General features: G+C 48.2%; 1 protein-coding gene across 2 annotated transcripts; it reads left to right on the top strand.

The window, feature by feature from the left end:
* The first annotated feature begins 15192 nt into the window (after window positions 1–15192).
* GALNT14 (polypeptide N-acetylgalactosaminyltransferase 14) lies at window positions 15193–112426 on the top strand. Of its 2 annotated transcripts, XM_071421480.1 has the most exons (15): window positions 15193–15688; window positions 49188–49357; window positions 70380–70478; window positions 79072–79139; window positions 81623–81688; window positions 83542–83663; window positions 87973–88060; window positions 88696–88780; window positions 90140–90243; window positions 94457–94583; window positions 97540–97632; window positions 99348–99431; window positions 100549–100693; window positions 108233–108352; window positions 109323–112426. In XM_071421480.1, the coding sequence occupies exons 1-15, from the start codon at window positions 15560–15562 to the stop codon at window positions 109479–109481; spliced, it is 1659 nt and encodes a 552-aa protein (XP_071277581.1). In that variant the 5' UTR covers window positions 15193–15559; the 3' UTR covers window positions 109482–112426. The 2 variants fall into 2 exon arrangements, with proteins under 2 accessions (XP_071277581.1, XP_071277589.1); XM_071421488.1 differs by lacking the exons at window positions 15193–15688; window positions 49188–49357 and adding an exon at window positions 53375–53500.
* The last annotated feature ends 22695 nt before the right edge of the window (window positions 112427–135121 follow it).

The following is a 135121-nucleotide window of genomic DNA, read 5'->3' as shown; positions in this document are numbered from 1 at the left end:
CATAAGCATATTTATAGAGGAACTCCTTTGCATATAAGTGTTCCCAGTCAGGAGGCATTAAGCAGTAAAAACAACAGCATGCACTTTATTCCTCAGAACAGTCTGTTTCTAAGCAATATCATTTTCATCCTGTTTTTATGAGAAAACTGTTAGAACCAGATAAATAGATGGCTGTGTTGGTACTTGTTTATTACAGATGATATATCTATCATCTATTGGGAGCGACCTGCTGTGGAGTCACAGGGTTCAGTCTGTGGAGCAGAGCAGGTTGGAGGGGGCAGGGACACCCAGGGCCCCTGGAGCAGCCGAGGGCTCCATGTCCCACTGGGCTCCCAAAGAGGCTCCGTGTCCCGCCGGGCTCCCGAGGAGGCTCCATCAGCAGCTCCCCTCTCAATGCACGTCTCTGTTTCCTTTTATGACTAGCAGCTGAACATGATGGTGCAAACTAAATTAGCCTGATTTAATTTGCACTCAACTCAGCGGGGGATGTTATAAACACTGATTTACTGTGTGCAGGAGCAGCGTTGGGAGAACCAAAAGCGTTGATTGAGGGAGCGTAGGTCCCGCTTTTCTCAGCGTGTTTCGGAAAGGATGGTCCCTGTCACCCGTGGGAGTGTCCAGAGGCATCTGTGTGAGTGCAGAGTGTTCACAACAAGCTCTGTTGGACATGATGGGAGGGAAATCTCTCAGTCCCAGCTGGGTTTGTTGCACATTTAGGGCTGGGAGTGTGCTGGACATTGCTCCGCCACAGGCTGTGTGCAAAACTGGTGCAGGACACCCAGTTTCACGTTGCAGTTCATTTTAATGTTGTACACATTGTTTTTCCTATCAGATTTTGTACTTATTTACTTCACACCTCTTTAATGCAGAGCGATGTAATTGCAGGGAGATTATTTTGCTATTGATTACTTGATCCAGGAAAGAAACAGAATTCATCCATGCCATGAATCACTAAGCATTTGCAGCAATAAACTTTATTGAGCCATGTGACTTGCTGTTACAGAATTGTAAAGAATCCTTTACTGGAATGATTATACCAAACCATGTACAATTCAAACTGAATTATCTGGCTCACAATAAAATGTTTTTGGCAAGGGCACCTACTCGGACACTGTGAAGCTTTTATATTGCTAACAGAATAATGTTTTCTGGGCAATTCTGAAGATATATTACTCCTCATTTACAATGTGCATTGTGAAAAAAATGGTCTGAAATGCTTCTGAAGGATGCATTCGTTTGTAACCACAGCATTTACAGGGATGCTGAGCTGTGCAGTGGGTGGTATTGCTCTAGCAGAAATGAAAGAAAAGTGGGACTATGGCTTGAGACTAGTATTGCTAATAAAAGTCCTTTTTGAAAAAGGCAGGTGCAAGAATAGCAAATAATGTCTGGAGCGGGAAGAGGAGATGGATGGTGAGGTATATTGTAACATTAAGGCTGAGATGAAATTGAAAGGAACTAATCAACCCTTTGCAAACAAAGTCTTCAGCTAGAGCTTATTGCTGCAAACACACACACCTGAAGTATTTCATGTTTCCTGGATATGGCTGGTGTGCATGTTGAGGGTGCAGCAGATACCAGTCGGCCTCACTGCTCACGTGCATTCTGCATGATCAGGGCTTCTGTCTAGATGGCAACAGGACAGGCTCTACTCTCAAGCCTAGCAGGACTCCAAAAGGTCTGAGACTTACAGGAATGACAAGCAAAGCTGGAGAGGTCATGGCTACAGTGAAGAGCTGTGGCAGTTTTAGGCAAAAAGGGGAAGAGCTGTCCTCTGGGGACAAGTAACCATGAGGCAAATCAGCCCAAGATCATGGGCCCTTGTCCTTAGGCAGCTAGGGATGACCACCCTAGAGATACCAAGCTGGCCCAGGTTTGAGATAGAAACTCACAGATTGAGTATTTCTGCCTTTCTGGGTAGCAATTAAATGCTGGTGGGACACTGCAGTGTAATTCTCTGTCTGAGGTCATACCTTGCCTTTTACCCGTTTTACAGTGGGGCCACCAGAACTTCTGCCTTATCTAAAAGCACATTGCAATCCTTTGCTAAGAGGCATTCTATTCATGCAAAAGGCTACTGCACTGTCAAAGCTGTCCAAGCTGTGTCAGCAGGCTTTGATCACACCACAAGATGCTCTGTGTGGAATGAATAATGTTGCTTTGGTTTTGATTATTAAGCAGTACATGTAATCCTAACTCCATGACCCACAAATGGACCTCTAAAGGGCAAGTTGTCATTGGAGTGGCACCATGAAAATGAGAACTTTTGAAGCTTTTGGAAGGAAAAGCCTGTTGCCAGGGGCAGATGGTGCCTGAGAACCCACTCTATGAGCAGAGTGGGTGCAGAGTGTCCCAACTAGTGCAGACCTTTGTATGGGGCAGTAATGGGATGAAGACACAACATGGGGACATGGAGTCAAAGCCACTGCTGAATCCAAGTGTCCACCAGTCCTCAGCCACCCACTCTCCAGTTCTACAACCCCACCAGGAGACTCAATTCTGACAATGGGATTTCAAAATTTGCAAACCTAAGTCTTCTTTTATTTCAGGTCAATGTTTCACAGAAGGCTGGGGAGACTTTTCTCCTAAAGTTAGTCCTGCTAAACTCTGGTAGACTCTGGTTGAACGCAGACCTGTGCTCCAGTGTGGAAGAGGGTGAAAAGCTGGAGTGTGATACAGAGGAACGATGTTTTCATTATTATTCAGAAAATTGAAGGGCAAAAATCCCCTTTGTTAATATTTGCAGTACCAGGGGGAGAAAGATCGGGTTCCCAGGGTGATGGCTGCTATGTGACACAAGAGCTTGCTATTTACTTAGAAAATAAGTACTTCTGCAGTTTCCCAGTGGGAGTGATCTGTATTCAGCCTGGGGCTCTGTTAAGAGATAAGATTTGACCTGACCTGAGCCTCCTGAGGTCCTCCTCCCTCTGCATGCCCCAGCATGGCTGCTCTGTAATCCTCCTGCTGCTGGGAACTGGATTTTCCCCATAAGAAACGCTTCGTTCTTGTTGGCACCCAGGAGCTCAAATTATGACCCCCTCCCCAAGGTTTGGGGCTTGGCAAGAAGCCAGTGCTCCCTGAGTAGTTCTTTTGCACCTCTCTTTGCACATACACCCCCACATATTCCTGTGAACCTCATGCCACCTTCCTTAAAAACTGTTGCAATGCTGTGGTGAAAATGAAGATGAAAAAAATTATTTTTTTCCTTCCCTTGCTCAGGGAGCAGCTCCTAGCAGAATGAAATGCTAACGAGTGCCTTTGCCTTTCCTTCCTGCTGTGTCTTACACTGAATTAGACCTGAAAAGCAGTATCACCAAGCTTGAAGTTCAATTTATCAGTGCAGTCAGGATTGATTTGTTACACTACCTATTCTGGGGAAATGAATGTCTCCATCGCGCTCCCTTCCAGTGCAGGCAGACCTTTGTTTTGCTCACATCAGCCATGTAATGTAGGAAGCTGACATTCCACAGATAAAGGAAAAAACCTACAAAATCCTGACTAATTCTACCCAGCCTGGCAGGGCCAGAGAGTGATGCCACTTGCGAAGGACACGCTTGGCATTGTGGTGGCTGCAGATACCAGGCAGAAGTGCTCTCTACCTGGGCTTATCTGCTACTTTTTTGTTACTGAATAAGTGTTTAATGCCATAAGTGTCCTAGAAAATTATTCTAGGGTGAATTACATGTCCCCATTATCACTATTAATGTTCCAGCTGGACCATTGTGTTGATCCTTGGAACTCAAATCCACAGTAAGAGTCAGGTTGAAAACGAACTTGTTTTTTGTACAAATTTTCAGCTGTTGTGTGAGACAAGAAAAATGGACTTTGCTACTGCTGTTGAAGAGGAAAATTTTCACTCATAATCTAGCACAGGGGATCTCCATTAAGAGAGCAGCAATTATAAATCCAGTTTTCTCTTGCAGCACATTTTGATGAAATATTTGCAATGAACCACATACAAATGTGAGAATTGTGTTTTCAGATTCAAAAGCCCCAAAATGTGATTGCTATGAAGTGTTACATCTTTTAGAGACCTTTTTTTTTTCTTTTTCCTTCCCTAACTTGTCATGCACACATCAAATGTGGAGGGAAGGGTTAAGAGCTAAGCACCCTGCAGAACCATGCAGAGCACTTCATGCTCCTGGAAATGTGGCTACGAGAAGGATGTCTATAGCTGGTGCTCATTAAGCGAGGTGAAATGAAAGAGGTAGTTGCTCTAAAGTAGCTTTTTTTCTTCAGGTAAAAGCAGGATTTCTTTCTCATAAATATGCTGCAGCTAGACATAAATGACTTATTGCTTGAAAGCAGCTCTGCACTGCTGAAGAGCTGGAGCATAAGAGTGAGAAATTTGGTCTTAAGCTAGCCTGAGTGGGTGCTTTCAGCCTGGCTGCTGGCAGCAGCAATGCTGCTTTTTGCCTGGGCTGAGGCTGCTGAGGGCTCCTGCCTCTGCAGCCCCGTGCTGAGCTTCCAGAGGATGCAGGAGTGGGATTATGTCTCTGGGTGGCCCATTACCACAGTCTCTCCCTTTCCACCGCCCTCTTCAAAACCAAAGAGTTAGTTTGGAATACTGCTCCAGAAACTGGGGCCATGCTTGCTCTGTGAGTCTTTGGGTACAGCTCCCCCCCATTAATGGAGTAGGTGCTTTTTGTGCTCCTTTAGAGCATCCACCCCTGTTGACCCTTCTCTGCAGCTTGGGGGTTTATTGTAATTTACTGTGTTTCCTTTTAAAATGAAAAAAGAAAACAATATCAACATCACCCACTCTTCCTAGCTGCTCCTTGATCTCAGAGCTCAGCAGAGTCATAACCCTAGTCTTAAAAACTGTCTCCTCCTTCAGTCTCCTACTCTTAGAGCATAGGAATGCATGTAGCAAAAGACTATCACAGATGGCTGAGGTGTTCCCCTGATCCTCTGGCCAGCATTAACTCCAGCTGTCCATCAGCCCCAGCTCTGCAAACTGATGTCTGAAGTCCTGCAGGAACTGGCTCACGTGGGACCACGTGTCCCAGAACCGGCGTGTGACTGTACCCAGGAGAGGGGTGGCACAGACCACTGGAGGTCTCATTTTATCTTGGAGCCATGCTTGTCTCAGAGCCCTTTTCTGAAACCCAGGTACTGTCCGTGCTGGATGCATCCCTTGTGCACAACTTCTGCCTTTCAGCGAGGCTGGGGAAATGTCAGCCTGATGTTAAGATGCTCATCCTCAGGGACTCTGACTCCCAGCCTCCCAACACTCACCAGGCAAATCCAGACAGGAGGAATAACCCTGAGCATCTCCAAAATAGTTTGATCTGAAGGGCTCATTATTTTTGAACAGCTGAATTGAACATTACTGAGAACTCAATTTCCATTTCAGCTTGCTTTTCTACTTGTGCAGGGCAGAGCGTGGGAGCAAGGCTTGGGCACTTCACAGCCTCCCCCATATGGATCAATATTTTCCAATGTGCACAAGTTTCCAAGAGTTTAAACCGCTGAGTTTTGCAGAACTTTAATTGTATCAAATGCAAAAAAGAAAGGGATACTCTATCAAACCAACACATAGCTAAGCACATAAAGAATTTAGGGGATGAATTACCAGAAAATAATTCATATGCTGCAGGAATAAACTGCTGAGTCCAGTACAAGGAACTCCCATTTATTCTTCGTTTTTATTTTTATTTTTATGGTTTACAAGTACTTGGAAATACAAAATGGCAAGAGGAGTTTGGTGGTAAGGCCATATGGAGGTGCCATTCCTCAACACTGCTTTTTAAATTATGAAAAATGTTGCTTTAAATCTGTAGAACATCAAAGAACTTCTGTCAGCTCTGACCACCTGATGGAGCTGAAGGAAGCTGAGAAGTCCACATTACTTTGCTGAATTAAGGTGCCAGAACCTGAGCTAGAGAGACACAGCTGTCACTGGAGAGCTTACTGTGACAGGAAATAAGCCCTTCCTGATGCAAGGCAGACATTCTTCCTTTCTCAAATTATTTAAAACAACCAGAGGCAACAGACCCTCTGGTGGCCCATGCTGCTACATATGCCTGAAAGTTAAGATCAGCTGAGAATATTTCTCCTCAATGACCTGGCATATAGAATCATAGAATAATTTGTGTTGGAAAGGACTTTTAAAGGTCATCCAGCCCAACCCTTCTGCAGTAAGAAGGGATATCTTCAACTAGACCAGATTACTCAGAGCCTCATCCAACCTGGCTTTGAATGTTTCCAGGGACAGGTCATCTGCCACCTCTCTGGGCAACATGTTCCAGTGATTCACCATCTTCATTGGAAAACATTGTCTTCCTTATATCTAGTCTAAATCTTACCCTCACTCCCCCTTGTCTTACCACTACCTGCTCACATAAAAAATCCCTCTCCAGATTTCTTGTGTGCCCCCTTAAGGTACTGGAAGGTTCTCCAAGGTCTCCATGGACCAGGCTGAACAATCCCAGCTCTCCCAGCCTGTCTTTGCAGTTGAGGTGCTCCAGCTCTCTGAGCATCTTCATGGCCTTCTCTGGACTCACTCTGACAGGTCCACATCCATCATTTGTTGGGAGTCCCAGAGCTGGTTCAGTACTCCAGGTGGAGTCTCACAAGAGCAGAGTCTCACAAGCAGAGGGAGAGAATACCTCTCCCTGGACACTTGGTGGCTTTGCTTCCTTTGATGCAGCCCAGGATGTGGTTGGCAATATATGAAGAGCTGCCTTTAGTTAACAAAGCCCAGAGAGAAGGTCTCCTGGTTGTTGGTAAAGCTGCTCTCCTCAGAGGCTGTGCTGGGTGTTGTGCCCTTCCCAGGCTGGGTCCAGGAGCTGAGCTGGCTGCTTTGCAGGGCTGAATGGCAGGATGAAGGCCTTGCAGCATCAGCTGAGGCTTTGTGTGAAGCCAGTGTTTTCCTTTGGTGAATAACCCTGGGCATTCCTGCAGCGAGGGATGAGGCTGCTCTGATGTTAACAGGAGGTGGCTGCAGGATCAACCCCTTCTGCATTGCTTGGGTAGCAGGGTGGAAGGACTCCATGGGTGAGCAGCATGGGGGTGGGCACACAGTGTCTCCATCAGTAGCCCAGCTCTTGGGGGCTGCCCAGAATATGCTCACCTGCCCTATTCCTCCCAAACTGAGGCTACTCCTGACTGGTTCTGGGCTGTGAAGGGACAGCCAGCCTGGGACCCAAGCCCCTCCCTGCATTCAGCACATGGAGGAGGGTAATTAAAGGAGTCATCCTTCCAAGTCAGGCTTTTTGTACAGCTCTTCAAACCTAGAAACCACTCCTTTTTCTCCTGGCACTAGGCTCAGCTTGCTGAAACAAAGATTAAAAGCCTGGATTCCACTAAAGATTCTTCAGTGGCAGCCTAAACAAGCTCCCTAGAGAAGATTAACTATCCCCTGCACTGTTTGAGCTTGAGCTTTAGCAAAATGGACTGATGAGGAAAACATAGGTAGTACTGCAAAGATGAATTTGATAAAGGTGGGCAGAGCACAGTGGAGGCATGAAAGGCTGGTTAAGTGTTTGCTTTTATGTATAGCTGAGTTCTAGGTCTTTAGACAAGACTTAATCTTTTCTATAAACAAATAACACATTCATTTACATGAATAATCCACATTTCTTATGCAAATCATTTGCCTGCTGCTATTTCTACTGAGAATAATATTCAGTATAATTACCACATTTATTTAGTGAATCTATTTACACAGGATAGCTCTCTCTGTCCATGAACGCTCTTCACCAGAGAAGCCCAAAGAGCAACAGGGGAGGCCAAGCTGCCAGTCATGTGTGCCCTGTGCTTTCTATTTTTGTTCCCATGAAGCATTCTGGGACCGTTTGAGATGTCTGGGAGAGAACAGAAGGATGCCAGCATCCTGCCTCCATCCCAGGGAGAGCACCTGCTGCTAATGGAAGGCAGCTCTCCCCTGCTCACCAGCCTGCTGTTTGAGCTCCAGCTAACTATAATGAGGCAAGGCACTTTGAATAATAACTTTCCTTTGGGTATAAGGCTATCTTAATTTTTTGTGTGTTTAAGTTGGTAATTGCCACAGAGTTTGAAAATCTTCCAGGTTTTACCACTCCTAATTATGTTCTCATGCATATGCATCCCCTGCTTGTGTGCTCATTACTGCGAGGAGATCAGAACCCCGAACGTTGGAGCAGTTCCCTCCAATTATCTTCCAGATGCAGAAGTTCCTGTGAAATATCTCTCCTGCATGGGATGGCCCAAGGTGTTTGGAGAACATCTTGCTGTCCAGAGCACATTTTGCTCTGGGTGGTAAAATCAAGATGGGTTTCATCCCTCACGTGTCTCACCCAGACTGCTCCTACCTGGTATGTCTCCTTGCTTGTAGCACCAGCCATTGAAATACTTGTTCAGGGGAAGTTATTAAGGTGTCCTAATGGAAAATATTTCAAGTTTCTAGGGCCCTGATTGCCTCTTTACCTGCTCTGTTTGCATCTATTGATCGTTCTGGTTCAACAAGACCCTCTGGGACTAACAAACGCTAACAGGTTTGAATGCATTCATGAGGTTCTATGCAGGGAAAGAAAAATAATGCTGTTGGGCTTCTGACTTGTTCTTGCTCAATAACAGCAAAACAAATGTGTGCAATTAAACATTACTTTGTTTTCTAAACAGCAGCCTTGAAATTTTGTCCTCCTAGTGGGGGAATCAAGCTGCTGCTTTGCTGTCTGGCCAACACCAATGATATGGTGATGGAAAAGGAGATGTTAATCCACCTGAGCACGTTCAGGGTAGAATACCATTCCCTTGTAGGTAGGCAGGATTTCTAGCACTGTGTGTGTTTTTGTGTAGGAGATCACAGTGGATCCTATGAAAAGATCAACGTGGAGCAAGCACAGCCATTGACATTACTCAGTCTTTTAGTACAGAGTAACTGCTTTTTAACTATTTGTCAGGGAGCTGTGGGGTTAGTAGTTGTCAGCCCCTTGGAACTTTTGTACTGTGAGAGAGGGAGGTTGCCTGATCAAATAGAAATCCCTGTCTTTATGCTTAAAGCATTGGATTGTGTATGAAGATGTCTATTCCTAGACACCTCACCTAAATAATGGGATTAAAATCTTAAGAAGCAAGGTGATGTGTGGCTCACTGTCTCCAGTTTTTGTGTCCCCCAAGAGAAGGGCAAGATAAACAGTCAGGATTTTTTTCTGCGAAAAATTTTATAGGGGGAAGAGGGTAAAACTTTCCACCCAGCTGTGAAAACCCTCCTTCCCCAGAAGTGCCTGGTGCAATATTGCATATTCCCAGCTGTGTTAATAGATGCCTAGATCCCAGTTGGCATTGGGCCACGCTTACATATCCCAGAAATAGAGATTTAATTCTGAAGTCTGCTTAACACCTGCACACAAAAGGACAGAGGCATTAAAGGTGCTTTAAGGACAAAGCTTTATTTTAGCTAATGTGTTCTCTCACCCATCACATGACTTGTTCTTTATTCTGTTGAGTGTCACCTGTCCAAACCACAATTATGGGCTTCAATGTGTCTGAGAGACACAGTCCTGCAGCTGGCTAAAAGGGACTGATTTAGCACATTCAAAGCAACAAAAGGGTTTGGTCTGAATTCTGGCAGGGCTCTCTGCTTTTAGAGACGGATGTGGGGGTGAGGGGGTGTGTGCATGTGTGTGAATGCACACAGGAGCACAGCTCCCTGGGAGCCAGGTGAGCAGCTTTGCTTCCCCTGGAAGTCCCAGCAACACTGGGAGCATGTGTTTGCCCAGAGCTGTGCTGAGAGCTGCAGGGTGCCCAGGACCTCACAGGTTCAGCTGCTGCTGGTAAAGATTCACCTGCCCTGTGCTCTGCTTATTGATTGTGTGCTGCAGCTTGGCCCATAAAGCCCTCTGCTGCCTTTGGTCTCAAATACTCCTTTGTGGCCATTTGCAGTGCCAGCCACTGATGGTGGTGCAGTGACCTGGAGCTAGGCAGCTTACCCCACCAAAACAAGGAGAAAACAGGTTGGGCATCAGCAGCCATTGCTTATCCAGGAGCTTTTTCCAGAAAATAGGAGCATCAGGAGAGAATAACAAGCACCAGAGAAATTTGGGGACAGACAGGATCCAGAAAGCTTTACTGTAGCAATAAAGCCCAGAGGCAGGGCAGGTCAAGGGTAGTGTTCTTTGCTAAAATGTCCCTCAGTCAGACACTGAAGTGAATGTGTCTCCCTTCAAACCTCCAGTTGCTCTTGCCCTTGTTCCCACACCTGCTTGAATTGGCATCATTGGGCACCTGGAAATGCTGTGAGTAAAGGCTGCATCTAGTCCAGAAAAACCTGTGCTCCAGCAAATGCACACAAGGACTGGGGATCATGGGAATGAAACACAAGTGGGTGCCCATTTGATTGCAGTTGCTGGGAATGGAAAACACCTTGAGGTAAGCAAGAATTCCCCCAGCCTGCCTTCAATTTTACTACAGAGAAGTCTTTGCAGTTGTTCCAGTGGTGAGGGAGCTCAGTGCTGCCTCATCCATCAGTGCCACAGACACTAGCCTGGAGGTGGGAGTCTGACGTGTAGGAACTGCAGGCAAATGTCTGGGTGTGTGCTCTTGCCCATCAACTTGGGAAGCAGCTTCTGTTGCTGCAGCTGACTTGATGAGCGTTTCAATTAACAAATGCTATTAAAGTTGCTCTCCTCTTTATTTTATTTTTTTTTTTAATGCATAGCATTTCCTGACAGCTTAAACGTTTAATTAACTGGAGATGCCATCGTGGAAAGTTCGCTGGAGAAGAATGCTCGTGGTTTAATTAAAAGGAAAAAAAAATCCTTCAGAGGTACTGGAAGAGCTCTGCTTGCAACACTGATAGTGGCAAAAAGCCTGCAGGAACTCCTGCATTTCCCTTTCTGAGTGCAGCAGTAGGTGAGGAGGTGCACAGCAATATCATCACCCGAGAGGAGAAGGTGAGTGCTTCACAGCTTCACGTTTGACCCTCCCATTTAAGCTGCAGATGTAGGACAAGTTACAATTCTGTTACCTCAGCAAGGGAGAGGAGACAGCCAATAAAAAGTTTTGGTTTTGTTTTTTAATACTTTTAACTTACAATTCCCCTGGTATTAGGCCAGAGCTCTCTCTCTAACATTTTTGGTGTTCTCCAAGGGCACACAGAGAGAACATTTTTCATATAAGCACTGATCTGATTTTTTTTTTTTTTGGCTTCTGTTACAACACAAAACAAAGGCAGATCTTTCCTGCCACAAAAAAATGTGGAATACTGTTCACATTATCTTCAAGAGCCATCATGAAAGCTGTTTTTTGAGATGGCAGAGTACTGCCTGAGGTGGCAGAGAGCCTTGGCTGCCCTCACAATGCTGAGGGCTGTGTGAGATTTAGCTGTGGGTAGGAACCATCAGCTCAGCACACACTTGCACCCCTGCAGCAGCTTTCCACAGGGCCACAGCACGGTGGTGTCAAGTGCTGCAGAGCTGGGGACCCCCACGGCAAAGCAACAACCTCCTTGCTGCTCTGCAAAGGACTTCTGCCCTTCCTCTCCTCACACTGACCAAGGGACCCAGAAGCCTTTTGAACAGCTACAGGTCGGAAAAGGGAACTTTGTTCCTGTATTAAGTACAAACCTGGAAGTCACTGACATGGCTGTTCACATCTGAAGCACAGCTCCACCCACAGAGGGGTATCAAATGGTTCTGAGTCATCTCGGGGAGCAGGCTGGGGCTGTGGGGTGCTGCTGGGCCAGGGCATGTGCTGGCTTGTTGTCCTGGAGCTTCTGCACCCAGGCTGGCACCTCTGCTGCTGCTGACAAGGGACAGCTGGGCTCCTGCTGAAGCAGGCCAGTGCTCAGCACCTGCCAAAACAGCAATTTGGGAGCACAGCAGCACACCCTCTGCCAGGGTGGGGAGAGAAACTTCTGAGTGAGCATCTTCCCCTGAGCCTGGAGGAGCCACAGAGGCACCACTGAATGAAATCCAGCCCCCTGTGTATAACCACCTATCACCACGCTGACCCTTTCAAAAGCTGTTCTCTTATTTTTTTGCAAACAGAGTCTTTCTGATATATGTGCTACTGCAAGCAGCACTTCTTCATGGGGATGGTGCAGTGCCACAAACAGCACTGAGTGCTGGGCTACACCAAGTTGAACCAGACTCCTGGTTAAAGCTACCCCTGCCTGAACCAGATCCTCCCCTGGCAGTGGAGCTCTCTGTCCTAGAAGCCCCTTTCAATCCAGAGCTCTCTGTCCTAGAAGCCCCTTTCAATCCAGAGCTCTCTGTCCTAGAAGCCCCTTTCAATCCAGAGCTCAGTGGGGCTTCTCCATCTTACAATAACCTCCCATGTTCAGCTGAGACTCCTCAGTATCCCCAAGTTGTGGGGTGGATTTTGATCCTTTCCTCTGATCACTTCTCGACTGTATCTGTTTGAGCCCCTTTCAGCTTTCTGAGAAAAAAAAACTGCAAAGCATTTGTGATCCTTTTGGAAAAGAAACATTCTGTGAATGGAATCTCAGATGTGAACTGAACCCAAACCCCAGAGTACTCCTAGTAAAAACTGCACTGAAGCAGTGTCCAGCTGGTTTGTAGACCCAGTGAGGTTAGATTCCCTTGAAATATGCTTTACAGATGTCCTTGAAACAGCAAGGAAAGCTACTTTCCCCTTCCACCCATTCCTCAAAGGACCTGAAGGGCCACTGTGTGAAGCTATGATTGTGAAGAGTCCCCCTCCCACTCAGAAATCATGTTCTATCTTTCCTTTCACAAAACAATCATTTTCATCAGCTTTTCAATGCTGATACCAATAAATGCCAGCCACCCATTTCCTAGATTGTTTTTCTGTCTCTGGCTATACTGCCTGTAAATTTTCTTGTGTTGGAAACAGGTAATATGTTATGGACCTCACTTGTGAAGCAGCTGAGATTGGCAGATAAAAAAAAAATTAGAGAAATGGGAAAGATATGGGTCAATAGTACAACAGAAGATTTTTTTTATTATTATTTTTTATACAAGTCTCAACTCTGAACCTCCAGATTTGTATTCTTGCCTTATTCTTATTTAAATAGCTGTTACCATCATCTGCTTGACATATGATCTGTCCCAGCACACAGGCACACCGTCAGGAGGAAAATACTTCCTGGAGAATTCCGCATTGCCAGAGCTCCTGGGGTCTCCTGCCTCCACCTGGGACAGCTGCACAGAGCTGGGATTTGCAGAGCGTCCCCCCCTGGCTGCAGTGGTGGCAATGCCAGCAGGGAAGCATCGGCCCTTTGCCCGTTCTCTGCCGGGATAACAGCGAGTTATCCATCACGGCACCGAGCCCTGCCAGTGAAGCTTTCCCTCAGCAGAGGGAGTTGTTTCTCAAGGTAATAAGAAAGCATTATCTGATTGCATTTTTATCAGGTATGTCCTATTTATTACCTTACCTGTAATCTAATTTGTAATGTATTTCCTTGATATTTTCTATACTTCCCCTCTGTATTTTGTAATAGCTTCCCCTGAAAGCCTGACATACAAAAAAGACAAGGTTTTTAATCCTTTGAATGATAATACCCTCCAGGTGCCTTTATCTGGAAAAACTCTCCTTGCACAGAGGGAGGTCTGGTAGGAAAAACTCAGCACCCTCTGAAAATGTGTTGGGGGAACACTGTTTACCAGCAGCCAAGGTCACTTTGTCCCAGGCAGGAAAATACTTGTGGCTATTTTCTACATGTGGCAAGGCGATCTTTTTGGCCAGAAAGCCATTCCTGATCCAAAGGAGGTATGTGAAAGGTAGAAACCAGTCTGTCCCAACAGCAGGAAGGCAAGAAAACATCTATAAGCCATATAAAAACGATCACTGATGTGCCTCAGCTGCTGAAAGCTGCCCAGGTGTTTTACCTGGGCTGTCAGGAAGAAGCATAAGGCAGCAGTTTGGGGAGAGAGCAGCACCTGTAGGTCCCAGCTAGGCTGGGCAGAGATGAAGTGTGATGGTCCAGCTACCCTGAACGTGGGGCTGAGGAAGGTTAATGGGCGTGAGAAACGATGCACGCCGTGGGAACAGGTTGCATTTTCAGGTTGGTGTGGGCTTCCCATGTGACATCAGGTTGGTGGCTCACCAGGGCATGAGAGCTTTCTGCCCTCCTCCCACCTGGTTACTTCTTCTCTCGCTTGGCTGTAAAGCAAAGTTCAAATTCACTGCCTGATGGACCTGGATTTCCTCCTTCTGGTAAAGGTGTTTCAAAGTCACACAGCTTTAAAACAAAGAAAGAGAAATGTCCCTTTTTGTGGATGCTAATGAAATTTTTATCTGGGCATCTTTCTGTGAATGTTGGGCCTGAGAGGCATGGATTATGTTAGGGAGAAGGGCTTATTGAGCCCTGGAAATAAATCAGAGGAGGACAGAGGATGAAGATCGCAAATGATAAATTAGCAAGTGACAGAAAACAACTGCAGGAAATAATAAAGCCAGGAGAAGTGTGTGGGAAATGCATAGGGGAGGTTGTTTACAACATGTGCATTGGACTTTCCAGCATTTGACATCTTATCTCTATTTCATTCCATATGTTACTTTATGCATGGATTCCTGTTTTTATGGGGTTTGTTCTATAGTTTTTGCACTAACATGAATGACTCACATCTGCTCCAATACTTAATTTATTCTCTAATGTCTTCTGCAAAGGTTTGCTCAGCTCATGTAATACTTGTCAGTGGCGAGATCGGAAGAGCAGCTTCAGGAGGTGAGCAGGGATAGCTGGGTGAGACAGCTCTTTTCTGGAGTCCTACTCTGTAGTTGTGTTAGGTGGGTTTTTTTACCACTGTAATTCCCACTTTGGCTGCCCTGTGTGGGCAGGCCTGCTGTGCTGGGGCCGTGTATGGAGCCAGCAAGGAACACCCCATGGGACAGGGATGACAGCTGAGGGCTGTCCTTGCAGGACCGTGGCCCAGCACTAAGCTGTTGCCGGAATACCAACAGCTGATGATTATGATTTTATTTTTTAAGTGTTCTTGACAGCTCTGGAGACACACATCTTCTCTTCCAAATCCAGTAATTAAATTCCACCTACCTGAATTCCCCCTGCTGTTTCAATTGGTTAAATTAATCTTCCCATCATGTCTGAGCCTCCTCTGTGTGTTGTTGAACGGTGGCCTCCTCTCGCCCCGGAGTCGGGCGGGGACGGGGACCGGGACCGACCCGGGCCAAACTCGCAGCGGCGCTGCCCAGCCCCGGCATCCCTTGGCGTGCAAGCGGCCCGGGCTCACTCAGGGAGGCAGGGCAGAGCGATGGGCGTCCCCGGTTACACACGGGCACCCCGGAACCCCTCGCTGTCCCCGTCCCCAGGGCTGCCTCCCCGCCGGCGCGGAGCGAGCAGAGCAGCAGCTCCCCGGGGACCAGCCCGGCTGCCTGCGCGCTGCACCTTTCCCGGCGAGCGGCTCCGGCTCCAGCCCCCCTCCTCCCGGCGCCTCCTCCTCCCGTTCCTCCTCCCCTCCCCTCCCCTGCAGAGCATGCACAGCCCGGGACTCGAATCGCCGGCTCCGAGGCGGGCAGGCGGGCGGGCGAGACCGTGCTCCCCGCCAGCGCCGCTGCCGCTGCCCCCGAGCCGCCCGCGGCTCCCCCTCAGCGCCTCCCGCTGCCCCCGCCGGACTTTTCGCTCCTGCCGAGGATGAGGCGGCCGACGCGGCGGCTGGCGCTGTCTCTGCTGGGGGTGCTCTGGCTCGCCGCCCTCCTCCTCTTCTTCTTCGGGGCGCGGAGGAAGTTGGAGGTGCCGGAGCCCGAGGGACACACGCCGGAGGTGAGGAAGGGGCGGCGGGGCCGCGGCTGCTCCGGCGGGACTTGGGCGCGATGCCGCCGCCGCCGCCGCCCGGGGAAGAAGTTCCCGGCGGTTTTCGGGACCCCCACCCCATCGCGTTCCCCTTCAAGTTTGGTACCGGCCCTGTGCTTTTGAGGGGGGCACTGGGGCCCTTTCCGTACCCCCCGGGCTTGGTTTTCCCCCTCCCCTCCCTCCGCTCGGTCTCGGACAGCGGCAGCCCCAGCCGCCCCCCCGGCCCCGCTTCACCGGGAGTGCCCCGGCCGCGGGTGCTGCCGGCGGTACCGGCCCTTTGTCCCGCCGCCAACTTGGAGCATCCCAGGCTCCGGGGAGCGGGGAGAGCGGTGCTCCCCAAGGGAACCAGACGCGTGGTTCGTGTCACGGGTGGGAGACCGGCGGCTCCTTTCCCCCTGGGTCACGCCGTGCTCCCCGGCTCTGCCCTAAAGGAGAAGGGCTCTGTCCTGCCCGGGCTGACAGGACCGGAGGGGAGCACACTTGCATGGTCCGTGTTTGGCGTACGCGGGCTGGGCGAGCCCGGTTAAAGCGGGGGCCCCGCTTTCGCTGCTGGCTGTGGTGGGAGAGCAGGATCGGGCAGCGCCGCTGCCCTGGGAGCCCCGGCCGGGCTGGGACGAGGGTGCCCGTGCATTCAGTCGCGCCTTTCCGTGTCGTGCCTGAGTCCCCGGAGTGACAGCGCGGCAGAGACGCGGGGAGCATCTCCCTGCGCACAGGGAGGGAATCGGAGGAGTTTCACTGCCCAAACGAAGGGCAGGGGAGCTGCGAGCAGCTTCGGCTGAACGAGGTCCCGGGTCCTCTCCGGCTCCCGTGTCCTCTCCTCCTGGCCGAGAGCGGCTGGGGCTTAGCTGAGGGTTAACTTTCCAAAGGACGTAGATTAGATGCTGCTTAGTTGTACTGTTGTAAATCTTGAATTAATTAATCCGGGTTAGAGCCCAGTTCCTGAAAATACACCGAGATTGGGGTTATTGTGGCAGTGGAAGGGTGTGAGCCCTCACCCCCTTTTTTTTTGCACCAGTGACACCCAGCAGTGTTTGGCCCACAATATATGACAGCTTTATGTGTTTGCTACATCTTTGGAGAGTCTCAAATATGTGTCTGTCACCTCAGCAACTGAATTAACAACCTGATTGGAAAAAAAAAAAGAACTCATAAAGCTTACTTTGATTTTTTTCATCCTGAGGAATTATTGGTTTTCCATGTTTTTTTAAATAAAAATGATTGAGGAGGTTTCTTCAGGCTTTTGTAAATCTTTCAATCCTAGAAGAAGGGAATGAATCTATGTGACTTCAGGCCCCAAAAAGACATAATTATCTATACACTTATTTATTTATTTAAGCTGGGGAAGGCAATAAATAAGTCACTGAAAGCAGAGTTAGGAGATGAGGGCTTTCTTAACCAGAACTGTGCTTTGGTGTCGGAACTGTATTCGTAAAGATGGCAAAAAAAAGACCTCCCCTGTTTGACGGGGGCTACTATAATCTCCTTGAAATGAACCTTGCTTCTCGCTTAGCACCAGCTGCCACTGAATCGCTGCCATTTTGCAGCCCATTTTGACTTTCTGCTCCCATTCAAGGCTCCCCCAGCTCGGGGTGTAGGTTGCTGATGCTGTTACCGGCTGGCCTTGGCTCCCGCAGCAGGTGAAGGGAACTTCTGCCACACAGGATCTGTCCCCACATTTTGAAGCTGCCACTGCCAAGTTGCTGTAACTCCAGCAATTTGACTGCTTAAATTGCCTCTCCTTCATTTCTTCTGAATTTTCCATCCAGACAGTTTCATCCCCTTGAGATTCATGAAGTGCAGATTGTTTTTTTAGTTTTTTAATGCATTGAATTTTTTGGCTTTGCAAACTCCTTTGGAGCAGTATGACTTATAAGCTGCTTATGAGCATGGGGATGTGGTGTCCCTTCAGTTAACATTTCTGAACGGCTGCAGAGCTGACTGGGCTACCAGAGGCAGGAATGCTGTGGTCCAGAGAGGAGCCTGGTGCTGTGTCCTGTTGCCCTGGCCGGTGGGACTGGCTGCTACTGATGAAAACTTGAGCAGTTAAGGGTCGTCCTCCCAAATTCCTCGGGAAACCAGAGGAGGTGATGGATTGCTAACAGCCTCTCAAACATTGTAGGACAGCTACAGAGGGGAAATGGAGCAAATCCACATAAACTTTCCTGGCAGCATTTTCCAAGCTGTTCCCTCCCCCCTTCTCTCCCAATTGGGCTGTGTTTCTGTGGATATGGGCACACCGTGTATCATGCCTTGTGTAGGTTTAACCTTTAGACCTTTCCAGTTTAGCTCCAGCTGGTATTGCTGCCTCCTGCCCGTGCCTGTCCCCACCAGGGCTCCCAGCACACATCCATGTGCCCGAGCTCCCTGGCTGGCTGTGGCACTTTGGTGGCCTGCTGAGAGCTCACAGAGCTGCTGCCCTTGGCTCCATGGATGCCCATCAATCACTGTTATTTTAGTCTGCACCCTGCCTTCTGCTTTACCCCAAATCCTGAGCCAGGTCCAGGCTTCAGCTTCCCAAAGGAAAGCTTGTGATGTTTTTCTTCCAGTCCTGTGGTGGGCAGGGTCTCCAAGGGGCAGGACCTTGGTGTGAGGGTGCAGTGCAGTATTTGAGTCCTTCCTTTGCCCAAAACATGCTGCTGGCTTGGCATCTTAAGGGCCTAGTTGTTATAGGTAAGAGTTAAGTTAAATTAGGGTATAGTTCAATTATATTGTATTAATTATGTTATATTAATTATGTTATATTAATTGTATTATGTTAAGGGGAGGGGGGCTTATTAGAATGTTCTAGGAGAAGGGTCTTAACTTTTACCTATAACATGGTGAAGGCAGGCGTTCAGGGAAGGTCTTGCAGCAGTAGCTGAGCTTTCCTGAGCTGCTCATGCCCAACGAGGTGGGTGCAGCAGTCTGTTGTAATTAACTTGGCTTCACCTTGCCCTGTAGTTTTTTCCCTTGTATTCCCCTGCAATCCATCTCTGTGGATCTCTTGCTGCTGCCCAGTGGCAGGTAGGCAGGCAGAGGACCCCCCCCTTCTTGCTTCCCTCAATCCCTGCCACCTCCTTTCCCTCCTCCTCCTCCCTGCTGCCTGCAGCTGCTGGTGGTACATGCCAGGGCAGCAGCAGCAGGTTGAGGCTGGATTTTAGGGTGTGGGACTCCCTCCTGGCCGTGAGGTGTAGCAGCCTTGCAGGGCTGGTAGGGTATGGAAGAACAAAACTGGCCGTGTTTAGGACCATGAAGTTGTTCCTGGGATAAGTTCACCAGTCCCTCCAGTGCTGTTTTTCCTGCTGTTGCTCGGGGTTTGGGGGTTGTATTTTCTCTCTTTTTCAGGGGACAGATCAAGCCCTGTTAGAATACTTGCCATTTTGGTGCCCTTTGTGCAGTCCTGTGACTTGGCTGGGAAGAGGAGCTCTGTGGCAGGGTGCCTGCCCCTGCCAGGGAGCTTTACCCAGCCCAGCCATGGGCTCAGCCTGCAGGGAAGCCCAGCCTGATGGATGGGGGTGTGAGGACACGGGGCTGCCCGGGGTCATGGATCAGCTGGGACTCGTTGGGCCTCCCTCCTTCCCTGCCTTTTGGCGGAGGGTTTCCAAGCACTTTGCAAGCTTTAATTAGTTCCAGCCTGTCTCCTTGTCCCGGCAGTTTTCCAGCTGGATAAACCAGGACCCAGAGAGGCTAATTGAACTTTGTATCCTTCTGTCTCTGGTGGACTCCAGAGGAATTGGAATAATTTTATCCTCTTGGAAAATCAGGCTGCCAGTGACCCACCTGAAGTCACCCAGGGAGGCAGTGGTGGGGCTTGGCATGAGCTCCAGTAATCCCGGGCTCATGGCCCCGTGCTGCTGCCTGGCATCTCCCCTGCCTCCCTCTGATCCATCCCCCTGCTCTGCTTTTGGGGGGGGGGGACATATAAACTAATAACTTAATTACATTAGGAATAATGAGGGGAACTGATACGCGGGATTAATTACAAGCAAAATCCCAAATTAATTGTGAGGAGTACTTGTAGCTGGCTCTGCAGCAATGCTTTGCTGGTGTGCTGGCTCCTGTGTCCTGTGCCAAGCTGTGGCTGGGGATGCTTTGAGGGAGCAGGAGATGAGTAGGTGGGTGATAAACCCTTGCTCATCTCTTTTTCTGCACCTGTATCAGACCACAGTGGCTGTGTGGCAGAGCCCTGCAGCAGGGAGGGGTTTTCGGGGGTCTGGGCTCCCACACTCAGGGCCAGCAATGTGTGCAGGAGAGGCAGGACTAAAAAAAATGTAGTTTTTGTTTGGTTTGGGATTTTATTTCCCTTCATTCCTTCCTGCATGCTAGCTTGCTCCCTCTGATGAATGGCTGAAGCACAGCTGACAGCCTCTGGAGGGGAAAGCAGGTCTGTGACGGGCTTGACTGCAGGAGAAAAGCTACAGAGGGAAAGTTTCCTTTATTAAAAAGAATGACCTGTTCTACTTGACTTGTACTGGTGTTTGCAATGCAACATCTCCTTTCTGAGTGTGCTCAAATGCAGCTGGGGAATGGCTCCTGGGAGATGTGGAGGAGCCCAGCAGCCTCACTGCCTGCCCCACTGCTCAGCACCCTGCAGGGTCAGACCTCAGTGCAAAGGAACTGTTGCCAGCTTTGTGCTTGTGTGCCTTGCACCAGCCTGTGCTTCTTTCTGCATCATCACCATCTAGAAAGCCTCAGCACCTGGAGCTCAGCTGACAGTCTCCAGATATTAAATTCCTGTCAGTTTTATAGCAGCAGAGCCACTTAACAGATTAAAATAACTGTGTATCCTGCAAAAATTCAGATCTTGACAATTAAGGGATTGAAGTGGCAAGGCTGTTGGGAACAAAAAAAAACCGAAAAAGCCAGGCAGAGTGTTTTATACCCAGGAAGCTTGCATTGACTGGGACTTGGCTGGGGACATGGATAGGTCTAGGATGTGAGAGAAGAGGAAACTTATTTCCTGCTTTGTTGGTGAAATCCCACTCTGAAATCTCGAGGAGCAAAACCAGGCTTTCTAGGATGTGCGGAGTTTTGCTTGTGAAGGAGCTGCGATGGAATCCAGTTCCTCTCTCTCCTGCTCGTGTGTTTAGTGCTGGATAAAACAGAAAGCCATGCCCAAGCAGCCCTCATCTGTGGGATCAGGCAGGACAGGTCTGGTGGAGCAGGGGTGAGGTGAGGAAGTCTCCTCAGTGGCTAAACCAGCTGTGGACAAATGGTGAGCAGCCTGCCTGGTGCACCTTGATTAATTAACCTGCCTGCTGTGCATTACAGTGCTCCCTGGGATACCTGTGGAACAAAAACCAGTCAATGAAAACCCTCCTAATTTTTCACTGGTAATTGCAATGAATGAATTTTGCCTCCATTACACTGTGGTGGAGCTCTGTGTTGCAGCTGTGACTGATGGGGGCATAAATATTGATTGAACAAGACCTGTTTGCTTTGCAAAACAGTGAGCATTGGAATGTACAGGTGCCTTTCTCAGCTTGGCACTTTTAAAAGAAATATCAGGGAGGGAAGGAAAGGAGGCAAGGACTCTGCTTCTCTTCTGGTAAGAGTATAAATAAATTTCTGTGCAGGTGGTACGTGTTTTGTTGACAAGAACTGTTGAGCACCAGAAGAAGAAAAATACTTTTTATTGTGCTCTGAAAGGAAAGAAGGAGTTGAAAGAGTCCTGCTGCTTCACTCTGAAGGGGTGTTGGAGGTGGTGATGCTCTGAGGGTGAGTTGGGCTCAGGAGTGTCATGGTTTCTCTTGTAAATTGCTTCTCCTGCCAAGGTCCCCGTAGAGCACCCTGCACGTGGAATTGCTGCAGGCTGCAGCCTCCTTCTTCAGCTGATGTGACATGGTGTGGCATCATCCTTTCCTAGGTAACAGAGAAGGGCTTGAGCCCTTGCTGCTGGGTTTTTAGGAGGACTCAGCTCTGGCTCACAGCCTGCAACCCTTGGTGACCTTTAGGGCTAGGCTTGACAAAAGTCTTGTTACTTTTGAGCAGGGAAGTCTCCAAAATCAGCTCTGTGTCTGGATGCCAAGGCTTCAGAGACACAGCACATATGTTGAAGTGTCTCTGTGCTTGAGAAAGATGTTGACTATCAGGGAAGATGTTTTGTCCTATTTATCCTTTCACCACCTCAGATATGCACAGAGTTGGACTGTTTACTCAAAAACTCACTGTTTTCTCCTCGCTCTTCCTTTCCTGGATAAGAAGGCATCATCCTGATTTATTTTGATGGGCTCATGGCCCAGGGCCTGTCTTGGCTGGGTTTATTGCTTGCTCTGCTGAGACATCTCTTGTCCCTGGCTCTGCAATGTGACCTGTGCCTCCCCACAGGCTGGGGACTCTGCACATGGGATGGCTGCAGGGTGAGAGCTATAAATGGCAATGTTGTGCCTGGGGAAGGCAGGTCCAGGGAGCATTTTATGGTACTGTGATTAGAGATTTTTTTTGTGCCTCCTGAAGCTGGGAGGTTGGCTGTACGTGTAGAGACCAGGGCTCAGTGTGGAGGACACGCTGCTGAGCTGCTGTGGCTCCTCAGGTGTGAGCTGGGCGAGCTCCAGCATGGGAAGGGCACTGCCAGGAGATTCAGCCTTGCAAATAAAACTGTCTTGTGATCCCTCATGAACGCAGGCGCAGTGTTATTGTCCCAAGCTGACAAATCCCTGTGAAGCTGAATACTGGGGTTTTGTGTGCCCACTGTTTTCCTTGGGTCCATGGATGTGTGTGTTCTGTATGCACAGCTGGGATGCCACTTTGGTACCTCTGGCTGTGCTTCTCTGTGCTGTAATCTCTTTGCCAGCGGGAAAAGCAAGCTTGGAAGAAGTTGTGGAGACGCAAAAGCAGCGTACTCCGCCTGGGAGAGCCTCATCTGTGAGGGCAGGCCAGCATTTGGTGCAATAAAACCAATTAAGGGGAATGTAATGCGAGAAAGCAGAAGTAGGATCTGTTTAAGGAAGACGTTTGCGTGAAGGAGTAATTACGTGCAGCCTAACGACAAAGGGTGCAGCGGATTGACTATTAATTGGAGTAGCAGGAGCGGGAGATTGCTGGCATTAGCTCTGTGTTTCTTGCTGGCTTCCTCCTGTTTAAAGAAGGAAGGGGTGAGGAGCAGATGATGGGGGGGAGTTTTCTCTCAATCCACTTTCCCATGCAATGAAAAAGCCATTTCTCCCCCTTTCTCTCACAGCAAAATGTTCCGATTTTGCCAGCGACGCTTAGTGCAGTTGCTTACTAAGCTGCAATTAAATTGATTTCCCACCCTCTTTACCCTTTTTGGTTCCAGAATCTCAGCAGGAATCAGTGTTACAGGAAGAGTAAGCCAAGGAGGAGATCTTTCTCCCCATCTTCTGCTCATCTAACTCGGTATTACTCCACTCTTCCTATGTATTTCCAGAGGAGCTGGGAAAGTGAGGCTGCCTAAGTATAGGGTTTCCCATATAGCTGCTGCTGGGGTGGGAAGGGCAGCTCTAGGTCAGGCTGGATCAGTCTGTAGGGTACCTGAAAGGCCTCCTGCTGTGGGATGGGCACTGGGTACCCTGGAGTGCCTGGGGCTCTGGGTGCCAGTGGCACAGAGTTGCTGGGAGGAGCAGGAGGAGGATTTCTTGTCTTTAACATGTGCCTTTGGTGAAAATGATCAGTGGTGAGAGGTTCAGCAGGAGTTCACCCCTTTGTTCATGGAGGTAGCACTAGTTGTACTAATAGCTTGCCCTGCTGTTTGGAAACCCCTTAAGCACCTTGGTTAGCCCTTCATGCAGCCCGAGGGAGTGAGAGGTGTGGTGCTCCTTTGTGGGTCATTGGAGAGGTGTTTGAATAAGGGACAGTGTGCCAGTGTCACTTCTCCATGGGGGGACAAGGTGACATGCTGGATGCTGTGCTGTCCCCCGTCAGCAGATGCACAGATGGGTGGTGGCACTGGGAGGGTGTGGCAGGGCTTGTGTCCCCTGGCCAAACCCTGCCTTGCCACACACAGGAAGAAATTAGTGATGATTTACTGCACAGCAGCTCGAGCTCCAGCTTTGTGATATTATTTGGAGGAGCAAGTGAGCTAATGATTGCATCTCATCTCAGAAAGTACTGCGGGAAGTGCAGTGCCAGGAGAGAATTGATTCAGAAGCAAAACAGGTTCATTTTCAGATCAGGCTGAAAGACAAGGGAAAGAGAGATTCTCTTTTTTTTTTTAACTTTTGTTTTTTCCCCTCAATCTCTAGCGAGACTGAGGGTCTTAGCCTTTCCCTCTTTGGTTTTCTTGTGGAAACATCAGCAATAAACCTGATTGGAAAGTGATACGAGGAGAGCAGGGTTCATGCGGTGCAAAAACAAATGAGCTATGAAATCACCCTCTATTCTCCAAACATTATTCACAGAGCCAGGAAAATTGAGACGGATGATTCTTTTTCTTTTGAAGCCACTGAAGGAGCAAGTCCAAAGGATGTGATTTGGCCCATGCCAGGAGAGAAAGGCTGCTTTGTCCTGGCTTTCCAAATAGCTTTGCCTGCATTTAGACACACACCATTTCCTCCTCAAGGACCACCGTCGGCATCCGCCAGTTACAACCACACCTCATAACCCATTATGGAGACACATGGCTCGCAAATAAGACATGAATGTGTTCAGTGGTGCCTTGGCTGCAGCCCCCCCTGGGCTGGATGGAGTTCCTGCACATCTTTTCTTGCTTGTGCATTGAATTTTTAGTTGCTTGTTTTTAGGTGAGATGGAGAAAAATAAGAGGGAGGAGTTACAGGTGTGGGCAGACTCGCTTTCAACGGCTGGCTTGGTTCTTCTTACAAAACAGTGATTTAAAAAGAATATACTTTTATTTAAATGAAGTTTTTTTTCATCTGGGTCTAAGTAATCTGCTTTACCTGGTGGGTTGATTCAGGATCATTCAGGATGGAATCATATCCTCTCATATCCTTTGGGATCTGCCTTGGGGGATGTTTGGCATGCAGCCCTTTGCACTTTGACCTTGCCTAGACGAAATGTGAAACTCGGGGTCTGGTTGGGGTGGTAGGCACATTTTCGGGTGAGGTGGACAGTGGGAAGGCACTGGGAGCTGCTGAAGCTCTGGCACTGTGGGAGCCAAGGCGGAAAGGAGACTTGTGTAGCATGGTCCACAGGAATGGAGCAGGGAGGAATTGTGGCATTCATAATGCCCGTTGCGTTTTCCTGGTGCCACAATACAGTGTAATTTGGAGAGAGGCAGACTCAAACATGCATTACCCAGCCATCTGCTGCTGCCACTGGGATCCAAATGGATGAATATACACATAGCGCTCGGATTAAACCGTGTACGATGTGTAGGCTGCATATGGTTTGCTCTCGGTGGTACAGCAAAACACTTTTTGTGAAGAAGAACCTCCTGTCCTGCCCTCCCATCCTGCAGGAAGATCTCTGCTTTAAGACTCCTCAGAGAAAAAAGAACCAACCCCTGTGCAGCCCTTGGGGGTGTGCCCTCAGCCCAGCAGTGTGCTGGCAGCCATGTGTGCTGGCCATGGCATGGGAGGAGCTGATTTTGGGGGTGCAGACCCCTTGCAGAGGTGATGTGTGGAGGGTTTGGTCAGGAGCATTAGAAATGGTGAGAAAGTGAAATATCTGAAAATTGAAATTAGATTTGCAAGTGGTGAGAAAGGGAATGGAATGATGAGAAAAGTGTTATGTTGCCTGGTGACATGGCCTTTGTTACCGCACCCGGGCAGGGATGTGTGTCTTCAGCAGGGACCTCCTGGATGCACCTGCGTGCTCAGGAAACAAAAATCAGACATAAAATATAAACACAATCTGCCTTGAGAGGTGAGAGTGAGCTCCAGCAGGCATCTGAATGCTGGGGAAGGTCATTCAGATGCTGTTCTTCAGCAAGGTGAGGACACCTTCCCTCCTGAAGGCAATGTCAGCAAAGGAAAGGCAGTTTCAGCTTGGCTTTTGCAGGCAGAAGCTGTGCTCTCATGGGGGAAAACAGCAGGAAATAGTGTTAGTGCTTTCTTTAGGGCACCAGCTACTGGGAGCTGGAGGGCAATCATCTTTCCCCAACAGGCACAAAGGGCTGTTCTGGAAAGTGGCATTTCCTTGCTCTTGGTGCCTTTCCGCATCCTTGGGACCACAGCTCCTGCTGCCATCATCGTGGCCAAGTCCTGGCTCTGTGAATGAAAGAGAAGTTTCATTCACAGGAGTGAAGCACATCTCTGCTGTGTAACCAAACCTTTGCACATCTTCTGTTTACCCAGAGCACTGTGCTGGGACAGCAGCCGTAGCACTGGGGCAGAGCTGGTGCAGCAGCAGGTACAGGCCCAGCATGGGGATTTGCCCATGTGATAGCTGGAAATTAACTCATTAAATAAAGTAATTTGCACCTTTTAATCTCACTGATTCCTGTGCGTGGGCACCTGTATTTAGGAGAAGAGCTTATTCTGCTTCAATTAATTTTATATCAATATAAGCTGAATAATTAAAGGTGTGAATGGAAGGCCAGGTAGCTAATTCCCTTCCCTCTGGCGCACAGGCTGCACTGAGATAACCTGGAAGAGGGAGTTTCTGGCAATGCAGATGTTAGTCCAGCCAAAAAAGCCAAACAGTCCTGAGTTTCTATATGTAAATATCAACTGGGATCAACTATTTTTTTGCTGCTGATCTCCTCGTATTGATCTTGGTTTGTGCATTGGCACCAGCTGTGTGTATGTATGTGGCTTTGGGCAACCCAGCATTTCTCTGAATGCAGGCTTGGCTCTCAGGATGTTCTCCCCATCTTCAGGCAGAACCAGCAGCCATTACTGCATCTGAGAGATAAAGCAGATAAATTTGCACTTTTTTCCATTGTTTCCAGAAGCTGTGTCTCAAGTCTGTGGGCCAGGAGTGGCTGTGTTTCACAGGTGTTTCATTACAGTAGGATGCCATTGATAACTGGCTATTTTTACCTCAAAATCACAGGGAGCTTTTCAGAATTGTATTAATCCAATGAAAGAGTAAAAACTTCCAAAGTGTAAAAGCTGGGGATATTTCTTCTTTGAGAACAAACTAATGCTTGACCTAAAAAGTGTGATCTATCTCAAGTCCTGAGGCACAGCTAAACTCATGCCATGCTCAGGATTTCTTCTCCTCCCCCAGTAATCCTTTCCCAGTGCATCAGACAGGTACAGGAGATTGATTTGCTGAAGCTCTTAATGTTTGCATCATGTTACAAGGACCCAAATTCCACAAGAGGCTGACTTGCACTGAGGGAGTTCATCCCAGTGTGTGCTTAAGGGCTTTTGCCGCGTGGGATTTGGTTTGGGGAGAACGTTCGGGGAAGGCAGCGCTCACTTTTCTGTAAGCAGGGCTGATTTCAGTCCCATAAGGAGCACGGGGAAATTTGATAACCCAGCAGCATGGTTCAGTGCCTTCCCTTGTGCTGCCTAGCTGTGTTCTTGCAAGGAGCCACAGTGTGATTACAAGGGCTGTTAAACGCCCTTAATATTCACGCTGTTGGAGGGAGCATTACTCCTGCCAGCTCTGCTGTCTGCTGCTGTTTGCAGTAGCATCGCATTGATGATTAAATCACCAATGCCACAGTGAGTAGCGTGTGAAGCCCCTCCAGCCAGGAGATGCAAAGGCAGAGTTAAATCCCTCCTGTTTGTCCACTTCTTTTATTTTTTTGCTGTCTCTTAACAGCATTTTTTAAAGCAAACGAAGCACAGCGGAACAGTTTGGAGCCGTGAAACAAGATGGGAAATGAGCCCCTTGCAGAGAGGTTAAGAGAACAGGGCACAGGAACTGTGAGGGGAAGGAGCTGAAGGGCTCAGGGCAGCCCATGCTTGATGCAGCAGTGCTTTGCATGCTTCTTCTCCTCATCCTCTTTTCAGGCATAGATGGGAGAAGCAGCAAAATTGGGTAATACATATTTGTGTGTATACAGTGGTATGTACTTGGTGGTGCAGCAGAGCAGGGGGTGCTATGATTGTGGTGTGGGGAGGCTTTTGGAACTGAAGCTAGGGGCTGTTTTTTGTGAGAGAGCCCTGTTGCATCCTAACCTCTTCTTTGTACCCCATCATGCCTGAGCCACCACCACAGCTCCCGTGGTTCCTTGTCTGGCACTGGGATGCTGCTATTTCTCCAGCAAAGCTGTGTCCCTCATGTGCAGCCTCAGCTGCCTCAGACCATCTTCAGTATGCCAGGTATTTGAGGGAAAAGAGCCAAAAGCAGATTCTTGGCACCCTGTTCCGCTTGTTGGTCTCTTCTGCACCCCTCTCTGTCCCCCAGGGCTGCGTTCACACTTCCTTGTGTGCCCTCCTGCTCAGCCGCAGGTATCTCTAGCAGGGTGTGGGGGACACCTGGAGGTGTCCCCACACTTCCTATTTGGCCCAAAATGTGCAGTGACCATCCAGCCATAAAGACTTGGATTTTCCTTTTGGGGCCAGGCGTCTAGAAACTTCAGTGGTTGTTTGGGAGAGAACTACCGAGCCGAGCATCCTCAGCTGCAGGGAAGTGCTGGGGACTTCCCCAAGGCCGGCTCCCGGTGGCACTGCAGCATCCCCCCCTTTTCTGCCCAGGTATTGCCGGGGAGGAGGCTGGCACTTCCACAGATGCCTTGTTGGCCTGGCCTGCGGGGTGTGGGTGAGGAGGCCTGACAGGGTGGCCATTAGCGGAGCTGTCGGGCAATCGCTCCCGTCGGTTCGAGTTAGGGAGAGCAGGGGCCGGGGACGCCTGGCTGGGCGCCGGCAGGAGCTGCGCTCAGAGCCTCCATTGATTTCTGAGCTTGTCACGCTGTTCATTAGGAGAGGGAGAGCAAACGAGGTGCTTAGCAGAAGTGCTCCAAGTCGATCCTGATGGAGTATGTTTCTCTGCTGCCTGGTTAGGGGCAAAAAAAAATAATAATTCTTGCCCAAGTCTCTTCTGCTCGTAGAGTGTTCAGCCTCAAACCTCCTGTCTTCCAGGAGTGTCCAGCAGGATCTCCCCTGGCACTGCCCTGTCCTTGCAGACTTTCTGCACTCCCTCTCAGTAGAGCAAGTTGTGCTGCTGGTGCTTTTGCTTGTGGGATGATTTTGCTCCCTGTCCCTCCCTCTTGTCCTTTCAGGTTCCCACAGCTGGGTCCCTGTTGCATGCTGAGCTTGCCGTGTCTCTTTTTCATGCTGGAGCTGCATTGATCGAGGCAGTAAATCAGCTGGCTGGTGCTGTGGGTATAAATGATGGATGTAATGAACCAAGGGGGAGAAGAGGAAAAAAAAAAAGGAGGGGGAAACAGAAGGAAAAATGGGGAAGAAAACAGCATACTCAACAATGGATGGGCTATGAGATGAAATATCTACCACGGCCAAGGTCCCTCAGCCATAGTCCTAGCAATGTCTGGAGGTGCTGCAGGAGGACCTGCTGGGGGAAGAAAAGGGGGTTCTGTGCATGCAGAGCTGTGCTGGCACCCCAGCTTGCCCCCACACTTGCTGACAGCAGCTAATGGATGGTGGAGACAAGGATGGAAGCTGGTATCTGCTGCGTGGGCTGCACCACAGGGCTGCATAGAGGGCACCAAATGGAGCTAAATCAGAGGCCAGTTTATAGTCTTGCTGGCTACAGCTGCAGGGAAGGTTTGAGATACTATTGTTTGAATGTCTCTGCAGCTCTTAAGGTTGCAACCCCTTCATTTGCTTTCTGCCTTAGCTGGGTTTCTTTTTTTTTTTTTTTTTTTTTGAGTTTTAAAGCACTTTCCTGCTGGTGAAAGGCTGAAAGCCCCCAAGGCTTAAGCCTTCTACTGATTTCAGCAGTTTCTAGGTCTTTGAGCCGGCTGTGCTCTGTCCCTGAGTTTTGGGGATGTAGAAGGGAGGTTTGGAGCTGAGTCAGTGGCATCTCCACCTGTGGGTTGTTATCCAGCTGAACAGAGCCTGGCAGCTCCCCGTGGGCCACAAACCAGATGTTGTGTGGCAGTGATTTAAAGTCTCCGTCATTTAGAGACAAATCAATGATAATGAGTCTCTTTTTATAGAGAGGGACTTTGAGGCACGGGAAGATTTAATGGCAGACGCTCTGTAAAATTAGCTACTTAGCTAACTTTAGCAAAATCTTAGCCAAATTAACTAAAAATGAGCTAAATTCAGCGAAAATCATTGGAGAATTGTCAGTCTGGATGGAGGGAAAACAGAAATTGAAGGGGAAATTGAGGCTTTAGTAGCACTGATCAAGTTGTAACACCAGTTGGTAGTTCAGGAACGTGCCCCTGCCTTGGGGATGCTGCTGAGTTTTGGGGTGTCTCATTGGGATGGATCAGGGGTTGGAAAAAATTAAGGTGGATGATGGGAAGTTAGTTGCAGGGAGATGAGAGTAATTGTCTGGTGGACCTCACTGCTGCCAGGCTTTTGTGGCTTGAAGCACTTGATGGCTGGCAGCAGGAGGGTTTGATGCCTTCACGGTCACCCTCAGCCACAGCTTTTGTAAGAGGAAAAAGAAATGGGGGAAAAAAAGTGTCTCATGACTCAGGATGGTATCTGGAGGGCAGAAAAATGGGGCAAAGCATCACTCCTAGGGGAGCTGTATGTAGCTGTCAGTGCAGAGAGGTCTGCACCTTCCTGCCCTGTGTTGGAGGCAGGGTGCCTGGTTGGATGGGTCAGGAATGATTCATTTTCTGAGGTTGGGTGTGGAGAAAAAACAGGGCTATTGTAGTCTTGTGCCCTTGGAAGTGAAATACGAGGAAGGAGAGCTGAAGAAAAGCCTCTGAAGTGGCTGAAGGAGGAGGTGAAAGAGAGTAAGATGAAATCCAATTCTGTGAGCCTGGCTGTTGGCCAGGAGGATGTGGTGAACTTCTGCTGTGTGCCTCGGGATCTGTCATGACCAGGAGCACTTAGGAGCTATTTTTCCTCCAGCAGAGCTACATCTTTCTGCAGATGTTAAGTTGACAGAAACAAGATGGATTGTTGCAGAAGTACAAAGGGCTTGGATGTACATTTTTCCCTTTATCCCAATTTATGTTTGAGATAGTTGTAAGCCCCATGGAAAATTATCCCTGGTAGAGGATCTGGTGATGTGCTAGTGGCTTTCTGGCTTTTGGCTTTTCCCAGAGACAATTCCAGTGGACTGACCAAGGGTGTCAGTGTTACTGCCCAGCAGTGGTGAAGCCAGTCCATGGGGTCCCCATCTCCTCCTCCATTAGCTCGAAAGCTTATGGATCAGGAGGGGCTGGAGTTGTGGTTTTGTGGACTGTGCTTGAGCTGGCTCTTCTCTGCCCAGCTTTTTTCAGCCCTTAGAGCAGGCAGAGTTGTTTTACCCCAGTCATTTTTTGAGTGGTGCAGAGTCAGGAGGGCACGTGTGGAAGCTTCTCTGCCTGCAGCAGTGGGGCTGGGGACCACAAAGTGGGACTAAGGCAAACCCCAGAGCCTGCACTCCTTGGAGGGATGAGAAGGAAATGCAGAGCTGTGCAGGGGTTTGCTCAGCATTCCTAGTTGGCTTCTGGAACAGGAATTACTGTGAGGTTTTCAGGAAAGTGGTCTTGGGAGAAATACGTAGAGGCAGAAATATAAGTAATCTCTCAGTTTGCAGACTGTTCTGATAAACTGATGTCTTCAGGAGTGACAAACAGGTCATGCAGTTTTTGGGCTTCCTCCAGAAAAAACCAACCCCTAAATCCCAAAAACCAGCACCCTGCCATTTAACGTGGTGGGTAGTGCAAGGAAGAAATACATCTCTCTGTTTCATTCACTTCCATCAAATATGTTATCAGGAAGCATTGTTTAGTTTAGGAATTGATTTCTCCTCTCTGGAAAGCTGTGCTGGCGGGGCAGGCCCTAGCAGAGGGTTTGGCAGTGTCCAGCACGTGGGTGAACGTGACACACACAGTTTCAGTTCACTGGCACTGTGCTGGGCAGGGTGGGCTTGTGTCCTGTCCTAACCTTGATCTCAGCTTTCCTCCTGCAGCTCCAGTGTGCCCAGCAGAATGTGGGGCAGCTGGGACAGCTCTCACAAGCCAGTGGAGCTTTTTTGGGTTTGTGGGTAATAATGAGCTGCCATGGGAAATAGCAGTTTCTTTTAAAGCAATCTTCTCTACCAAAGTCCCCTTGAATTTAATGAAGACTTAGAAAGTTGTTCCTGCAATTTTTACGCTGGCATATAGATATCCATAAAAGGGCCCTCCCATAAATGGAACAGAGAGGAAACCATTCATTTTAGTGTCTGTGCATTTATGGATTGATTTTTACAGAATCCTATTAGTTTCACTGCCAGTAAATGGCATGAGGACTCTATTTCAAACCAGACAATGTCAAGATAGAGAGGTGGGCATTAAATATCATCCCACCTGTTGCTGTTCAGCTGTGCTGCTTGTGTCTGAGCAGAATATAATGGCAGAGGGCAGGAATGCCAAGTCGATCTTTTCCAGCTCTTTGTTTTGTAAAATCATTAGAAGCCACAATAAGGTAAGAGGCTGGCATTGCACTTGTTCAACAGCCCATTAAATAGATCTGATCATTTTTGTTCAATGCTTTCTTAAAAGCGAAGGAATAAATACTCTCCTGTAGCTGTTCGTGGTGCTGCTTTTGAGAAAAGAATGATTTTAATGCTCCTCTTAAATAAACAAGTTAGATACAATGAAAAAGACCCCCAACCCCATAATCCACAGACTGCTACTCTGCCCCAAAATGCAGACAACTCCCAGATTTTTTTTTTCCTCCCCCTCTGTCAGGTAGAGGACAGAACATTCTGTCCCAACCCAGAGGGCTGCTGACAGCCCAGCTCTACCTGCCCATTTTACACTCTTCCTTCATGTGATGTTTGAGCTGCTGACAGCAGGATGGTTTCATAAACAGCCACCTCTCTTTGGGCCAAGGGCAGCTCACCTTCCAGTGTCATTACCCAGCTCTCAGATTATTACAAATGAAAACATGCTATTAGTGTAATTTCCATTTCCCCCCTCCCTCTTTAAGCTCTCTGCTTTGTGCATCCCACTTGATTTTTGGCAGTGTGATGCTTTGATTTTTGTTGGTGGGTGGTTTTACTCTTTGATTTCAATTCCAGCTGCATTTGGTTTGCAGAATGTGGGGACTTTGCAATTAAAACCAAAACTGAGCCACACACATTGAAGCAAGGCAGGAAGAGCAAGAGGCTGGCACTTTGATTGTGGCACAGCAAGTGGGGGACATTGCTTAGCCATGGCCATGCCAGTCTCCTGCTTGGGCAAAGCAAATCTGTGATGCCTTACTGGACTGCTTGGAAAAAGCAGAGTAATGTGGAAGTCATACATGTATATATCCATATGTGTATTTTCCTATATATAGGTTTTCTGCAGCTGAGAGGGAAGGGGTTGTTGCCAAGATCAGTGGTGTAGCCTCAGATGCCATGTGCTATTTAGGGAGTTGATGCTGCTGGTTCTCAGCCATCTGATCACAGACACAAAAATGTGCTTTGGAGTTGTTTCTCCTGTTTTACCTCTGTGGGCTGACCAGGTCACCCCTGTGCTGGTGCTGCTGTTGCAGTGGAAACTTGGAGGATGTCACTTCAGAAAGAGAAAAGGACCTTTTTGAGGGTCAGAAAAAAGAGAAGGATGTTAATAAAAGAGCCTGACCCTGAGCTCATCCTCTCCCTGGCTGTTAGGCTGCTGCTCACATCCTTGGTCTGCTGTATCTTGGAGGCTGTGGAAGTAGAGAGCTGTCAGGATGGACACTGGTGCCCCAAATCCCTGCTGTTCCCCTGCCCGTGGCAGGCACCTGCCAGCACAGCCTTGCCAAGTGTGTTTTCCTGCCTCAGTGCTGGGGAATGGTTTCTAGGGTTGGAAGAGCACAGGGCTCTTTCCTCCCTGGGCAGCCTTGGGCTTCCCCAGCAGAGTGAGCTCTGCCCGGGGGCTGTTGAGACTTGTGGGGAGCCAGCTCAGCTCTGAGCTCCCAAAAGTGCTGCAGATGCTTCAAAAGTGATGCAAAAGCTTGCCCTTTTTGAGATGTGTAATTTCTGAGTGCAGCAGATGCTGGGAGCCGTTTTTGGTATGGGTTTGTGCCAGGGCACCTTTAAATTGCAGGGCTGAGTTCCTGGCAATAATAGGATTTGGCTGTAACATCTGTAGCCTAAATTTCATCCTGTCCCAAGGCTTCTGAGACTAGCTGGAGCTGGATTTTTAAAATTTAATTTAATTTTATTCTTTTATGCTAGAATTGGATTGTACCCAAAGAGCTGCCACATACACCTGCAGCTCTGGGATAGCCCAGCATCTGGGCTAACAGCTTATAGCATATTCCCAGTGGGTTTACACCCCATGGGGAATTTCAGGGTCTCTGTGGGCCAAGCAGTCACTGTTCCACACTTCAGCTGTCCCATCAGGACATGGAGAAAGGATGGGGAGGCCTGGGTGAGGCTGTGCTGTGCTCTGGGGGCACAGAGCAGGACACCCTGCACTCAGGTCACTGCTCAGGGCTTCCCTTCCTCAGTGGGAAGCCTGGGAATGTGGCCTAGAAGCATGGCAAAAGCTCACTTTGCTTCACCCAGTCTGATAGTGAAAAGCAGCTCCCTGGGTAAGGCTGTAATGAAAGTTATGCTCAAAGCAGGGCTAAAATCCCATTTCTTTTGCCCTTTAATTATTTAATTTATTTTCTATATTTAACGTGCTTGCTCTTCGTGAGTCAACTGAATTTTCATGGGGTTTTTTTCCTCCAATATTTATCTGTGTTGGCGGAGGGAACATTTTAAAATGAGCTTCTCAGAACTTGCCCTGGATGCCCTAGTGTCTCTTCTGGCTGCTTCTGCTATGGAGTGGTTACTTGCTCCACATTTCCCACATTTTCCCTGCTGCTACCAGTGCAGATAAAATGTTAAATCAAAACACAACGAAGAATTTTAATTTTATTCCTCATCTTCACCACTTGGGAAATAAAAGGCTGGTGGGTTTAGCCTGGTGCTGGCAGCTGAGCCCTGCTCCAGTAGTGCTGGCTGCCTGTTCCTGTTTGGCATTGCTGGAGCTGGGCAGGAGTGAGGGATAAGCCACAGTGAGCCTGCTGGAGCTCAGCTGTGACATGTGAAATAGCAGAGCCCCTGCCAAATGCCCTGTGGAGGGGAAAACCATCTTGTCCTGGTGTACCAGGATCCTGGTGCCTTTTAGCAGCCTGGATTCGTATTTTAGAATGAGGAGGCTTTTGCTGCTTTTCTTTTTGTAGTCCCATTTAAGTAGGGAGGCAGAGGACAGGACTGCCATGTGAATTGACAGCAAATCCTGCCTGCTTTTGCTCCCTGCCATCTTGGAGAGCTGGAAATGGTGCAGGAAGGGGACATAAGGTGATGGCTTCTCTGCAAGAAGTAGCCTCAGGCTGCTCAGTCTGGGATGGAGGTTACAGGGGTTGTGCTGGAGGTCTGTAAAGTCAGACAAGTGGTGGGTAGGAAATAGCTCCCATCTCTTCCTGGACAAAAATCTGGGATTGTCAAAGGAAGCTGGCAGGGGCAGGTTCAGTGTGCTGGGACACAAGCTGCTTGTGGAGCCCCAGACAACTGCTTTTTCTAGGTGCTGAAAGTCTGGCTGGGTTCAGCAGTGGCTGGACAAGAAGCGTGGGGAAAAGGTCTGGACAAGTGTTAAATGAGATCCTCTTTTTCCCCTGCTCCTCTGAACACCGCCTTCCTCAGCTCAGCAGTTTCAGAGCTGGATCCAGCTGAGCCCCTGCCAGTGCAGGCAGCTGGGCAGATGTTTCTGTGCCTAGCTAGGACAGGGAGGAGGCTGCATCCCTGCTGGGGCTGCTCTGCATCCTGCTCAGGAGCTCAAAGCAGTGCTTCCCAGGGCCAGAGCACAGCACAGACCATTAGTCTTGCTGAGTACAGCTATGATTGTGCTTAGCACTGCCTTCCTATCTCTCCTGGCTGAACCATAGAGCACTTTGCAATGATTAATTCAGCATGAAACTCTTAAGTGAGCATTATTGCCCCGTGTTAAAGCAGACATAAAGGTTGCTGGCAGAGCAGGAGCAGAAACTCTCTGCCACACAGATGTTCACCAGCCTGGCTGTCTGCAGACACCAGTACATCCCATTGGCCTTCTTTTGTCTCAGCACTTTTTTAGGTCCATTTTGTTGCCCTTGAGATGTTGTTCCTTTTGTTAAAAAAAAAAAAAAATTGGGGGGGATGAATTCAGATGCTGAGCTGTACCCAGTAGTTTGGAATTAAAACTCTCTTTGACTGCATAGATGAAAAGTCTTGGCTTGTGTAACCAGTTATTTCTGGTGCATCTCTCCAGGCATCTGCCTTGATGTGGGCAGCAGCAGCAGCATATGCTGCTGGCTATGCAGGGACCAGTGCTGTCACCATCTGTGTGCAGGCTTGCTGGGGCAGTGGCAAGCATTGCTGCTGGGGCTCTGTGCCCCTGCCTCTCCTTCCCAGGGCTGTGCATGAGCCAGGGGCAGGTCATCTAGCTCAGAGCTGGGAGCCTGTGGTGCTGTGCCCAAAGCTCTTCACATTTCAGGAGTTTTTTCTTCTTGGGGCTCTAGCGAGGGTATAAAGATTATGAAAGCTCTCAGCTGGAGCTTTGTGCTCTGAAGGTGCTTTTACAACAGTAAATCAAATATAAAAGCAGTGAGGTAAGGGTTTTTTACAGCCATCAGGACCAGTGCTGGAGCCTTATGCACAGCTGATAGGGCCTCTGCACTGGCTGCTGTGTTTTTGGGCAACATCATGGACTAGCATGTCTGCTGCTTGGCACATGTTCTCTATCCCACATGGTTTCTGCTCTTCCCTGAGGTGGTGTGGCTTTTGCTTGCTCCAGCATGCCTCTCAAAGCCTGAATGTACCCCCAGGCATCTTCTCCCTTATGTTTGAAGCCACACTGTGACTGGTGCCAAGGGTTGGGGTAGTGAGGGAAGATAGAGACAGGCCTGGAGCTCGAAGAGAAGAGCTGCTGGAGTGTGTGGGAGAGGGTAAGGATGGAAAAAGGTCTATGAGAAGAAACAAGCCCTAACATGTAGATGCCTAACATTAAGAGAAGCAGCATCACCAACTTGGGACTTGCCTTGTGCTTTCAGGACCATCCAGACAACAGAAGGTTGTGTTTCATCTCTGGTTACACAGGCCCAGCAGGGGTGGTGTCAGACACTTCCCTCCAGCAGCGTGAACCTCCTTTGCAATTTCTAGTGCCCTGGTTTCCAGCAGGAAGCTCAGCTAAGGAGGCATGGCTCCTCAGCAAGGAGATTCCCTTCCCATGTAGCTGTGGCCCATCAGGCACTGTATGTCTGAACCTGCATGCATTAACCAGGTCTCAGCCATATCCCTCCTTTCCTTGCCTGCCTGGCCAGAGTCTACCAGCATCTTGTTTCTCTCTGGCTGGAAAGACTGGCTCCTCATTTCCTTGCAGCTACTGCCAGCAGCAAACACGACCTGATTTGTATTATCCCGTGTCTGATCCCACCTAATCCTTAATGCAGCTCTGCAGGCAAGGGCAGTGTGTTGCTGCTGGAGCAGGAGGGATCAAAGGCATGTGGGCTGGGATGTGGCCCAGATGGGTGATGGGACTGCCTAAATGTGGATCCAGCCTCTGCTCTGCACTCCTTGTGTCACACAGGGGACTTCCCTCCCATCCCACAGCTTTCTGAGGGCAGGGAGCTTTGCCTTCAGCAGATAGTGCACAGCTGCTGGTGGAGCTGATGTGTCCACCCAGCATGAGATGCTCCCCATGGAAGAGAGCGTGGGGCTGTTCCAGAGCTGACTCTTTGGGTTCAGAGGTCCTGGAGGTGTTGCCTGGCAGCTTGTTTCTGGTGTTGGGTGTACAGGCCTTGTGTGGTGACCCCTTTGTGCTGCCTAGGCCAGTAAGTGGAACATGTGTTGTCCTGCCACCCAGCTGTGCTGCAACAAGCTGAACTGTGCCCAGGACCATTGCCACTGTCCAAGCCTGATGCTGCCAAAGCATGAAAAGCCAAGAGATTCAGGGCAGCTTATTTCTGCCTGGATTTGAGCTTTGCTGCTGGCTTGCAGTGTGATTGCTCTGCTTGCCCACATGCATCTTGTGACAGAATGTCATCTATGGGACTGCTCTGGTGGCTGCATGGAAGGGGATGAGGTTTGAGGCACTAAGATACGTGGCAGGGCTTGCTGCCCCCACAGTGTGTGGAATTGTGGAGCTTAATGTGTGTGTGCCATGAGCCATACTGCCTGGGTGGAGGAAATCTCTTCCTGTATCAGACAAGGGGACTGGTCCAAGCCCAAGCAGGAGATGCTCACCAAGACCTCCATACTGTGTTTTCGTGACTGAGTACTTCAAAAATGCTCTTTTCCTTATTGCAGTGAAACGTGTGTTTGTATGTGAGAGAGAGAGAATCAGTGCCAAATGCAGATTGGGTTTTTTATGATAATAACAGCAAAGCTCAGTGCTGGTTCCTGGTTTCCCTCCAGATCCCCATGCTCTTGGATGTTTTGAGTTTGCTGCATCAGGAGACTTAGCATGGGTTTGGTTTTTATGATGCCCATGCTGCGGCTTCGGTGCCCAGACATGGCTCTGCTCAGGGTTTTCCCATGCAAGCAGCAGGGCTGTGCTGCTGGAGGATGGCCAGAGCCTGGAGATCTGCCTGGCCAGGCCACACCAGCCATGTCCTGCTTCTGTTTTTCCCCACTCCCAGCCAAGCCTGCATCAATCCCAGGCACAGCACTTGGGGCTCCTGCAGCGCCTGTGCTCACGGCTGGCCCGGACCCACAGTCCTTCCCCAGCAGGCTGGATTATTTTAAAACTTGCCATCCCTTCCTAGGGTGCATGTCTCACTAGCCAGCACTGTTTTTTTTTATTTCTATTACTGAGCTGAGATAGAGGAAGGCTGGGCTGACACATGTGCTCTAAATTATGCTGCTGTATCTCCGGTGCTGTCAGTCATGGTGTACCCAGGCCGAGGATCTTGCAGACACTCCAGCAGCAGGTACCTGAGGATCAAAGGTTTAGATCCGTTCTTGCTGTCACAAATGTTTTATATCTAGTTTCTCCTTGAGGGGAGTTGCGGGGAGGATGGGCTGGCACATCTGAGGAGTACACACACCCTGGAGCATCGTTGCTGTGACCTGAGCTTCATCTCCCTGCACCTGTGTGTTGAGGACCAGCTCTGGGCTGCAGAAACACCTTCCTCTGCAAAATGTGTGTGTTGAGATGAGGACATGTGTCACCAGTGCTTTTTGACAGGGGCATGGTGTCTGACAGGCAGGCACTGGCAGGTCCTGAGCTCCAGCTGAGCCCTGAGAGTTTGCCCCATAGGTCAGTACCCCACAGCCTCTGCTGCCCCTGCATCCTCCTGCAACATGTGTGTTAGGGCAGCTCTCATGTTTCCCAATGATGCTTTTAAATCTATTGGAGGAGTCGAGCTTTGTCCAGGAATTTGTGCACTGCTGCCACCATAGCTGCTTGGTATGGTTTGGGCTGGGCTCATAGCTCATCACTGCAGAGTGGGCAGGAAGGCTCTCTGCAAGGGCTTGGGGCATTTTGGTTAGTCACCAGCAAGGGTTTTCCTCTGCTCTTCTCACTCTGCTAGAGGTGAGAGGTGGGAAAAGGGAGAAGAAGCCCTTGTACTGGAGCTGCTCAGCACAGGCCATGCTCCTGCCCAGTGGGAGCCTGTAGGTGCAGGGAAGCTGAAGCGTGGCTGGAGGGAGTCCAGGGCTTTTCCAGAACCAGAAATCGAGTGCAGAAGTGGGGAGTTTGGTCTGACAGCATTTCTTGTCCTTGCTGAGCTCCTTCCTTGGAGCAGGCTGTGCCTTGGTACATCTCTGCTCCCCAAAGCAGTTAGCTGTCAGAGGAAGGGGGAAGGGTGAAGCTGGTGGCTTCTTAAAGGCAGCTAAAGCCACGGATGCAACTGTCCTGTGTGCTTGCAATTACTGTGTTTTTGTTTAATACCTATTCTTATGATACATGTGGTTTTTTTATAACCTTTCCCTCCCTTGGAGACACTTCACATTCATATGCTGCTGTTACCATCACTCCTGTTGCTGCCTGCCTTGGAAGGGTGGCTGCTCAGGGAAGGATACTAGCATTAGTTTCTAAAGCAGTGTAAAGATCCTCATGGAAGCAATTACCAGATGGATTACCCCTGGCTTTGCTGCTGTGAAAAGGCCATGTTGGGTCGAGGATGCTGACTATATTAACAGCACGATCCCTTCCTTCTTGGGAGGAGTGGTTGGGATTAACCTCCTCATTTTTAAAGGGCTGGGTTCAAAGCAGGACATTCAGAGCAGGGATCTGCCTGGCTGGCTCCTTTATTCTTCCTTCCCTGTTGCCTTTTCCCTTTCCTTTCCCCTGATGTGCCCTGTCCCAGGCTGTCCTCTGGCACGTGGGAGCCACAGCTCCATGGGGAAGGGGAAGACCTTTCCTGACCTCTGAGGTGCTCCAGCTCTGTGGTTTGGTAGGAGTTTTGGCTGTTCTGCAGGAGGAGGAGCAAAAGCTCAGCTGGAGACTGAGTACAGCTATGGGCTCCTAAGTACTAAATCATCTGCTGCTCCTGCTGAAGCCTGGGAAGGCTGGTTCGACCTTCATGGCTGGGAAGCAGCTCATGTCTGTCCTGAAAGGCACAGAAGGAAAACAAAACACTGTCTGTCCATGTAGGAACTCCCTTTTGCTACTTTATTTACCCACCATCGCTCTGGGCTCTTCTCAATATATTTGACCTCTTGTGATGCTGGGAATGTGCTGAACCTGGGTGGCGTGGGGGCACACATGGGATGTTGCCTTCATTTCTTTCCCAATGAGTGCCCTTTGTAATTGGTGATGACCTTTGGGGAGCAGCTCTTGCACTCACCCACACACCAGGCATGCAGCCAGCAGAGGATGGGGAGGGGCTGCCTGTGGGGCACCAGGTAATGGGGTACCATGGCCCCAAAGATGCTCCTTGGCATCTCCTGGCACCCTGGTGAGCCCAGGGAGGGTTGCTGAGGGGATCCCCTTTGGCAGGGGGAAAAGGCATTTTTGGGAATTAGCAGGTGGAGAACAATGAGAGGGCCCAAGGGTGCTGTGGGCATCCCACTGCTGATGGGAGTGGCAGTGGGAGTACTGGTAGGGGGCAGCTCCCATCAGCTCAGAGGACTTGGCTTGGGAATTGGTTCTCAACTCATTGTGAGGCTGCTGCCAGTCTAGATGTTTTCCACTTATTTTGGGTTTTTAAAACCTGAAATCTTAAAAAAATGAAAATCTCAGTGAAAGCAGAGACTCTTAAAACGTATTTTGTCTGGTTTGCCATCCAGAATTACCATTTTTAAACCCCTATAGAGGGGTTCACAGGTGCCAGTGGACTTGGACTGGCATTGCTCATCCTTTTCTTGGGGCTGTGGGAAAACCCAGAAGACCAGTTTTGAATAGAAACCTGGGGAGACTGATGCAGCCCAAGCACAAGCAGCTGAACTAAGTCCTGCAGCATCCCAGGAGAGCTGTGGGCAGGCGTAGGAGGAAATGACCAAAAATCCTCTCCATCCTTCTGCTTGACTCTCAGTACAGACAGAGCTGGGTCTTCTCTTTTGTCCAGTCAGCAGCTTGGTTTGTGCTGACCTCCTAAATATTCAGCTCATTATACACTCTAACGTATAAATAAAACAGAAGGAGGCAGCAATATTCTCCAGGAGGATATAATCGGCTTCCTTTCCTTTTTAATTACACAGGATTTGTCTCCATGTGTCAGGCTATCCTATGGGCTAATTTATAATTCTAAAGAGTTAAGATCTGTGTTCTTTATGCAGTGAGACTCTTATGAACACACCTGATTTTGGGGGTCCAAGATGAAAATTTCTAGGTGGAAATGCAGGGAATTTTGTTGCTGGATGTTGTTTTTAGAGGTCGGTGGCCTGGACCCTGCATTCCTTTCCATTGTCACAGAGTGGTATGAGGTTCTTCACTATGCTGGAGATGGTGAGGGTCACCATAGGAATTCCTGGGGTCTCTCTGGGGTGTGTGATGCTGGCTGCTAGCATTTTTTGTCCCTCTGTAGAGGCAGGTACTACAGCCAGCAGGTAGGAGCATTGTCCATGTATGGAGCTCTGGCTCTGGCTGCCTGTGGGAGATGTGGATATATTTTAACCTGGCACCACTGCCAGTGCAGCAGTTGCTTGCTGATAAGTGTGGTGTGAACTCTGAGCTGACTTGTTTTCTCCTAAGGGAAGCCCTTGAAACAAAATTTGGCTTTTCATCAAAGCAATGAATCTGTCATCTTTCCCTCTGTGCGGCTCGGAGTCCCCTGCTCCTGATTTGCAAATAAATTCCCCATTTTGGTGGCTGCCCTGGCCATCCATTTTAAAATTAAAGCTGTGGTGCCCTTACTGGGAAAAGCATCAGTAATTCTCCAGTGGCTTTTCATGCTGTTGTATTTGGCTGGAGACTTCAACAGATTTAAGCCTCTGGAGGGTGTTTCAGACCATGTATATTGTTTACCACAGATACAGGCAAGAAGATAAACAAATTGCTGGTTCTATCTGTGACTGACTTAATGGTGGCCCAGATTCCTTAGCCCTGGGTGAGCTGCTTGCACTGACTCAGTGGCCAACAACCTGAGCTGATGTCTGAGTGTAGGGACGACAGGAGGAAGATGCTGAAGAGCCTTCTCCAAGGCCTTGAGAGGGATGTTTCCATCCAGGCTGGAGTTGCAGCTGTACTTCGTGAGAGTCAAGTTTTCTTCCAGTTCTTGAAGGTCACATCTTCCTCCTTGGCCCCTTTCCAGCCTTTGTCACTCCTGTTGCCTGATGTAGCAGGTGCCTTGGTTGTGTAAATGTGTGTGTGCACCACAGGAGAGATCCAGGCACTGCCCACACAGGAGGTGTGAGCAGCAAGGGCAGAAGAAGTGGGGACAGTGTGGTCTTGGCCTCAGGGCCGAGTGAGAAAGTGGGACACTGAAAGGTCCTCAAGGACTCGTGCTCCCTGCTGAGCCAGCAGAGGAGGAGGAGGTGCTCCATCCTTTGAAGATGGAGCAGAATGCCTGTGGATGTGCATGAGCAGGAAAGGGTCAGTGGCAATGAGAAGTTTGATGGTGAATGTTCAAAGCTTCTCCAGGGACCCCAGCTGGAGGGCAGGCTTTGTTGGAGAAATGCTTTGCTTTAATTAGGTATCTGTATTAATATTTTATTTGATTTTTTTCTTTTGTTTTGTTCTTACTTCCTCCAAAGTGGGGTCAGAACAGGCTCAGATCAGAAGCTTTTCCTTGAGAGACAAAAAAAAATCACCTCCAAGCAGAGGGAGGTGCTGGTCCTCTTTGGAGCAGAGTGGGATCCTGGATCTGCTGTGTGTCCCCATGGGGCCGCAGAGGAGCTGCCACCAAGGTGCTCATGCATGTTGTGCCCAGGTACCAGTGCAGGAGGAAGAGGAGTTTCACAGCCCTCAAATAAATGAACTGGAGCTGAAATCTCCACGGGTCACAAAAGTAATTAGGGCAGATCGTAGTCAGGGCCCAGAGCTGCCTCCATTCCCAGTGTGTGGTTTGTGTCAGCACAAAGCAGGGCCACTGAGCCAGTGAAGCACTTAAGCAAGTACTTAGCTTGAAGCATTTAAACAGGGGTTTCTCTTGGTTCCTACAAATGCCTGGAGTCACATTAGTTTGTATTTAAGTGCTTGATTGGCTCAGGGATTGTGCAGTTTGGGGAAGGAGGGTAAGAGGAAAGAGGTGACTTCCAGGGTTGGTGTGAATTTGATGCTGAAGGGTACCTGATGCACTGGAGGATGTGATGCAGGATGAGTACAAAGCCTGTTTTCCAAAGACCCAGAGCCTGCTTTTGGCACCACCACATTCTCTTTGGATGGGACAGAGACTGGCTGTGGTGCTGCCTGTCTCCCCCTTGTACCCTGGGGCTGAGGCCATCGGGATGCACAGCACTGCTCGCTCAGGGCTAAGCTGAGGCACTGGGCTCTGGGGTTGAGGAAACTACACCAAAACTTAACTGAAGGATCTTGTACCTCAGTGCTCCATCTGGGTTATTCAAGGATGAGGACAAAGGCAGTCTGACACTGTCCCACTTCTTTTCCCTCTGATGCTGCTGACCCTCTTAAGTGCACGTGCTGGCACAGGGGGACGAGGAGGGATGAGCCCTATCCTGTTTGAAGTATTATAATCCTTTCAGATGGCATTAGTGCCTGGGCCAGCAGCAGCTCTATAATTGAACCTCCTGTTTGCAGGGGCCCTGCGCTTCAGTGAGACTTCCAAATCTCATTTGTATAATGCCTGGTTGCAGTTCCTGCTGAAAGATTGCCCTGTGCCTCCAGTGCCCCCGAGCCTGCTGAGCACAAGGATGTCCTCGCTGGCAGAGGAGTGACAGAGCATGACTGGGCAGCAGCAGAGTGCTGCATGGCATCTGAGTTTCCAGAGCTTTCACCTGTTTATTGGACCTTGTGATAGGCTGATGTAATTTTTAATTCCCCCCATGCCCCTTCCTGTTTTTTTAATGCCTGAGTCCCAGGGAATGGGCTCAGTGGCAAGTGCTCAGTCAGGTATTTTGTAGGGATGAGATTTTCCAGGGAAAGCTGGGTGTGAGGGGAATCGAGGTAGGGGCACATTTGGCTGCTACCAGACTCCTTTGGGGTCATCTTTACACCTGCACAAGCAAAATCCTTTTTCTGGCCAAATGGTTTCCCTGGAAAACCCTGTCAGCTCTGCCAGCCCCCTGGGCTGGCTTGGGTTTACTGCCTCCTGAAATGCCATGTGTGTCATTCACATTCTCTGAAAAAATGCCTTCACCCAGGGTTTTTCTCCTGGGAAGCTGAAAGGCAGAGAGAGCAAAAGAAAAGAGAACAGAAAAGAGAAAAGAAAAACAGGTCTTATCTCATTTGCTTCTCCTGTGTTGTACTCATGTGGAATGTGTTTGGAGATTGTTTTACCCACGGGTGATTGTTTCATTGGATTCTGGTGTGAGTTGTTTTGACTCATTGGCCAATTGGGGCCAAGCTGTGTCAGGACTCTGCAAAGAGTCACGAGTTTTCATTATTATCTTTTTAGCATTGAGTAAGTATCTTTTCTGTATTCTTTAGTATAGTATAGTATTCTTTAATGTAGTATCATAAAATAATAAATTAGCCTTCTGATAAGATGGAGCCAGATGCATCATTCTCTCCCCTCGTCGGTGGCCCTGCATTTACAATAAACTCATGGCATTGGTCTGATTCACTCTGGTCTGAAGGCAAAACTTAGCAGCCCCAAAAGGAAAACAGTTTTTATTTTAGCAAAGGCTTAAGTTCTCTATGTTAAGAGAAGAAAGTGAGTCAGAATCTCCCTTTGGCTCGCACTGCCCACTCCTTGTCTTGCTGGGCAGCTGGAGGCTGTCCCTGGGGACTGGTGTGACCTGCCCATCCCTGTCCCTGCTGGCTCCTCTGGGGAGGCTTTTCACCTGACATGCCCTTGCACTGCTGGGCTGCCTCTGGGTGGCCAAAGTGCTGTCCCAGCTGCCCTTTCCCTGCCCGTGTCCAGCCTGGCCTGGCCTCCCGTGCCCTGCCAGGGGATGCCATGGCCCCACAGCAGCAGCCGCCGCCGCTGCTTGTTCCTCCTTCCCGCTCCAGCAATCCCTGCTGTACTGTAATCACACAATTATTATGCCGTTAAAATGTCATATTCGCAGAAATCCACATAAACAAGGCATTAGCAGTTGCCAGGAAATTGTAGTTTTACTGCTAATGACCCATTTTCCCCCTGCAGCACCACTTGTTTTTTTTCTTAAATATTATTTTTTCCCTTCTTTGTTTCTTTGGTGTTTTTTTTGTTTGTTTTGTTTTGTTTCTGAGCTCTGATTTAAGAGGCAGATGACGAATTACATCTTTGCACTGAGAGGCTTTTAATCTTTAATGTACAGTTACAGTGAAAAGCTGCCTCTGGTCTATGTGCCCTTAGCCAATGAGGGTGATGGGTGGTTTTGGAGGAGGTGCCTTTAGTGGGTCATTTTTTGGGGGGATGCTTTAGTGAAATGGCAGAGAAAGCTCTTGGTGAGGTGCTGGTGTGAGACGGAAGCCTCTCTTCTCTCCATAATAAGTTTTGTCAGTGTCTTTTTGTGGGTGTCCCTGTCCTTGACCACCCCTGGGGGACTCCCCAGGGTGGTGTTGGAAGAGGCAACACTTGTTTGCCAAGAGCAGACAGCCCCTCCTCCCATCCAAAAAGATGTATTTTTCTTCTCTTTCCTTCTGCTCATTGAGTCTCTCAAACTCTTTTAAGCGTTGACTGTGTTTCCTATAATTAATACCAGTCATTAAACTGCAGTGTTGAAAGAGAAATTACCTAATTCCAAGGAAAAAAAAATGAAAATTTATTACTAGCACGTGAAAGAAAATGATTAGGAAACTTGGAGAGATGAGCCCTGTAGAAGATAAATAGAAAGGCAAGTGGAGTATTGACTTGATCCTTTTCTAGTGCAGGGTAATTTGGCCTCTAAAGTGAGTTAGATCATAATAAATTAAATTTAGATTTCTGCACATCAGTTAAATAACTCCCAAGACAGAATTCTGGTGTGAGGAAGAGGTGATTATACATTGTGGAAATATTATAATGAAGACCTTATCTGGTAACCTGTAACCAATGTGCTGTCCCTGGGAAAGCAAAGGGGATTTCTCCTGGTGCTTTAACTCTCATTCCCTGTCTCAGATCAGGTGCAGGTGAGAAACAGGTGAGTCCCTGTGTGTGGGTTGGTGAGGTCTCCTGCCTCCTGCTGCTTGCAGAGCTGGGAGCTTCTCATGCTTTCCTCTCCTGCTTTGAGCACCTGTGTTTTGCAGAGGTCAGTGTGCACCTGTGTCTGAGCTGAGCATTCTGCTCCAATTTCAGTTCCCCTTTTAGGGAGGCTTGGGGTGGAAAGAACACCCAGAAGATTTGGGCAGGTGATGCAGACCAAAATCTACCTCTGGCTGAAAAAGTGAACCCAATCCCTGGTCTTGTTGTGTGGCCAGATAGGGATTAAAATAACTGTTTAATCTCTGGCATCTAGTTACTGTAGATCTCAGGTGTGTATTTAATTACCCAGTATTTATTACCCATCCCACAGATAGCTTTCCGCAGCCCAAAAAGAAGAACCTGGGTGAATCAAGGTGGGCTGGTGTCTTTCAGGTGGAGATTGCACAGGAGTATTAATTAGTCACTGCAGAGTTAACCAGGAATGCAACCCTGGAATGCAAGATACATCCTGAGCAGGATGAGAGGTGAATACTGTGGGGTGAGGCACTGGTATTTGTCCGTTTCCTGCTGGGACCCCACCCCTGGTAACAGCACATTAGTGGAGTTAGATGAAAATGGCTATCCCAGACCCTGGAGGACCCTGCCACGTGCCAAACCCTGCTTCTGCTGCCTGACCAGAGCATTGCTGCACTTACAGCAGGTGCAGAAGCTCCAGTTTTCTGGAGGGAATCCACCAGCCCTCCCACCTGAGCCATCAGTCAGATTCTTGCCTATCTCTACCTTTCTAGCTGATCCAAGGCTATTGGGTATAACTGACATCACAAAAACCAAAACAACCTACACACCCACACCTTACAGCCTTAAGTGCTGTGTGGCCACTTTCGAAAACCATCTCTCTTCTTATTAAGTTTGATAAAACCAACTTTTATTTTTCTTCACAGCATTAAAATTTAGGGACTGCAGCTCCGGTGGTTGTTTCAGCAGCGCCAGGCCTCCTGGGGTCATCGTGAAATCTTATAAACATCAGGCTGTCGCTGGCTCCGCGATGCAATCGCCTCACTCTTCCCTGATCTTTTACTGCCGTGCTAAATCATGTTTTGCAAGATGCCTGAGAAAAAACCCAACATAAACAGCATTTATCACCCCGTGCACGTCGGCCCTCCCCAAAGTCCACGGCTGGGTTATGTGCGTCCTCCTCGTAAAACTCCTGCAGGGACCTCACTGGTTTCGTAACTTTCTCCCAGCCTTGAATGACTTTATTCCAGTCCTGAATAACTTCCTCTCAGTGTGGCTGGTGATTCAGGGGTTTCTTCTGATCTCCTCACACTGGGATAGGTGCTGGAGGAGGTCCTGAGAAGGCCATGGGGTCACACCAGGGGAGGGTGAATACAACCCTGTATCTGGAAACCCTTGCATCCCTGGAATTTCTTGGTTCTTGGGAGTGCTTGGGAATGCTCACATCACCATAACCCAGAGCAATATGGGGCATCCTCTGGCTGGAGGTGCCTGGCTTGCTCCTGTGGTGGTTTACTTGCAGGAGCCAGTGCTCCCTCCTCCCCTTCCTGTGACTACAAAAAAATGCACTGCCAGATGCGAGTAAAATCAATTATGGGATAAAAATCGCCCTTTTCAAAAGCTTCATTTTGCGCTATTAGCAGGCAAAATCGACTTTGAGATGGTGTGAACTGAGGAGGGGAAAAAAAAAAGAAAAGCAGAAGAAAAGATCAATTATTGGATAAGATCACAATTTTCTTTAGGGCTGAGATGTGTGTAAATGTTTGCATCTCTCAGTGTTACAGGTAGGCTGAGATCAAAGAGGTTGTGCTGCTGTAGCGATGAGATCTTATCGGCGCTGTTTTGTGCCGGCTGCCTCAGACACTGCCAGAGGATGCTTAAACTCCCGACAGCTTCTGCTGCTCAGGGATGCTTCAACCCCGACAGCACCGAGCCACCAAGAAATGCTTAAAACGCCCCAAGGTTGTTGAAGCTGCTGGGTAACCCCAAAATGCAGCTCTTCCATCCTGGAGCAGGGGGGACGTGCTTCCCTGCTCTTCTCCCTTCGGTAGGGCTGAAGTCCTCAGTGGGAGACATGTGGTGGCAAAGATGGACTGAAATTGGGCTGGGAGCATGATGGCCCCCTTCTTCCAGGGTCCTGTTGCTGGAGCTGGGGCTAGGATGTGGCTGTGGAAATGTGGGATTACTCCTTTCCTGCCTGAAAGGTTATGGGGGCAATGGGCCATGTGTTTTACAATACCTTTGTTTTTTGCCTGCAGAGAAATTAAAACTCTTACAAAATGTTTGTGCTGCTTGAGAGGGGCATCCACCAGAGACCTGAATTTGGGTTCAGATTAGTCATTTTAATTCAAATTGGCAGGCTCTCTTTTACATATTGTTTCAGGAAGTAAGGACAAAAAATAAACCCTGAAGACCTCATGGGATTCTATAGGACTGTGCCTCTTGTTGACTGAGTGACAAAACTATCCTTTGTCCCCTCAAAAAGGAAAGAAGCCCAGAAGTTTCTCTTCTGATTAGGTGAAAAAGCCACCTCATAGGCCTGGGGGACTTTACCTCAAACTTAAGGATAGCTAATTGGACAGAAGCCAAAAAGTCCCACCTTTAGGGCAATTTACTAGAAAAAGAAGTGACCGAAGAAACTAATCGCATTTGTAAGGTGTTTTACCAGGAGCAAGAACCTCTAGCACCTGGCTGGGTTTTTTCTCTGTTTGTTATTTTGCCTTTTTGTTTCCAACACTGCAGCAGAAGCCGTCCTGCTGATTTTTATGCCTCCAAAGGTAGCTGAGCCATCTTGGGTGTGTTGCAGACCTCGGAGAGCTTATGAGAGCGGGCTCCAAGAGGCTGCTCTAACAGGACTCCTCGCTGGCCGCTCTCGCAGCGCTTGCCCGAGTTGCGGGGATGGTGGAGCTCCGGTGGGGCTTGGGAGGAGCTCTGGAGCGGGGTCAGGCGCGCTCCGCTCTCTGCTGTGTCTAACGGGGCTGGCTTTGTGCGCGCAGGAACCGGAGGCCGACTGGGACGACCTGTGGGATCAGTTCGAAGAGCGGAGGTACCTGAGCGCCCGGAGGTGGAAGGGCGGCGAGGACCCGTACCGGCTGCACGCCTTCAACCAGCGGGAGAGCGAGAGGATCCCCAGTGACCGCGCTGTCCGCGACACCCGCCACCACAGGTGCTGCCTCCTCCTCCTCCTCTTCCTCGCCAAACTCCATGGCGTGGCGGCTGGGAAAAAACGCCAACCGCTTACTTGTTTTTAAATTTTTTAAAAGTTTAGTAGTAGTAAAATGGTCATAAAAAATAGCAATACAATTAGAGTAATAATAATTTGGACAAATTGAATGAGGACAATCTGAGATAATAAATAAAAAGAGTTATGGACAGTCCGGGTACCTTTTTCAGGGCAGCACTAGCCCGAAAAAGGAGCCACGTTAACAGAGGATTAACCCTTAAAAGCAGCAGCCTGTTGCATATTCATACGCCTCATTCATGATGCATAAATTCCATTCAAACACAGGATTCTGTTTGGTCATCGTCAGCTTCTTCCTTCGAATCCTAACAGCACCTTCGAGGCAGGAAGAAGTTGGTTTCTTCTGATAAGAGGGCAGTAAATTCTTTTTCTCTGAAAGATTTAGGTGTCCTATGGCTGCTATCTCACTGTGAGTCCTTTCTTTGAAAAAAGTATCCTACATAGCATAGTTTCTATTTTAACATTTTTTATAACCTAAAACTATATTTAACACGGTACTTAAGAGAATTAATAGAGCATTACTTTCTAACACAACACATATAATATTCATTTTAATATTTGCGAAAAGGCAATCATCAAATACATGCATTTTTCACAGGGGCCTAGTCCTGTTCCCCTCCAGGGATGTGGTTTCGGGTGCTCTTGGGATTGGGTCTGCCTGGGTTGTATTTCTGGGATTGAGTGTTTCCCTTTGCTTGATTTCTTGGCATGTCTGGAAGTTTTAAACCTGCTAATTGAAACTGTATAAATTATTCCCATAGGGAAAGAAAGGGAAGGCCTTTATTTTCCCTTCAGAAAAGTATTGGGTTTGCAAGAGCAAGTCTCACTGTTGGGCAAAGTCTTCACAGGTGCTGAGAACTCCTGCTCTGTAGATGCACTGAGGTGATGAAAGGGGGATAAAATAACTGCTGAGTGCTGAAATTGCTCTGCAGAGAGAGGAGTGGAGAATAAGGGGTCATTGCTGAGTGAGGAGGAGAGAAGGGTAAGAACTTGTTGGATTACGAGCTGCTCCAGCACCACTGAGGTCAGAACTATCATTTGGTGCCCAAAGGAGCTCTTGGGAAAGGCAGGGAGGATTGCAGCAACAATTGCCTTGTAGATGGAGCTGCACTCCTCTGTCAGTGTGAGAAGGGTGGGGTAGGAGTTTTGGTGCTCCCTTCCTTGCTGAGGTCTTAGCTGTAGTCTCCCTCTGGTTGCCTTTTCCAGTCTCACTAGGGAAGAGCTGCCCTTCCTGCTGAAGGTCAGTGGGGTTAATTGTTAGTTTGCTGGATGGGGTGATGCGAGGATGTCCCAATGGTGAGGGAAAAGCTCCCAAGGTCCCCTCAATGCAGTTTTCCTCCTTGTCACCTGAGGACACAGTGTATGCCTGGCCCCTCCTGTCAGTCACCAGTCCAGAGCCAGTGCAAGCTCTTTCCATGGAGCTGTGCCTGGCATTATGTCCCAAATTGCTGGCAGCAGCTCTCTCTACTGCCTTGTCCTGGGAGCCCTTTTGGGGAAGTCCTGCTCTGGTGGGAGCTCTGTGCTGGAGCCAGCCATAGCACCCCGCTGCCTGTGCTGCACCTTGCTCCCAGATCAGAGTGACTCCGCTCCTGGCATCTGACCCAGCTCTGAACTTCCCCCGTTCCAGTTCCAATGCAGCACTTGGGCTGAAATGCTGAAACAGCACCAGCTCCCCAGCCCTGTAGCAAGCCATGTGCTTATTTATTTATTTAGCTTCTTTTTGTTGTAAGGACCAGATGCTCCTTTCTCCGGAGAGGAGCTGTCAGCCCTGACGGACGCCTGTTATAGCTGAGCAGAGAGTGAATGTGCTATTCCTGGAGAGAATTAATGCCAGGGATATTAACCATCTGCCCTATTAAAAGGGAAGATTGCCTCGGTTGCCCCTTGCCTACCCTGGCTGTGCAGTGGCAGCCACCTTGTTCCTGGGCGGGCAGATGTGGCACTGAGTGTTCCTGTGAAAGAAAAGTTCTCATTAAGGAGGAAGAGAGGGCACAGCACGTGGGAGGGGCTGGGGCTAATTTAATTTGTTTCCAATTTCCTTAACCCGGTAATTGGATTCTGATTTATTGAATATGCCTGAGGAATGCTGCGGATGATGCACCATTAGCCAAGCATTAGAGTAGCCACGGAGGAAATGGAGCTGCCGGCAGGTCTGGGGGAGGCAGGCGCTGATGGAGAGGATGGAGGAGGGAGAAGGATCAAGGATTGGTGGTTGAGGGAGAGAGGAAAGTGCAGAGCTGAGCCCTCTCTGGAAAAATAATCCTTACTTACAGCACAGGTGTCCTGGGAGCTGCTGCAGGTGATGGTCAGGCCCTGCCGTGCAGCCTGGAAGCTGGCCTTGAACTGTGCAGCAGAAATGTGTGGGAAAGCATGGGTAAGCATGGCCTGCTCTCGGAGCAGGGAGAAGTTGCTGGTGGCTGTGCAAGTACATATAAAGGGAATGCACCATGGGGTTGATTAGATGCCCTCCTGTGAAGGGGAGAGCAGGATTGTGTGGAGCAGGCTGTTGTGAGAGAAGGGACACCTGCAGTGCTCCTGCTGCATGTCCTACTGGAGGCTCTGTTTAGATGCTTGGTTTCAATGGAAAACTTGGATTAAGCTGCTCAGAGTGAACCCAGAGAGCTGGGCCTCAATTCTATTCCAGCTGACTTTGAGGCAATGCAGGACCCCACACTAAGGGGTGCCACTGTGCCAAGAGGCTCCTGGCGAGCTTGTGCAAGGGTTTTGGAGGCTTTGGAGAGGGTCTCATCCATCATTTCAGCTCCTTGCCATTGATAAACAACTTCTCCCTCAGCCTCTCGGTGAGATGTTGTGCTCTGCTTTGTGACAAGGTTTCCAGTGTGTTGGCTCTCCATCCCTCTTGCCTCTGCACGATATGTGACAGCACTGAGATGGACCTTCAGACCATGGTAATGCCCAGAGACCCAAACATTGGATCCTAATCCTAGGCACTGGGATGTGGGAATGCTGCTCCTCACAGCTTCTCTGTGGGGTGTTTTTCATTAGGATGGTTGCAGAAAGTTTCCTGGTGTTTTCTCTGCTAATCCAGCCGAGCATCTGGACTTGCCAGCGATAGCTGAATATACAAAATCTGGCAAGGGCTGAGCAGCAAGCTCCTTGCCAGGAGGTCATGGAGAGGGCAAATACTTTCAATGGGATGGGATGTGGCACTGACAGCCAGTTGCTTAGCAATGTTTGCTGGATTGATTTTGTTTTTAAATTGCAGCCAGTGGAATAGTTTCAGATGGAGAGGAATTGCAGTGTTCCAAGAAATCAGAGCAGGAGAAACCGTGGTGGCTCTCTTTGTCTGCCTCTGGCTAGTGCAGGGCTATGAACTTCAGCTCAATTTGTGGGTGATTTCAGCCAGGGAGCTGTCATGCTTTCTGTGGACTACTTTGTGTCACTTGGCCTGGGAGATCTCACAGCTGGAGCGTTGCTCCTGGTGACTTTCTTGTGTTTCACCGCATTCCTGGTTGCACATGGACTATGCCCTTGGACCACATAAAGGGCTGCCTTTCTCCTAGGAGAAGACCTCGGATGCTCCTGTGGTGGTGCATCCCATCTTCCCCAAAAGTCAAGGTTGAACCATCCCTGTGATTGCATCAGCAGACCGGACCTGGAGCTTGGTGGTTATCCAGACTGTGCACGGCCAGCTCATTCCTCTGGAGTGGGTGGCTAGTCTCCCTCCACCATGGTAGCCACATGCACTGGGAATTACCTCATCCCCACCTCCCACAACTCCCACCGGCAAACTGCGGGACCGAAGCGGCGGCGAATGAGTCAGTGCCGGAGGAGAGGAGCGGAGCTTTCCAGCACTGCTCAGCGGCTCGGAAAGCCGGCAGGAGCCAGGACGTGTCGCCCCCAGCCAGAAGATTTCGTCGTGATGGCTCCTGGGCTTTTTCCATCTGTGGCAGACAGCTCCTGGGGAGGCTGGTGCTCACCACGCCAGTGCTCCATATGCTGCTTGGGCTGCCCTCCGCCTCGCCGTGCCCCGCTGGCTCTGATGGATGCGCGGATGCTGTTGTGGCTGCCAGGCTCGCCTGGGACCCGGCACCGGCCCGGGCGGGGGTTTGTGCTGGCTGAGGGGGGAATTTGGGGATAAGGAGAGGAGATGAGAGGTGAGAGCCTCCAGCAGACTTCCCCAGCCACTGCAAATCACGTCAGCCAGCTTCAGGCATCTCCCAGCGTCTCTTTTCCTCTATTTGTTTTGCTTCTTACTTCAGCAGTGCTGGTACATGTTTAGTAGTGCTGTCTCAAGAGCTGATAAAGCAAGAAGGCCAAGGATGGAACCCTCTCAAATTCTTGCACAAGACTGCATTTTTGAAATTCCCTCCTTCCCTGAGTCTCAAGTGCTTTACAAGAGGTCCTACCTACCCAGCTGAAGTTTAATTTTACAGCTGCTTAGGGGTGTGTTTGTGTATGGGTGTCTGAGATAGAGAAAGCAGCTGCTAAGATCAAGTTGTGATTGAAACACGAGGCTGGCAGGGATGCTGCAGGCACGAAGATCAGGTGTTGCATTGTCTGCTGAAGGTGAGAGCATCCTGGCAGCCCAGAAGCCAGGTCCTGCAGACTTGTGCCCCCTAGAAAACCTCTGCTGTTATAGTGTTATAGTCTTATTCTCTTTGAGAACAGCAGCACACACTCTTAAGATTTCCTCCAGGTTTCTTCTCTTAAATCCCTGTGCTAAGCCAGTTGGAGAGTATGCCCTGGGTAGAAGGCAGTTTAGGACTGGTTGCTCTGCTCATATGGTCTCTTTTTGGAGGGATGGGAAGATGCAGGTGATGCCTGTGAGTTTTCCTTAAGGCAGAGAGCTGCTGTCTTGTATTCTCAAGGTCCAGAAATGCCAGGATTTCAGCCCTCAAGTGGAGCATTACACACTGCAGTGCTGTTTTGACCCATTAATTCCAGCTTACATCCCAGGGGTGCAGAGCTTGCACATTTCACGTCAGGGTGGAGCAGCTGTAGTTGGGGTAGGCAAAAATACCTGGCTGTGCTGAGTGTGGGCATGACTGGAAAGAACAGGTGGTCCTGAGGGTCACCTCTGCTGGGTGTGGTACCTGTGGACACGGGCACCTGGGGCTGAGCATGGCTCTCTGCCCTTCCCTGTGTCCCTCTTGGGCACGGCTGGCACGTGGGAGCACATGTTGGCATCCCTGTGCAGATGGCAAGAGGGCAGCTGTGGCATGGGCAGGCTTTGGAGTGGGTCTGGTTTTGGGTGAGGTGACGATTGCCACCCAGCAGTGGCTCTGGATTTGGGTGAGTTGGTGATTGCCACCCAGCAGTGGCTCTGGTTTTGGGTGAGTTGGTGATTGCCACCCAGCAGTGGCTCTGGTTTTGGGTGAGTTGGTGATTGCCACCCAGCAGTGGCTCTGGTTTTGGGTGAGGTGATGATTGCCACCCAGGAGTGGCGAGCACTGAGAATGTGGTGATGTCTTCTTGGGAATGAGGAGTCGAAGGGGAGAAAAGCTGGCAGCAATGCCTTTGGTTTGGCATGTTTATGATGCCCTTGGACTTCTCACATTGCCTTGTCTTCTTCCAGCTTCCTTTCCCACCAGACCAAAACCACTTTGAGGTTGTTCGTGAGGTGAACAATGGGTCTCAGCAGCCAGAAATGTGGGTTTTGCCCCACATAGGAATTTAAGCATCTTACCTTTCTTGCCTGGTTTCTTGAGAGTCCTCAAAGGAGGAACTTAATGTCTGGATGCCAATATGTATGAAAAAGCCCAGGCAGGACAGAGTGGGGGCTCTGCTCTGCTGTCCCCAGTGATACCTGAACATCAGACCTGCAGAAGCAGGTGAGTCCTAGGGTCCCTAGCAGGTGACCAGACCCATTTGAATTTGAGGGAGGGTTTGTAGGGACCTAGATGGACCTTGCACAGTTGAGAGCAAAACCAAACCGATAGATTTTTGAGGTCTCCTGTTATCTTTCACTTTGCTGACTCCATACATTTCTTACTTTGGCCTCTGGACTGTAGCTGGGCTAATCCACTTTCCTGTGTAATGCAGACTAAGTCCTGAGGGATTATTATTTTTAAAATGTGCTTGTTCAAGCAGTGTCTCATGAGTTGCTGGCTCGGGGGGTGCTGTGTAGACCAGGGCAAGAGGTGGTGTGGGCAGGGGTGCATGTGCTCATGGTCTTCCTGTGCCTGGTGCTGCTGGGTGCATCTCCTGGGGCACAGGGGTGGTGGGGCAGGTGTGAGCAGAGGAGCCTTGAGTGCAGGGCAGATGGGTGGGCCCCTCTCGGGTCAGCTGTTGATGTTCTCTGCCCCGAGGTGTGCAGGGTGTCTCTGCTTCAGCCCGCGCGACTCAAGAATGAGTCTGGACTCTTCGCTTTTCGGTCTTGAGGTTGTTTATTAATTCTTATCTATAAAATTTTCCTTCTGCCCAGCTGAGATCTGCTCAGCAGGGCAGCCACAGGCACTCTGACCGCCCCCAGGGCAGTGTTTTCCTTTTATACTACAAACTACGTGTATCATATTTACTCTTAATTCCTGATACCTATCACCTGTGTTAGACAGTGCACTTCTACTCTAAACCAATCCCAAAGTGCCAACATCACTGCAGAAAATGGAGAACAAGAGGAAGAAGAAGGACTAGACATGCCCTGATTCCTCCATCTTGTCCCCATAACCCCCATACCAAAAATCCTAAAATCTACATTTTCACCCTGTGAATATCTTATTATTACACTATTCAAACCTGTGTGACTTTCACGTCCTCTTACAAAGTTGGCAGCTCGCTGCAAGGGTCAAAATCGAATCTCCAGGTGTTCTGGGCAGCACGCCAGGGTCTCCGAGCCCCCTGACGGGGTTCTTGGCAGCTCTGGACATCCAGAGGGATGTGCTGAGTTCCCACAAACCCCTGCCCACGAGTTTGGATGAAGGAGGGAGCCAGGTGAGGAGGATGGGGAGAGAGGGAGTGCTCACATCTCTGGAGGTGGCAGTGGTGAGAGCTGGAGGAGGTGTCCTGGTGTGGCCAGGTGTCTGTGCTGCTGGCTCTGCTCTGTCCTGTCCCCTCTTGTGGGGATGTTCCCCCATGAGAAGTGCCTGATGCCCTGAGGGGAGAAGAGTGGCAGCACCTTGTGTGAGCTTGGGGTGGCTGGGTGTGAGAGGGTCCAGGTTTCTTCTTGCCTTTGGGGCTCTTTATTAGCTGCTTGGTGGCTGTCAGCAATGTCCTGAGGAGTTTTTTCTGTCGCTTGATTTATTATTCCAGCTGTTACTCTGTTTTCTGGGCAGAGCCAGGATATTTGTCATTTCATTGCAAAATGAGATTTATCACATTTCAGCAAAATCCTGTATGTGTGAGGGCTGTGCAGATCTTTTGCCTGCAAAGCATTTTGGGGCTGAAACAGCTGGGCAAGAGAAGATCTGGGATACCCCTGCCTTTGGTCTTGGTCTCCTTATTTCTAGTGACAGCAGGAGCAGAGCACGACCCTGCAGGTGAGCAGGTACACAAAACAGTGGCAGAAAACACATTTTACACAAAAGTATTGCTGTTAGGAAACGACATGATTGCTTTTTTCCCTTGGACACCCGACCCCAAGAGGTTAGCTCTCAGTGCTGTGTTTTTCCATCATCTCCCTAGGCTGAGATCTCTCAGGATGAATATATGAGAGCAATCCCTTAAGTAGAGTAGGGGCTGGCCTTTCCCTTTGGGATAAACTAGAACTGCCAGCATTGGTCAAGGTCTTGGTTGTGCCCTTGGTCAGATGGCTTTTGTGGCCTAAATCTGAAACTTTCATGTTTATGTGGAGTGCTCACCTCTCATAGTGGCATTTTCACTTGTTCTTCTGGGTGAATTTGGACTTGAAACTGCAAGGGGGTTTGAGGAGCCATTGTGTGATCAAAACACAGAGAGATTTGTTTTCAGGTAGCACAGAGAACAAGGACTATTGAGGTTGGCAATTCTTGGCAGCTAAGCAAGGAAAGCAAGACAGCTATTAATCAGAAACTGGCACTTCATAAAATCATAGAATAATTTGGGCTGGAAGAGACCACAGGAGGTCTCTGATCCAGCCTCCTGCTCCGAGTTGGGTCAGCTCTGTAATCAGCCCAGGTTCGTCTCAATGCAGAAAGGAATGAGCCCACTGGGACTCCTGCCTCTCAGGCTTGCCCCAGCATTTTGTAAAAGCTGAGGTAATTTAAAAACCCTGTTTGCAGCACATGGAATTTGTAGTTCTTTGCCTCCAGCTACCTGTGTTTGTGAAACAACTTGGAAGTTGCTTGAGGTGCTGTCATCTCCTCTTTTGGTGTTCATCACTTCTGGGTTATTTTAACTACCATGCTCATGGATCTTCTCTGGCTTAACACTGCAAGCCTTTGCCAGCAGTGGGGTTGAGACAGCATTGAGAAAACTTGGTCAAAGACAAAAATCCCATGGAGTCTCCACTCCATTGTGTTGCTTGGAAGTGGACAAAAATATTCACTGGACCATTTTAGCCCTGCAGAAATCCAGTATTTTGTGTTTTCCTGCTTCTGCTGGAGCTGGTGTCTGGTACAGGTGTGGGAGTACCTGCACTGAGGTGCCTCTTTCTGATATTTGCACCTTCTGTTCCCGGAGAGCTCATGCAGAAGAGTGATGGGTCTCTGTGGGACTCACCAGCTGCAAACTGAGCTGGACATGCACAGTCCTGGGAGACAGCTGGGGAGTGTCCAGGTCCCCATACTGGGAGTTCCTGTGGCCACCCCAGTGTCTGTGATGTTTGCTGCCCCACGTTTCTTCTGGTGGAGGTGGAGGGCTCAGCTGACCTGATGGGTTCTGAGGCAGGGACTGGTGGCCTCAGGGGACAAAAACAGATGAATGCAGTGATCTTTTTTCAAATATCTTTCTACATACTGTCCTCTTCTGAAGCCTTCTGGGTTTGGGGTTTTTTTTTTTAATGTGGTAGGGGAAGAAGGAGTAGATGAGAAGGATCTGCATGAAATGGGATTATTGTGGGCTTGAGCAGTGAGAGAAGTTGCATTCCCTGGGGATGGCTGCCCGTGTTTGAGCTGGGATCTCTGCTTGGCCAGCACTCCTGGCTAGACCATCATCCCAACATTCTCTTGTCCTGAAGAGCCCATTCTTCCTTCCTCAGATGTGACAAGGCTCCTGCCTTTGCCCACGTTGGATGTTCCTGTGCCTTTCCAGGGAGTTGCTGTGCTTCCTGGGCATCATGGACACCCAAACCACCCTGTGGGACTTGCACAAACTTCCACGGAATGGAGAGAGGCTTTCAGGCACTGAGATCCCAATCCAAACCCAGATGCCTGAGGCAGCCTGTGGTACTGCTCTGTGCCATCCAAGCCCTGCCTAATCACTCCCTGGAGCTAGAGATGCTGGGCTGGCTCACTCATCACTGCCTCCTTGGCAGGGACACAGGGTCATTGTCAGCACCCCAGGAAAACGAGCTCCTGCCACCCTCTTGGTTTCAGAGGTGCTATGTCTTCCTCACCCTGGCAGTATGGTGGCTCTGCTCAGGCTTCTGGAGCACAGCTCAGCTGATCCCAGGCTGCAAATCATGCCCTGCAGTCATGGGCTCTGGCTGTTGGCTGTCACCAAGGGGCAGGAGCTGAGGTGAAGTGAGATGCTGCAGTTTTGTGTCTTGAGGGGCTGCCTAGAGAAAAGGCAGGCTGAGGAGCTTTCATTAAAAAATGGTTCTGGGAAGGAATGCTGGGGCTGGGGGAAGCTGGTGTTTCTCCAGGAGCAGGGTTGGTTGTGTTTTGGTTGTGTCTGCTGTAGGGAGGTGGCAGATGTGACAGCATTTATCCTGCAGTGGTGGATTTTCAGTGCTATTTGTCCCCTCTTCATGAGAAGGATGAGGGTAACTTGAGAATCAGCTGAGGAGCGAGCCAGGCTCTCTGAGGAGCTGATGGAAGTGTATGGGCAGGTGTTTGGGATGCAGGAGGATGTGCCAGTTAAGTGGTTGTGTTACTTTTTTTTTTTTTTTTTCTGGAGGGCAAAGCTACTTCCATCTGAATGGGCTGTGCAAGGAGTGTGAGTTATGGCACTTGTCTGCACAGCGAGCAAAAACTACTCCTGAGCTGTATTCTTGGCTAAAAGATGTCTGCAGGCCCAAGGGGACTGGCAGGGTGGATCCTGGGGGAATCTGTAGGGACTCAGTGTCTTGGAGTCTGGCTGCAGGCAGTGGGGGTGACTGGACTGCTCCAGCAAATGTCCTGGTAAAATACTACATTTCTTACTGCTGAGTTTTGTTTGTCCAAGTTGTCCCTCCTCCGAGCCCCTCAGTGCCTTGCTGGGTGGGAAAAGCATCTGCATGGACAGGCATCCTCCCAAAGAGAATCTGAGGAGGGGGAGCATGCACAGCTTCCATCCCAGCTATTCCTTCCCTGAAGAATACCTTTATTTTCTGTTCCTTGCCAAAAACTGCGGTTTCAGAGAGGGGGGAAAAAAAGCTGAGAACTTCCCTCTCCCCTCCCTCCCCCCCACACAGTGATGTATTTCTTTCCCCTAAGTCATTTTGGCTTTGTTTCCCTATGAGACAGTTTTGATTTCATTTTGGAAATTCCCCACTCACCCATCCCCACTGCATTTTGCCAAGAAAAAATGCACATACAAACCAGCTCTGGGTCGATTTGAAATGACCCTTCCCTCGTCCTTTTTCAGTCCCTCCATTTTCCCTGCTTGCATCCCAGCCCTGTGGAGAGATGTTGTGCATTGTACTGAGGACTTCTGTGCAGGCACTGGGGGGAACCTCGTCCTGCACAGTCCCTGTGGGAATTTACTTCAGCTGCTGGTTCCCCCATGAGAACAGGTTTGGTTTTGGGATGAAAGAATTAGGAGAGCCCATGGGATTTCCCTTTTGTTGTGCAGGCTGGTGCTGGAGCAATGAGGGAAGAGAGAGTGCCTGGGGAGAAGGGATTGGGACTGGTGCTCCAGTGTCAGTGCTCCTGGCTGAGTCACAGTGCCTTGGTTTTTTAAAGCATCCTTGTACCAGAGGGCATGGAATGCACCAGAAGAATGTGTACAGCCTTTGAAGAGAGGGGTTTGCCTCTGTTAATGTCCTGTGGCAGGTAGGTTTGTGTTGAGGAGTACCTGCTGGTGAGATGCACTGTTAGCCCAGAGTTGAGCTGCTGTCTATCCATCAATACCACGTGTCTCTCTCCAGCCTCTTGCTCAATCCCTTGGGAAATGGCAGAGCTACTGCTTCCAGGGCTAATTATTCCTCAAGACAGAAGATATTTGATAAAATATTAACCTTTTTCAAAAACAGAGCCCCAGTTAATTAGCTCCACTTTTGTGACACACTCACCCAGAGATAAAAGCTCATTCCCCAGATATCTGTCTGTGGAGCAATGATCTTTCTGCATGTCCCTGTCACCATGGGGGACACAGAGGAGTGGAGGAGTGAGAGCTGGGAATTTAATAAAAGACAGTGACCTGCCAGTCACTGCGCCCTGAGGACAAACTGCTCCATTTCAAGGTGAGCAATGCCTGGGGAGAGGCACTGCTGCTTTTCTTCAAGAGCCTGGAGCTGGAAACAGAGACAGAGTGGGTGGTGGGATCCACCTCGCTGCCTACACCTGGGCTGTGTCTGTGTTGTCAGTGCCACATCTCTGGAGCTTGAGGCTGGGGGCTACGTGGGTAGGTAGGGCTCAGTAGAGCTGAGTGGATAACAGTGTTTCAGTTCTTTGGCTATTTAAGAGAAAGAAAAGCCAGGAGATGGCAATTTCAGGATAAACCCAAAGCAAAGCTGTTGGTGAATCTAAAAGTAAAAAGGCAGGAAAACTTAGAGCCAAAGAGATCTGTTTTTCTCATCCTGAAAAGGGAAAAATTTCATTTAGATCTCAAATGTTTTTGACACTTGAGTCATCTAAAAATGACAAGCTGTATTTAAAAGCAAGTGATTTTGAGTATCAGATGAAAAGTACACACTGGGCTCCTGAGGAACAAACGATGTGCTGGAGTGGAAGTGATGCTGCACCGCGCGTTGGTGGGCGCAGGAACCACTGGTGGGAGGCAGTCGCTGCACCAGGGAGAGGCTTCTTTCCCAGGGGATGGAGGGAAGGGAGGGATGGGGGTCTCTGACACACCAGGACTGACTGCAGACCCAGCCATGGCCCTCGGGGTGGCTGTGCCAGCATCAGTCTCTGGTATTTTCCGGGTCCCTGTTGTAGGGAGGAAATGATGAATCTGACTCCATGTTCTTAGAAGGCTAATTTGTTATTTTATGATCTATATTATATTAAAGAATACTATACTAAAACTATACTAAAGAATAGAGAAAGCCTTCTGTCTGTATCCTAAAAGATTATTATAAAAACTCATGACTCTCTCCTCAGAGTTTCGACACAGCCTGACTATGATTGGTCATTAAGTCAAAACAATTCACATGAAACCAGTGAAACAATGACCAGTTGGTAAACAATATCCAAACCACATTCCAAAGCAGCAAAACACAGGAGAAGCGAATCAGATAATTATTTTCCTTTTCCTCTGAGGCTTCTCAGCTTCCCAGGAGAAGAAATCCTGGCCAAGGGATTTTTCAGAAAATATGACAGTGACATCAGTCAGTCCATGGGGGCACAGGATTTCCTTTTTAAACTCCAGGTGCCTCCTTCCCTGCAAAGGATTGAAAGGATCCTGGGGTTTTTATAGGGAAGATAAACCCTTGCCTGTCTCAGTGGCCTTCAGGGGGTGCACCCACCTGAACCATGCCAGGGCCCAGTGATGATTTCGTGGTGGCCATTCCTTCATCACCAAGTGCCTCAGCATTCCCAGGGTGCCATTGATCACCCTCTGCTGGAACCATCCTCTGCCTTTGACTGCTGTAACATATTGACTACTTGTCTTATGGTTATTATGTGCCATCGATTACTTTGATAACTTGCTCCGAGTAATTCTGACAGAATGAAGTTGTTTGTTTAACTCTCGTGCTTGTCTCGCTATTTCTATTGACCTAATATGTTTATGTAGGCTGAAATCAAAGTCAAGTATTAGTAAATAATGGAACTAATTCTCCAAGACTCGCTCCTGATGATAATTTAGGCCATGAGACAGTTTCTTCCATCAAGCTCTTGTTTGGTTTTTTCTTCTAGCCAGCACCTTTAATTCCTACTCCATCAGCTGCAGCAAAAGGGCATTTTGGTTTGGGGCCATTTGGGTGGATTTCTACTTTGAGCACTGCAGATCCCTACATGCTGGAAGTGTTTTTGAGCTGTCACAGCATGGAGCTGGGTTTGTGCTTCCCCAGCTGTGACTGTGGAGGTGTTGTGAGGATGGGGACGTTCTCTGCTTTGATTTGCCACGTGATGCCAGGAAGCTCTCTGGTCAGAAAGCATCCTCCCAAAGGAATCTTTACATCCAGGATTCCAACAGTCTGAAATGTACTTTCAGGTTTTCCTGGCTTCTAAAGATCTTTAATAATGGATTGGTGGTTGTCCATGAAGGTGCAATGTACCAGATTTTGCTTTTACTTCCACCAAGTGAAAAACTCTGCTGTCAGCTCTGGTATTCCAGTAAAACTGGCATGAGTTTAAAATTCTACTGAATTGTACTGGTTTTGCTTTCTTCTTTTCACTTTTGTTGGCTCCATTTTTCTTTTTGCCTCAGTTCTGAGCAAGGAAGGATGGAGGGAGTCAAGAAGCAAGACAGACCCTGAGTCTGTGTGGAGGGCCCTAGAAGTCTGAATTATTCATGAGCTGCTTTGAAAATCCAGACACACAATCTGGTTTAACTTGTTTTTAAAGGCAGCCTTGCTATTCTTTCCTTCTTTCTTAGTAAATTCTCTTTCTTTTCCCCTCTCCTTTTCTGAAGACAAAAACCCAGCAAATTTTTAATGAATTATAAATGCATCTTCTCATCAGTTTTGAGGTTCACAGGCAGCAGCACATCATGTGCAGAGAAGGTTATTTTTGCCTTCTTGTATTTCCCCTTTTCTTCAAATTTAGTCGTTTGATTAATTTTTTAGATATCTGTCTTGCAGGGAGAAGAAAGAAAGAGACTGAAAGAGGCAGTGAGTTAGAGGAAATATTAATTGCATGCCAACCAAATCCAGAACTGCTTGAGATTCCAGAAGATAGAAAAATGTAGAAAGTGTAGAAAAATGTATTTCTTGGTCAACCCAAGGAGACTGATCTCAGGTCAGCCAGTGGTTAAGTTGCACCAATTTGCAGAACTCCACTCTTTTGTGCATTTTCGAGTATTTTTGTGGGGAAGGAGCAGACTTGGACAGGTTCCTCTGGACATCTAATCTACAGCCAGAGCTGGTTCACAGCCCCAGCAGATTTTTCCTCGGGGCCTTCTTTGCAATTTTATCAAATTACATCTAGTTCAAACCTGCTGAATAATTCCTTGTGAGGAACCACCAGTGAGTATTTGTTGCAGATGTGCCTCCTTACCCTTGCTCTGAAGCCCTTGGACACCCTGAAGTCATCTGCCCAACCAGGGATTCCTCTCTTTGGATCACCATTGTTTCTCCCAGCCCCGACAGCGTCTGTTTCACGCCACCCTAGGGATTTTTCAGCCCCTTTTTGGGAATGCAAACCTGAGGCACATGCCAGTCCAGCACAGAGAAATCCTTCTGACCTTTCTCAAGGGTATTTTTTCACTTTGGCAAGCCAAACTTGAGCTGGCATTCCCTGCAATCATGTGGCACTGCCAGCTGACATCTGACTCCGCGTCCTTTCTTCTTTCCTTCTGGCACGGCTGCTTTCTGGACTGCTGAGCCTTCCAGCTGTGTTTCCAGCCTCTCTTTGCTCTAGGCCTTTGCTCTGGTGTTTCAGTAGCACCAACCTGCCCACAGCCATGGCCAGCCCAAGGTGGACCTGCAGGGGCCAGAGGGTCTGGAGCTGGTGGCAATTCCTGCCGCCGCTGCTTTTCCTGTTGTGCTGTGACAGTCGCACCCGTGCTCTGAGCTGCCACCTCCACGCTCAGGTTGTGTCCTGGTGGAGCTTAGAGGCAGCACCAGAGGGAATCCCAGAGCTTTCTCAGCAGGTCCTTGTGCCAAACCTGACCCCACGAGCAGGATGTGCCAGCAGCAATTGTCTCACTGCTCACAGCTGTGCCTCGGAGAGGCCCTGGGTGCCGTGGTGGTGCTGGAGATGCACAGACCATGGCCAGCCCTCTGTTTGGCAGCTTCTTCCTGACTGAGGAGGGGCAAAGCATACCCAGAGAAAGGAGCAGGAGATGCTGGCATAACTTGGATGGAAAGGAGCATTTTGGAGGCCTCTCAAAGCTGAATGAAAAATACTTCGAGGCAAGATGCAGGAAGGGTGGCTTGGGGAGAGCCAAGAAGCAAGGGTATTGATGAGAAGTGAATGCCATGGAAGGGTGGCTTGGGGAGAGCCAAGAAGCAAGGGTATTGATGGGAAGTGAATGCCATGGACATCACTTGACCCCTCTGTGTGCTCTGCTCAAGCAAATTCTGAATTTTTGTGCCCCATTTTTACTCTTGTATGAGACTGATGTATTGACTGTGTCGTGAGCAGCACTTCTTGAATTCGCCATCTCTGGAAGTCATCAAGCAATGATTTTTTGAAAGGTACTCTGCAGTCAGGCACAAGTCACTGGACTTAATGCATGGATAACTGCAAAATGCAGAAATAACTGGGAGAAATGCCAGAGGTTGTGTTGCCCAGAGGTCAGGTGAGGTGGTGCACAGTCCTGCCCAGCAGTAAGCTCTGTGAACTTCCTAGATTCCATATGAGTTGGCACATACATTGTTTTACAGCTCTATATCAAACTGTATCCAGGGTTCCAATTTTTAGAGTATTTTCATGGATGTCTCCTAGGTTGGTTATTGGGAAGAAATTCTTTGCTCTGAGGGGAATGAGGCACTGGAATAGGTTGCCAGGAGAGGCTGTGGAATGCCACATCCCTGGAGGTGTTCAATTGTTGCATGGGATTTAGAGGAACGTGATCTAGTGCAAGGTGTCCCTTCCCAAGGCAGGGAGTTGGAATTAGATGATTTCTAAGGTCCCTTCCAACCCAACCTAAAAATATTCTATGTTTTTATGATTTATGAATTTTGCCTCAGCTCAAAGACAGGGCTTAGGCACAATAGTTTTCCACTGTTGTGTATGCTACCCTGAGAGGTTGTCCTGAGAGGTGTGACCAAGGTGCCTGCATGTCCTGCCACCCGTCCCTACAGGTGTGCAGAGCCTGCATAGCAATCTTTGCCTTTCCACTGACAACTCTTTCTTACCTGTGGTGGGTAGTGGCTTCCTTTCTCACCAGGGCCATAATTTTCATTTTCTTCCCATGGGAACAATTTTTAAACATTCCTTGGGGAATGTCATCTGAAATCAGCGTGGTTTGTCCATCAGGGCTGGTGTGAACCCATGCTGTTGGTGATGTGAGATCCTCTGGGCAGATGTGAGAGCCCTGTGGCAGCAGAGTGCACACAAACCCAAATACCCTTATTTTGGATGCGTGGTGACAGGACTGTGTTCTCCCATGTGTTTCCAAGGAGAAGAAAGGAGTCAGCAGGGAGGTGAATGGTGTAGCTCTGCCTGATGCAGCTGCTGCTTGAAATAAATATGCAGAGGGTGCTTTGGAAGTGGTGAGCTGAGTTGAGGGAGAGTCTGGACTTCATGGAAAAGGTTAAAAATTCAGAGCAGAGCTGTTGGCAAGTGATGGCTGTTGAAGTAGAGCAGAGGAATGAGCAGAAGCCTGGCAGGGGGAATCTAGGGGAGTGGGATGAGGATGATCATTTATGGAGGGAAATTAATGAGGCTCAGGAGAGGTGGGTTTTGAGAGACACAGCACTGCACTGTGGACATGTGATGTTGCATGAGCCTGGGGGCACCAGAAGAGGCTGTGGAACAGGGTCTGATGCCTAAAGAGGCTGATCTGGAACAGAGGCTTGACACAGTTAAAGGAATAAAGTAGGTATTTATTAAAAGGCCTTCAAAGGATACACCTTGGGCAGTACAAGAGCCTGGCTGTGGCTCTACCCAAGATGGATGCAGGATGGATGACCAGTCACACATTTTCACATTTTTATAGGTTTTGGCCCATTTACATATTGGGGTCAATTGTCCAATTACAGCTTCAGGTTATGAAGTCCCATCCTCCCAGATTGCTCTCCTCAGTTTGCTGTTGTTGGTACTTCTTGAGCCTAAAGCTGCAATGGTGTCCTTGGTTCTCAGGCTGGAAAAGAATTTTTTTGTCCAACTAAACTGTGAAGAGAGCTTGCTAACACTTTATATGGAGTTCAGAGTCACACACTAAGACAGTACAGAATTTAAAAAATAGGAAAGTTAAAACTATTGGCATCAGGTCTATCTCCGTTCACACGGTTAATCTTTACCATTGTGCTGTGCAGCTGTGGTGGCAAGGTGGGCTTTGGTTTGGTGAGGGGCACTGAGAGTGAAGTTTGCCATTTTTAAATGTAAAATGGGTTCAGATTCCCTGGGAATGGGCATGTGCTGCCCTGTCAGGAGGATCCCTAAGGATGCAGGAGCAGCTGTGTGTGGAGGCTACCAGCTTGTGAGACCCCCCTGCTCACCAGCAGCACAAGGGCTGAAGAAGCTCAAGAAAAATATCTTGAGAAAGGGACTCTGGGGGCCATGCTGGAGTGTCCAAAGTTTGGGACTTTGCAGGAGAGCTTTTGCAATTCCTGCAGTGAGTGCAGGGCTCTGGCTGTCTGCTCCATGTCCCCACAAACAGGCACTGCATTATTTATTTAGTTAACAGCACGTTGGGAATGTGGGGACATTTGTGCTGCTCTGTCCAACCTGGAGGAAGTATAACAGGCAACCAGTCCAGGCTGGGATTTTCCAAGTGATTCCTAAGGTGTTTGTAGCCAGACTACCCCTTTCAGAGCTTCCTGATTGTGAAATTATTTCCATTTTGAATGGGAAAAAAAAAAAAAAAACTTAAATCAAAAAGTGACTCTTCCCATCAAATGAAGTTTGACTTCTTGCATGAGAAAATAAGAATTGTTCTCTATCTGGGTGCTCTCCCTGGGGTTTTTAGGGCAGGCCAGCCTGGTTTCTGTCTTCTTTCACCCCACCCAGATGCTGGGAACCTGCAGAGCTGCCTGGCAGCTTTCTTGCTTGCACTTGCTGTGCTAGGATTGCTCTCCAGTCCTGCTGCAAGGTTTCAAAGCATCAAACTTTAAATGGTTTTAGCCAGTGAGTTTCAACACACTGCAAATACAGGCAGTGCAGTTACTACTTTTTTTTTTTTCCTTTTCTTCTTTCCTTTTTTTTTTTTAACAATCTAAAAAAACCCTCAAGCTTTCATTGGTTTCCTGAAAATGTTGTGGGTGTTGGTTTTGGTTTTGTTTTGGTTTTTTTTGCTGGCAAATGGGTGACCTATGAAATACCATCAGCAGCACAAAACGTTTATCCAGTGACAGCCTGAGGTAGCACAGGCAGCTTTTAGCAGGTTTATTTTCATTATTACAGCAATTTTAGGGCTGCATGCTGCAATTTTCACTTGCAGTGAGGTATTAAATTGAAATTACCCCAGATGTAATTGTCACACAAAATAATTCTGGACATGCTGGATTTAATGCTTTTCCAAGCTGTGGTTTTTATTACCCAAGTAAGTGCCAAAAAAAGACACTTGTAGTCAACAACTTAAAGTGAAATCTGCCTTCTGGGGACCCAGGATGTTTAGCTGCAGTTACACTGGGGGAGGAATGGGGGGGGAAAAAAAAAGGGACCAAGTGGAGAAAACTTTGGGAGGGCTCCTGAAAGAAGAACCCAGGTGTAAAATCCTGGGCAAGGAGAGAGTCAGAGCCATAAAGTACCCAGGAGGAGGAGCCCTGGGAGGAAGATCCAGGCAGCTCTGCCTCACCCTTTGCAGGCAGGGTTTGGAGAGGCAAGTCCCAGCTGGGGTGTAGTGCTGGTCACAGAGGCGAAGCGAGGCTGGAGGTCCACAGCAGCATCACTCCTGTCCTTGGGATGTGACAAGCCTCACGAGACACGAGCCAGAGGTGAACTGCAGCTCTGGAGGTGCCTGTGTGTGACATTCCAGCCTCTCCCACACGCACATTGCCTGGTTGGGCCGGGCTGGTGTGTCAGCACCTGAGATTTTAGAAGCAGGTTGTTGCTCAGGAGGAGCCTGAGCCAGCCTGCAGCAGCCCCAGCACTCCCACCCGTGGGAGGCACAGACACTCCCAGCTCCTGCTTTCTTTACCAGCTCCTGGGCTGTTGTAGCAGCGTAAGTAAAGTATTGATGACTTTGTATTTTCCACTCCCGCTCGTTCTTTGCCAGAAATAGCTTCCCTTGTTGGCTCCACAGAGCCCTGCTGGAAGTGGGTGGAAGGACACGCATCTGGGAGCCGTGTATAAATAGCACAGGCAGAGCAGCTGCCATCGCCTGTCCCTGCAGCTCCGCAGAGCAAACGGGAGCTGAGCCTGAGCCACGGCCAAGCTCAGCAGCATCAGCCTGGGATGGCTCGGCTGGAGCGGGACGCTGGGTGGTGCAGGTGGTGCTGCAGTGACCCAGAGGAGCAGCTCAGGGCACGACCCAGTGCTGTTTCATAATTCAGAAAGCCTCTGTTTCCAGCATCCCTGAGATGCAGCTTTGATGGATGAGGGTGTTGTCGCGCGGGGCAGTGTTGCTGAACTTTCTCCTGCATATGGAATAGCTGCGCGGCCTCGGCGTCCTTTGGGGATGGACCCAGAATTAGAATTGGCTCGAAGGTGAATTCCTGGTGTGGATGACTGTGCTGAAAGAACAGGGGAGTAATGAGAAACCTGCTTTTGGTCAAGTTCAAGCAGGATTTGGAAAGAGTTTTGAGTGAAACAATGAGAGAAAGCAGCAACTAATTTAGCGCGAGCTTGCAAATATTTTGTCCCACCCAAGATACCATTTTTTTCTTTATCTTTGGAATTGTTTCTCCCGTTGTGCACACTTGTTCACTTTGTAAATAATCATAAATACAGTTTCAAAATTAAAATATGTAAAACCTCGTTTAAAATAGAGCATTTTGGCATTTGAGAGGTGCAACATGCTGTTCTGAATAGCATAAACCAGCAATATCTGGCTGCTCTTACGTGCTTTCTCCTCTCCATATCCAATTTAATTTTTCCATCTGTTTTTACTTCACCTTGCAAGTACTGTGGTCCAGAATTTTTGGGGGGAGTGAGCTGATGGTTTTTTGGAAGAGTGGTTGCTCAGTGCTCTTTCCTGATGCATTTGAGGGATGGTAGTGGTAGCACCTGGGCAGTGACACAGGAGCAGACAAGTGGTGGCATGAGTATGGCAAGGGACAGGATGGCTGTGATGGAGAGCTACTGTTGTGTCATGTTGAGACCATCCTAAGGGACTGATAGGGCCTTGGAAAGGGTGGCATGGATGTAAGGGGTATCTGGATTTTCTGAGCTGGGAATATATTGGTGTCGGTCTATAAAAGCCACAAATTTAATCAGCTAAAGGTCAAAGTAATTACAGAGTCTGTGACATTTCCTCCTGGGAAGAAGGCAGCAGGGACTGTGGCTGCAGCTGTGGGTTTTCACCTTCTGAAGGCTGGCTTGGAAAGTTTGAAATCCCAATCTTCCCTGTAGTCTGGTTATGTAATTAAGGCAGAATTAATAAGGAAACAATCAATTTAGAAACAGGGCTTGGCTTACCTTGCAGCTGGCTGGTGGGAATTGCTTCCTCAGGAGGCTGAGAGTGAGGTGGATGGGAGATGGAGCTGCAGGGATGCTCTTACCTCTGATGGTGCCATGAGCCAGGGGCATGAGAGAAGCCCTGGTGGGTAGCTGGGAAGCACTGGTTGGAGGAAAGGGCTACCAGCTGTGTGCCTCCCTTCTCACCCCTTCCCATTAATGACAGTTCTTTGCTGCTTTAATCCTCAGTGGCTTACTTGGCAGTTCCTGGACTCCTCTAGAAATGATTCACACAGAAAAAGTCTGATTTTTTTTTTTTTTTTTTTGTAATAATGGCTGGAGACCATTTACTGTTGGCCTGTGCTGCCTGTCTTGATGAAGTGAGCTCTGGCTTTGAATTCCAGCACCTGAACAGCCTTTTCTGCCTTCTCCCTCCCCAGGTGTACGACTTTGCGCTACAGCCAGGACCTCCCGCCCACCAGCGTGGTCATCACCTTCCACAACGAGGCCAGGTCCACCCTGCTGAGGACAATTCGGAGGTAAGAGCTCCTGGGAGCCTCTTAAAAGAGGGTCAGTGGGCCAGTGGTCATCACAAATAAAGGCAGAATCTGTTGGCACTCACCACAGCAACAGGAGCAGACCTGCCAGCTGTAGTCTCAAATGGAGACTGAGAGAAATTAGCCTGAAAGTTGCTCTCTGAGAAGTAGGTTTTGCAGTGGGATGCTCAGGAAAGTGAGGAGCTGTGCTCCCTTTGCAGGGCCTAGTATGGGAGGCTCTTGAGGGCTCATCAGCAGATTAGACAGAGTCTGGGCTAAGAGCTGTTCTATCCAGCTGGGTAGGAGTGCTCAGCTGTATTTTGGCCCAGCTCTCTAGGGACAGCTATCATTCTGTGGATATCTGCTCCTGTGCTGCTCTCTGAGCTTCTCCAGTGCCAGAAAGGCTTGCTAATTGAGAAGCCCTAATGGCACACATGCAGACCAGATTTTCAGGGATGGTTTCTGTCCTCCTGCAGCGACACGGTGCAGCACTCTGGGCATGTGGCCATCCCTTCATTTGTCGGTTTGTTCTTGGCTGTGTTTTGCTGTCGTGGATAGACTGAAGGCTTCATTTTCACTGCAGGCTTTTGAAGTCTGTGTTCAGTCCCAAGGTGTGCCTTGAATCTGCAGGTTCTCTTGTGGGAAGGTTGTGTCCAGGTCTGGGCTGGTGGGTTGCTCTGTAGCAAGCCTGGGTGTGCTGTGCTCTGTGCCAGTAGTGCACATCTCACGTGCACTTAGTGAAGGTCTGTGCCCTGCTGCAAGTCTTGGCTTTTAAATTTAAACCCTGGCATCCCCAGGGACCCCTTGCCATTGCTGGTGCTGGTCAGACTGAGGTTGCTGGTTAGGGGGAGGCTTCAGCTGTGCCCTGTTCACTGTCATGTCTTTGCTGAGCTTTTCTCTCAGCATCCTTCTTCAGGTGAGCGTATCCAGGGCCACAAGTGAGTTTGACAGTCCTGAAATTGAATTCCTGCTCTGCTTTATGGTTTCATGCCCAATCCTGTCTCCCTGCTTCACACTCAGTAATCTGTCACTGCTTTCTCTCTCTGGCGTGTGTGAATTTTGGGTGACACTGATGCTTGGTGCTGTGTACCACCTCCTCAATCCTGGACCTTCCCTTTCATCTTTACAGTGCCTTGCATAAGTTTGCCATTCTCCAGAACCAGTTGTATTTGTAGCAGAGGTGGCAAGTGCAGTCCTCTAGCTCCCAAAATATAGGGGGCTTATAACATGTGAAGTGCAGGGATGGATTTTAACCTCATTTCTCCCTGTAACTCAGCACCTGACTGTCCTGCCAGGTGTGGTCATGAGTGGTGTTGTCACATGAGGAATGTTAGACCCATGGTACAGCTCTTAGGCCTGGATCCCCCATATCTGGCTTCATTAGAGAACTGTTCATTGTAGTGATGGCAAGGTTAGAAGTACAGGTACATTGAATTTTTACTTCTTCATTGAGGTGATTGTCCTTTGAAGTTTCTTATTTCCAGCATAGACTTTCTTCCTTGTTCCTCTTTTTTCAATTTGCTTGACTTGATTAATTGGCTTTACTGCCTTCCTTACCTGGTCATGTGTGATTTTCACCACAGCTTTGCCCCTTTGCACTGCTCCTTCTTTCTTATGGGCCCTGGCAATTCCAGTGCTCATGTTTAATCTGTGGGGAGGTTTTCCCCAGCTCTGGGGACTCTTCTGAGCCCTTTCTTGTAGGTTCATCCCCCAACAGTTCCAGAGCCCCACAGAGCATCCCACTGAGCTGCACCCCAGAGGCAAGCCCAGGCAGTGAGGAACTGAGGTGACAGCCTTGGGTCCCCATCTCCTCTGCTTGTCCCTGGGCTGGATCCTGAACTCTCCTGGGCTGACCCTCTTTTTTCCTGGTCCCCATGGTTTGGAGTTGGCCTTTTGGCATCAGGGTTCACTGATTTCCTCAGGATGCAGTGCCTAGAGGCTTGCTTTGATGCAGCCAAGCCTAGGGACACCAATCCTTGGTGGCGAGCTGGTGATGTGGCTCCTGCTCTGTTCTCTCTAGATGTGGTTGTGTACATATTGCCACCTCCCTGCCTCTTTTTGGACCCCAGCTGAGGGCTCATCTGCCTCTTTAGCCTCTGTGGGTTAATTTGCTGTGCCTTCTGACTGCTTGGGGCTTTTTCCCTCTTGCTCGCCAAATACTCGGTTTAATTAGATCTTCCAGATGACTCCATCCCACAGTGGCTGTAACAACATGGATCATTTTCCTTGGCCATTCAAAACAAACTCTGTCCTCCTGACAGTGCTTTGTGCCTTTTGGGACAGTTTGTGGCCAACTGCTTTTAGCATCGTGGTGGGTAAATTTGTCACCTCTTCTACCCTATTCTCCCTAGTACATGTCTTCAGTGGTATAACCCAGGTGACAGATGGACAGGCTGGGGAACAGAGAGGTGATTTTTCTGTAGCTGGTGGAAGATTCTGAGTTGCAGACCTGGTTTCCTGAGTTCCAGTACGTTGGATTTTCCAGCCTCATTGCAGAATCAATGTTCTCACATTAATTGCGATTCTCAATGTCAATCACCCTGTCAGGAGCAAGAGATGGGACAAAGGGACATTGCTTGGCTTGTCCAAAGCCATGGGTGATGGGGCACTGTCCCTGCAAAAGGGACGCTCCCTATGCAGACACAGAGGAGAGCCAGATGGAAATGCTGCTGAAGGCAGCAGGGGAGGGAATGCCTCTTGCAGAAGTGACCACACACCTGCTGAGCTGGGGGATTTTGCTATTCCTGCAGTTTTCCTGGGTTCTTGAGAGCCTCAGTGCTCCCCAAGTGCTGTGCTGCAGGCTCAGTGTGCTTCAGGCTCTTGGTAGGAAGCAGCAACACACGGCCTCCCTGGCACCCCTTACTCAGATCACGTTGGGGGCGCTTGGGACAGTTCATTTATGGACATTTTGTGTTGTCAGAGTTACTGAGAGAAGCTGGTGTGGATTGTGTTGAATAATGAATTCGTTTAAAAGTTTCATGATCTTTTCTCTGACCATTTGCCAGCTGGAAGTAAAGCAAGGGGGAAAAAAAAAAAGAAAAAGTAAATTTATTGAAGGCCCACATCTCTGGAAATGGTGAGGTCAGCATTTATAAATGCATGTGCAGCGGTGCTTGTGAATGTGTGCAGCTGTCCAGGGAGTAGGGGATGGGTGTCATGAGAAGGGGAAATGGAAAATAGGAGAAGAGGACAGAAAGGAGGAGATGGTCAATAGCAAAATAGCTCTGGAGAGTTTTTTTAAGGTTTTTTTTTTTTTGCTGTGCAGATGGTGAAGAAAGTCTCATTGAGTTGTTTCGACCACTGATTTTTTAACAAGTTCCTTTCCCCTCTGTGGTTCAGTTTTGTGTCTTTCAGTCCCTAAAAATGGTGAGAATCTCCAACAGTGCATGAGATGGGACCATGTGAGTAAGCTCAAGGTGGGAAGGCAGGAGCAAGGGTGAAAATAAGCACTACAGAGGCATTTAAAATAAAAAGTAAAACCCCACCAAAACAACAATTTCTTCTTTCCTGTCTTTCCATCCTATACTAGCCTGGATTTAGCAAGGGAATCCTAATCCTGTCATGTGGATGACCTGCCGGGCAGATGGTGAAACAGTCCCGTTTACTCTGCTGAGTGGTTTTTACTTATTTATTCTTCAAACTTGCAGCTGGGGAGCTCAGGGCAGGAATAAGAAAACTTAAATTATTTACCTCTTGCTGACAAACCAAAACACATCCTTTGGCAGGAGTCCTGATGCAAGCGCTGTGAATACCACATCAAATATTTAGATCATTAATTAGCAGAGTGAATATCATGCCTTTCATTTTCCAGTGCTCATAGGTGAAAAAAAGTGGTGTCCTGGGCAGCCAACACCTCTCACCTACGCCTTGTGCCACTGCCTTGTCTGCATCCAGATACATCTGAGACAGGGAGGTGACAAAGCCTCCTTGCTTAGGCACCATATGGAGTCTGTGCCATAACTGAAATGAGCCTGATTAAAGAAGCAAAAACAAGCCAGGTGTTGCACAGAAACTGTATAATTAGCACTTTGTGCTGACTATTTTTTCATTTCTTCTTTTCTTTTCTGCTTTTTGCTTAAACCCTGGACTTTTTTTTTCTCTCTTAATTTGCTAATCATCTCTCGCGGTGACTGAGTACACAGCCCTCCATGCGCTCTTACCTTTTGATGTTAACATAAGAGAACTCTTGAATTTCAAAGAGCTTGGTGGGTATTTGAAAGAATAAAATGCAAAAGCTGCAGTGTAATCAAAGCTCATTATGGTTATTCTTGGTGTGATGTCTTTCTTCCTACATAATTAGCCATTTGGGGTTGTTGAAGCAGTTCATTTTGGTGGGTATTTTCTCTCCATACTCGGTCTGATTTTGATAATTGTGACCCTTGGCCCTTTTCATACTTCATTATCCTCCCAAAGGTGTTTTTTTTCTCTTCCAACAAGTCCTAATATGTTGCCATGGAGAGAATTAGCAGGTTCATGAGTTCTCAAGGATGGGTGTCCACAGTCACCTCCCTATAGCAAGTGGGTGATGACCAAAACCACCCTGACTTGGTCAGAAGGTCGGAATTCCTTCCTGCAAACATTTTCCACATCTTACGTGGTCTGGGTGATTTTTGCACTGGTATTTATTTGGAAATGAAATTGCTGAGTCCAGTGCTTACTTGTGGGTAGGTGGGAAAAGATCCCAACAAATTCTTGAGGACGATGGAAGGGGGACTTTACAATGAAAATTTAAGGTGAAATTCTCCATGGCTGTGTCTGCATAAGGTAAATAAATCAGAACAAAGAAAGTTTCAGCATTGTCAAAAGATAATTCAGCTGCAAACCTGTTCTTATTAGGGTGAGTAAACACTTTCTGGACTAGAGGCGTGAGCTTTCATTTTGATGGTAACAGGTCTTTTGGCAATTTAAGGGAGAAAATGTTGTGATCTTTGGCACAGCAGAGCTTAAAAACTGTTTTGATTTGTTCAAATATATCCATCACTGCAGTATATATCTACCTATGTTTGATTTCAGGGAAAGAAAATCTATAATAACAGAGGGACTTCAAAGCACTGTAATATTGTCTTCTGATTTTTCCCATATAAAAGGGAAAAAAAAGCCATGCCCAGACATAAAGAAAGGAAAGTATTAAAAAAAAAATATCAAAGCTGAGCAGAGGCACAAGTAATAGAAAAGCCGGCTTTGAATTTTTAAAAGTGCTTTTATGGTCTAGCTGAAAAAAAAAAAAGAACCCAAACCAAAAACTGTAATGTTGAAAACGTGGAGGATTTGATGCCTCTTTTTCCCATCCTCCCTGAGGAGCGCTGCAGGAGGGGTGCTTATATTGTGTGTTCACAGCATCATGTGGTATTATGTGGTTAATAGAGCACCAGGCAGAAAATGCACTGGAGACACAAATTTGGCTTTGCTGGGCATCTCTCTGTGCGTGCATCAAGTGGCCCCTGGCTTAGCAGCAGTTCTGGGGCTTGCTGGGGTCAGTGCCCTGACTTGCAGGGCAATAATGAGCTGGAAGTGTGCTGAAACCAGTGGACAGCAGGTCCCATAGAGCCTCTGGACTGCCCTCACCAGGGTGAGTTGTTCACTCGAATTTGGGAAAGGTGTTGTGTGGTGAGTGAGTCCCACAAGGGGATTTGCTGGGAGAGGGGGTACAGGTGTGTGCCACCCACAGTGGTGTCTGTCACTAACCCCATGGAAGGGTGACAGTTCATGGAGATGTCCTTCCCTCATGGGTCAGCATGCTGGCCTTTTCCCCCTTGCTCTGGTCAGCCCCACAGATGGCCACTGTTGGCACTTAGGGGTCATCTTCCCTGATTTATGGGGTGGCAAGCCCAGGCAGAGAGTTGGCAGCAAATCTGGGGACAGCGGGAACCTGCAGCTGAGCTGGGACTGGGCTGCGGCCTCTCCCCAGCCCAGGGCCTTGGAGGTGGTCCATTGGAATGGAGGTGGTCCATTGGAATGGAAGTGGTCCATTGGAATGGAAGTGGTCCATTGGAATGGAAATGGTTTCTTTTCTTCCATAGATTTTCTCTGGCAGGAGATCCTTTAAGGCACTGAGTACTGCTTAGAGCCCAGGCCTGAGCCTACACAGCCCAATGCTTTGGTTGAGTTCTAATGGCTGGTACCAGCAAAAGCAGCAGAATCAGCCCCTTTGCAGCCACCTCCCCACAGAGTTAAGCCCTGCACTGCATTTCTGGCAGCCAGATCTAGAGGGGAGAGCAGGCAGAGGCAGGCCTTGAATGTTCCTGCTGCCTTGTCCCCTCCCGCTCTCGGTGGGTTATTTATTTATTTTGCTGGCTTTTTTTACTAGCCTGCTTCTTTCCTGCAGGTTGCACAGAGTTAGGTTTCCAGGCAATCAACACTTGTTAAATATTCCACTGAGCATGATATTGCCCTCCTGTCTCTGTCTACTGATGCTCGGCTACGGTAATTTGCTGAACTCAGCTCTGGCGTACGGGGATTTCTAAAAAATAACAAGCCTATTAATAACAATAATTAAAAAACACTTGACAGGTGGAAACAGCACATCTAAATTGTTCTGTGTGCCCCAGTGGGAGGAGGGGCGCTGAGCCACTTTTTCCCAGTACTCCATTCAGGCCATGGGTGTTGGAGAGGTGTTGTTTAACTCTGCTTGGCACAAGCCAAAGTGTCGGGGTGGCCACAGTAGCTCCAGGCTGTTGCTGAGGTGACAGTGGCTTTCTCTTCCTTCAAACCTTAGCATGCAAGGCGTCTGAAGTGGGGGGAAAGAATGGCTTTTGACAAGATCCTGGGATTTTTGTCTTTCCAGAGAAAGTAATTCTTGGAAGTGGTTTTTGAGGTGCTCCACAAGGGAGGTGCTAGGCTTACCTACTCTGGTCTGAGAGGAAAACTCCTTTTTTCAGAGGATTTCTCCCCAGGGGGAAAAAAAAAAAACCAAACCCCAGCATGGAGTAAGTATTGATTATATATGGAAGAAATTATTTCCTGTGAGTTGCTCAGAGAAGTTGTAGATGCCCATTTACTCGAAGTCTTCAAGACCAGGTGGGATGGGGCATTGAGCACCCTGGTCTAATGGAAGTTGTCCCTTCCCTGTGGCACTGGGATTAGAACTGGATGATCTCCCTTCCAACTCAAGCCATTTTCTGATTCTATGATTCTGTGTCATGCATCTGCCTTGGGATGTCCTGTTTGCCTTCCAAAAAATAAAAACTGGTTCGACTGTTTCTCTCTGCAGGGTTGTAATTCCAGCACCTGGAGGGGAGGGAGTACTCCAGTGCAGGCAGAAGGCACCTGGCAAAGGGGAACCCCCTGTGTGGGGTGGGCTGCATTTTTTGCCAGCTTGTTGGGTGGCTCCCAAGTTCCCTAGGGCTTCCCATAAGTAGCTCTCCTTACTGTGGTCTGGGTCAGGGATGGGGTTTTTCCAGACTTTCAGGTGCTTTTTTTTTTTTTTTTTTTGCAAGAGTTTTGGGAGCTTGAGAGACTGAGAGAACCTGTTAATAAGGATCTGTCAGGGAATCAGGGGCTGCAGGATTGTTAGGTGGTTGGATGACTGCCCTCCTGTGCCAGTGGGAGGTCTGAAGATCTGAAATTTGGGGGGATTTTAAATGCTTTGTGGAAAAGGAGCCATGCTCAGGATGAAGGCAAAGAAGTTTAAATGCTGTGAAAGCCTGTACAATCTGACTGGCATTATCAAAGCCCAACTCAAGCACTTAGGAGGCTTTTGGGGTGCTTTGGGGCTTCTGCTTCAAGCAGACAGCCTTGACCCTTTGCTGGGGCAGGATTTTAAGCATGTGTAATAGCAACTGCAACTCCATGTCCTGCGTGTCAGGGTGACTGCTGCACTGCTGTTTATTTGAGATGAAATTGCTGGAGCCAGTGCAACCAATCCATGACCTCTGCACCATGAGAGAAAGGGAAAGAACAGGTCTAGATTTTTTAATAATAAGAATAATAACCTTTGGTGGTTTAATTAAGGGAAGATTTTAGCTTTGAGCCATGTTTCAGTGTCTGTCTACACAGAGGGAGCTGTGAACCACATCCTCCAGCCTCTCTTTCATTACCTGGGTGGGCTCCAACCCTGCTCTTATCCTCTCAGCAGCCTCTGCAACACAATCAGCCCGTGGATAAAAACAGGAGTTGTCCTGCCACAGCTGTGAGCTGTGTAAAGATGGGTTTGAGCTGGGTAATTTTCTCTGTGTTGGCCCTGCTGTGGCTGGACACCATATCATTAGCCCCAGAGGAGGTGGAGAGGTGATGGCAGCTTTGCTGTAAGTCCAGTTAGGAATCTTGGTGCAATTTGGGGGGGGAAAAAAAAATCCAGGTTTTTCTGGCTTTATGTGGGGCTCTGCTTTTGTTCAAAAAGGTGAGAAGGGTGAATCTCACTATTTCCTAGGAATACAGAGCACTTAGCTCCTAGATCAGGCTACCAGGAGTTGATAGCCAGGCACTGTAGATTACTGGGGGGTAGTTTCTGGGTTCTTATCCAGTATATCCTTTCTGGAAGTCCAAGCCTGGTCTTCTGTGCTTCGGCAGGGGGTCAGTTCCTTGGCTTTTCCACTCCATTTGCTGGGTTGTTAAGTTGGTCAAGCACTGTCATGGATTTTCTCTCTTCATCCCTCAGCGTGCTGAACCGCACCCCAGTGCACCTCGTCCATGAAATCATACTCGTGGATGACTTCAGTGATGACCGTAAGTGACCCTTTCCCCGTTAAAAGCAAAGGGCCCAAAAGCCTGGGAGAGACTGGGATTACCACTGAGACAGGGGAGAGTTAGTTTGCTGGAGTGGAAGGAAATTTAAAGCTCTGTAGCTGTGAAGAGCAAACCCCGCTGTGCTGGGTTTGCATCGCCACGTGTAGAATTCAAATTCCAGATGATCCAACCTCTTCTCTTCTCGTGAAAATAATGCAAGAAAAGCTCTTGGCAAATCGTTTTTATGCCCAGCAGATGTGAATCCAATCCTTACAGGGCTGTATCCCACCGCAGCCGTGGCTTTCAGCTGCAGCCAGGAGCAGTTCTGGGTTGGCACCGCTGGAATTCCACAGGACAATGACAGTCTGACCCTCTTGACCCTATGTGTACATTCTGCATACATTTATGTAGGTTGTCAGCAATTCTTGATTTTTTTTATTTTTTTTTCACTCCTGGAAAGAGGACTCCCTGCATGGGTTTTCCCATTTCTGAGGTGCACCATAAATAGCATTGTGCACCACACAAACAGCCCACATCCTCCTGCTGTCCCCTCCCAGTTAATAGTGTGACTCAAGGGAAATCAATAGCTCTGGTCTCCAGTAGAAGAGAGCTGAAGCCCCAGGGGCTCCCAGGGAACCACCCCTGCTAAAGACCTTGCCTAGTTCAATGGGAGAGTTGAAGATCTAAGTGCTCAAAAACACTGTCTCAGGCATAAAAAGGATGATAAGCTGGCCGAGTGGTCTGTGGCACTTATGTTTCAAGGAGCTGCAAAATAAAGCTGTTTACTTGGAAACGTGAAAACAAAGCCAGATAGTTTCTTTTAAGAAACGGATCCAGGCTTTGCTCTCGGATGTTATAAATAGGCACTGCCTTGGAGAGCATTAGGGACAGATTTCACACAAGACCCACTTCTTGGCACTGGCACCTCCCTGGGAAGTTGCTGAAGCTAGGGGAAGGAGCTGCTGTGACTATGGTGAGCCCTGGAGCAGCTCCAGCACACGGGGCAGGCAGGCTGGGCAAGTCTGGGATCTGGCAGAATGGCTGTGATGGGGAAGAGGAACAGGTGCAGGGAACTGAGCTGCCCTGCAGAAGAGCAGAGCAGGATTTTTGGAGAGTGGAGGAAGTAAATGGCAGGTATTTGGCTAAATTAGGCAAAGCACTTGCCTTCCTGGAAGGAGGCAGGTTTGTTGGGGCACAGCTCCCCTGTCACAGCAAGGGAGCCAAGGGAGAAAGGAGCAGGGCTGGGTTTTAACTCGTCCCAGGGCACCAGAGGGGAGCCTGTTTCCTGTGTGACTTAGGGCAGCCCCTCAGCTACTCAGCACTTCTCAGCTATCTGACATCTTTGGTGTGATAGTCTGAGCCTGCTGGCATCTGCTCTGCATGCATTTACATAAAATACATGCATTTGCATAATGCACTACACACACATGGTCAGTTTTTTCCCTGCAGCCCACCCCAAGCAATTAGTGCTTTTATCTTGTGCCCAGTTGTGTCTCATTTCTCACCTCCCTCTGCCTGCTGACCTGTAATTCACTGGGATGCAGTTCTTCAGCACGTGAGTTCCCACTATCCCCAGCAGATTTTCACTGTGAGTCCACAGCCAAGCCCTGTCACTTCTGCTCCCCTGTTCCAGCTCTGTCCCTGAATTGTTAGGGGTGTGGGTACAGTGATCTCTTGCTGACAGAGATTTCTGGAGGGGGAGAAAGTGCTCAAGGGTGGGTGTGTGGGTTCAGGGGTTGGCGCAGAGGGGATGGGGCACTCACCTCTGTGTTTATAGTGCTGAGGAAGAAGAGGCAGAGGAGTGAGAGCCATGAACGGGTTGTGGAGGTCATAGTGTGGGTGTGTAGAGGTGGAGGGGGCTGTGATGGTTACACCTGACATCCTCCACTTTGCTGGGAGAAATCTGGGTGAGGATGGATCCCGGGGCTGCGTGTAAGGTTGCAGGACCTCCCTAGCTCAGCTGCAGGTGGCTGTCAGGCCTTTCTGCCCCATGGACCTCTTGCCCAGGGCGTGAGGAGCCCCCAGCTGCTCCACAGGGCTCTCTCTGAGCATCCCTTTCTCCATGCTGAAGGCTCCAGGCCACCACAGGAAGCTCCTGCCCCGCCAGGCAGACACGCATCAACAGCTTGCGCGTTGCTTTGCAGCTACCAAAAATAGTCATTTGCATTAATGTGCAGAAATTTAGATTCTGACCTGAACCACAACTTTTCTATGCTGATTTTAGAGCATAATTCAGCTGCTCTCAGTGTAAATCTGCTGAATTTACACTAGTTCTATGAAAACTGCTGCTCTGCCAGGCCCAATTTATGCTTCACGAGCTGAGGGGCAGGGCTGTTGCGACCCAGCAGCGCCATTGCCCTAACAAACCATCAACCAGAACAGGACAGGGTCCTCTCTCCGCTCCCAGTCTCTCCTGGGAGTCCCCATTTCTGCTGCCAGAGGCACTGTGGGGGTGACTTTGTCCTCCCTTTGTGTGTCCCCAGCTGATGACTGCCGCTTGCTGGGCCAGCTGCCCAAGGTGAAGTGCCTGCGGAACGGCCGGCGGGAAGGTAAGAGCTGCCTGCCCTCAGCCCACGTGGGAAACGCAGATTTTGGGAGGTGGGACACTCATGGGGCCATGGGGAACCCCCTCCATGCAGTGGTCAGCAAGGAGGTCAGTGGCTCCTGGGAATAAGGGGGAGCCTGAGTAAAGAAAATGTGATAAAGAGCTGGGATTTGAAATGGATCTCCCCTCTCTTGCTGAAAAGGATGGGGCTATTAAGATTTCCAGTGAGGCTCAGCTGTAGCTTATTAGCCAGAAAATTAGAACAGGCAAAACAAAGCCCCGGGTCTTATTTGTAAAGATGTTAGCTCTAATGAAAAAGAGAAGATCTGCTCCTGCTGCTTCTGTGGGATTTTTTTTTTTTTTGTAATAATTAATTATATTTGAGAGATTAAGAAGGGCTATATGGAGGATGAATGCATGTCCTACTGGACTGCTGCTGGCAACCTTTGGAGACATCTCCCCATTCCCCATAGCCTGTGTGTTTCAAATCCTGGTTTGCAGTATTAGGATAACTAAAAACAAAGAAGTTTTCTGATGCTGCAAGTCCAAGGTGTGCATCCAGGTCAGTGTTGGGTTGAGGAGACTGAGGAGTGGAAAAGGTTCTTTTCTCTGAGGATTCTTTCTGCAGAGGGTTTCAGCTCTGCAGGCCTGGTGACAGGGTGGCATCAGGTCCCATGGGTGTAAGAGACATTCTTGCTTTGGCAGGAGATTAAGGGAGATCTCCATAGACCTGCACCTCCTTCTCACCTTTCTCCCCTGCCTTGTGGGGGTATGTGTGTGCTCATCTCCAGCACCTGAGGGACCTGCAGTTATTGGTGCTCTATAAATCAGTCACAGTGTGGGAACTCAACCTTACCTTGCTGAGTACATCACTTAAACTGTGTCCCCCAGGGGCTGCCAGGGTTTGGGAAGGGCAGGGGTGGGTGAAGAAGAGCGTACCTACACGCAAGATCTTAGGAGTCACAGAGAGAGATACAGGGAGATACAAGTCTGCATTGCAGGAGGAAACCTTGGCAAATTCTGGATGCTCCAGGCTTTGTTCACGTGTTCCCTCTCTGGCTCAGAGGCTGGTGCTTAAGCCTTTTCCCCTAGGGAATTTTAGTATGAAAATCAGTGACTTCCTGCATGAACCTGATGTGTGGCTGTTCCCTGAAATCCTGTCTCTTTTTATCTGCCCATATGTCCCCTTGTATTGCCACTATTTCCCCTTCATAAAGAAGTTCTGCTCCCCTTGAGTCACCTGTTTCCCCTCTTGTTTGATGTGTGCAGCAATCCATTCCCATCTCCAAATGATTCCAAATTCACCATGATGACCCTGATAAGTCAGGCACCGTGAAAAGCCAACCCTCTTTCCTTGATGGAAAATGTGTTCCCATTGAGCTGCAGATCAGCAGTGCCTTCAGGGTGGGAGAGAGATCTGGGGATCGCTGGGAAGCAGAAGGGGTTGCAGCAGGAAAAATTAGTAGTCTGGGAAAAGCTTAATTCTGAGGTGTTCCCACCCTCAACTCCTCTGTCCCATTCCCCACTGCCTCACATCTGTGTTAGATTTGTTGCCTGCAGAGGGACATGAAAGCATTTTGAGTCATGTTTTGTCCCAGAAGGTGACAGCAGAATTAATTGTGCAAACTACATATTGGCATAAATGCCATAAATCAGTGACCTTGGTGGAGCCATTTATTTCTTTGGGGATCTCAGGAAATGCTTGGCATACCTTGCAGCACCAGAAAGAAGACAATGAACCTGGCCCATGCTTTATCTGGGTGGGATTTAGGCAGGTTAAAACCCAGGAGAAGCACAAGTGGGGGAGATGTTACCCAGCCACGTGGGGAGCAGCTGACGCAGTGTGTCCCTGAACAGGCCTGATCCGATCCCGAATCCGAGGGGCAGACGTGGCCAAAGCAGGTGTCCTGACCTTCCTGGACAGCCACTGCGAGGTGAATAAGGACTGGCTGCTCCCTCTGCTGCAGAGGATCAAGGAGGTGAGTGCTCCTGAGACACCAGAGTCACCCTCAGGGGATGCATCCCCTTGTCCCCCTCCTCTTCCTCCTCCCAGTGGGTGGGACCATCCAACCATAACCAGCTGCATGCAAGCATCCAAGTAAGGGGTACAGAGAGGCCTTTTGGGGTACAAAGTGGCCTTTTTGGGGTACAAAGTGGCCTTTTCTGGTCTTCCTCCACCCAGCAGGCAGGTGGGGTGTCAGTGTGACTGGGGGGGCACGTGGGTGGGTGGGATGAGGTGTCTCCTGGGGCAGTGGGACTCTAACGGGCAAGCACAGGTTGAGTGGTGAGAGGGGAATACGTGGGCAGTGCTCCAGCAGAGATTTTAATTAGGCTCATGTAAAATGCTCAGTGATGATGATTTAAGGGAGTGACGGCTCCTTGAATAGGGGCCGAATTTAATTTCATGCAAATTAAGCGCTAATAAATTGATTTAATAGGATTTAAATTCTGCTGATTTCGGAGCAGACAATGACATTCCCCTTTCTCTGGCAGCGACTGTCCTGCCAGACGTGCACACAGAGGCTGCTGGCGCCTTGTCACTCGAGTCAGGGGAGCTCTGTGCCCATGACCTGCTGGTAGCAGGGTGCAGGGATTGATGCACCAGTATCCAGGGTGTGGATGCCCCATCCTTTCCCTTCACCCTTGCTGCACCTCTGCTACACCTCTGGCTCCTGATGGCCGCTGCTAATTACTCAGCAATTTTATAACTCCTGAGTTGCATTGACATGAGGGCAGCTGAGGTGGTGGGTCATGGAAAAACCTGCCTGCCTGGTGTTCACAGTGCCCCTCACCTAAGGCATCCTGCTTTTCACACCTGCAGATGTGACAGCTGTGACGGCTGGGCTGGGCATCCCCTCTGTGTGTCAGCGATGGGACCAGGGGCAGGGGGGCACAGCACCAGGTCAGCTCCCTCCACACGGGTGAGGGCAGTCGGTGCTGCTGGCACTTGTAGCACAACCAGCACTGGAGAGGTCCCAGCCTCAGTTTGCAGGCTGGGCCACAGAGCTGCTGATGGATGGAAATGTGATGGAAATGGGCTGTTCATATCATTGATCAGCTCTGGTAGAGTTATGAGAGCACATGCTGTGATATCCCACTGGAGCCTCATGGCTCGCCTGTCCAGGCCGGGATTTACTACAAATCTTTACAGCATCACTTGTTCCTCTGGGCTTTTTAAAGGCAGGCATTCCTTGCTTTGTGCCAAAGCCCTGCTTGTACTTCAGTAAGGAGTATCCAGAGCAATTGCCTCTTTCCCAGGCAGAGCTTTTGATGTGTTTTGTCAGGAGAAGGGCAGTGAAGGCAGCAGGAAGGGGGTTGGCAGATCTGCTTTCCCACACAGCTCCAAGACAGTGCCCCATGTCCAGCATCCACAGGATGGGTGAATGTGAGTGCCATGTGCAGCATCACCAGAGGAGTTCCAGTGTCTTGTGGTCTGAATGCAGCATCAAACACACACATCACCTCTGTAAACTCTTCTGGATTGAATCTTTCCCCAGCTGGAAGTAAGGCAGTCTGTGAGCTTGCAGTGCTGCTCATGCTGCCCTGACCTTGCCCAGCATCTTGCAGCCTCAGGCAGCAGGGGAGATGTACTACAAAGAGTGTTGAGGAACCTGCAAAGCCAGAGAGGTGCTGCATGCCTGCTTTTTAACTGCTCACAGAAGCTGCAGGATAAGGGCAGAGTTCTCCATCTCCTTCCAGGCCCACCGTACCTATCCTTGCCAGCAGGGTTAAGGTATTGATCAGTGAAGTGTATGAAATGTTACTGCTGCCACCTTCAGGCTGTGCTCTAGAGATGGGCTCCCTGGCCAACTGCTCCATGAGGATCAGCTGCCTAGGAGGAGCATTTTCCTCACTCTGTTGCTCCCAGGAACAGCCTGTTTTGAGCTGATGTGCTTTAAGTTCCAAGCAAACGAGCGGCGAGTGCCTGAAGGCATCACACCCATCACTTTTGCCACCACAGCTCAGCCACCCCACTCTTTGCTTCTCTTATTTTCTCAGCTATTCCTGCCCCTTTCCGTGGTGGGAAGTGCCAGAGCCCATGTGTGCCACCATGAACCCATGTGGAGGTGCCCCTCGAGCTCCACCTCGAGCTTTCCCAGCAGCTGATGGTTTCCCCCCCACTGGTGGGTGTGGGCAGCACATGGATTTGGAAACCAGCAGGAAGAGCAAGTGATGGAGAGTGGGGGAAAGAGAGAGGGTCTGGGGGGTCTCAGCCCTGTGCCTGTCTCAGGGAGCAGCAGTGATGGCCAGTGCCTCACACCAGCATGCTGAGAATGTGGGCCTGGGCTCTTATTTTTGCTTATGGAACAAATATCTCTAAAGTCATTAATGGTGCGTTTCAACCGAGTAACTTTTCTAAAAATGTAGTTTATCCATCCCAAGGTATTTTTACAGTATGACTCAACAAGCTCATCCCAAAACTGGGTTTGCAAATGGGATGAACCAATGAATGGTGACCCCCCACTCCCAGCTCAAATACCCCCAGTCTGGTGCTTTCCAGGGAAAAAGGAGACACATGAAGGGCAGCCTGCCTAATCTTTGCCTAATCCTGCTATGGGGCCAGAGGAGCAACTGTGCCCCTTTTTGTTGTCCATTACAAGGTCAGGATGTAGAGGCTGAGAGCCACACTGCCGTTCTCCAAGGCTGAAATATATCTGTTATCTTCAGGAGCATTTTCAGAGGCTTTTCCTGTTGGTTTAGATCCATACATCAGTGTGTTTGAGAACAGCATTGCAGAAATTAATGCTCAGGTTTGTGAGAGAGAATTGAAGGTTTGGCTGTTGTTAATATTAACATGCCCTGGTATGGGTGGGTAGCAAAAAAAAACCCAGAAAGATGAAGCTGCCTATAATAAGATCTGGTGCTCAGCCCAAAATAAATCATAGCAACAGCACTGTGCTCTTGAGCATGCCGTGCTTTTCTTTTGAGGGTCAGAGAGACCTTCATGAAAGCTGAGCAAATATATATGTTCCCAGGACATGGCAGGGAAAGTGAGGCAGGGAGAGGACAGCACTGCTTGCTCAAGGTTAGCATCTTGCAGTAGTGCTCTCAGCCCTGATGTGAAGGGGATTTTCCTACAAGAAGTTGTGGCGTGCAGTGAGCAGAGTGGAATTGGAACTGGGGGTGGGTGTCAGCCAGCTAGAAGTGCTCCCCAGTAAGATGCTTGAGGGACAGGTTTTAAATGAGTGGATGCAATCCTTTCCCTGCACTGCTCAGCACACAAAGCAGAAGGTTTTGCATTGCTTAAAACCTTCCCCCTAATTAAAGGATGCTTGGCTGTGCTGAGCTGTGGCAGGCTGGGGGACACTGTGCAGCAGCCAGGATAGCTTTGGAGGGTTTGAAAGGCTCACCCTGCTTGGATGTGGCTTGTGTTTCCCTGTGCAGTACAGAGGTGCAGCAGACTTTGCCCTTTTCAGTGAGATGTTTGACTCACAAAAAGTGATGGTGAGACCCCTGGCTTGACCCTGTTATGGAAATACCAAGTATTTGTCATGCTCAATTGGAAAATCAGCTCTAGTCCAGCTCCCAGCTCATGGCCTTTGGTTGCTTCTTCCTACAGCTGCATTTGAATGCTTCTTTGTCAGGACTAATTTCTAAAACAAAGTCCTTCCCCAGTGAGAGAGCAAGCCCGAGTGTGCTCAGATGCTTTGCTTTGTATAGCTGTGAAAAACAATTTGATCTGGTGAGGGTAAAACCTTGAAGTTTGAGCTATAATTGGAGTTTGGGATTTTTGAAAAGAAAAAGGGAGATAAGAGACCAGTCAAAGCTGTCAGAGTCTCTTCCTCCTGTAGATATTTTTGTTCATAACTGTTTGTATAATCTCTTTGCCCATAACAAGATGTTAATTAAATCACCACCAACTATTTTGAATAAATCAGGTCTTTCTTTTTTAACCCTTTCACAACTTTGGCAAAACTAACTGTACTGCCACAGTTGGTGCATTTAAAAACATACCCATATTTAAGCTATTTGGCTGTGTTTATCCTCTGTCATTTCAATTGCCTGTTTGTCACTCGACTTCTGAAATCCAGTTAAAAGTATTTAAGGGAGGTGAAAGGGGAATATTTTGGTGGATTTGTAAAAGGCAGAAGGAGCTTTGCATCCAGCCCAGCTGGCTGCCAAGTACAGGCACAGTCTGAGGAGGAGGCAGTGAGGGACACTTGTCCCAGGCAAAACTGAATGACACCAATGTTTGCAGGCCCTTGGTGTCTCCAGGAGTTTGGAGCCCCTGGCCCAGTTTGAGTGGTGTCACCTGAAGTCACGGGTGCTTTTGCTTCTGCTTTGCAGGATCCCACCCGGGTGGTCAGTCCCGTTATTGACATCATCAACCTGGACACTTTTGCCTACGTGGCAGCTTCCTCAGACCTCAGGGGAGGTGAGTCCAAGCTTTGTGCACGTCCTGTGGGCGTCCATTCCGTGGTGGGAATGTGCACTGGCCTTTGCCCCACGCCTCTGTCTCCTGCTGCCTCACAGAAAAGCACATGAACGCTGCTCGGCGCTGCTGCTCCCAGGCTGCTCCACACACAGGGGGGTGTGCTGTGAGCAGTCTGCTTGCTACAGCGGGTGGAGGTGGTCATGCAGGAAAGAAGGGTCACGTCAAAGCCACCCTGGGCAGCCCTGGAAGCGACAGGAGGAGATGGGAGATGTCTAGGCAGCAGCTGGAGGATGCAAGTGTAGTGCTGATTAGTATGCCTGTGCTATTTGGAGCACACAGTGTCCATCAGAGTGTGCACAGGGCGACTAGGTTTCAGCAGCAGCTTTAGTTCTGACTTTTCCTGCCTTTGGAGCACTTGACTTTGAAATTGTAATGCAATGTGCTGTTTCTTGTTCATATGTAGTAGTGAAATATGTTAGGCATTGGACTTTCCTCTCAAGAGCTGCATCTCTGTGGCTGAAGTCATTTGAAAGTGGGGAAAATGTTCCATCAAACAGAGCTTCTGCAGCCTGCATTGCCTCCTAATCCATATCAATTTCTAATTTCCCCATGGCACTTCTCTACTCTGGTTTTAGGTTTTGACTGGAGTCTGCATTTCAAATGGGAGCAGCTCTCCCCGGAGCAGAAGGCCAAACGACTTGATCCCACCGAGCCCATTAAGTAAGTCAGGAGGGGGAAGGAAGCACCCCAGGGGCAGGACAGGCTTCTCATGTGACCCTCACATGTGTCCCCATGCTCCACAGCAGTGTGGAATCTCTTCCAGGACAGCTCTGAACTTGTAGTACCTCCAGCGAGCTCCTGGCTAGCCTGGGTTTTGCAGTACAGCTTCACCTTCCGACACTGAAGCCTGAGAATGCCACAAAGATTGAAGGGGGGTGTCTTTATGGTTACTGGGGGTTTTGGTAGTGCTAAGGATTATGGTTAGGGGAAAAGCCCAGTGCTGTGGACAACTGCCTCTCTCAGTTCAGCTACGACTTAAGAATAAGGCAGTGTCCTCATGATAAACTTGGTGTCTAGTCTAGCCTTGCCAGCACTGCTCTTCTGTACCTCACTGAAGACTCCTCAGAAATGGGGATGTGCAGGGCAGGGAGCAAAGCTGAGCAGGAGAGGAGGTGCCATCTGTCCTCATGCCATGGGATGGAGGGGTCCTTCATTCTGCTGGAAATCTCTGCTGGCAGCAGGCCTGCTGCTGGTGTCTGCAGCCCCAGCCAGATGTGAGGTGTGGAGGACCCCAGGTGTTGGAGAAGCTGAGGGCCTCAGAAGGCTCCCAGGGGATAAGAGCACTGCTTCTCCTTAGGATCCTGCTGTTAACAGGAGCTCTCACTGGCTTCCCAAAGGCTGGCCTGGCATTCCTGATCACTCTGCAGTGTAGGGGACTGTGGAGATTAGCCTGGGCACAGCAATCACCCCAGTTCCTCCCAAGCCTCTGCTGAAGCATCCACACGGTCTCCAGTTGATGGGACTTGTGCCAGCAAGCAGCAAGTCTCCTCAAGCTCTCTTCTGGGTCTGCCCTCCCCTCCTCCATGGGCCTTCTCTGTGCAGTTTTCTTAGCTAATCCAAAGGAAAAAAAAAAAATAACCCTGGTTTGAAATAAAGATCACACAGCTAGTGATGGCTTTTAAAAAGCCCTTCTGAATTGGCTCTGCCTTCCTCTCCCCGGTGGAATGGTGCTCTTAATAGGCTGGCTCCAGGCAAAAAGCCCTTCTGAGTGAATAACCCCCGAGTGCTAAGTGCATTTTTGATGCTGAAGCCTACAATCAGGGCTGTCAACTTTGGGCTTGTAGGAGTTGTGCTGACGGGTGCATTAGCCAGTCATTAAGTGCCAGGCAATTTATGATTGGCAGCAGAACGCCGAGGTGGCTGAAAGAAAGGCTCAGATGCGTTTTGGGGTGTTTTGTCCTTTTGGTGAGAAGGTGATGTCCTGGTCATGGAAGGGGAGGAAAAGGGAAGGGCTTCTGTGCATCCAGGTGCTGCAGCAGTGCTTGAGAGTGTGTCCTCTTCTCCTTGTGCACTCTTCAGGACACCCATCATTGCTGGGGGGCTGTTTGTGATCGACAAGGCCTGGTTCAACCACCTGGGGAAGTATGACAGTGCCATGGACATCTGGGGCGGAGAGAACTTTGGTGAGTTGTTCTTCATCCTCCTATGCCTTGCTGTATTGGCTTTCCTTTCTGAGTCATGCCAGGTGGATACAAGGTTTCATTTCAGGCTTCACTTTGAATGTTCTGGGTGGTTTCCCTCATTTACATTCATAGGTTGTGGTCTTAGGAGAGTGAGAGATCCAGCAACCACGAATGATGGGAAGTGAGCAATTGTTGGCACTTGGGACTGCCTGCCTTCCATGCTGCTTTGATTTCCTGTAGGTAAATACCTTCAACCACACAGCTGGCAGCTTTGGTGTTACCAACAGATGAGAGAACACTACATGCAGCCTTCTATTCCTTCCTGGTCTTATTTTCTCCTTAATAGAGCAAAGAATTTGTCTTAATCCATTAATGACTGCATTTCTAAGCTATGAACTGAGGTATCAGTCCTTCCTTGAGTTGGCAGAGTACCTGAAACTGTAGCTCCATCAGCATGCAGCAAACAGGTGGCAGAGTACCAGGGCTGCTTATCCATTCCTGTATCCCTGGGTGGCTGAGAGCTGCCCAGCTCTCTCTGATCCTGTCACTTTTCCTGCACCAAAAAAAAAAAGGGTTGAGCTCACTTAAATTCCGTGATCTCTGGCCCTTATCATGGGACAAGAGGGACATAAAGAAATCTGCAAGCACGCTTGAGAGGGCACATGAAAGAGGTAACAGCCTGTCCCTTGTCCAGCAGAGCTGGATGGGGCTGTGCTGTTCTCCCTTTGAAGCTGCAGTGATGCTGTGGATCAGAACAACAGACTGTACCCAGGAAAGAAGGGGGAGGCACTCAGTGTCAGGCAGACAGATCAGAACCTGGCTTTAATAGCTTTGCACCTCTGGGGAGTGTGGCTAGCCAGGAAGGAAGGCTCTTGTGTCTCCACACACACAGCCATGCTGTCACTCATCCAGGGGAGCAGATGCTGCTGCCTTGCAGTAATCCATCCACTGCCTGGCACTGGTGTTTCCTTCACATGCCTTGTCCCTCTGGATATATTTTATTTATTTCTATCTTGTTATGCAGTCGGAATCTCACTCTTTCACGCTTTCTCCCTGTCTTGTCTTTGAAGTGGCCCAAAGTATCTGAGTGGGGTGGCTGTGAGGAAACCTGGGAAGGGAGTGGCAGCCCTTCCACCTTCCCTGCTGGATCAATAGCCCAAACAAAGCATTCAGGAAGGGAACTGGACAGGAGAAGAGCAGGAGAGGAGCTGCCATGCTGTGCCTGACCTGCTGCCTGTCTGTGCCCATCATTTGTCTGTGACAGCAGCCAGCAGGAGCTGCTCCTGGGAGATGAGCAGTGGCAGGACAGCCTGCTCCTGGGAGAAACTCCATCCTGGCAGCTTGTCCCGTGCCCTCTAACAGCAGGCATTGTGCTCTTGTGACCCATCCTGCAGAGGAGAGGTTTCCCTTGCTGGTGCTATGCCCCAGCAGGCTGGTCCTGACCAAACATGCACTGGCAGTGCTGCAGGGGTACCACGGCCTCCTGTGACAGAGGAAAGCAAAATCAAGGTTAACATTGTGACAGCAAAGTGCAGGTTTGCTTAGCAGCAGGGCAGATCCCGTCTTGTCCATTTTCCTGGGAGCAGAAGCCCAGGAAATGGGCAAGAAGCCCAAGAATGCCTGGCTCACAGCTCCACCTCCTGCAGGTGCAGCAGTGGAGGGCAGAGTGTCCCATCAGGCAGAACAAAAGCGAACATGTTTGCCTTTGAAGGAGGACCCCATAGGTGTTTTGTATCTTCAATTTACTGAATTCCCTGTAGATGAGTAAGGGCAAGAAGGACTTGCAGGCCAGCAAGAAGTGACAGAGGTATTTTGCTGAATGAAGGCCAAGTCCAGCACACCCCAACATGTACTGCTCACACCCCCTCCTGGGGGTCACCTGGAGTGGCCATGTGCACTGGCAGCATCTCCTGAGGGTCAGGGGAAGCATGCTGTTGGTTCCTGCTCCCCTGGCTCCTCTGAGCTGACCCTCTACCATGCTTTAATTGGTGCTTCACTCTGCTTTCCCTTGGGGCACTTGGGTCTTGGCTGCCTGTCTGGAGATCTTGTTTGTGACCTGCCATGGATGGCTCCATGGGTGATCCCTCCCTGTGGAAATCTGAGTTTTTATTGTTTCTGCTGTACCTGGAGCAGGCTCTGCAGGGTGCAGAGAGCTCAGACTCCTCAGAATCTCCTGTGTGCTGTGTCCTCATTCCAGTTCACAATACACAGGGATGGCCTCTTCACTAGGCTTTGAAAAGCCAGGCAAGGACTGAACGGTGTGAGTCTTTCAGCACACCAGGGAGCTGCTCTTCTCCCAGGCTGAGCAGAAGGAGCAGAGGAGGGGAAGGCAGCTGGCAGCAGCCACTCTGTGCTCCACAGCTGCTCAGCTGGTTGTCCCCTTGTATTGGGTGCCCTTGTGACTGACACAGCAGAGCCAGCAGAGTGGCCAGTGCTGTGACACACAGCCCAGTGACAGCAGCAGGCCAGTGCTGTGACACACAGACAAGTGACAGCAGCAGGGAGAACCGAGAGCAGCAGCAGCAGCTCAGAGAGTGGCCATATCCTGCCATAATCTCATTTCCCTGCAGCTGTGATGAAGCCTGCTCCCAATATAGCACCAGGACATGGCACAAGGGCACGTTTTATTGGCCTCTTAATACCCAGCACTGGGGAAAGTGGTGAGGCTCCAGCTGCTGTTGGCAGCTCTTGCATGTAAACACGGCAGTGAAGGGAAGGGGAGGGAGTTTCTGGGAAGGAATACTGCTCCCTGCTGTGCTTTCCCACCCCTGCCATTGCTTGTCCCTGCTGCCAGGGCCAGCTGTTGCGGATGGGACCAAAGCCTTGAATTTTGGATCCAGGCATCGAGGCAAGAAGGCTTTGCAGCTGTGTCAGCCTTCCCTTTCCTTCAGCTCAGGAGCAGGGAGGTGTGCTGGGAGCGGGATGGGAGCAACGTGGACCTGGCTCCCAGCTCTGCAGCAGCTCAGGGCTGAGCCCTGTGTGCTCAGAGGGCTTTGGAGGTCCAGGCTCCAACTGGCCTTTGCCTCCCGGAAGCTGTCAGCTGTTCTTGGAGGGATGGAAGCTTTCTGAACCCTTGGAGGAGGAGGAGGCCTGTTGGCACTGCCCCATTCCTGCCACAGGTGCTTGTCTTGCCAGCATCCGACCTGGGGACAAGTCATCCTTGTGCTGGCATCCATGAGAGGACTGCTGGGACAAAGACAATGGGTGTTCTCCTGTCTTATTTCTGTAGTTAAATGGGGGAGGGTGTGTGTGAAGAGGAATTACTAGTTTTGCAGTAGATACATGCTACATATAGCTCTGCACTGTCAACAGATGATAAAATAGGACTCAGAGAACTGCAGAAGCCTTTTCATTTTAATTTCATTTCTTTTCCACGCTGGTACTGTCTGACAATAGAGCTACAGATTCATAGCTTCATAAGCATCAGGAGCAGATGGACCCATTAGAACAGCCATGCTGCTTACCCTTCCTACCTCATCCAGCTCCCTGCCAAGAGCTTTATAACTTCTGCTGTCAGTTGTGCCACAGGCTCATTTTCCTTGAGAAGGGCCCTGTGGGCCAGCCACAGAGTGGCTTGGAGTGACTGGGAGACATTTCCCATACTGACAACTTACCCAGATTTTTGGGATAATGCCTCCCACCGCTGACCTTTGCTTGTGTGAAGGTGTGTGCCTTACTTGATTGCAGCATTGGCACTCAAGGCCCAGAGTACCTGGGCAGGGTGAGCTCCTGTCCATTTTGGGACAGGCAGTGGATGCACAGCTCTCTGTCCACTTTGCAGAGTCAGTGGTGGGCTCATAAAGATGATGACAGGTGTAGTCATTAATGGAGAGAATTCATAGCTTCTCCTGGTGAACTTGAGAGCCCTTTGGAGGGAAGTGACTCTGAAACAGGCAGTGCAGGAGTAATGAGGGAGGCACAAAACTGGTGAGAGGATTCTGCAGTGTATGAAAAGGGACCTGCTTATGGTCCCACATTGTGAGAGCATTGTGATTGCACCTGCTGTGCTGGAGGCAGGTTTCAAGTGCACTGACTTCAAACAGCTTGCAAAGAAGCTTTGAAATGTGCTTTTAAGGCCGTTGTGCCTAGGAAAGCCAGTCTGGTAATTGATTTACCCCAGTTTAATGTTGCAGAGGATGAAGTAAGAGCTAACATCAGGATTCAGACTGCTCTAGGACAGAAAGACAAAGTGCTGAAGCTGCTTCTCTTACAGAAATCTCTTTCCGTGTGTGGATGTGTGGAGGGAGCCTGGAAATCATCCCCTGCAGCCGTGTTGGGCACGTCTTTAGGAAGAAACATCCCTACGTCTTTCCAGAGGGAAATGCCAATACATACATCAAGTAAGTGGTTTGTACTTACTTTGTTTTGTTTTTTGGTTTTTTTTTTTTGTGAATTAGCTTTGTAGAGAGAGAGGGGAGCAGAGAAGACAAGCAGGAAAGTTTGTTAGGAAAACTTTGAAATATCCTTGGGCAGGAATTACTTGAGTTGAAGAAAATGTAAGTCAATACAAGTGTCCCATAGGATTTCTCCAGTGTTGAGAATATGACAGAAATAGGACATTCATGTGGTAGCTTTCATCAGCACAGAAATGGAGGGGTGGCCCCAGCACATCCCTGAGTGCTGGCTGCTGGGACACCAAATGGTTTAGACCTTGAGGTCACCAGAACACATTTGTAATGACCTGAAATGAGGCTGCCAGCAATGTCTGTCAGTAGCCTGTGACCTTAGCTGAGGGCTCAGTGTGGCTCAGCTGAACCAGAAAATTTGGTTCCCAGTGCCTCTGTGGGATGGGAGTCAGACATCTTGCTGGAGAGGGTGGTTCTGTCTCCAGGCTGGTGCTCTCTCCTGAGCAGAGTCAGCAGAGGGCTGCACCATGGCCCAGAGGGACTGCCAGGGCATACCAGCTGGAGGGAGGGCAGGCACCTCTCCTCACACACAGCAACACAGGCTGAATCAGGCACTGAAAGGGCTGCCTGGAATGGGCTAAGACCCTGGAAACATCAGGCAAAGAAGGAGGGAATCCAGAAGTGGGAATAGGCATGGGAAAGATGATCAGAGCAGCTAGTGAGGTCAAGAAGGATTTCCTCCATTTTTAGAGTGTGAGGCTGAACATTGTTGCTTGAGTGAATGACAGAGAAAAGCACTGGGGGCACTTACAGTAAATGCAGGGTTGTTTCTGAGCTAACCTGCAGCTGTGAGTGCTTACCCAGCAGGCTTTCCTTTTAGTGTGGGCTTCCCACTGTCAGAAAGCAGCATTTGTGAAGACCCAGCTATCTGCCACAGGGCTACTGCTGACCCAGGCTCTCTGCAGCTTCCTCAGCCTTTGCTTGAGACAGGGGGGAGTGCAAATGACACTTCTTGTGGTGCTGTTCACAGGGGTCCCAGGACGAGGGAAGAGATGGGAACCTTGACTCCATGTTTCAGAAGGCTGATTTATTATTTTATGACATACATTATATTAAAAGAAAATGATATATTAGATATAGTAAAAGAAAATGATATATCTACACTAAAAGATAGAAGAAAGGATTTAATCAGAAAGCTAGAAAAGAAAGGAAAGAAATGATAATAAAATCTTGTGACTGACCAGAGAGTCTGAGACAGCTGGACTGTGATTGGCCATTAATTAGAAACAACCACATGAGACCAATCACAGGTGCACCTGTTGCATTCCACAGCAGCAGATAACCATTGTTTACATTTTGTTTCTGAGGCCTCTCAGCTTCTCGGGAGAAAATCCCAACGAAAGGATTTTTCATAAAAGATGCCTGTGACAACATCTCACTAACACCTGTGATTTCCAGCCACACAGTGGGTGGAGCAGGAAGAGGATGGCTGTGACAGGCACAGGGCATCATCAAGGAGCAGAGCACAAATTTGAGGATCACTAGGAGGGCTCTTGCTTTCAGTAGTGAAGCAAGACTACTTCAGAGGGGCCTGGGATGTGGCAAAACCTCTCCTGTCAAAACCGGAGTGAGAAGGTGGCACCTGCATTGCATCACCTGCAGGAGGAGCAAGGGGAGCTTGGATGGGAGCAGCTCTTGTGACTCCCTGCCAGGCACAGGCCCCTGGGGACCTGGGGGATGGCTGTGTCATGCCTGGGTGTGAGCCTTGGCACTTATACCCGTGTTTCTTGTAAACTCAAATGAGATCAGGAAGCCAAACAAAGGAGCCCTGCACGTTGGGCAAGGTTAGGTTCAGATGTAGACACTGATTTAGTCATCTCTTGAGCAAGAGCACTTAGACTATTGCCTTAGAGAGAGAGAGAGAAAGGAAGAAGCCCATGAATCAGCAAGGAGCTGAGAATCAGTCTGGAGAAATGTACCTGTAGGCATTAGGAGCTGGGATGTTATTAACCTTAGGGTATCTATCAGCCTTAATGTTACAGTGTATAGACTGGGAGGAGAGGCAGCTCCTGGCAACCTGAAGCTCTGTAGCACTTCTATTTAAATAGAGGTGTTAGCAAAAAATATCTCCACCTTTCTGCCAGATACTGATTGCTTTTCCACAGAGCCCCTACTTCAGTGTGAGAGACAGCTCAGGCTCCAGCGCAGTGCAGTGCTGGCTTCATGTGCAGAATAATCCTTTTCTGGGCCCCTGGCACTTGGCAGGGTCCAGAGCCTGCCCACAGCACCTGCAGCTTAGTGGTGTGGCAGCAATAGCTTGGAGGCACTGGCCTGCCTTGGAGCAGGAGACTGAAGAACTCCCCTGGTCAGGGCAGGGACAGGCAGATAGGCATGGAGCAGGAAATCCATTTGCAAGAGGAGTTAGAGCCATCTGAAGCCAGCAGAAGATTTGCTGATGTTCAGAAACCTTCTGCAGACACCTGGCTGATGTGGGAGAGTGGCATTCATGCTGCAGCACTGTGGTGGGGCCACTTTCTCTTTAAGTTTTGAATGCCTCAGTGAAATCTAGGAGCCCAAAGCAGGAGAGTCCATTCAGGATTGAAACAAAGGAAATCTTTGCAAATCTTTGGCAAACTTTTCAGAGCTCTTTCCCATCCACTAAATAAAACCCCAGGCACTCCTGCCTTGGAGATGATGCTTGAGACAACCTACAGTTCTGAGTCTGGTGGATGCAAAGCAGCCAGCTGGGTTTGAAATGGTGAATTCTTCATCCAAGCTTTATTTGGCCTGATGTGTTTGGGGCAATGGGAAGGAAGGAGTACCTTCAGTAGCAGTGAGGGATGGGCTGGCTCAGAGGGGGCTTGGGTGAAGCTGAGGCCGGGAGGAGGGCGGATGGATCAGTTCTGGAAGATGTCCCCTTGGTTTCAGCGTGTCCCCTTGCCCTCCGCAGGAACACCAAGCGCACGGCCGAGGTGTGGATGGACGAGTTCAAGCAGTACTACTACGCTGCCCGGCCTGCAGCCCAGGGGAGGCCTTTTGGGAAGTAAGGATCCTTCTGCCTCTGCTGCTGCCTGTGCCCTGCCTGCTGCACTGGGTGCTCACAGAGGCATCCCCTGCTGTGGAAACCCACCTGTGTTGCTTTATAGCTGTGCTGAGAGGGCCCTGAGGAAGGAGGAATGATGAGGAGGACTCCAGCGATATCAGGAGGCTAATTAATTACTTTTTTAGACTATAATATTTCATACTATATTACATTACACCTAAATTGAATCTGCTAAGCACTCCACTCTGCTCACACTGCACAGAACTTGTGGCTGTCACCCCACAGTCCCCACACACACACACACCTGGCCCTGACAGGCCAAGGAAACAAAACACCACCACTGTGGGTAAACAATCTCCATATTGCATTCAACTTTGGCACAAACACAGGCACAGCAAATGAGATAAGAATTGTTTTTCCTTTCTCTGATGTTCAGAGAATGTGAAACCCAGAAATATTCTTGGGAAGAATTGTGCCTTGCTTTTCTCTGTGAGGAGAAATGTGGCTACATCACTTCTGTGGTGACAGTAAAATACTGATGATAGGCACTTGTTGCAGCAGTGGGGTGGATAAAGTGCCAGTTTAAATGCTGTGCTGGCTTATTCCAGTGAGTGAACCAAACCCAGGTGGGAGAAAACCCTCTGTCCCGTCCTTGGCATTACATAGAACTGTAAAACCAAACACATCAGAACTACTTCTGATCCCAGAGTCCAGAGGTGTTGGTGGCAGCTAACAGGCAGGAAAATCATAAAGCTTTTGGCCTGCTGATGCTTTATTGGAAGGCATCAATTGTTTGTGTGCAGGGAATTTGCCATTCATTCTGTGAGGAGTCAGAAATGCCTCCCTTTCAGGAGGACTGTAAATATTTGTGTTGCATTTCTCATTTTCACATGCTCTTCTTTGCCTTAGAAAGTTTCTTCAGACTCCAGGGAGTTCTGAGTCCAGACTTGAATTCCTTGTGGCCACTCTTCAATCTCCAGGATAAATAATTTGAAGTCCTGGGGATTCCCCTGTTTCCTCTGAATTAATATCCTCCTCCCATCCATCAGCACAGAATGAAGCAGCAGCTCTGTCCTCTGCTTAGGGTATAAAGAAGTTGACCTATGTAAAAAGGAGGTACTGAGGATAAAAGCCAGCTCATAACAGCTCCACAGGTGGAGGCTGGCCCAGGGAAGAGCTGGAGTTTTGAAAACGTCACTGTGCAGCAAATTTCCTCAACAGAAATTTTGTCCTGATTAATAAAAGAAAACAGTGTTTCACTGTGTGATTAACTTCTGCTAGCTTACCAGCCTGTTCAGGTGCTCTTGCAAATCAAGGCCTCCTGTAGTCCTGCAAACCAAGAGTAACTTAGAATAGCAAACAGCATATTTTGATTTCCTAATACGTTAATGTGCTCAGGTAAGGGTTATTGCATAGTAGCATACATTTTTTACTAATAATTTTTATATGACTGTGCTCTTCCCTGAACCTTCTCAGCTCCAGACTCCTTGTTAAAATGACAATATGTCATCATGCCATTTTACCAAGTGAGACCTCCAGAGAGACAGAGATCAGAACAACTGCTCAAGCTCACACAGAGAGAAACCAGAGCTGCTGATGCTCCTGCGTTTGCTGCCTGTGCATTTCTGATGGGTTTCTCTCATCCTCCCTTTGTGGTGTGTTGGGTCTCACCTTCATCATTTCCACTGCATCTCTGTGATATTTTCTTCCCACAGCATCCAGAGCAGAGTGGAGCTGAGGAAGAAGTTGAAATGCCACAGCTTCAAGTGGTACCTGGAAAACGTTTATCCCGAACTTCGGTACGGATGTGCCACCTCCACCTGCATCCAGCAGGCCAGTGGGATGCTCCATCCCTCCCTCCTGCCCCCCAGAGACATGGGCACCCCCTCCCTTGGGCTTCACACAAGGGCAGAGGGAATTTTGTGCTGCACAGCTTGCCCACAGGGTGACATTCTGTGATATCTGCTTCTTCCAAGCTCTTTGCTGCAGGGCTGGTGAGGGACAAAGCATCAGTTGTTCCCATTTGTTCCTAGGAATTCATTAGGTGTCCTTCTGCCCATGTTGTGGAACAGGTTGTGTAGGGAAATAAGAGAGTTTTCCTTACAAAAGTATCCCAAGGCAGAAAATCCACCATAGCTTCTGCTGGGGTGTTTCAGTACTGAATGACTCCTAGTACTTAAAGAAGCACCTAATTTCCAGTCCTTTCACACTGTTCTGTGGCACTCAAGGCTTCTCTCTTGTGAAACCATTCACCCTAGGAGTTTATGACTTGTATTCAGATGGCTCTGCCTTGCTCCTAGCCCAATGCTTTTTGATGAATGTTGTTGCTTTTGCACAGACATCTTTTAGCTACCAATTTACTCCAGAAACCATTGCATTCATTCCCCTGGTCCCTATCAGGAGCCATCCTCAGAAAGGATGGTAAAGTTCTAGAGATACCTTCAGGGACCTGCTGGTGCAATAGCTGAGTGCAGAATCACTGTGTGAAAATGATGATTTATAGCCATTTTCTTACCTTTTTTTTTTTTTTTTGCCATGTGTGGCATTGCACAGCAGCATTCACAGGCAATGCCAGGGCTCTGTGACAGTTTGTTATAAAGTTCCCCTCTCCTGAAGGCTGCTCACAGCCTAACTCTGGCTCCTCTGTTGCCTGGTGCAGTTATTTATTTTTTCCTCTTCTAAAGGTCAGCCATCCATCTCTGAGCGCTGCTTCTGCAGCGTCCCTGTCCACGTGCTGCTCTCAGCGCTTCAGTGTTGTGGTAGACCTTGCCACCCCTCATTTTCTGGAGGTGAAATGGTTCAGCCTTACCCCACAGAAGCCTCCCTGTGCATGGGGCAGCTGTGCATGGGGGCAGCTGTGCATGGGGGCAGCTGTACATGGGGCAGTACGATGTGGTTTTCACGCTGTTCCCGCAGGATTCCCGAGGAGTCGCTCTATCAGACTGGGATCATCAGGCAAAGGCAGAGCTGCCTGGAGTCACACAAGTCTGAAGAGCAGGAGTTCCCCATCCTGAGCTTAAATCCTTGTAACAGCACCAAGGGCACAGTGCCAAAGGCACAGGTAAGATGTGTTGTGTATCCCTGTGGTGCTGGATGCGAAGAAGCCGTGGGGGCAGCTTCAAGATGATTTCTTAAGGTTGCTAAAGCTCTGTTGGAGGATTTAGCCATTCTGCCAGTGTCTTTCCTTAGGCAGCCTGTCATTAAACCCTGGCAACTCCACCTGACCTTGGTGGAGGCCCTGGGGGGCAGCAGGAACTGGTGCAGGAGCCACAGGACAGCGTGTCCCACTCATCTCCGTGGGAGCCTGTGCTGAGCTCTTCCCACTGCCCAGGAGCACCACGCGCTGCTCATCTGCACAGATCAAAGGCAAAGAGAATTATAACTTCCTCTCATCTCTCAGCCTTCTTTCTCTCAGAATGGACTGAGTTGCAGTGGCATTTGTAACTTCATAGTCTGCATTCTCTCAGTATTGGATTGCCCATTAAACTAGCGAGGATTTAATGAGGATGATCTCAGTTTTTTCAGTCTCACTGAGATGAGAAAAAGCTGTATGAATTGATGTTCTCAAAAGCACTCCCTGGGAGATTTTAGAGCCAAGAGCAGGCACATGTGCCTTGCAGGAGGGTTTCTGGTGCAAGACCCTGAAGACACACACAGCTTCAAAACTCACCTTTGTGATTTTGGGCATGTCAGTAAGTTCTGTGTTCCTATCTATAAAACAGGGAGGATAACAATCCCTTGCTTCTCCATGGTTGCCATGAAATAATTCAGTAGAAAATGGTGTGGTGTGCATGCTTCCTCTCAACTGTACATCCTTAACCCTCATGGTTACATATTCAAACCAGGTAGCTGTGCATATAAAAAGCCCAGCTTGGGGAGATTGCTTAAAACACCCCTGATTTGTGTGTGCAAACAAAGCGTGTCATTATGTGCATCTCTTTCAAATGCAGTTGCATGCCTGTCTGTAGGCAGGAAATTAATATCTGTTTCACAGCATGGCAAAATCAACAATGACTACTTGAATATTAGTTCAGTTCAGAAAATGTAGTTAATATAATTGCAAGTGCCACACATTTCTTACAGTTTCACTGGTTTCCATGTTCCAGAATTGGGGTTTTTTTTCTTCCACTGCTGCATGGACTTTTCACACAAACAGAAAGCTGGTGAGAGCAGGTCATCATGTTTTTCAGGGCTAGCTCTGCAGAAGAAAGGAAAAGTGTTCTAACAACAATAGCAATGTCCAGTGAATCTGCTGTTCTAAAAAAAAAAATCTGGGAAAATCAGAATGAAAAATGCTGCTGCAAGTCAGTGTAATGAAATGGTATTGGTCTTTCTGAAATACCAATTTGATGTGGTATTTTAAAATGAGAAATGTCATGCCAACAAGTTGGATTGTTTCATTCCTATCAAACACATTTTGTTTTGACATTTCTGTACAGTAAATTTTCGGAATTTTTCACGCCACGAACTTTTCATCTTCCTGTTCTGATTCTGCAGCAGTTTGCAATAGGTCAACACTTCCCACTGGATGGCAACTCTATTTCTTGTGCACATCCAGGACCAACTTTGCAAAGGAACAGAAAAATGCACTACAAACAGATTGCAGAAAGACTGCACTCAGTACACAGCAGGAACAGAGAAAAGCCTTTTCCTTTTTATCTTTGTCTTTCTAGGATAGTTCTTTGTTACTTGTACCCATGGAGAATCGTTCAGATTAAAGCAGGATATTTAAACTTTTATTGTGAATGGAAACTTACATTTTAATGACTCAGTTGCCACAAGACCACCTGAACTTGTGGATGACGTGGCTGTTACAGTCACCAGGCTGTGTAGGATTGATTATGCAGCGGTCCTGAATGCTACTTGGTTTTGCATTTGATATACCAGAATAGAGCAATAATCTTCACTTTTAACACACTGAAGTCACGTCTTGTTTACCCTAAGCTTCATTTTGTGAAAAATAGGCTTAGCTAAATCAAAGCTGTGCTTCCTTGGCACTCAGTAAGTACCGTGAAAATATCCTGGCTGTCCAAATTCTTTATTATCACTATTATAGTAGCAGTAATTTGGTTGCTTTGATTGCCTTTCTGTAGCTGTCTCCCTGCTGGGCTGCCCCAGCCCTTTACCAACATTATATGCATGAAGTCTTGAGACTGGGCGTGAGAAGATCTGGGCTGTCATGGTTTGAGGAGAGAGGCACAGGAGCTGTCAGATGGCAATCAGCTGCTCTTTATTTTAGGTTTTTCTAACTGTAGTGTAGGGGAAGGGTGTTGTGAGCCCTCTGGCTCACAACATCCATAGTTGGGGTAAATTGAGGCAAGTACTCAGTGGTGAAATCAGACTTACACCCTTGGCAGGTCTCAAAATACCTCCCTGGTGGTGTCTGGTGTTGGTCCTGAATTACTGAAAGGGGCACTGAGGCAGAAGAAGACCCCTCATCTTTGTGGAGGAGAGAGCCCTGTCTTCTCATCCTGTGGATCCACTTGGCCCTTTCCTTCCTCTGCAGAAGGCCAGGCAGCAGTCAGGGTGGGCTCTGTCCCCTGAGGTGGCTCTCAGAGGGGTCTTGAGGAGCTCAGGGTGGCTGTCAGGGGGCTCCTGAGTTAGTGACAGGCAGAGATGTTTGTGCAGTGCCCATGCCCAGGGCACAGCAGGCTCTGCCTGTGCTCCTGCCCACTGGAGCATTCCATGCCTTGTTGCATCTCATTTGCTAAATGAACAGATTGATTTAGTTTTTCACAAGAGAAATGCATCTGAGGGAAAATAATTGATCATAATTTTGTCCTCATCTATCTAATGAAGATGTGAATAGTTGGGTTTTTTTTTTTTCAAACCAAGTGTCAGTTGGTATTAGTTCATAGAGTTTGGAAAAGACATCTGACTGGGATTTATTTAAGTCATTAGCAGCTTCAGGAAACCTGACATACTTCAGATAAAAAATCTGAAGATGCTTTGACCTGGATATAACACACGTGTAAGCAGTTGCTGCAAGAGGAATGGAAAGCTCAGGCATCTTTTAGACAAGCAAGGAAACAGGGGAAAGGCTGCAGCATCCATTTCCTGAGCCTGCACCCCAAAATACCTGGGCTCAGCAGCTGAGTGGCTGCCATTGCATTCGAGTGGCATGACCTTGGGAAGGAAAGGCAGTGTGATGGAAGGAAAGGCCAGTGTGATGGAAGGAAAGGCAGTGTGATGACCTGCCTGGTGTGGCTTTGATGCTCATCCCAGTTGGCTTGAGGTCCTCTGTGTGCTGAGTAGATCTGCCCTTTTTCTGGAGAGCATTTAGCATCTGTCCAAAGGAAGTGACCCTCCTGAGACATCTCAACCATAAACATTCTCTTCTGACCCTCCTCCCCTCAAAAGCCTTTGTTCTTCTCCTCCATGGGCATGACCTGCCCCAGCTGTAGGCTGGCTGGGGCTGTGGGAGCCAGGCTGAGTGAGCAGAGCAGGGGGCAGTGGTGTCATCTCTGCACCCAGGTTGTCCTGTGTCACAATACAACATGAAATGAATGACACTGGCACGCTGAGATGTCCAAGGCAAACAAAGGCACATTTCCTTTTGGACCTTGGTATTTATAGGATTCTAAAAGTGACTGTGGATTGGAGGATGAAATTGCCCCTCTCTAACTACACTGGTCAAACCGACAGTCCATCAAATCTCTCTTCCTCCAGAAAGGAATGCAAAACAATGAGTATTTATGTGAAAAGTGTGTGAGAAACTCCATTACAAAAATGTAAACATCAGAAGGCTTAGAAGAACAGGGAGACAGTCCTGGGCACCTGGTGTACTTTGCTTTCCCTCTGCTGAGATGTGTGGAAGTGCCAGTTGTGTCCCAGGGTCTTTGATGAGGGCAGCACTTTGGTGTCCTTCGGTGACTCGTGCCTTGGGAAGTCCTTCCCTGGGATTGTTAAGAAGATAATTTGGATAATCAGATTGTTCCACCTTCTTCAGAAAAGCTTTTCTCTTGCTCCTACCCCTGCTTTAGGGCACGGCTGACCTCTCTCTGGGCAGCACAGGCCTCGCTGTCACGGAATGCTGGGCTCCCATGGGATTGCTCCTTCTGGGCTGAGGGGCTCCTTGCTCCATCTGCCAGCCAGGCTATGCCAAGCCAAAGGTCACTCTGGAAAATAATTTCCTCAGTTCACAATAATGCTGAGTAACAGTGACAGGTGCCGGCTCAGATGATGCTAAAGCCTTGAGAAACAGTCACAAGCCCCAGATGAGGGGCTGGTGTTATCTGAGGCTTTGGAGGGAGGGGGTTGCTGGTTGTGCTGGGCAGCTGGTGATGCTCTCTTCACCAAGTCCACCCTCTTCCTCCTGGCTCCACCACCCCTCCATCTGTGCCTTTGAAAAGGCAGGAAATCTTGTTTTACCTCATAGATCTGGTTTTTTTTGGCTCTGGGTCAGCTCTAAACCCTGATGGCATTTGCTCAGGCAATTCTGCAGCCCTGAAGCCAGGCTAGCTCCTTGCAGGGCTCCTTAGGAGTACCATGGGCTGCCCCATCCACCACAACCTCTGCTGTGCTGGCCATGTCAGTGTGCCAGGGATTAGGAGATAAAGTAGTTTCTCATGGAAAAAAAAGAAAAAAAAATTAATCCCAACTCATAAAAATAAGGGAAGAGAAGGGGTAAGATAAAAAATTGTGTGGCCATGGGCATGTATTTTAACTCAAAGTCCTTCATGGATTCTGTGGTGTTCAACTTACTTCCCTCCTCCTTCCCCTTCAAATTTCTTCATTTTCTGCATAATTTTCCTTGGCTTTCATCTAGGGCTGAAAGGGAAGAAGACATGATTAGAGCTGGATAAAACATTTTCAACAGGGCTGGCTTCCATAAAAAGCCATTCTGCCGAGATAGATGAGCTGTGTGGAAATCTGTCAGCTGAGATAAAGACAGTGGAAGGACAGCCTGGGGGCAGGAGGGTAGGATCCAGTGTCAGCTGTGGAACTGCTGCTGGATGTGGAACATCCAGCTCCGGAGCCCTCACTTGTTATGATGAACAACAGCTTAGGGAAAATGGGTATCACCAGCCTTCCTGTCCCATGGTCCCCTGCTGGATGAGAGGATGGCTCTGCCTTGAGAGGATGTGAATATTCTGAAGGTTTGAACATAGCCTGGCCTGGAAAAAAAATAATGGGGAACCTCTGGTAGGAGCAGTCCTTCTGTGAGAGAACCTCAGTGAAGCAAGAAGGTTAAGATGTAAAACAAACAAACAAAAAAGTCCCATGGCCTGGGTTAGTTGGAGAGTTCAACATACACACAAGTTACAGCATTAACTGGCTGCTGCTGAGGAGCCTCGTGGGTGCAGCTTCAGCCCTGTCCTGAGCTAAAATGACCAACAATTGGTTAAAAATGTAAAGCAGGTTTTCAAAGCAGCTTGTAGCAGCATGGGTGCCAAGAACAGATGTTGGAGCTTGCCCCGTAGGGTTTGGTTCTTCACAGATGCTGGACTAATTTGGCACCTGATTTCCCAGGCTGGTGGTTTACACAGCAGCTGACAGGTTGGGATGTCTGGGATGTGTTCACTGTGGGATCAGGTAAACCCTGCTCCATGTGACAAAGAAAAGTGGTTGCCAGAAGGGTGTGGATTACAGCTTTGAAAATGAATGCTTGTTACGTCCCCAGATCCTGGGCAGCTCTTGCTGAGGAGCCTGTGGGCAGGCTGTTCAGAAAGGCAGGCTTGATTTCCATGAGCTGGTGGGGAATAGTGGGCTGAGAAGCACAGAGTATGAGGATCACAGTGTGAAGCCCTTGTGGAGCTGGGTCTGCTGTGCAAAAGCATCTTTTCCCTTCCAGGTGGCTAAGAACGTGAATGAAAGTGGGATTTTTATTCCCAGGAGCTAAATGCCTGTTGCTGTCTGTTTGGAAGCTGAGGAGAGGAGTTAGAGCTGCTGACTGTGACAAATAGCAAAGGACCAGAAGCGTGTCCCTGCTCTAATAACTCATGCTAATGCAACCCAAAACCTCCACCATTCAAAGTCAGGGGCACTGCAGGCATTCTGAGAGTAGGGCAGCCATTCTTCACATTCCCCTCCAGCACTCAGAAAGGGTTGAAGTCTCCCAGGAGCCCCATTTTTCCAGCCCCAGCCTAACAGCCATATGTTTGAGCACTGCCTTCCCCTCCACTGCCCACACTGCTGCTCACATCACTTCTCATGGAGCTCTGACTTCTCCATAGCTGAGCTCCCAACTGTTCTGCTTCCTCTTGGCACCTTTTCCTTCCCAGCAGTTTCGGAGTTTTCATAGCCTGTACCCTGCTAAAACATCTGCCACGGCTCCTGGGGTCCCTTGTGGGAATCCTTGTGCTCCCTGGCCTTGCTGGCTCTGGCAGGGTTATTGCACTCTGATAGTGAAGCCAGCCTGCTGTTGGTCCTCCAGCCCTGCTCACCTGCCCAGCCACAGCTCAGAAACTGCTTTCCATCTGCTGCTCAGAGCCATTTACACAGCAGGAGCTGATCCTGCTTTGCACCCTGGATGGGAGCCCTCAGAAAACCCTTCCAGCCCTGCTCTTTCTAATTTCAAAGTTGATGCTCACAGAAAGTTACAAGCAAAACACCTGGTCCAGAAGTCCCTCTCCAGGGTTATATAAAAGCATGGCTTGTGGTTTCCCATCAGCCAAACCAGCTCTTGTCTGCTTGTGCACCCACACAAATAACAGGGAGACAGACATCCCTTGGCTGGGATCCTCTCAGGAGGTGCTTTTGGGTAATAAGAGCACAGGTGAGTGATAGAAAATGTTCAGCTGGAGTAAACTTCTGTGAAGCACTCCTGGGCTAAAGCAGTGTGTCTGTACATCCATGGTGCTTTGCCCAGTACATTCGCAAATCCTCATCAGCTGCTCCTCTTCTTCTCCCAAAAACATCCACTGGTGAAAAAGATGGTAATCCCAGAGATCTCCTGTTGTTTGGTAAGCATCACACAGGACAAAGAGTCTCTGCTCCTCCAGAGTTTATTTTTGAGGCTGACAAGCCGATAAAACACTGGTGAACATGAAAAAGCAGCAAAAGGAAAAAAAAACCCACCACAGCCCAGTGGAATGAGAGCAGCAATGGTTACAGCCAACCAGTTCAGCAAACCTTTGAAATTTGGTCCCAGTGCCTTGATAGAAAGCAGAGCTTTTCCTCTTATTTTTGTGATATTTGGGAACAGAACCCCAGGAGTTGCAGGCATTTACTGTGTATCACCTCTTGTCTCCCACTGACAGCTGCAAAGCATCTCTGCTGCTCTTCCCTGAAAAAATAGGACTGCACATTGTGTGGTTGGTAGTGTTCCTGCCTCTCTTCTGGTTTTTTTCCCATCCTTTTGTTCTCCAACCACAGCCCAGTTCTGGCAGTGGAATCTTTTGTATCATGAAACGTGTTCTTCCAGCAGCTTTTGTAGACATTTTCTGGAGTACCTTTAGTCCCTCAATGACAGCTGCAATTCTGGGGAGGCTTGAAACATAACAATGACTTCTCTTGATGCCTCTTGAAGTCAGTGAGGTTTGTGTTTGATTTTGTAAGGGGCAGGATCCAAGCCAAAGTGTTCTGTTTTCCAGGTAAAAGAATAGAAAGAATCGACACTGCTCTCTCACCACTTTTTTCTTTTTCTTCCTCTGTGCAGGAGTGGACATACACGTACAACCACCACGTCCGCCAGCAGCAGCTCTGTTTGTCTGTATACACCCTCTTCCCTGGCTCCCAGGTGCTGCTGTCACCTTGTAAAGAAGGTGACAACAAGCAGGTGAGCCCTTTTCACTGATCCCCCATTTTCTTTGGAGTTCCCTTTCTTTCATCACAGTATTACTGCACATTAAATGGCCTGTGCTCTGACTTCATCTGGGAAGAACAGTCAATTTGGGAGTAGAGACTCTGGCCTGTTCAGCCCTTTGCCTCTTAAATGAGTGTGTTGATAAGGATGTCTATTAGTGAGGGTGGTGATCTGGACACTTCAATGCAGAAGTCAAACCCAAACTGGCAATTTAGTTCACATGGGCTGCCAGTCAGGCAGCAGATGCTAACATTTCCCTGCAGTTAATCACTGAGCTGGCATTTGAGCCAGTGACCTGGGGAAAAAGCTGTTAGTAATATATTATCTCCCTGAAGCCAGGCAGAGGCCGAGTTAAATGAGTGTGCTTCTGATGGGAGAAATGCTCAGCGTGAGTGAGCTCTGCTTGGTGTGTGCTGTGGTGTTGTGAGGGTCCCCAGGACAAGGTGAGAGATGAGAATCTGACTCCCAAGTTCTCAGAAGGCTGATTTATTATTTTAAGATATTATATTAAAATAAAATTATATACTAAAATTATACTAAAGAAAGAGAAAGGAGACATCAGAAGGCTGGACAAGAATGAATGCTAAAAACCCATGACTGACCAGAGAGCCTGATGCAGCTGGACTGGGATTGGTCATTAAGTAAAAACAATTCACATGCTGGGTAAAGAATTCTCCAAATCACATTCTAGAGGAGCACAACACGGAGAAGCTGAGGCTTCTCATCTTCCCAGGAGAAGAAATCCTGACAAAGGGATTTTTCAGAAAATACCACGGTGACAGTGTGGGTTTGGGGACCTCGTACTTGACAGGAGGCCTTGACAGCATCAGGCCACAAGGGCTTGGTGGCAGCTGTCCCCTTGATGCTGGAGCAGTGCAGTGCAAGCAGGCTGGGCAGGCAGCTCCTTCACCTGTTTCTCCTGTCGTGTGTCTCCCCTCTGCAGCGCTGGGGCAAGGTGGGGTCGCACATCGAGCACATAGCGACACGCTTCTGCCTGGACACTGAGACCATTGGGGACACCCACGAGAGCATCCGAGAGCTGGTGATCAACCCCTGTGAGAGCACAGCCATGAGCCAGCGCTGGGACATGCTGATGTCTTGACCTGCTGGAGGACGGGCACCGGGACGTGGCCACGCGCGGCTGAGGCGGCGCCGGATGGGGGGGCTCGGATCCAAACCCTGTGTGCTGTGGGACAGCAGGAGAAGCATCCAAATAAAAATGGGACACTGCACTGCAGGTGGAACAGCGGATGCTGACCGCCAGGCGTGCAGCTGGTATTGGCTTGGTGATGGTCAAGGAGGAGGGATGGCAGACAAACCAGCCTGAAGTGTTTTAGAGGGCTCCTGCCATGGGCTGCACAGAACCTCAGCGTGCAGAGCGTTGGTTAATCTCCCTGGAAACACAGGGTAGAAGAGCCTTTAATGCCTAAAGGAGACTTGGGCTGAGCAAAACAAGCATCTCAGTAGCTCTTGGGGGTTGAGGTGGGTGCACAAGGTGAGATGTGCCAAGGGATGCTCAGAAACATCGCCAGGGATCAAGTGGAAGACACTGAATTCTTTTTGCACTTTGCTGTGAATGTTTCTGTCTTCTGCAGACAACATGGGTGGAGCTGTGTTGCACATCTGAATTGGTACCTGATGCACGTCCCTGTTGTGTATCCAGAGGCAGGGCAGTCCTTGATGGCTGGGGCCAGGATCAGAGCAGCGAGTGATGGGGGAATCCTGCTCTGTGCTAACTGCACACGGTGCTTGTTGAATCTCCAAAGCCCAAGCAAACAGAGGATTCACTGTGTGAGATTAAAGGATACACATTTCTGTCAAGCTGGCAGGAAAGGCAGTAACGTGATTATTTCTCCTCTCTGAAGGCCGTGGGTCACTGAAAAATCCCCTGAAATTTTGCTGTGTGTCTCTCACTGCTCTGCTTCAGATCTGGACTAATTCAAATTTTCACTTTTCTTTCATAAAAGTAATATTTTTGGTAATTGAAGGTAATTGTGTCATATTTCTGTTTCCCAATTTCCAAACTACAGATGAAGGGACTCCCATAAAATGCTGCTACTGATGGAACGGTGAAGGTTTAATTTTTAATTAAAATTGGAGACTGCTCCAAGAAAGGAAGAGGGATACTACCTGGGTTTGCTTCCCAGTTACCTTGTAGCCCACCATGTAAAGTACTGAAGAAAAGGTTTGGGATTCCCCATTCACACCGGTGAGCAGGGTAGCCTGGGCCACGATGTACCTCTGTCTCCAAGTCACTTAGCATAGCCAGACCAGGCAGAAATTATTTCCCTTATTTATATTATCATTTCCCAGCTTTTGGAGATGTCTTTTACCAGAGATCATGCCAGGGGCTGCCTCTGTGTGGAAGTGGGGTGACTGCCTGAGGGGAGAGAAGGACAGACAACCTCAGGAGGGGTCTTAGGAATAGAAGGTCCTTTCCAGCCTGCCTTTCAGGGCAGCTGTCACTACAGCCACAGGTAACAGCAAGAGCTGTGCACACAGCTCTTGTGTAGTAACAACCCTCAAAGAGAACTTCCACAGGACTGTCAATGTGACTTAAAAAAAAAAAAAAACCAACATTGTTTCTGTCTGAAAATGCTAGGATTTAGTGAAAATCCTATCTTTTGTTTCCTGTGCTGCAAACTGCAGGTGAAATACCATAAGCTTTAAGCCTTCAAGTGCTCTCAGCATCCCTTCTTGAATAAATTGCTGGCTTTCAGGATTTTACTGCCTCAGTTTCTCCTCCCTCAGTGCTGGGAGAAAGCCGTGTGTATAAATCTTCCCGGCTTTATAAGCAAAACTAGTATAGCTCTTTATGTGCAAAAGGTCAGTGGTGCAAAATGCTTTTCATGTGCTGCAGTGATTACTAACCTCATCAAGCTCCCTTGGTGCCAGCCTCAAGGGCTTCTGTTCTGAGAGGGCTGGAGCAAGCTGTCATTTCGTGGTGGGAGGTGGCATTGTTTCTGTGCCACCACTCTGCCAGGAAACAAAGGGGAGCACTTCAAAAGGATTGGACCCCTTTCACAAAGGAGGGCAGTGACCTTGGGCTCCTTTTTAATTGAACAGGGACGTATCACATGTTCTTCTCACAATGGTGATGACAGGCAAGGGGTGGTAATTCCCTGTCTAGTGTGTTTACAAGGGAAGGCAGCTCCCAAGAGCTTGAAGCTTAACACGTTCACACCTGTACTGTGCCCACAGCCTGGCACTGCCCAGCAGCTGGCAGTTCAGTTCTGAAAATCCACATTTCTGAACAGCTTGGCATGGGTTTTGAAGCTCAGCACCTGGTAGATACACTCTGAGCAGGGCCTCAGACCTATCTAGCTTTACTGTTTTCCACCAAAGCTGAAAATCTCCATTCTCCTGACAGCCAAAGCTCTCTAAACTGCTCTTTGCCTTAGCAGAAACAGCTACCTCACTACACGTGTGTGTGCTTGGGCACGTGGACCCATGGGACCTGCAGGGATGTGTTCTAGGAAGGAGTTGTTTGACCAGCTTTGCAGCTCTCTTGCCTTTTGGGAAACACAAATGCTATAGCAAACCCCTCCTATATTCCAAAATGTGTGTTCAGTGGTCACTGTGAACGTGTCTGGGGCAGTGGAGAGGGGAGCATCAGGCATGGTGTCCCTTACCAGGGAGCAGCAGCCAAGTTCAGCTAAGTCTCTTGGAGGCCCAGAAGCCACCACATACCTCACAGAGCTGGGGAGCAGCAGCACTTGTCAGACTGGTGATTGTGTCTCACACAGCCATCAGCTGTAACCCTTAGGCTGCGGCTTATTTCATGCTCCAGGAAATGAGATTATCCCTATGGATCAGCAGTGTTTTCAGAGAAGCCTGAGAGTATCAGCCTGACTCCTGGGGAGCTTTATATAAAGCTGGCCATGGTCTGGCAGTCTCCAGAGTTAACCCCAGTGTGGCATTTAGCAAATCTGCCTAACAGCCCTGCAGAGAGACTTCGCATGGTGTCAGGGAAAAGGTTAACTTGCTGCTCAAATCCAACTCGTACCTTCAGGTTTCTTTCCTTTATTAAAATTCACTGAAAACAGATGAACTTTTCTTGCTTTGTGTTTTTTCAATGCCTAGACAAATGATTGCCATGCTGTGAGCAGGCACAATGTGATTGATTGGGATCTAGATGGGCTCCCACACCAGTGCTGCTTAAGCCCCAGCATCATTTGGTGGTAATGCTTTTTGGTAACGTTTTGCACTGACTTGAAAGAACATAAGATAAAGCAGAAAATATGATTCTAATCCTGGCTGTTGAGCTTTGTGACAGCCTTTATGATCTCCAGGTAAGTCACTTCTTGTGCCTTGGGAAATTTAGATTCAGAGCAGGAAACTCAAGGCTGGAACTACTACTGGCTTTTAAAGAGCCAACTAATGCTATCTGAAAAAAAACCCCAAAACACGCCAGAAAAAGTAAAAAAAAGCACATCCTCTCCCTCTCAAAGGAGATCCATGTTCCCATGAGAGCAAATCTGTCTGGTTTTAGTTGGGCTGGAGAAGTCCTGCAGTCCTTACATTGCTGCTTGTGTGATTTCTAGGTGTGTCAAGCTCATCTCCCCTCTGCACCAGTGCAGTACCATAAGATAGCAGCACAAATCACCTGTGCACAGAGCCTCAGGTTGCAACATGTTGAGGTGGTTATGTAGTGGTAAACAGGTGGAAACTGAATTCAAGGATCTTTGTTTCTCCAGCAATGCAACAGCAAAATGAGGCTGGTGGATGAAGACTGGAGAACTGGTGGTGGTTCAAGACAAGCACAGCCCTGAGTGCTAATCCCTTCTCCTGCTTCTAGGAGTGGCTTGGGGTGGCTTACTTCATTTCCCTGCCACAGTTCCCCTAAATTTTAGTGAAGACCAGGTGTCTTGAAGAGAGAAAAAGCCAAGGATTATTTCTTGTTGCATCTAACACCAGCAGTGCTGGGCTGGCAGTCTCCATGCACCCTTTTTATCTGCCTGTACAGATAAAAAGGTTCAGATGGAGTTCATTTTCTTTAGAACAGCCTGTGAGGTCCTGTGGTTTAGACTGGTGCCCAAAACAGTGTTGGTAACACACAACAATGTTTTGGTTACTGCTGTGCCTGCACAGTACCAAGGTGTTCTCCATCCCTCACTCTGCTGCCCATGTGAGCAGGCTGGGGCTGGGGGGCAGGACTGGGAGGGGGGGACAGCTGGGACAGCTCCCCCAGGCAGCCCAAAGGCATGTCTCACACCGTGTGATGTGACTCTCAGAGGTGAAACTGGGGGGAGTTCTGCCACAGGAGGTCTCTGCTGGCTGGGCATCAGGCTGCAAGGGGTGACTGGCTGCCTTTGCATCGCTTGCTTGTTTTTGGGGTCGTTTCATTTAATTTCATTTTCCTTCATGACTGACCTTATCTTCGCTCACAAGTGTTTCTCCCTTTGGCCCTTCAGGGTCTCTCTCCCATGCTGCTGGGCAGGGAGGGAGGTACAGGGGCAGAGCTGCCAGGCAGGGCCAGCCCAGCCCCGTGCCCTAAGCAAACCAGGGTCTGTGGTGTCACAGGCTGGCTGCTGCTCCTCCTGGCTCAGGCTCTGATCACAACCCTGCAGTGTGATCTGCACTGCTCACTTTTCAGATTTGAGAAGCTTCAGTGAAAAGCTGGGGGTTACTATTGTTTGTAGAAGGGATAAAGGAAGCAAAGTCAAGGAGGTTTCACACAAGCAACGGGAGAAACTTCTGCTGCTCAATAATGTTCTGGCTAAATTAATTTTGAATGATCCAGCACCAGTTTTAATGTGCAGCTGCTTTACGTGGCTGCAGAGTTAAAGGAAGCCTGTGGTATGGGTGTCCAGCTTTTGTTGAGGCTTACATGCTTAAATCCAGTGGCATTTTTCCAGATTTATGGATGTTTTCCCGATGTCCACTGTTCTGTTTCTCACTGGAAGTGCCTTCAGAACCCTGTAAGAATAAAAACCTGTTGCAAGCTACTGCCTCTCCAACTGAGTCTAATTAAGTTTTGAATGGAGCTGCATTTTAACACAAAGCTGACAAAGAGCAACACATAAATTTGCAGGTAAGAATGCTTCTTTTGTGGAGCTGGGGGCTGTTTTGTTTTCCCTAATACTGCTTGGTCACTAAAGAAACCCAAACTGGTTCTGTGTGATGTACAAAAGAAGCCAAGTCTGGGTTTTGCATAAGCACACATTTTTAATTATCTATAATTAACTCTCCATCACAATGAGTGATGTCTCTCATTTTCCTGTGATTTACATAAAAAAGTGTCCAGACAAGGTATTGCTACTGCAGAGGGTTAAATTCAGTTGTAAAACCAACCAGCCATCCAACCAACCAAAGAGAAGATAAAGGAGAAGGAGCACTGGAAGTTTGTATGTAACCTGATAGGTGTAATAAAAAAATGATATTGTGAAATTAGGACTGTTCCCAGGGTGAAAGGCTTAGGAGTCTGCAACTCAGTAGGAATCTCTTTAGGGTCATTTTTAAGAGCCCTAGTGACTCAGAGTTGCACCATGGGGGCAGGTTTATAACACAGCACCTGAACAAAGTCCCCCCAGTGCACAGGTTTCTGAAGGAACCCAAGGCTCTGCACTGCTCCTGTGGCCCCAGCTGTGCTCGTGTCAGGGGCTCAGCATGGACTTGGTGATCCTGAATAACTCTGGCCATGGAGACACCTGATGGATCCATGTGTCTGTGTCTCTGCAGCAGGCAGATAAAAACCCTGCCTCCTCCTCACAGCTCTGGAGAGGTTGTGTGAGCCTCTTCTAATGGAGATTGGCAGCCTGGTGCTGTGATGGTGTGCTGGCATTTGGCATGTTTTCAGAAGAATCAGCGTTACAAGCACTTTTTGAGCAGTTTTCATGAATTCTGATCCTGCTGACAATTCCTGGATCCTCCCCGTGGACATCCAGCCTGTGTTATGTAGCAGAGATGGTTGTTTTCTCTGTGTGTAGTCACAACCAGATCCAAGGGTATTACTAACATCAGCTCTGACCCTCTTGGCCCAAGCCCACACAATTTAGATGGCTTTTCCAAATTTTACTGGACTCCAGCTGCCTGAGGCCACTGACAACAAGGATGTGCAGCAATGATCATCTCACCAAAAGAAGAAGAACAAGGGAGAGAGCACTTCTAATCTTCATACTGAGGCTGCCACCTCCTTACTAATCCTTGGGAAGTTGACCTGGGTGGGGGATCTGTGCAGAAGGCAAGGTGAAAAGGAGGTTTCCTGGAGGTTTGGCAGTGGTGGGAAGCACTGGCTGACACTGCAGGGGTGAATGGGTTTACAAGGTGTGGAGGCTGGGGAGTAACCAAGGACAATTCAAATTATTTGAGCATGAGAACATCTGCACCCCGGGGTGCAGAGAGTCTGTGTGGATCTCAGATCAACACCCTGCACTTCCAGGGGGGGATTTATTTTGACTGATGACTGATCCAGCACTTGAAATGGCTGCCCCAGAACGCTGAAGGGGTTAAAAGGAGTTTGTTTATCTGGTTACAACATACTTTCACTTCTGTTAATGGAACTGTTAACAACAGTGTGGCAGTGGCTTATTCAGTGCCCTGGACATGAAACCTTGATTTGGACAGGAACCATGTGTTGATAAGAGGCATTGCTTGTGCTGTCTCTGTAGCTGTGTGCTGCCACAGCATGCACTGGTGTGTTTGCAATGGATCCTCAGCATGAAGGATCACACTCGTTGCATCTTCAAATTGATTTTCTTCTACGGAAAGCTGTTGGAAGCAAAAACCAATTTGGTTTGTATAAACTGCATTAGAGATAAGAAGATATCCCTCAGAGTGCACGAGATCACCTTAGAAGACATTTTCACCCTACTGCGAGTAACAAGTCGCACAATAAAAGGAATTTCTCACAGCTGATCTGATCTCCACCCATCCGTGAGCTGGCTCTGAAATGAGATAAACCCATCTCCTCTAATTCAGGACAGGTGTATCATATTTCCCAATCACATTACAGACACTAGGGAGGCCTGGTGGTGTTAACACTGAGCATATAACCCAGGCAAGTGAGGCAGCTTTATCTCCTTTGAGGGTCTGGCCTTGTAAATGAGATGTTGAACTGTTCTGGCTGATCTGAAGCTGATCTGGAAGTTGGCCTGTGAGGTTCTACCTGTGCTGGTGCTGAGTAAGTAGTGGCTCTGGAGGGTCACCTATGTGGCTTTCTTTTCTTTCTGGATAGATTTGGTGTCTTGTATCTTCTGTCTGATTCAGTTCTCCCGGTGAGGCCCTCAGCTGGTTCCTGTTTGTTTAGGTAGTGTGGTAGCCAACCTGCAGAAAGAGCAAAACAGGAAGTATGCTTTAAAGGGAAAAGCAGTGAGGAAAAAGAATGAAACACAACAAACCCACCACTTTTTCCTTCCTTCCTTCCTTCCTTCCTTCCTTCCTTCCTTCCTTCCTTCCTTCCTTCCCCCAATCTCTTGGCCTTCTGCAAACAGGTATTCCTGATGTGTACCAGCATCTAATTTGTAGGGTATCTCGAGGTATCAGGGCTTAGGAAACCACAGTGGGGCTGAAGCTACAGGTGGATTTGCAGTCCAGCTCTGGGCTGGGGCCATCCCTTCTCTTCCCTAAGCACAAGTTTGTCAGCTCCAGTTCTCAGACTGGGTGTGTTTTTTGGGTCCTGCATTGCCATTTTCCCTCAGGTTGTCTCAGGAGCACTGAGAAGTTCCTCCAAACAGGAGCAATGGGTTCCTAGCAAGAGATGCCAACTGAGGTTGTCCATGAGACTACAGGGGAAAGATTGTGGCTGACTAAGCCTGGAGCAAGCTCTGGCTGTTCTGCAGGGAACAGGGTGACACTCACAGCTGGGCTTGTTGCTTTTGATGGTAGAAAGCAAATCTTCTGTTGGTTTGGCTGTGGAAATGGAAGGTGCCATGTCCATCTATCACAGTAATTAATGGTAGTTGTCAAAAGGTGCCTGAGAACACAAGCATCCAGAAGGGAAAGGAAAAATCTGTGGTGCCTCAAATGGATTTTGTAAGGAGTTACTGGACTGGGGAAAGAAAAAGAATATTCTTAACCTGACTTCAACTTTTATTGGCAAATAATGATGGTGGCAGAGCTGTGGGTGGGTAGATGTGCAGGAAGGGACTGAGTGCTCCCCAGTCTGTGACTGGAAAGGGCAGCTCTGAGCTGCCTTAGTGAGAGGCAGTGGCCCCAGAGCTGAGAGCTGCTTGCTCCATCAGGTGTCCTGTGTGCTCAGGAGTGCAGGGCTGTGCTGGGCCCACAGGGAGCTGTGGGGGCTCCATCCCTGCTGCCCGTGGGGGGGTCCCTGGTGCTGTCCTGTGCCCCCTTCCCTTGCTGGTGTGACACTCCTGGGCCCCATGCCAGCCCCAGCACAGGGAGTTACCTTTGGTGGGACCCAGGGGAGGGGGAAGCAAGGTCTGTTCAGGTAGTCAGGAATTGTTCCTTGGAGGCTGCTCTCTCTAGGACACCTGGCTGTGCCTGGAGCGTCCTGCATGTTATCAGCTAATTTAAAATTACTCACACAAGCCCTTATCAGTGTGTGAGACCAAAGGGTGTTAGTGGGCATAATGACAAGGAGGGTTTTATGAACCACTTCATGAAGCCAAATCCTCAGGAGCTATTGAGGCTGTAATTAGATTTGAGGATAATAAGGGTTTTTTTTTTTCCTTTCTTCTATTTTTTTTCCCTCTCTCTTTCTTTCTGGTAGCAAATCAAGGGAAAAATTGGAGCTCTCAGCTCATTCTTGTGTGTTCAGAGTGTGGCTGCAGGCTGTACTCAGTAACACAAAGGGATTACAACTTGATATCAAGTAGCCTGGGAGAAGCCTGAGCATGAAAGTACAGGGGTGTGTTTCACTGTAGACCATGTGGATCCCTTATGGATGTGCCTGGAAAAGGCCTCCCAAGCCTCAGGAGCGATTAATAATGAAATCAACTAATAACAAGATCTGCAATGTGAAGAGAAAACCAGCCAGCATTTTGTTATGGGGAGAAAATGAGCAAAGCAGCGGGGGACGTGCTGATCGTGTCTGATTCATGTCGTCTCTGTAATCTCAGCTAAAGTTTTAACAGCCCAGCAAGATGAATTACCCACTCTAACCAACACAGGGATCAGCATGGGGTTTATTAGAAGCAGGCTATCATTTAGCAATGTCAGGAGTGTATTTATTATTAAGCAGTAGACTCCACAGTCTAAATGGAAAACCATCAGTCCTCCTCTGACACCAAACAAGGTATGTTCATAAAGCCCCGTGGCCAATACATTGTATTGCCTGAGCACAAACCCTCAGTCTGCTTTACTGGACCTCAGGGCTTTCTGTGTTTAGCTACAGACTAACAAACCAAAGTGTCTGAAGCTACTGGAGGACAAAGCTGTACACCACATTCTAATTTTTACTCGCAAAACTCCCTGATGAATCACAGAATTTCTAGGTTGGAAGAGACCTTCAAGATCGAGTCCAACCCATGTTCTAACACCTCAGCTAGATCATGGCACCAGGTGCCGCATCCAGACTTTTTTTAAACACATCAAGGGATGGTGACTCCACCACCTCCCTGGGTAGATGATTCCAGTGTTTGACCGCTCTTTCTGTGAAAAACTTCCTCCTTAATTCTAGCCTGTATCTCCCTTGGCACAGCTTGAGACTGTGTCCTCTTGTTCTGTCTGTTGCTGCCCAGAGAAAGAGACCAACCCCCAATGACTTCATTCCAGCAGAGAAACCAGAGAAAGAATTCTGGGTTCAGCACGGGATTGGTTAAAAGTGGATGCTTATGGGCCGTGGTACAAAACCCTCTGAAAGCAACTCTGCACCGTGTGCTTTCAGCTCAGAGACTGCTCAGTCCTTCCCTTTTCCTGGAGCCCAATGCCTTTGTCCACAAGGAGATCCATCAGTAAAATGTCTGGTAACACACCGCGAACATTTTGGTTTTATTTATCGCCACGTTAAGACACCCAGTATGGAAGCATAAATAATACAGTTCAAGTAAACCACCACTTAATGCAGTAATATTTCAGGCTGGATTTGTGGCAAAGGCTGGGGGCTGGCCATGTTTTCAGTCCAACTTTGCAAATCCAGAGTATTTCTGGGCCAACAAACATACGACGCTCTCAACCTGTAGCATGAGCTCTTGGATTTTGCGGCTCTGCTCTTGCTGCACAGTCAAACAGCAATCACAGAACATCTTCTGGTCTAAACATGGGAAAGAGCTCCTGGGCACAGCCCTCTGAGTGATGTGACTGTCTGACTGTGGGCTGCCACAGTTGGCTTTGAACATCACCAGAAAAATCTTTTCTTTGAAATTTATGAGGCCTAATCAGCCTAATTTTTAACAAGTCCTCCTAATGGCCCTGTTGGGAGATACCTTGAAAAATGACAAAGTGGATTTTCAAAATTTAGAAGCTAAATTGCAGAATGAGCTGAGAGCTGAGTCAGGGATGGAGCAAATACATCAGACTCATTTTTTCACCTATTTTTATCAGCTATCTGGGAATACCTGATTTCTGAGGTTTAAGCAATATCACCAAAATGTCTTAACGTTTTACATCACTTTAAATTGTTTTCTTTAATTTCTCAGATTAGGGATTTGTGAACATACTAGACTAGAAATGCAGGGTGTAGGTTATACAGAATTAATGCTGATCTTTAAACCTTCTCTTCATCAAAAGTTGTTTTGTAAAAAGAAAAATGAACCAGTTGACTTTTCTCTTCCTCATTATTGCCTTGCACTTGGAAAGGGAAATACCAAATGTCCATTTGAATGTTATTTGCAATTGAAGGCAGTCTTTGCATCTCACTCTGTGAGATATTTTTTGGTCTGGGGCATGGATCTGGAGGGCCTTGCTGTAACACAACTTTTTCAGTTCTCTTCACCTTCAGTGTTCAATTTGTCCATTCACATTTAAAGTCCTTTTGTGTTTCATTGCCATTCCCATCAGCTGCTTCTGCTGCTGCCACTGTTCCCTGAATTCCCCATAACCATTATCCCTGATCAAGTCATAAAAGCAGATATGATACCATCTCCACAGGAGTGATTTTCATCTAGGTGTGATGAATTCCTCTTGCACTGCAATAGCTTGGATTTGAGCCATGCATAATTTTTGCATTAATTATGTCATTACTGTTTAATTGCTGCAATTAGCAGCATCACTTTCTCTGAGCCATCACTGTCATCATGTGGCCTCCACATTTTGGCAGGGTCCCACCTGTTGGGGCACCCAGTGCAGATGTATGGGGTGTCCATGTAATGATATCAAGAAGCTGTGCTCACCTGGCCACAGGAAAGGGAGTATCTGAGCTCACACCCCTTCTTTGTGAAGGCACCTAAAACCCTGCAAAATGGTGCCTCTCTGAAATGTTTCTTTATTTATGTTCTTTTTCTCTCGCTTCAGATGGCTACACAAAGTACAGGAAATAGGGAATAAGGTCTCAAACTGAATCTTAAGGAGCTTCATAAACTCAATTTAAAAGGCCTGATGACAATAAGGGCCACCTGGAGGTGACAGGCACCTTGTTTAGGAGATGGAGACCAGGCTGGGACTGTGTCAGGAGCCAGAGTGACCAGGGTGTGACCACCCCCTTCAAAAGCACCGTAGCTGCTCACCTCATGCAGAAAGGGATTCCCTCAGAGCTGTCAGGGTGATGTTTCTGGAAGATCTGAGAGTTTCCTGCCATCTGCTGAGAATGTTAAATGATCAGCTAATGACAGGGGTGTCATCTGGTGTGGTGGTGTTCACAGGGGCCCCAGGACGAGGGAAGAGATGAGAATCTTGACTCCATGTTTCAGAAGGCTGATTTATTATTTCATATATAATATGAAACATATATATATATAAAAATATATATATATCAATACTATAGAAAAATATATACATATATAAAACTAATAATATATAAATGTTAATTATAATATATAAATGTTAATTTTAATAATATATAAAATATATAATTTCATATAATAAAATTATATAAAAATATAATTTTATTAATGTATTTATAAAATTAATATATAGATATTAATTATAATAGTTATAATAGTATAATAATTTTACTTATAAAAATATAGATGAAAATATAAAATTAATACTATATAAATATTAATTATAATATATAAAAATATATATTGAAATATATCTAAATATATATTATTTTATTTCATATATATTAATATTAAAAGAAAATTATATATTAAAAGAAAATTATATTTATTAAAAGAAATATTAAAAGAAAATATAAAAGAAAATTATATTAAAAGAAAATGACATATTATAACTATACTAAAAGAATAGAAGAAAGGATTTCATCAGAAGGCTAGCAAGGAATAGAAAGGAATGGAATGATAATTAAATCTTGTGACTGACCAGAGAGTCTGAGACAGCTGGACTGTGATTGGCCATTAATTAGAAACAACCACATGAGAACAATCATAGGTGCACCTGCTGCATTCCACAGCAGCAGATAATCATTGTTTAAATTTCGCTTTTGAGGCCTCTCAGCTTCTCAGGAGAGAAGATCTTAACGAAAGGATTTTTCATAAAATATGTCTGTGACAATCTGGGAGTGCTTTAGGAATCCACTCCCACCTAAGCCCCTGCTGCAGTAGCACTGGTGGGTTTGTAGGGGAATCTTCTTAGGATGAACCAGATGGAAGCACCTCACAGACCCTCTGTTTTCATCCACAGCACAAATTGTTACACCTCCAGGCCACATCTTTGCTGTTTCTGACTTTTTTAAGGTAAAACTTTCACCATTGCTTCTTGTCAGTCTCCTGCACTAAACTAAATTCCATTTGAGATAATGTCAGAGGGGTGGCAGTGCAGCAGGTTATTTGTTAATCCTACAGCCATAACACCTGGAAAAGCCTGCCAGGGCTAGGGTACACTCATGGTAATAGGCAAGTACCAAAGTCTGCATTTCCATTGTGCAGAGGGGGGGAAGGGCTGATTTCCCAGAAGCAATCATTCTTCCAGTAACCCCACCAACCCTCGAGAGATTATACAAATCAAAGCTGCGTTTTCTCGTTCAGAAGCAAGATTAGCTCTGTAGGGAGAGCCATACTTTGTGCTGTGGCTGCTGGGCTCGGGAGGCTCCTGACTGTGGCTCTCAGGTCTCCCGTTCAGCGTCAAGCTGTCTGCTAACAGCACCATCCGTCCTCATTACTGCACAATATCCATCAAGCAACGAGCCCTGGTGTCTATTTAGCAGCAGGAGATCCTTATCCAGGAGGAGTGTTCTGCCTTAAGACATTCTGCCTTAAACAAGGGTCAGCCATCCTGCATAAAACTCACTTTACCCAAACACTTATTTTGAGTAAAACGGAGAGAAAAATAACTTCATGAGTTGCTTTTAATTCTTAGCGAATTTTTACCTTTTTTTTTTTTTTTTTTTTTTTGTGTGTGTGTGTGTGCGTGATGAGAAAGCTTTTTATGTGTGCTTCTGGAGCTTTTTGGAGCTTTTTCTTTTTTTTTTTTTTTTTTTTGGCAATGGCCCTGCTGGGAGTTCTTATGATTGTTGCATTCATTTGAGCTTGCTTACACAGACAAAACTCACTCAAGCAAAATCACTGCTGATCACTCTGCAAGTGGGAATGATGATGAGGTGACAGTTATATGGGCTCAGTTTCATGGACATAAACCATCTTCATTGGCTGCAAAAGCTGCCTTGGGAGGAGTTCAACCTTTTCGTGTTTGTTTCAAGCACTTAAGAAAAAAAGGCAGCAATTACAGAAGGTGGCTTTAGGTCACTTTAAGTCACCCAGTGATGAACATTTATGCCACGTATTACCAGCTTTATAAACTGCACTGTTCTGTGCCAGTGGTTACCCATTGTATGGTTAATTGTAAAACAAACTCCATATTCCAATTGACACCCTTTCTAATTACATCTCACCTTCATTAGGCTATCAAAGTGATAAATGCTAGCAATTACATTGATCTCCAGTGAAAACCCTCTGTCTGTGGTGTGAGTGATTTGCCCTGGAGCCCGGCAGAATTCTACCAGTGGAGCAAAGCTCTGAACAAAACAACCCCAAAAAAGGAAAGGGAAAAAAAAAAAAGTTTGGGTTGGTTTTTTGTTTTTCTTTTTTCCTGAAAAGCAGCTCAGCTGATGAGAGAGTATCTGACACCAAAGTCCATGCCCAGCATGGCTGGATGGGGCTGATCTGCCAGCCATGAGCTGCAGCTTCTGCTCATTTTAATTGCATCTCTGCAGGAGGGGGAAGAGGGGTGGATCTGGCAGGTGCTTCACTGTGGCACAAGGTGTTCTCATTCAGCACTGGTGCCTGTTCTGGGATTGCTCTTTGCACGTTTTGGCCTCCCCGTGTTCTTTCACAGGAGATGTCCCCCATAGGAAGGGACAGGAATGGATGGACATCTTTGCTTTGTGTGTGTGGAATTTAAATGTTCACAGTCACCTGTGTGTTCCAGCTCAGGTGTGGTCTCTGCTGCATGAGCCAGGCTTAGGTGGGAAGACAAAAAGCTGCTTTCTGTCACAAGGATGGGATGTGGCACAGCCCTGGATGGTGGGGGAAGCCATAAGGGGGATTCCCAGGGGTGCCCTGGCTTTCCTTCCTTCCTGGCAGCCCCTCTAGAGAGCCAGGGAAAAGAGCTGGTGATATCTGGGGTTTGGGTTTCTCCCTGTTGAATGATTTGGGGGAGCAGAGGAGACAGGCAGGGGAAGAAGGGGCTTTTTTGCTCCAGTGCCTGCAGCACCTCCTCCCACCCAAATGGGAGCCTTTCTGTGTGGTCAGCAAGTGGGACAGAGGGTTTGGGATCACCCTGCAGGTCTGCCCTCACAGCAAATTTAATTTTAAATCCTCACAATGCTTTGTTACAGCCCCGCATGCATTCAGTGGAGCCAGCAGCCAGCCAGCACAGGAGCAGATGTTGCTTTTCCTGCAGGGCTGAGCCAGCCACAGGGATGCAGTGTCAGAGATCTGTAGTTCTTTTTTTAATAAATCTGATCACTTCTGCAGACTTTTCCCTGAGGGTTCCTGCAGGGCAACTGCTGTTAATGCCAAGAGCACAGCCTGAGCTGGACACAGGCTTGCCCAGCTCCTCAGGATTGGTTTCTTGGGGGGCCAAACAACTGGGGCTCCCCATGGGTAACACATTTGTCAGAGAAGGACAGCCAAAGTCACCTCCTTTTATCATTCCTGATCTTTGTGGGGACAGATTGAGGGCTTCTCCAATGCAGTTGCTGTCTGAAATGATTTGCTGAATGCAGCCATTAGTCATTTCTGATTTATGAATTTTTCAGCCTGCGAGCACCTCAAAGTGAGGTATTTGAGATTCAAAATCCTGCCTGTGCTGATGTGTTGATTAGCTGGTCTGAATGCATTGAGGTACTTGATGTGTTTCTATTTTGTGACTAAAATGAGCGTGACCTTAAAATGTTTTGTACTACTAAAAATAATAAGCCATTAAACTCCTTAGTAGCTGGCCTATGCCTTAGGAATATTATCCAGAGCTGGGAAGGAACAGCTGTGGGCTGCTTATTGACAAATGATAGCAGTGAACTTTTCCCCCAGCTTCTTTTGACAGGATTGCTTTGTGATCTGTACTTTTCCTTGCCATATCTGAGTATCTTGCAGGAAAACCCTGAGTAAAGCTATCACCATCTGTTTTGTTATTTTTTTCCATTATATCAGAAAAAGACACAGGTGGAAGGGGATGATTTGTTTTGGTATGAATGCCTTCTCTAATAAGGACTCTTCCTAGGAAAGCTTTCTGCATTTCATTAGCTACAGACTGGACAGTGCACTAGCCTGTTGATGGGAAAATTTTGTGAGTTTTCACCCAAATGACAGAACCTCCATCTATTCTCAGTGACTCGTGCTACACAGTGTGAAATCTGTTTTCTGTGACTATTTTTTGCCACTAAAATCTTTTCTCAGAGTACTACTTTTGAATATATTACTGCCAGGAAAATTATTTAGAGTGCATTTGTAGAAAAGTAACGTGAAGTTAGCAGGAACCTGGAAGAAAAAAAAAAAAACAGAATAAAAGCTTTTTAAAAAGGGCAAAATAATTTCTCAGAAAAACAACGCAGACATTAAAAGCCTCTTCCACTTGAATGCCAGCCTGGTGACCTGAAATGAGGATGTACACACAAATGTTCCTGAGCTACCCTGGCACTCTCTGACTGCCACCACCCTCCTGGGCATCAGTTCTATGCATCATGGGGGGAAGAGAGAGAAAAATCAACAGGAGGGGTGCCTGGTTCTGTGCAAGGGTTGAAGTTGGTGTGAGCTGTGAAACCAAAGGTGCTGAGGGTGGGTCTGGGGCACAACTCCTGTGTCCCTGCTGCCTGGGCTGGAGGTGCCATGAGGGGTGTTTGTGGGTGTTTTACTGGATCAAGGATTAACAGATGTGTGTGTGGGTCAAACCAGCACCTTCCTCAGACAATGACAGCAGCACAGCCAACAGATGGTGTCCCTGTGTCCTGGTGACACCCAGCCTGCTGCCCACGAGGAGCCCAGCCCCAGGTAACAGTCAGCAGGCAGAGTCACTGGACCTGGTCATTGCAAATATTTACTCTTCAAGCACTTCTGACACAAATTTAAATCAATGGCCTTGCACAGGTGCAGGTGTGATGCTGCATGTTGTGTTAAAGCTGTCAACACAGATGCTGGTGAAGGGAAACAGGGAAATGTCCAGGCATGTGAGCTTTTCTTCAGTCTGAAAGTAAACCCAAAAGGTGGCTTTTTGCAAAGCAGCACTGTCATCTCTTTACCAGGTGGCAGTTTGCAGGTGCCCATCCCCTCCAGCCTGGATCAGGTGCCTTCATTAGGGCAGAAGGGAAGTTTGTGGTATGGGCACAGTGGCTCTCAGCCTCAGGGGCAGACTCAGGTCCTCGGCATCTCCTGTGGTGTTTAGCAGCAGGGATGGCACTCGGTGTTTGTGGCTGGTTCCTGGTGTGGCCATTGCCCCCAGGCAGGGCTGGGGTGCTGCTGCCTTGTCTCAGGTGTGCTCTAGGCTGCACTGAAGTTATTGGATTATTCTGTCCAAGTCAGTGGCCTTGGGGTTAGATCCTGGAGCCAGCTGGGCATGGTTTTATTCAGAGATCCAGGTCTTGAGACAATCCCTGGTTAGAGAAACAAGATTTTTCAGGTGTGTTTCTGAGATGGACTCTTGAATTATGAATGGGAATTAATTTTCTGTCACAGTCATATTTTCTGAAAAATCCCTTGCCAGGATTTCTTCTCCTGGGAAGCTGAGAAGCCTCAGAGAGAAATGAAAACAACAATTACCTGGTTGCTTCTCCTGTGTTTGCTGCTTTGGAATGTGGTCTGGAGGTTGTTCACCAACTGGTCATTGATTGATTGGTTTCATGTGAATTGTTTTGACTTAATGACCAATCACATCCAGCTGTGTTGAGGCTCTGGAGAGTCCTGAGTTTTTCATGATCGTTCTTTTGTGACCTTCTGTCTGAATCCTTTCTCTATTCTTTAGTATAGTTTTAGTATAGCATTCTTTAATCTAATATAATACCATAAAATAATAAATTAGCCCTCTAAGAACACGGAGTCAGATTCTCAACTCCTCCTTTGTGCTGGGGATCCAGAAAATACCACAATTTTCCAACCAAATGGTTTCTGATTTCACTTTAGATTGTCTCTCTGTGAATGTTTCACCAGTAAAAGTTTTGCTCTTCCTGCTCCCTGTTGACTGAGAGAGTCTCAACTGCAACCAGAAGTAGGGGCAAAAAAAGGTGAAGGTGAAAAAAAAAAAAATAAGGAAGGGGAGTTTAAAAAGTGGCTGTATCTGCACTGGAGCTCTGTGGCCTGTATTGCTGGTACCAGGTAACACAAGTAGAACCAAGGCATAGAAATCTTCATAATACATAATTTTTATTATCATCACTTGGCTTCTCCACAGCTCATAACCGTGCTCATTAACAAAATGCCCAGAGATTTATGAAGTCTGTATTAAAAAAAAAAAAAAAAAAGTTAAAGATTAACTATTCTGAAACTTCCTTGGGTTTTTATATACCCAACAGTTAAAATAAAGTAAAATTATTTTAATCATTCCTCATCCTGACACGGAATAATTGTTTGTTCTTCCTGTTTGGATTACAGAGGTCTTTCAAGATCCAGTGGAAGGATCAAAGTCTTACTGTGTGAGGCACTGTACACACATCGTAAATCTGTGGCCCCAAAGAAGCTGCAGGATGGGCAATTTTTCAGTTTTTGTCTCCCAGCAATGCAGTGATGTCTCTTCCCTCTCTCTTTCTCTGACAGTCCAGTTATTTAGTGCAAAACCCATCTCTGTGATTTCCTCCAATGCTCTGTGTAGCCCCTAGTTTAATAGGACCATCCCCAGTGCTTTGGCAGGAGGATGTAAAGGGAGAGGAGAGGAGGAAGGCAATTCTTTGTTCTGGGAATCTGATCCATCACAGCCTGCAGTATTTCCTGCTCAATCCCATCCTCTGTCACTCACTGGGGCTTATATTGGGTCAAACACATTAGAGCTGGATTCTCCAGCTAATGGCCACCAAGCCCTGCTCTCAGTAGGCTGCAACAAGCGCAGTAATTGAAATTCAGACAGCAGGAGAGAAAAGGCTCAGAGTTCATCTTAGCACATCACCCACTTGCTTATAGACAGTTTTCTCCTGGATGCAGCAAACAAGAGGCTTGGTTCAAGCTTGCCCCAAAGTCTTATCCCATATTAGTAAAAAAAAAATGGCTGTACATAGAGATTGTTTTTAGGTTCAAAGTGTCTCATCTTTTTGCTCTGGAGAGGAAACTTTGGCTGGCTCACTGTGGCAGAGTGAAGGTCCCTGACTGGCTCCTGGGGGTTGCCAGGTTTGCGTTGCCTTTTCCATCAGCGAGTCAGGAGAGCTGCTGCATTCAGCTCTGCTCTACTCTCACTCCCTTTCTGCATCTCCTGTGGCTCAGCAGCATCAGAGTAGCTGAGGAAATCAGATGTCTGGGAGAGGGACAAGATGTTTCTCACCAGGTGGGCTGAGGGGGGGACGTGGCTGCTTCTCATTCAGCTCTTGCTCCATCTTAAACCCTCTCTTATATTAGTGTTGATATAGTGAGATTAGTGACTTGGTCTGGGATTTTCTAATAAGCTCACCAAATTTAAAATTAACAAATTGTCTTTCAGAAAAAGTTAAAATTAAAAATGCACCAGGAATTGAGGCATTGTCATGTTGTTTTCCAGTCTATCTTTACTCTCCTGGGTGCTTCCCAGCACGGTACTGTGCCAGTTCTTCTCACCTCAAAGGGAAGCAACATTTCCAAGTCTGTCCTACCCTGGGACTGGTCTTGCTGAGCCTTGTCCTCTCCTTGTGTCCCTCCTCCCTTTCAGGCATTACCTTGCCTTTTTCACTTTTTTACTGGATGGAATAATTTTCACAGCAGTCATGCTCTGTAAATAAGCTGAGACTCTGCCCTTCTTTTTACAGTCCTGTGTATTGTGGCCCTGTTCTATCCTGTGGCTGTTTCCCATAGCCTCCTGTGTTTGAACATGGAATTAGAGAGTTCAGTTCTTCCTCCTCCCCCAAGAAGAAGGAAGCTTTTAGAAATGTAATGTAGTTTGGCTGGACAAGTTAAAGGCAGTGTCTGATGTGCTTCCTTAATACATTGTAGAATACAGATAATCAGTGAAGAACATTAGTTGAAATGTCAATGAAAAGTGACAGAAACATTGACTAGGGACCATATGCTGTTCTCTGCACTGGCATCTCACTCTGCATACATGGCTCTGAGCCCCAGCTAAGTGCCTTATCTAGCTATTTAAGGTATTTAATTAATACCTCAGATAGAGCACCAATCCTCATTTTTCCATGTACTGATAGAGCAGAGCAAAGAGAGCAGCCCTGTTATCAAAGCACACCGTGCAGCTCAGAGAGGAACCTTTCATCCTGCCAAAAGAGCTCAGGGCTGGGGCTGCTCTGGGGCAGGGAAAGGGAGCAGGGAAAGGGAACCTGCTGCCAGGCAGGGGGGGGACAGAGGCCATGTAGCCATGACATTCTATGGAAAATCCTTTCCTTAGGATTTTTCCTCCTGAGGAGCTGAGAGGCCTCAGGAACAAAATGTAACCAATGGTTATCTGCTGCTGTGGAATGCAACAGGTGGATCTGGGATTGGTCTCATGTGGTTGTTTCTAATTAATGGCCAATCACAGCCCAGCTGGCTCAGACTCTCTGCCCGAGACACAAACCTTTGTTATCATTCAATTGTTTTTTTTCAATTCTTAGGATTTCATCAGAAGGCTAGCTTTCTTCTCTTCTTTTAGTATAGTTTTAATATAATATATCTATAATTTTATATATTATATATATTAATATAATATATATATTTATAGTATAGTTTTCATATAATATATATTATAAAATAATAAACCAGCCTTCTGAAACATGGAGTCAAGATTCTCATCTCTTCCCTCATCCTGGGGCCCTGTGAACACTGTCACAAGGTCACACAGCAGGGCCAGCCTGGGGAAGGTGGTGGCAGCTGCCATGGCCACGCAGCCAGGTGGAAAAGGAGAGCAGAGCACACAAACCCTTTCTTTCCAAGGGACCTTGATGTGGTGTGCTGCTCTGTCAGCCCATGCAGGTCACAGCTGGTGCCCCACAGCTCCTGGGAGGCAGAATTTGGGGAGGGCAGCTTTCTCCATCAGGGATTTTTGAACCCAGGCTGAGTCCTGATGCTCAGGTTGACTGCTCCCACCACTGGACTCTGTGCCTCAGATTTTCCACTCATGCTCCACAGCCTCACCTCTTGATCTTGCTTCTCCTTCAGCTTGGATGGGATTCTGTCTTTCACATGTCCTAGAGCACCCACCAGAGCCATGCTCCAAAGGGACAAATGCTCTCTGGTTCCAAGTTTGTACAGTTACTGAGAGTTCACCCTGCTAAACCCCTCAACTCTTTCTATACAAGATCTTCTTGTTGCCTTTTTTTTTCCCCTTCTTCTCGACAGCTTCCTCAGCAGCAAAACTGTCTCAATTACTGGAGGAGACCGGTTCTGTCTGGAGCTTTTCTCCATGGATTTGCCACCCTTTCTATGCCTCTCAAATCAGAGGTCATGTTCTCCTTTGCTTTGGGGCTGAATAAATCCAGTCTCCAGACTAAGCTGAACAGATTTCTTTATGGACAACGCTTTGCTTTTAACTTGTGTCAGTCAGATAAGAAAGCTGAGATGCATCTGGCTACAAAGTCATCAGCATGAGAAAACTCAGGCTGGTGATGTTTTAGGTTCTTTGAGATGTTTTACTTTTCAAACCTGTGATGTGAGCAAGCGCTGGTGCTGTTACAAACCTGTGATATGACTCTTCTCTGGGCCAAAATAATCCTTAGAGAGAGACCAAATGGGTCTCTGGTGAGTTGGATACAAAGTGTGCACTGCTTTTTTCAGAGGAAAAACCCCAGGTTTAGGTACCCTGAGTATTCCAGGGAAGCACAGCATGATCCTGGGAGCCTTGCACCGTGCTCCCTGTGCAAGGAGAGCTGCCTGCTGTCCTGCCCAGAAGGCAGAAAATATCTGTACCACTCTCACCTAATGTGATAACTGAGGTGAACACGAGCTTTTTCTGACTTTACCATCAGGTCTGTGGGTATCTCCCCATCCTCTCCCAAGACAGCCTTTCCCTTTAAACTGCCTAGGTACCTTGCAGGTGTGTATGCTTGGGTCCTACTGCTTCAGGAGAGGTCACCTCTGCTGGATCAAGGGAAGATGGAGCCAGAGTCATCAAAAACATATGATTTCTGGTTTTTCTAGTCTTTTAAATTTGCAGGAATTTGGTGATGGAGTTGTTAGTCTGAGCAATTAATTCGATTTCTCCTTCCAGGCCATTATTTGTGGTTTGTGGAGCCAGTGTGTTCAAGCAATGGCCAACACTGCCAGCACCCAGGGGGAGAAGCTCCACCAGCACTTCTCAGAGGACAAGGCCAGGGTGTCACATCTGTGGCTTCCAACCAACTCATGGCCTTAATTCCCCTGTGACAGTGTTAGGGTTTGCCATAATTTAGCTTCAGATCCCACTGATTTGGGTGTGAACCCCACTTTCAGGTTTTGGGTTTGTGCTGCAGTACATGGAATCCCAGAGGAGCTGGGATTCCATGAACCCTGAATTTCTACAGGTGCTGGATGTCTTGTGGGAGCAAGGAGGAGAATGTCACTATCATGTTTTCTGAAAAATCCCTTTTCCAGGATTTCTTCTCCTGGGGAGACAAAAAGCCTCAGCTTCTCCATGTTTTGCTGCTTTGGAATGTGGTCTGGAGATTGTTTACCCAAACATGTGAATTGTTTTTGATTAATGACCAATCACCACCAGCTGTGCTGGACTCTGAGGAGTCAGTCACAGGTATTTTTATTATTCATTCTTGTTAAGCCTTCTGTCTGTATCCTTTCTCTTTCTTTAGCATAGTTTTAATATAGCATTCTTTAACATAAGATCATAAAATAATAGATCAGCCTTCTGAGAACATGGAGTCAGATTCTCATCTCTCCCCTCGTCCTGGGGACCCTCACAAACACCACAGGAGAAGTGGGCAGCAAGGGGGAGAGGTGGAATGCCAGCAGCACACCCTTGTTGGCACCTCCCAAATGCCAAGATGTCGAGGAGGAGGAGGGAGCTGTGCTGTGCATGTCAGCAAAGGCTGGGAACCCCAAATGTTTTTAGTAAGCTGTCAGAACAATCTGCAGGCCAAGGATTCTCCTTTAGAGGATGGGGGGGGAATGTTTCTGGAAAACAAACAAATGTGAGGCTGTCACAATCTGTTCACACCAAGGCAAAAACAAAAACAAAAAAGCGTGAAATAAATTTTCTCGTATCCATGGGGCTTGAAAGAGGCTGGAGGCAGAAATGCCAAACAAGGGCCAGCGTGCTGATGAAAACAAGAGCTTCATTTTGATGGGAAGAGCTTCATTTTGATGTGCCTTGCACAAAGAGCTGTCTCTGGGACCCAAAAAGCTGCTGATGAAGAGGTAGGTGAGGGACACCAAGGAGAGAGGAATAAAAGTGCTCCCTCACTTATCTTTCCAAAAAATTGCTAGCAAGGTTTGGTGAAGTGAAACAGCTGTGACCAGGTGGGAGCCTGTGTCACTCACAAGGACAATGTCATGATGGCTCTGTTTAAAAAATGTTCTGATGTTACTCCTGGTGGTAGGATGGGCCATGAGCCATGCTCCAAAGGGACAAATACTGTCTGGTTCCAAGTTTGATGTTACTCCTGGTGATGGGATTATTGTCAAGGAGAATATTCTTATTCTCAAGGAGAGTTTCAATGCTGGCTGCTGAGGGGTCAAACTTCTGTGGAGGTTTTGTAGAGATTTGGTATTCGAAGTGGTATCGTATTCTGTTCCTCGTTCAAACAAAAAAACAAAGTCCAAAATTTCCTGGGAAATCACATTCTTAAAAATAATGTCAGACTGAATGCAGAGAGCTATTGCAATACCACTTGAAATCTTTTTTACATTGCAATGTTAAACCCTCTGGATAATGCAGAGATGAGCCTGAAGTGATGTGGTTTTCATAAGCAAAAGTTGCAACCATTGCAAAATCAGAATGGAGCCCAATGACATTATTGAAATGTTTGTATCTTTCTCGTGGTGAAAATTCATTGTTAGTGTCTTTCATCTTTGACAGAATTGCATTTTTCTGAAGGAAAAATATTCCACTGGGAAATTCTAGTGCTAATATGGGTGTCAGTAGCAGGCTGCCTATTTTTTTATTTTTATTTTTATTCTCAAAGAATTCCCACTGTGGTTCTGAAGTCAGTGGATATTTCTTCTGAAAACAGGGCTCTGGAGAGAGATATTTTTCAGACCAAATCCCCCCTCCCCCAAGAGGCAGTTAGGATCCAGCTCTGTGGATTCATTATGTGCTGTTAAGCAGCTGCCACGTTTCACTCCAGCAACAGTTGTACTTCATTTATGAAGCAAAATGATTCATATGTGAATATGGCAAGAGTGCTGCAGCTCATGGTGAATTTGCACTGGAGGAGCAGCTCGTGGGTGAGGATTGGGTAAAAAACAGATGCTGAAGTAGGACTTTGTTACTTGCCCGGTAGTTTTTACAGTCATAAAAGTTTATGTTTTAGAAGGGCAGGTCCTGCCAGAAATAGGAATGCATAAACACAGAGCAAAGGAGCTTGTTTATGACTAATATTAATCATGGTTTCCCTGCATCTTGTCTAAGAGAAGCAAATAAATGGTAACACTTGACCTATATACAAAATTATGAATGAGGAAATGAAATGGATTGATAGTATTCTTACATTAGTCCCATAATGCAAAAACAGTGGGATGCCCAATCACTGCAGCAAATGTGACAATGATTGAAGGATGATTCCTCTTTTACACAAAACCTATTTGTGTTCACTACCCTGGAAAATTTCCCAGCCTGTTTCTTTTATTTACCACGGTGTAAAATAGGAGCCTTTCTGCTAAAAAGAGTGTGATCTGCACAGGGGTGAGAGCAGCAGAAGTAAGAAATTAAGGCATATGTCTGAAATGTTGCAAAAAATAACTCTCCTAATACTTCAGTGCAGAAGCTCTGTGGGTGGAGTGAGGAGAGCTCCCTTTCTTAAGGCCAAGGCTTCCACCAGCACTTGGGCAAAGCGATGCAGTTCCTCCCCAGACAGCCTTGGGAGATGGTGCAAAACTCTCAGCACGACTCACACATGCTGCTGTGCTGCTTTTAACTGGCTCAGAGTTCATCTTCTGTACAGTGGCTGGTGTGGGGCTGTAGTTTGGATCTGTGCTGAGAGCAGTGCTGATAACAGAGAGATGTTTTTGCTGTTGTTTGGCAGTGCTCGCACACGTCAGGGCCTTTCCTGCTCCTCACCCACCCCGCAGGGAGAGGCTGGGGGGGCACAGGGAGCTGGGAGGGGTCAGAGCCAGCCCAGCTGACCCCACTGGCCCAAGGGACATCCCACACCAGGGGCATCCTGGCCAGCAGGCAAAGCTGGGGAAGGAGGAGGCAGGGGGGATGCTGGAGTCACTGATTTCCCCAGTAACTGCTCTGTGGGATGGAGCCTCTCCCTCCAGGAGATGCCTGAACACCTGCCTGCCCATGGGAAGCAGGGAATTCATTCCTTGGTTTGCCTTCCTTGTGCACACACTTTTTGAGGTGCCCTGACCTCAACCCATGAGCTCTTTTACTTTTACTCTTCCAGTTCTCTTCCTGATCTGGTGGTGGGGGAGTGAGTGAGCTGGCAGCTGCGGTGAGACCATGACATCCATCCAGAAGGACAGTCTACCCTCAGAAAAGCCAGGCAATGAGGAGATAGAAGTGTTTAGAAGTGTTTAGTTTAAAATCTGGTTTTAATTTTTTTTTTTTTTTGTGTGTGTGTGTGTGTGTGTGTGTATTGTGTGTATTTTTGTCCCAGGGTAGAGAGAGGAATAAAGATTCACTAAATTCCAAAAATCTGTGGTGCCAGCTGAGACCTCACAAGCCTTGTTGGCTTCACAGAAAACCTGTGTTCAACAGCACCTGCTGGTATTTGCCCCTCTGGTGCCAGTCCCCAGGGAAAGAGGAAGCTGTTGGCCCTAAGTAAAGGGGGCCTCCTTTATTTGGGTTTTACCAGCCCTGAGGTGGTGCCTTAGAGTGCAGAAGCAGTTTTGGTTTTTCAGTGATCCTCCAGCATCTTTTGCTCATGAGAACATTAAACTGCCCATCTACCCTTAGGTGGATTCATGTCCCTGCTGTGCAAAAGCAAACTTTAACTCAGGGGAATTGTTGGCACTTGCCACAATCTCACAGGGTAGCACAGCCCTGTGCACTTTACTCAAATCCTTCAGAGTTGGGTTTTTTTCCATTTTTTTTCTT

Source organism: Agelaius tricolor, unplaced genomic scaffold, assembly GCF_023055355.1.
Source record: "Agelaius tricolor isolate 1412-34295 unplaced genomic scaffold, bAgeTri1.0.p SCAF_1, whole genome shotgun sequence".
NCBI lineage: Eukaryota > Metazoa > Chordata > Aves > Passeriformes > Icteridae > Agelaius > Agelaius tricolor.
This window is presented reverse-complemented; position numbering and strand designations above follow the sequence as displayed.

Excerpts from the sequence above, each read along its gene's own strand:
- GALNT14 (XM_071421480.1), top strand. The coding sequence starts at position 15,560 with ATGAGGCGGCCGACGCGGCGGCTGGCGCTGTCTCTGCTGGGGGTGCTC. Across the intron at positions 15,689-49,187 it reads CCGAGGGACACACGCCGGAG|GAACCGGAGGCCGACTGGGA; the intron begins GTGAGGAAGGGG and ends TTGTGCGCGCAG. Across the intron at positions 100,694-108,232 it reads GCACAGTGCCAAAGGCACAG|GAGTGGACATACACGTACAA; the intron begins GTAAGATGTGTT and ends TCCTCTGTGCAG.